Source organism: Larus michahellis, chromosome 5, assembly GCF_964199755.1.
Source record: "Larus michahellis chromosome 5, bLarMic1.1, whole genome shotgun sequence".
NCBI classification, from domain to species: domain Eukaryota; kingdom Metazoa; phylum Chordata; class Aves; order Charadriiformes; family Laridae; genus Larus; species Larus michahellis.
In genome coordinates this window covers 85,982,790-86,104,685 of record NC_133900.1, presented here as the reverse complement: position 1 = coordinate 86,104,685, position 121,896 = coordinate 85,982,790, and the positions used below count along the sequence as shown (strand labels likewise).

Genomic DNA, 121,896 nt, shown 5'->3' with positions numbered 1-121,896 from the left:
CCCCCCTGCACCCTCCCCGCTACCGGAGCCACCCCCCCCACAAAGGGCTGGGGCTCAGCCTTCGCACCGCAGTTGTCACACCCCCCCCCCTCGGCCTCTCCCATTGCCCGCATTGCCCGGCCGGGGGGCGGCGGGGGTGCCCCGTCGCGACACGGCAGGGAGACGGGGCGGGGGGGGAGGGGGGTGGGAACCGGGACAGGGCGGGGGTCGTGGCCGGGGCGGGGGTCGGAGCCGATGCTGGGCGGGGGGGTGGGGGTGCGGGGTGTCCGGGACCGGGAACCGGTGCGGGGGTCAGGGCCGGGGGGGGCGGGGAGCCGGGACCGGTGCGGGAGGAGGGAGCCGGAACCGGTGCGGGGTGGGGGTCCGTGCCGAGGGGGGGGGTTCCCTGGGCCCGGCGCTGGACCGGGGGGAACCGGGACGGGGTGTGGGGGGGGCGGTGTCGGGCCCAGGGCGGGGCGGGGGGGGTGGGAAGACCGGGCCCAGGGAGGGGCGGGGGGGGCCGGGCCTGAAGCGGGGGGGCCGGGCCCGGTGCAGGCGGGGGGGAGGGCGGTGAGGGGGGGGGGGGGGGTGGCCGTGCCCGGTGCGGGGCGGCCACGTGTAACGGCGTCTCCCGCGGCGGCGACTTCCTGCTCCGCATCGCGCCGGCGGGGAGGCAAAAAAAAAAAGAAAAAAAAAAAAAAGATAAAAAAAGGGGGGGGGGGGAAAAAAAAAGGCAGAAAGTTTGCGGGGCGCGGCGGCGGCGGGAGGACCGCCTCTCGGCGCCGGGGGGCGGAAGCCCCATCCCGCCGGTGCGGGGCCGTGCGCGGCGTGCGGCGGCGGGAGGAGGAGGAGGAGGAGGAGGATGCGGCTGAAGCCGGGCTTGCTGCTGCGCGCCCTGCTGCTGGCCGGCGGCTTCCTGGGGCTGCTGCTGCTCTGGTCCTCGCTGTCCCCCCGCGCCGAGGAGCCGGTCGCCCCGGGCCGGGCGCGGGTGAGTGCGCGGCGGGGCGGGCGGCACCGGGGGCGGGGGGCGGCCGCCCGGGCCGCGGCCTGCGGCGCCTGCAGGCCCGAGAGGGGAGAGCGGGGCGGCGGGGCCGGACGGGCGCGGACCCCGGGCGCGGCGGCCCTGCCCGGGCGGAGGCGCGGCGGGGAGCGGGGCCGCCGGTCCGGGCCCTGCCGCCGGTGCCCGCCGCGGCCCGGGGGTGCGGGCAGTGCGGCCCGGGCCCGGGGCACCCGCAGCGCCGGGGTCGCCGTCCCCCCGGGTGGACGGTGCGCTGTGCCCTGCGAGGGTCTTCCCCGCAGCCCCGGCGCGGCGGCCGGTGTCACCCGCCGCCCCATCGGCTCCCTGAGGGGACACCGGCCGAGCCGGCGGGCGGGGGAGCGGCGTGGGGCGGGAGTGACAGGGCAGGGTGACCCATGGAGTGACACAGCAGGGGTGACATGGTGGAGTGGCCCGTGGGGTGACCTGTGGGGTGACATGGTGGGGTGACATAGCAGTGTATCGGTAGGGGTGGCGCAGTGGGGTGACCCGTGGAGTGACACAGTGGGGGTGGCATGGTGGGGCGACCTGGCAGGGTGGTCCAGGGTTGGTGGCCCACGGGGTGATTTGGCTGGGTGACATGTGGGGGTGACCCGTGGGGTGACATGGTGGGGTCACACGGCAGGGTGACCCGTGGGGTGACCTGGCAGGGCGGTCCAGTGGGGGTGACCCACGGGGTGGCTCAGATGGGTGACGTGGCGGGGGTGACCTGTGGGGTGACATGGTGGGGTCACACAGTGGGGTGGCCTGCTGGGGGTGACATGGCAGGGTGACCCGTGGAGTGACAAGGTGGGGGGTGGCCCAGTGGGGTGACACGGTGGGGTGACATGATGGAGTGACCGGAGGAACAGTGGAGCAGCAGGTGTGGGGCACAAGCCCTGTGACAGCCCCTTGTGGGGGGACGTCCCAGCTGCCGGGGGGTGGCAGAGGGCTCCTTCCATCTGCACCAGGCGTGTTAGAGCCACGCAGGGCAGCCAGAGACCTGCTTCCAGCGAGATGAGTCCGGGTTATTCTAGTCTTGGTAAAGTCGTAAAATTTCACAGTGACTATCTCAAAAAGTGGTCTTTTACGATGTGTTCACTGATGATGGTGGCCCTCTCTTGTGGGCCACCTTGAGTAATCGCAGATGGCATGGGGGCTGGCGGGCTCTTGCGTGGGAAAGCTGGTGGTGACTTTGGAGTCCTTCAGCGGCTGCTCTGTCTTGGGAGGGTGGTGGCGGCGCCGTATCTGGGCAGTTAGCGCTGAGATAACAGCCCACGGCGGGCCTGTGGGAGACCGGCAGCTCATTCCACGGTGAGGTTTCTGTAATCTCTTCCTCTAGACACACCATGGCCTTTTTTTTGTTGAGGAGCTTTATTTGCGTACCTCCCAGGAAATTGTCAGGCAGAAAACATTTCGTGTCAAAACCAGTCAGATTGCTTTCCCTGCTCAGGAAAGGGTGGCAGACCTGGGAAGTGACACAGTTACGGTTGCATTGCTGTGTAGGGCAGTCACCATCTCCAGATGATTGTCCTGGGGTGGCAGCTGAAATATCGTGGTCCCCCCTCAGTTTATGTGGGTGAGTTCTCGTTCGGAGATGGTTCCTGGCTGGTGGTCGTGGCCATGAAGGAGTCGGGAGGGTTTTTACAGGCCAGCCCCGGGTAAAGCAGCGTTCTGTCCCCTTTGCCCCCGCCTCGACTGGAGGAGGAAACATCCCTGACAGCCACCTCAGGAAATAATTCACTCTTTGTTGGGAACAAATATAATTATATTAAGTAAACACTGTCAAAGATGAAATCTAAACAGAATGTCTGGTTCGTTAGCCAGATCGGCTGTTTACTCATCGTTGCGATGCGTGTGAGAGTGGGCAGCACCTGCATCTTCATCGTTTTCTGGGAGATGGTGTCATCAGTAGGAAATCCGTGGTTTGGTTTGGGCCGCTTTCCCGCTGGGATGCGGGGTGCCGGGTGAGCGGCTGGCGGAGCTGCGGCGTGTTTCTGGGGTGCATCCTGCATCCCGCATCCCACCGGGATGGACGTGGCCTCGTGGTGCGCTCCCGCTACGGCATCAGGGAAGCAGGACTTTCGCCATAACTCCTTCTCCGAAACGCACTTTGCTCAGTGGTTCCAATGTGTGTGTTTGCTCAGCTCTTAGCTGCCGGAAAGTTTGTTAAGCTAAAGATAACAGAATAATTTTTCTTCTTCCCGTACAGCACCCTCCTCCCTTTGCTTGCGCTGAAAGCTTGGCCAACAAATGTAAAATTCCTCCTCAGACAGCACCAGCTTAAAATAGAATTTAACATTTTATAGCTAACCTCCGGCAGTACCCTTTCCCTCTCGGCGCGGTAACCCCGGGCACTGTGTAATAACGCTGAGGCATTAAAGAAGCAAAGATGAAAAGTTCTGCTGTGTTGTTCTTTTTGCATTTATAACCTTGAATCTTTTCCTGCTTACAGCAGCAGATGAGAATAGGAAACACCGAAGCTCTCGTAGTGGTGTTATAACTATGTAACTTTAAAAAAAAAAAAAAAAACATATTCTCCCTTCGACTGTTGTGTTATGCTTTTTCTCCTGATTTTAAAAGATTTCAGAGATCTTTTGGAGACGTGAGATGGTTAACGTACAGGGAGTTTTTCAAAGAAAAAGTGAAAGTGGAGAAGTGGCTGTTTGGGAAGGAAATGAGAGCACACAGAGGTAATAATGTAATGCAGGCAGCTGGAGATGAGAGGAGGCCTTTCTCTCCGGTAGACGGCTGCCACAGACGCACGTGTGCGCTGAGAGCATGGTCGGAAGCTGGGGAGACAAAGCCCTTCTCCGGGAGACCCAACTGGGGAACTTTGTTTCTGCAGGACACCACTCGAGGAGAACGTGAGGGAGAGGTTCAGTATTTACTCATCTGCGTTATCAGAAATAGCTAAGCAGAATAAAATAATCTTTATCACAGAATCACCGAATGGCAGGGGTTGGCAGGGCCCTCTGGAGATCACCCAGTCCCACCCCTGCCAGAGCAGGGTCACCCAGAGCAGGTGGCACAGGAACGCGTCCAGGCGGGGTTGGAATGTCTCCAGAGACGGAGACTCCCCCACCTCTCTGGGCAGCCTGTGCCAGGGCTCTGCCACCCTCACAGCAAAGAAGTTCCTCCTCATGTTGAGATGGAACTTCCTGTGGTCAAGTTGGTGCCCGTTACCCCTTGTCCTGTCCCCGGGCACCACTGAGAAGAGCCTGGCCCCATCCTCCTGACACCTGCCCTTTAAGGATTTATAAGCATTGGTAAGATCCCCCCTCAGCCGTCTTTTTTCCAGACTGAAGAGACGCAAATCCCTCAGCCTTTATTCATCAGGGAGGTGTTCCAGTCCCCTCAGCATCCTAAAGAGTTTTTAGTTTCCAATCTAAACCAAACAGAAACAGTGAAAATACAGTAAGGTCAGTCTTCAGGGTCTTTAGAAGCACATCTGCGCGTGTGCGAGGAAGGACACCTGCTCACCGGCAGGGTTACAAGGGCACTCAAGATTGAGGCAGGGACACCCTTGTTTATGGCTGAGAGAAAAGATTAGGTAAGAATCATTGATCCGATTGTTAGGTGCGTGTTGTGGGGTCTTCCAGGTGTTTTCTGGTGCCTTCTGCTGCTCTGGATGGAGGGATCAGGGCTTTGGAGCTAGCAGGAGGTGGCTGAGGCTGCTTCCCGTCCAGGGATTGTGGTGGGGATCCCACTACAGTCACCGGTGGTCTCCAGTGAGATACGTCACTGGTGTCAGCCTGGGAGGTACAGCTGGTGTCACCGGGGAGAGGGTGGGACAGCAGGACAGCAGGCAGAGGCGATGGGCTGAAACGGTAAAGAACAATTCATGACTGAAAAGTTGGGAACGGTGTATTTGGAGGAGTAAATGTAGCATGGGTCAACTTTAGCTCTGCAAACCTGACCAACTGCAGTGTGTTAAAGCAACCAAATTAGTATTCAGAAGCTGGAAAGGTTATGTGTGGTTGCGGTTGGTGGGTTTGGTCGTGGGGTTTTTTTGGAAGGTCTGTTTAGCTTCCCTGGGGCAAAGCTGGAGGTACATCTTCTCATTCTCCTAGTCCATGTGGTACCAGTATCACCAGTGGTCTGCGTCCTCCCATCTTCACTGCAACCCCCAAGAAGCTGATAGAGATGACCCTATTTGGGTGGCCACATGAAGGACAGTAATAAAGAGCGTCCGGCACGTTGCTAACACCCTTGCTGGGAAGGCAGCAGGAGATCTGCTGGGGCGTGTGGCTGCCCTTGCACCAGTCAGAGACGTGGTGGGGAGACAGTGAGATCCGTTCCCCACAGCGAGGATGCTGCGCATGAAGGTGGAGAATCTGCGATGCGGAGGAGTTAGAAAAGGAGAAACAGAAGCTGGGTGGACATTTTCGGAGAGTTCTGGTGACACCCCTTCACCCCCGCTTTAAGGGCCGTGATATCCTGTATGCCGTGGCTGCGTTGTCACCCGGAGCTTAAGGACAAGTTGTGGACTGAACTTGAAGTGTTGTTGTGATTTAAATTAGATCCTTTGCGGTGGAACTCCCAGCGGAAACTCTCTGCTTTCCCTTGAGGAGTAACAGCAATGTGCTTGGGAGAGGAACTGAGACGTGGGAATTTGAAGTTGGTGTCATTGCTGGAGGAAAGGCGGAATTGGAATGGGACGATAAATCTGTAACGGGGAAGGTGGTGTTTGGTAGTGAAGGGGATTCGAGTTGTCCGAGTTTAGTAAAAAACACGATGCGCTGTGGTACACAGTAAAATAATCTCACTCCCCAGTTGCTTTGTGTGGTTTTCTATGTGTCGGTCACTTTTTTTGAGTGGTTTGCCATCAGTTCTGTGGCTCTGGTACTGGGGAACACCTGGGCAAACCGACGCTCTTCACCAAGCGTGGTCTGAGACCCGCAGGGAGCTCGCTACGGCAAAGAGCTGCTGGTGGGGAAAGGAGCATCAGCTTCTTCTTCCCCTCTCTTTATTACAGTAATCTTCAGCGTTGCTAGCGACGGTAATGGGCAAAATGTTTTGAGATATTAAATGCTAATTTTTTTTTTTTAATGTGCGCTTTCATCTAAATTGGCTTCGGAAAAGCTTGTAAAAATGTGTCGCCCTTGGGAGAGTGTGAAAACCCCAGTCCCTACCATATTTAACAGTGAAATCTTTTGACAAACGCTTGCAGTTATTTTGCAGAATAAATGACCACAAAGTGAATAATGTGAAGAAATGAAGAAGGAAAAAAAAAGCCTACGTAATTCCTACAATTTGTGTATACATACCTAGATTGTATTAAAACTTGCTTGAACTCTTTTGTCAAGCTCCCTTGCAATAAGTTAGGTAAATAACTCTTTATTGTGTCGAGACTTTTAATTATGTAAATGTCTACTTCTCTAGAGAGAGCAGTTTCGCACCATTTTGTCTGTATGTGACAAGATTCCTTTTGTCCCTTCTAGCCCCGGGTGTTGCTCTCCGTGAGTAATGTAAAGGAACTGAACAGCAGAAAAATCAAAGATCTTAGGAAAAGGCTGGCGTTTGCTTTTCAAGAATCCCGTTGCAGGAGAAAGGGGCTCCAGAGCCGCCGGGGCACCTTTGGCAGGGTCCTCGGTGCAGGGTGAAGGGCGTTTCCGCGCTCCTGGGTAACGCAACCAAAAACTCAGCAATTGGGTCTGTTTTGGGCATTGCGCGGGTAAAACTGTGCCACTGTTGCGGTACCTGCTGGAGAAGCTGTAGGACCACAGAAATCGGGAAGGATCAATGCAACGGGGTGGGTAGGTTGTTTTTTAAAAAAAAAAAAACAACCAAACCAAACAAACTAGAAGTGGTAATTTGTGCTGCTCAGCGGCCAAACAATGGGGCGTTAAATAGCGCATGTAATAAAGTCGTTTTTTAAATAAAGATCTCGGTAATAGTTAACGCTCTGTTTTAGAGGTGGTGGATGATACGATACGGCGGCTGAGCAGACGCGGTAGAAATGTTTTAGCTGTGGGAGAAGGCTTGGTGGGCCATCGGGGTCCAGCCTTGGGGAAGGCGCCTCCAAGCCAGAAGAACGGGGGTGGCTTCGCCTCCCTCCCCCAGAGTTAGAACAGCTCCCGTTGAGCCGGCGTTCCCTAATGAAAAATGACAGTATCTTTGTCCTATTTTTGTCAGATATTAAATCAGCATTACGGGAGACTGCCAAGTGGAAATAGGGCAGGATAAGCCGCTACGTTAATAGGTTTGACTTCTACCTTGGGAGGGGGCGGGGGATGCTTTTTAGAGAAACTGGGCCATACAATCCGAGAGAAGGATTCCAAGTCTGGCAACGGTTACATTTAATTACTAGATTTCCTCCCTAAGTATGGAAAACAAACGGCTGCTCTGAACGATTAGTTTAAAAATAGCAACATGCTGCTTAAAAGGCCGCCTCCTCCATCGGTTTTTCTTTAAGCTTTTTGTGAATTAAAGGGAATTGGTCTTGTTTGAATGCGCTCTGGGCTGCGGCACTGCTCTGGGGACGAGGTGTCCCCGTGCTCCTCAGGCTTGGATTTGGGGGTATTCTGGCCTTTCGCCTCATACAGGTGTTAGAGAAAAAAAAAAATAATTAAACTCGGCAGATTTCTGTAAACTTAAACCAAAGGTTAAGGTTGTGCTTTGCAGCAGACTTCTACAGTGGGTTTTATCAGCTCAATTGTAGCCTCTTCCTTGCTGGGAAATATGCTTTTTTGTGGAAAAGGGGTGTTCCGTTATTAATAAGTGTAAATAGGTACAGAGGCCAATACCTGTATTGCACCTTTGTTTTTCAAATAAACATCCTTACTGCGTTCCCCCTGCTCGGGACTGAAGGGTTGTGAAACGCGCGCTGGAATGCCACCTGAATCGGTAGGTCTGAAAGTTGCAAAAACAATTTCTTTGCTTGGCACGAGCTGGTTTTGGAAGAGGCTGGTGCTTTCCTAGGGATGCAGTTTATAGCACAGAATTCCTATTTTCTGAAAACCCACTGCCCTCCCAGGTGGGAATAAAAATATTATTCTTACCCGGCTACATACATGCATTATTACTAAACCAGAAATGGCTACTTTTTGTAACCAAGAGATGATGCTTAAAAAAGGGTTGTATTAAGCAGGAATCGAGCATGCATAAGCATGCTTTCTTGCAGCTCACAAAACAAATTGCCCCCCCCCCCCTTATAATAAACAAATTGTTTGCTGCTCTATGGTGGTCAATATTTCTTTTAAGTTTCTCTCTCACTGTGCCTTCTCGAATCCCCCACTCTAACCGCTGGCTCCAGTGATGTGTATTTTTAGAATTGCTGTGGCTTTCCTAAGCTACGGCTTCCTTGGCTTTGGGAGGTTGGGTTGCAAACGGCGTGGTCCGGCCCCCCGCGCGGTAAACCCCCAGCAGCAGGGGAGGGGTGTCAGAAGGTGCGAGGTAAAAACACATGCTGTTTACCTTTGGAAAACTTTCTTTACAGCTGCAGGTCTCAGAAATATAACTGTTAATGAAATTAAAGCATAAGCAGATGGTGCTCAGCCCACAAACTTTCTTACTTATTTTGTTGTCTCTTAAAAAATTGGCAATGAAAAGGGCTCAGCAGAAGCTGTTCTGACTTGAGTGAATACAGTTGGGTTTTTTTATAAGGCGGAAAGTATTATGTTAAATAGCGTGCTTTAGAAAAAATACATTTTTAATAAAATTGTATGTAGATTTTTTCATATTTGAACATTTTTGTCAGAATTTGGGGATTAAAATTTGCTTTGCTTTTAACCTGTAGTAGAAGATTTGCCTTTTAAGGATGACTAAAACCCCAAGGAATAGCATTTCAATAGGGCTGAAGCACAGCAGCACCCCGGCTTTTTTCTCTGTTGCTGCCTTTATGGAGTTGAGATATTTAAGCAATGTCGTTGTTCTTTGTTTTGAGCTAGTTAATAAGAATTCTAGATATGTCAAAGAAAGAGGTATTTATCAGTTTGAGTTGGCTGTCGAAAATGCCTCGTCTGTAATAACGTTTTGAAGCAAAACTAAAAAAGTAACCAAGCGACCTGTCAGAAGCGTCTGGGATGGTCATGTCGGGAGTTTTCTATCCTTCCTACCGAGGAAGGAAGACCAAGAAAGACAATATTGAGATAACGTGTTCTTCAGAGAAAATAAATTATTCTCTGCGTGCTGTAGTCTTGGAACAAGATTTGCTACACTCTAAATGAGGCCTTGAAGTCAGCTCTTCAGGGCTCATAATGTATGTCTTTATAAGCCCTCCATGTGTCAGTGATGCATTTATCACACACCTGAGACTGCTTCACCTGCTCCGGCTCTGCTAATCCATCTCCCGCCGGGTTATTCTAACATGCCAGCGCCTCTGAGAAGCTCTGAACAGCACCTATGAAATATGTTGGGTTTTTTCTCACCTCTTCCATCTTTTCCACCCTTATTTCCCTGCCCTCTATGAAATACGTTCCTCCTGCACAGAACCAGGACCTTCACCAGTGATTAGCTTAAAAACAATACATCGGTGATCTGCAGAGGTGGAGAGGGGTGGGAGGTGGGGTTTCTTGTGTGCTCCTTCTGATGGAACACGAGCTTTTCGTGATTGTCTGTAAGTGCCTCACCTGCCTGCGACCGGAGAGTCCCGGCCCTCAGCTCTCCAGCCCAGGAGGACGGTGCGCGGGTGTCCTCTGCCCCGGCCCCTGCTGGGGAGGGAGGGGAATCTCCTGCTGCCTCGTGTATCGCTTTTTGGAGATCCTCACCTCCAAATGCTGGTATTTCACCCCATGTAAGATACTCCTGTGGCGTGAGATTTCCTGAGTGTGTACAGTGGTCTTGAGTGCTCTCTGTGGAGGTGTTTCAGCCCTGGGTGTCTGAAGTCAGACTGGAGATTAGTTTCTGGGATGCATTTGTGTGATCTCAGTGGCTACGAGTTGAAGACCCCTTGTGTCTTCTGTCCCTCTCTGTGGTTTCCAATACCAATCTGAAATATTTGTCTTGAACACTTGCTTGCCTTTTAGTGGTGTAAGCAGTACAAGGAAGGTTGGGCTATGGAAGGCCAAGAAGCCTTGACTGGACGGTGAGGTGGTGAAGCTCTTGGAGCAGGTCCGGGCATGAGCCCCTCCTTCAGGGTCACCAGCAGAAAAAGCGTCCTCAAGGAGAGCATCTCTCCATGGCTCTGGAATCAAGACTGGGAGAAGACTTTGAGGTCAGACCTGGGGCAAATGGTTCCTCTGGCCCAGCTTTGGCAATGTGTGGTGAGACCTGTGAGTCCTCATATGCAGAGCCACGAGTGGGTGTCCACGGCGTCAGTACCATCGCCGTTATGTTGTGTAGAGAAACAGAGGGAGAAAATCCATAAGACACGTGGTCGCCGTATGAGAGAGCAGACTTACCTTTTCCACGAATAGTCATGTCAGTCACCTCGCGGGGAGTTAACAAGTTTTGCTGCTGTTATTATCTTCTACTGAGGCTGGTGATGACAGGGGAGTTGTCAAGCTCTTGTGATGAAAGGGAGCAGACTGCCAGGATGGTTCGTGTAGCCTTTAATCTTTGTGTATGCCTGAGGGGCCTGGGGAAGAGAGGATGGCGGGGCGCAGGCTGGATTAATTTTTCTGGATGAAATGGATATGTCCTGCGGGTTGGCCTACTTTAAAAAACAATTAGAATTCTTTGAAATCTGTTGTCCTTGAGCACGCGTCATCTGTCCTGCCTCCCCTTTCTCCCATTCCCACGTGCCTTGCAGTTGAGAGACACCTTGTGCCCCTTCGGGAGGTGTTTGGTTTTGGTGACGTTTCCCGGGGGTGCCGAATTTCTAACCCCGAGCTGAGCTGGGTACTTGTGCGTGGGGAACCGCATGAGGGTGGCGGGGAGTCACCTCGGTAGGTTGTTGCTGTTGACCTGCTGCTGGGCTTACGGCCAGGCATGTGAGAGACTGTTTTTCACATCTTAACGTAATTTTTATATTTACTGGAAACAATACGGTGTCTTTTTTTTAAAAGAAAAAATGAACTTTTTTAAACAGTCGGGTATGTTTGCATCGGGTGATGAAGGTACAACTGGATCCTTACCAGGACGCTTGATGGTAGTCATGGATTGACAAGTCCACGTTAGTGTCCTGAGGTGTATTGATCTCTGTTATTCCAGGTTCTAATTCCAATCTCATCCTCAGCTGAAGATGGATGCCTCACTTAATGTATTTCCTTTTTTCCCGGTGATTTTTTTTTTCCTCATTCATTCTTTGTGGGAATTTGGGGAGTTAATTAGGCTTATTCTCACGACCCACTGTTCAACAGCTTAAGAGTTTGCTTGCTTTGCCATAAGATATTAAGTGATATGGATATCTGGAAGTAAGGAAGAAAGATAAATGATCAGACTACTGCTCTTGACTTTATCCTCTGTAATAGCTTGGGCAATCTATCTTCTAACCGGTTTGTCACACGATATAAAATGCTAAGGTTTTCGGGGGGGGAAAAAACCACCCTTTTTCATTTTAAACTCTACAATTCATGTCTACAATTAAAGAAGTCTTCACAGCCTGAAACGCTAAGCACCAGAGCTTCCAGCGACAGACTCGGCCAGTTAGCGTTGCTGCAGCGGAGAGGCAGCTTGCACAGGTTTTTGAACAGGTTTTATCTTGCACGGTATTTGCAAGAATTTAGCCTGTACTGATAACTTGTCAAAATACGGTCTGCAGTCTAATCCCAGCAATCCTGACTTTCAGGAATGGTTCACAGCTGTTAATTTCTAAGAAACAGGCAGAACTCTTATCTATTAATATGGATTATCTAACCACCATAATGTAGTGCTTAATGTTACCAAAAGCATAATGTTGCAAGCAGAATTCATTATACTTTTTAGGTCAGTGCTTTAAAAATACATTTTAATAGCGTAACTGAATAATCTTGACTCTGACGCCTTAAAATGTTCATCCGTGAGAATGCTTTTGTGTCCCAGAAATAATTGCATTTTATCGTCCTCCTTTTTTCATTCGCAAACCTGAGATTTCCTAAGTGCAGAGCAATATACTTTTTACACGTTTGCTGAAATGCGCGGGCACTTTAGTAAATCAGTTTTACTGAGGAGGAAGCTAAGGTTTCCGGGATGGAGTCGGTGTTACAGCTGAGCCCGTTAAGCGCCCCTGTGTGCAGTTGCCGGTAGCTGACTCTCTGTAGGTCACTTTGGCTGCACAACTGGAAGCCTTCCAGCAGGGTATATTTAGGAGATCTATTCATGGCCTAACACCAAACCCCAACAACCTTCCTCTAGGAAATCCATTTTCTCCCCTACATGCATTTGTTAATTTTGTCAGACCTTAACGCCGCTTGACTGCTTTTATACTCCGTCGGCTGTAGCACTCCCAGAAACTTTAAACCGTGTGAAAAAGCCCCGTTAGGCCAGCTGCGATGTTTTATAACCGGTGCTGGCTTTATCCCAATGCACGTTAATCTCTGCGACGGTCCTCTCCCTTCGTACATTTGTGCTTTTAGAGTTTTGGTTTCTTCCCTTATTTTGATTTATTTTCTCTGTGAACTGAAGAAACGTGGCCAGCGCTAGTCTGGCGTGTTCCCCAATACCTTTTCTTACCCAGCTGTAGTGCACACACGGTTGGGTACCAGAGGGAGAAAATACTTCCATGGGAGGGAGTTCCGCCTGCCATTTGGGTGCGTTTTCTAAGGAAAGAGAAGCAAACTGGGTGTAGACGTGATTCCATCCTACTCTGGAGCATCAGCTTGAAAAATCCAGCACCCAGCAGAGGGTTAAATCCACAACGAATTTGCGAAAACAAAAACATAAAGGCAGCTCATCCGCAACAGCTAAAAAATATAGTTTTCATTAATTTTCTGCAAGAGCTAGGTGCGTCTTGTGTTCCTGGTATCCCACAGTTCACCTTGCAGCAGAGATGAAGTATATCACCTTCAGGTTTTACTGTGCATCTGCAGTCTTGGGAAGATAAATGTCAATGTAATGCATCATACTACTGACATTCAGAAGTCTTCCAAACTTTGCTTTTTAAATAAAACGCGGAAGCCAGCCTCGAGTCCCTTTACTCGGTAGGAAGAGTAGGCAAGTGATTATTTTTTTTTGCCACATCTTGTATGAATCTGACTTGCTATACACATCTACAGTTGTCATGCTGTCAAGAATTATAGAACTAGAAATGCCATGCTAAACAATAGGAAAATACGCTGTTTCCAGGTAAAATATTATGTCTGAAGTGACTTTCATTGCTTGTGACTTTCAGCTGCTCTCAGCTGAAGAGATGCACAGTTTCTGCTGTTCATGTTCTGCTGAAATTATTAAAAATGGAAAGCTGAATAGTAGCTTATATTTAAGCTTTTACATTTTTTTAATTGAAGGGAGTTGAAAAGTCAAAAAAGTCCAGCTTTAGTGATGTTGGAAAGGCTGTCCAAATGTCTTGCGTAAGACACGGGGTAATTCAGGCTGGGAGGGAGCTGGGGGTTCCTCAAACCAGGACAAGGAGGTCGGACCAGGGACCTCCCCAGGTCCCTTCCAGCACCTGCACTCAGCTGGGCCCCACAGCCCCGAGGGAGCCGGCCACGTCCTGCTCCTGGCCACTGTCACCGTGCTGGGGTCTCTGCCCAGTTGGGTATTGCCACCAGTTCCACCAGAGAACACACTCACACCGCCGTCGCCATCCATGGGATTTTCAGTTTGCCGTGAGATTTATAACTGCAGAACTGTTTAATTGTAATTTAAGGGGGGAACAAAAAAAAAAATAGTGGGTTTTCTCTTTGGTTTTTGCATTGGGGTTTTTTTGTTTGTTTTGCTTTTTGGATTGTTTTAGTTTCCTGGAACTGTTAAATGGGATAGTGACTCAGTCTGGTTTTCCCTGTCTTACCTCAGAAGCTTTGTCCAAGCCTACATTGTATGATAAAGTAATGGATTGAGGGAATGTTGATCTGGGTAATGCGCACATGACAGTTTTAAATAGAGCGTATACCTTTTGTGTTGTGCTGTTGTCACTTGTGTGCAAGAACTTTCAAACAAGACCACACCTCATCTCAAAGAGCAACTGATTAATGACTGCAATAATCATAGAATTCTAGAACCACAGACTGGTTTGGGTTGGAAGGGACCTTAAAGGCCACCCAGTGGCACCCCCTGCCCTGGGCAGGGACACCTCCCACCAGCCCAGGTTGCTCCAAGCCCCGTCCAACCTGGCCTTGAACCCCTCCAAGGATGGGGCAGCCACAGCTTCTCTGGGCACCCTGGGCCAGGGGCTCACCGCCCTCACAGCCAAGAATTTCTGCCTCACATCTCATCTCAGTCTCCCCTCTGTCAGTGGAAAACCCTTCCCCCTCGTCCCACGGCTCCCCTCCCTGCTCCAGAGTCCCTCCCCAGCTTTCCTGGAGCCCCTTGAGGGACTGGAAGGGGCTGGAAGGTCTCCCCGGAGCCTTCTCTTCTCCAGGCTGAACCCCCCCGGCTCTCAGCCTGTCCCCACAGCAGAGGGGCTCCAGCCCTCCCAGCATCTCCGGGGCCTCCTCTGGCCCCGCTCCAACAGCTCCGTGTCCTCCCTGTGCTGAGGACTCCAAAGCTGGACACAGTACTCCAGGTGGGATCTCACGAGAGTGGATATATTGGCTCGCTTGACAACCACACAAATTTATTTTCTCTCACAGAGGAGGCTCTTCTATATTGCTTTTCCTTACCATTTTCAATAATGTTCTCATTACTTACATGGAGGGTCTGAATTTCCAAGACTTCTGATTTCATAACAAAAATGTTTACAAGGAGTGAACATGTGTTGGAAGGATTCCAGTGTTTTGGAGAAACGCCTCTTGGGAAGCTGTCTGTGCGGGGGGTGTCCTGCGGAGAGACCCGGTGCTGAGGACACTGACTTCCATTCCTTGCCAGCAGGAGGGATCCTCACACATCTTTCTCTGTGTGCGCTGTACGGCAAATATTTTAAACAGTGGAATGTGCCAGTCCCTTGCAGAGGAATCGGTGCACGCGGGAGGGTGATGTTCATTTGCATCTTCTCCAGGCGTGTGGTCAGAACTGCTGGCCAGAGCCCACCAGAGCTGGAAACACCAGTCGTCAGGATCTGATGGATGCGGGTGAGTCCCTCAGAAGATGGCCAGGGCTAGGGGCTGGTCCTTGGTGCCACGTTAAGAGAAAACAGTAGGACATCGGTTCCCAAAGTTGCCGTTGAGAGTAACGCTTTAAGCGTTGGTCCGGGGCAGCCTTGGTTTTAGGTGAGCCGTGGATCACCCGCGCCAGCACAGCCGGTGTCAAGGCTGTCTGTCTGGTGGCTTCCACCATCGAAACAGAAGATGCCGCAGAGCGAAGGGCGAGGCTGGAGGTGTGGTGGGGAGCAGACAGCTTCGCTGGAGCACTTCTCAAGAAGTTTGTGCGTTATATTACACTGGGTTCACACACGATGTGGCTTCTAAAGCGAAGCTATGACATAGGTTTTGACATTCATCGTGTTCACTTCCCAGCAAAACACGTAACGTCACTAGCTGTATGTGTCGCAGAGAGCACTCAATTTACTAAGATTGGTCTGTTCACTTTACTATTGTTGCAGATCTTTTTTCCTTCTTACGCTTCAATGTATTGTGTTGATTTTTTCATTTTTTTTTAAAGTATTATTTAGGACAGAGAAGAACTTACCTTACTTCAGCAAACCAGTAGAATATAACTAATTTATTGGCAAATACCACACAGATTCTCTTTAATATCCTGCGTAGAAAAGATGCAGGAACGCAGGGGTCAAGGCAAGCTGAGACGGAGGACACAATTGATCATAACAAGTGATTTCCCCTCACTTAGCTAGTCAAGGAGTACACGAGGTGATTGCGTAAATACTCCGAATTTCTGAAATCTTTTGGGAGTTCAGATGAAACCTTCAGAAAGGGGTTTTAGGCTGTATGCGTAATGTTCATACAGTGCAGCTTTTGGCTTCAGCCGGCTGTTTCTTTGAAAGGGCTTTCAAAACGGTAGGGTTGATCAAATGGTGAAATGTGATTTAAAAAAAAAAAAAAGACAGAAATAGGCTGTTGTAAAGCTGGAGAACGGTAACAATATTTCAAGATAAACGAAAATCTAATCATGCAGTTTGCTTCTTAATAGCAAGCAAAATGAAATGAGATTGACGTATGTGTCTTTAAAAATTGAGGCAGCCGAGCTACAGCACAGAAACCTGCATCCCTTGACCAGGCGTGTCCATCAGTGATGGATTTATTGTATTGTAAATGTCATTTACTCGCTGAGGTATATAAAACAAATGCATGATTTTTAAAGCTCCGTCTGTCTCGGGCGACTGAGGAATAAGGATGAAGTTCCCCTGCGGGCTTTACCCAGCGCAGCGTTCATGGCTGATGCCTGGAGGGCCAGAAAAGCTGTCCTCGGCCGCTTACGACATGAGGACCGATGTGAGGTTTTGTTTCTTTCTCAGGCTTTTTCCCTCTGGAGGGAAAAATAATAGAAGTTGGATATTTTCAGTAGCAAAGTTATGAATTATGAATTGTAACTCTTTGGTCTCTCTTTTTAAATTCAAAGCATATGCTTGTTTTTACCTGCTTATCTCTACAGCTTAAAATTTGAGTACCTAAATTTTTGATTGTTTAAATCCAAAAGAAACAGCTTCATCTGTTTCTTCAGTCTACAGAGAACGTTCTACAAGGGGCTTGGCTTAGTGAAATGGAAAGCCTTGCCCCCTCGTAGCCCGGACTACGCGTGAAAACGAGAATAATCCTTCCTTTGTGGAAGGCAATGAAACTGGGCAGAGGGCATCTTGGAAGTCCTTAAGAATCTCTAATGTCCATATGAATAAACATGAGTTCTATTTTTAAAATCTCATTCAAACATATGCATAAAATGAAGGCTATTCCTGGGGTGAGGTGGAACGTGGAAGGAGCAGTGGCTCGCCTGGAAGGTCACCGGCTCCACTGAACGTGGAAATGGATGAGGAGAACAAGTCTCGTGCTGAACCTCTTCAGCGGTGCTGTGTTTTCAGCCTTTCACCTCGGAGGGCACGACTTCCCGGGGGGAAAAGAGAAGGAAGAGGTTCTGGGGTTGGGAGAGAGATGGGTTGTTACTGCTGAACCGCCAAGGGCTGTGGAGGGAAGTTCTTGGTGGTCGCAGCAGCGCCTGGAGCGCCGACACAGGGCTGGACCAGCCCGGCCACTGGCACGGTGCTGCTGAGCATCACCCGGTGCGGGAGGCAGGTGAGGAAGTGCCAGGGAGAAGGTCCGGGTGATGGAAATGAGTGTTCTGGATTGTGGCAGTATTGCAGGGAAATAATTCATCCTCGTGGCTGTATTCTCTCTCTGTCTCCATTTGATTGCAAAAACCATTGGAATCGTTTGCCAAGCACTTGGCAGCGTGTGCATGTAACGGCAGTAGAATACTACTGGAGAAATGGTTACACTACAAGACATCAATACAACACTGTATTTTCAGGTATTCAGGATCATTTGCTCTCAATTTTTACTAATTGTTAAAGTTGAACAGTCTTAGGGATCTACACGGGAAGGAGGTCAGCGTGAGGCTGATGGTTGGACTCAATGATGTACAAGGTCCCTTCCAACCTCGGCAATTCTGTGATTCTAATTAAGCTAAGAAAAGGGACCTGCTTTCCTGGGTGAATACTGTTTTACTAATCTGTTTTACTAACAGAATATCTGCTATTCTGCTAGCCTCTAATTGCCAATACAGAGAAAGACAGTAAAGCTCAGACGAAAAAATCAATGCTTTCTGTTTTGAAGAAGAGAAGAAAGCTGAGCAACCTGGTCTAGTGGGAGATGTCCCTGCCCAGGGCAGAGGGGTGGAACAAGATGATCTTTAAGGTCCCTTCCCACCCAAACCATTCTGTGATTCTATGATTAAGAAGTAGTCCAAGAGTCACAGATAAAGGCCTGATACCTGGAGGCCCCTTTGCATCTTGCAGTCTGCTCTGATGGAGATGATGTCTCAAGCAATTGTCCATTTTTTTCTTAATATTCATAATTTTCCCAGCCAAGCATTTATAAAATCCCGCTTGAGATTAAAATTGTGGACAATTGTCTAATTATGGTAGGCTCCTCTTTTTCCTCGTATCCTGGGGAAAACCTTCATAGGCCATCAAGGTGCTGGTTATTCAAATTATTATGAAGCAATTTATTATAGCCCAAGTAGGCTTCTGATTAATTTTATTGTAAATATGTGATAATAAATTCCTTTATCTTCACTCTGGTTTGCTGATCTTGACTTGGAAGTCTATTTTTCTATTAACAAAAAAATGGATTTCAGTTTATCGGGCTGCATTAGAAAACTGTATCTTACGGTTGTGAGGTGGTCTATGGTCCAAACGCACGCCTCTTAGGAGAAGCTCAGGGAAGAAGGAGAAAAGCATCTAATACTTGACTCCAAAGCCCTTGGATGCAAGCAGAAGGGCAGAGATATGTTTTCCTTCTTTGTTGATGATTTTCCTGTTTTCTAGCTGTGTTATGTGAGCCATTCAGTGCCGTTTAGAAAATCTGACCGAATACGTAGCATTGCTCCACAGCACATAGCCGCATGCCGGTGGGGTACTCCTAAGCACTTGGGGGAGGGACACGGGGGAAAAAAATCTTGCAATTTCTGCAGTCCATTTTTCAAAAGGGATTTCCTGATACTCAGCTTTTGTCTAGAAGAAAGAGTTGGAAAAAATGTTTGCCTCCACCTTCTGCCCCTCTAAAATAGGGTAAGCAATGGCAGCATCTTAGTGAAAGCACCGTAAACAACACTGGAGAAGTGAGAGAAATTAAAAGGAGAACAGGAGGTTGCATTTGAGCAAAATGCATAACAACAAATGTTTACAGAAATGAGAGATGATAATATTGATTAGAGCCAGCCAGAATTCTGAGCATTTGGAGACTTCCCACGGCCTTCATCTGCTTAAACATTTTTCTGGGCTCAGCTGTGTCCCTAGAAGCCAGTTTGTTCCCCTTTTTGCGTAGAAATGCATCACTTCTGCTGCCGCTTTGCTCCTCCTGTGGTACCTGCAGCAGCCGGCACGTGTGCTTAAGGAACAAGTCACCTTGCTGAACCTCTGGCACAGCAAGGTCCCCCCTGGATTGCTGCCAGGCTGAGAGCTGAAAAAGAATTATTTTCATTAAGTTTCTTAAGAGAAAACAAGGTTTAACTTCCTAGGCAATAAGTAGTGTCCTTCCTGCGCGTAGATGCAACTTGACATCTCCTAAGACTTCAGTGGAGAGTTGCTTCAGGAAAAGAGGGAAAATGGAAAGCAATTGGATCATTAGAGTCTCGGGTCTCAAGACCAGACAAGAAAATAGACTTTTCTTTAGAAAGAGAGGGGTCAGTGTGGGCTTTGCTCACCTGGGATGGGTTTTTCTCCTTGGTGCCGCAGTAGAATGACAACTGTGTCCCAGGGCTTGGTGCTCTCCTTGCTCGTGGCACTTGGCTGTTACCGTATTAGCATTCTGAACAACTAAATTACAATACAATATTTTAATGGGTTAATTTATTTATTTTTACATTTGTAAATGTATGGTATAGCATCTACGGTATAGCATCGTCTATGTTATAGCAACCCATATGGTGCGTTTGAGGGTAAACGCAGCGAAGGGGTGCTGCTTTGTTGGCATGGGGGTCGTAGTCGCCGCCGTCTCTGTTGGAGAATGCGTTACTGTGGATGATGCGCTCTGGGAGTTTGCCGTTGAAAGGCCATGCAGAATACAGGCTGGTGACGGTGTCGGCTGCAGGACACGGGACTGTGACAGTGTAGGCTGCAGGTCAGCAGGTGGTTGATTAGACCAGTCTTGAGTACTGACCCTAAACTGCCTTCCCACGTGTGATATATTTGTCTTTTCTCCATTTGTGGCCCGTTCTGTTGAGAAGAGCGGGCCGGGCTGTTGCAGGCAAGGAAAGCGTGCGGTCTCTTGTGGTCTCTGGTTCTTGGGGACCAGGGAAATGGTGCTTTGATGCAACAGAGAAAGCCACTTCATCAACAAGAAGCAAAAACACACCTGAAAAGATGAGTGGTTAGGGAGATACTTGCTTTTATACTCTTTTATTTATGTTCTGTCCCACTTGATCGCTTTGCCTTTCTTCCATTGAAAATGTTGATTATTCTAGTTGTAACAAACTTGTACCCGGTTCTTGCTGTTCCGAGTTTAAAAGCCTTTCTGTCACCTTTGGTGTGCTGCCTGGAAGGAGAGGATCTAGGAGGCTCTGGATCATTCTTCTGTCTTCCCCAGGGTCCTCTAACAACTTTTCCATTATTCTGCAGCAAGCAGCTACAAATGTGGTTTGGTTTCTTTTTATTGCATAGGCTACTAGTGCCAACATCTTTCCATTTCTAGAACTTGGGAGAGGCTAAAATATAACGTTGCCTTAGATAATGCAGCAGCTTCATTTATAATTCAGTTTAAGAGTATTTGTGTTACTTGAAAATGATTGTAATCTTAATGGTGAGGCTATTTTTCCTGCTTGAAGACTAGCCTTAAGTTACAAAGTTAAGCAGAGATTTCTTTACTCTCTGTATATTCAGGTATTTATCTGAGTCTTTCTACTTTAGATCTCCTTAATTACTATCACAGATGACATAGAACCATAGAATTGCCTAGGTTGGACCTTTAAGATCATCAAGTCCAACCATCAAAACCCCCACTACCCCGTGTCCCTCAGCACCACGTCTGCCCGGCTTTGAAATCCCTCCAGGGATGGCGACTCCACCACTGCCCTGGGCAGCCTCTTCCAATGCTTGACAGCCCTTTCCATGAAGAAATTATTCCTAATGTCCATCCTAAACCTCCCCTGGTGCACCTTGAGGCCATTTCCCCTTGTCCCATGGCCTGTTCCTTGGGAGAAGAGCCCGACCCCCCTGGCTACCCCCTCCTTTCAGGGAGCTGTAGAGAGCGAGAAGGTCTCCCCTCAGCCTCCTCTTCTCCAGGCTGAACCCCCCCAGCTCCCTCAGCCGCTCCTCACCAGACTTGTGCTCCAGACCCCTCACCAGCTCCGTTGCCCTTCTCTGGACACGCTCCAGCCCCTCAGTGTCTGTCTTGTGGTGAGGGGCCCAAAACTGGGCACAGCCCTCGAGGTGGGGCCTCACCAGTGCCCAGTACAGGGGTTGGTCACTGCCCCAGCCCTGCTGGCCACGCTATTGCTGATGCAGAGCCGCAAGGAGAGGTGTGTTGTGTTGCCTGTGGTCACCTCCACAGAGTTCTCGGGCATCTCCTAAGTGGAAGCTGTGAGAGACGTGGATCCCTGGCCAGGCTTCTTCAACGCAGCCGCTGTGTGGGACAACAAGCTGTGACGGTACCAGGAGTGGAAGGGTGGGACGTGTAACAGCTGAGTCAGGGCTGAATCTTGGGCCACAAAGAAGGCAAGTTGGGAGGTTTAACCGCTGGTTCGATATTCCCCAACCACTGAGTGCCAGTAAAAATGAGGACAATAAAAGACTGCTATTTTTGTCCGTAATTTGTTCTGAAGCACTCGGTGCCTTTGTTTTCACTTGCACTCGGTCAGAGAGAGGAGTCGAATTGTGAAACTGGCAGTCGCAGGGGGATTTGAGCAGCTCTGCGCCTCTCCGGAGGAGGCACCACCTGAGATAGGTCAGTACAGGCCATGTCTCCACTGTCCTTTTTCTACTCTTACATCTCACTGAAGCTGAGAGGGACAGAGAGAAGTTTGCGAGGGTTGGGTGGCCAGTGGTGTTCCCCAGTAACAGACTGGTCTGGCTCCGATCCGTGGGTAGTCTCCTCTCTTGAGGGCGGTCACTGAAACTTGCTGGGTGAAGGCAGTTGCTGGGTCTGGACCAGATGCACGGGAGTGCCACCACGGTGTTCACAGGTGACAGAGTCCCGCAGGAGGCTGTGGCGGAGCCAGCACATCAGAAGAGTGGGGGAGGTGGCGGGGGTGACGCAGGACAAGCCGAAGCGGCGCTTGGGTCAGGACCGCATTGCTCTGCGGGACCTCCAGAGGTACGTGCCACCGGTGCCGTCAGCTCAGAGCGATTCCCCTTGCCAGTGAGAGAGAACGTTGCCACAGAACCATTGTGTGTAAATGGGGTGCTCAGGCGGGTGTCACACTGACTTACCCACACGTGGCTGTAGATCTTTAAACACAGTACTCTGCAGGTGAACAGGTAAAACTCGGGGTTTATGGCGTTCCCATCTGTTAGGCAAATAGCGGAGCAATCAGGTTATTTCAGCTGAAAATACATATTCCTGCACTGTTAGAAGTGTGAATATTGGAGTTGCTTATATTTACAGATACGCCACAAAAAACCCCAAACCCGGAAGGTGAGGAGGGGGAGACAGTCTCCACAGGAGTTGTTACCCGAGGGCTCCCACAGCGTCCTACGGCGTTGTACGCAGCGACCTTGGGAGGTGTGGGCTGCGGCCGTGGCAGGGGGCACGCAATGGCCTGGGGCCAGTGTCCCAGCTGGACGCTGCCGCTGTGACAAAGCAGACAGGACCCTCGCAGAAATCCAAGAGGACGGGAAGAGCTGCTTGGTCTTTTTGCCCAGGGAACTCTTACCGCAACCTTTTAAAAAATAAAATAAAGTTGAGAAACTGAGCCTCATCTTCCTCAGTGGCTTTCTTCCCCTCAGAGGTTCAAACACCAGCGGAGATGACCTCTGATGTTAGTCAATATTGGCAGGTTTTTTACTAGGTCACAAGAAGTTGGTTCTGCTGGTTCTTTGAATCAGTGATACGGATTAATGCAAGTCACTCGGAACTTGAATGCTAAATTCTGTCAAACTCCGTTGTAATAGCAGAACGTACACCTTTTGCCAAAGTCACATTTTTACAAACAGTTCCTCTCCTTTTTTATGTGCCCTGCTTCTTCTTGAAGGTGCCACTTGCTTTCCCATAAGCGATGCTCTCAAATCTCAGGAATGTCAACCATAAGATAGAAGAAAATTGTTGATTTTACTCCCCTCAGTTGTTTTGCCTCGGCTGACTCGGGGAATTTTGGGCCTCAAAGAGGCTGCTGCTTCGTTATTTTTTGGTCCATGGGCTGAGTTGCTATTTATGCCTGTGGTCTGCTGGTATCTATTGAAAACTAAGAGTTCTGTGAGTGTGGAAGTGTAAACAGCAGTGATTGTCCTGTTCTGCCTTACCAGAGAGGACGTACGGAATGAGTGGGAAAAGGGATTTTCCTCAGCGCTGCCGACTAGCAGTTTTATTACAGGTATCTCTCCCTGGCGAAAGAGTTGCCTCTCGGGGAGCTCCTGGGGAACTGAGAGAAATGGGGCAAGGAAGCGCGAGCTGGGCAAAAGGTGCTGCAGGGCGACGAGTAATGCATCAACCGGCTTGCAAGGTGCTGTGAGAGCTAAGAAGCAAGGGAAGGGGGAAATTTCCTTGCTTTTTAAAAAACAAATAATTAAAAAAGCCATTTTATTTTTTGTTGGGGGATGTAGGAGGGAGTGCAGTGCACAGCAGTATAAAGCTATGGTTGAACACACATTTCTCCAAAGCTGCTTGTGGCCCTCAGAGTTACACAGTTTTTTTTAGTTAACAGAATATATATAAAAATTATGCAAGTAATGTAATGACTGCCTGTTTATATCGTCAAGTTCTTTTTAATATTGGGGGGAATTCTCTCTGTGCGCTGTAAGTGGCTTCTGACTGAGCCTTGTGTAGAACCCTCTGAAAAGTAGACGGTCTGGTAGGATTGCTTGGTCTTTGGAGATGGCAGCACAGTAATGGGCCTGTGGTGCCAACCCGTAGTCAAGTTCTGCCTTCCAAAACTTATTCCGTGTTGGTATCACATAACTAGCGCAGTTTTAGCGCTAATAGGTATGATTTAGGTCTTGTATAAGTACATTTTGTTTCCCCTAGACTATTTAACAGGGCAAAAATCTACTACAGCGAGATGGTATTGGCTGCACGATGGACTTTCACGTTGTCAATCTGTCTGTCAAAGTTGAGGGCAGCTGTGGACACAAGAACATTACTTACGGACCCCCATTTTCCTGGAAATGCTGGTGACGAATACCACCAACAGTATGGTTTTTTCACTTGGGTTGCACAAAGCATGCCGTTACAGTGACTTAGCAATCTGTTATTTTTCAAGCACATGTTTTTAAACTTCTGAAGTTTTTTATAATTTAGTGTAAAATTGTAATTTCTCTCTGTGTTTCTCCCGTTCCTGTAAGTGCTCTGTTCTCAGGCCACATGAGTTTTAAAAGTCAGGGCAGGAACTGCTGAGCTCTGTTGCCATCAGAGTGGCTCTGAAACGGGCTGCCAGAAGAAGCCAGAGCAGAAGGGCCAGTTTTGCCCCGGCACGGTGACAGCGAGTGCCCGCTGCAAGCCAGGTGGCTTCGATGCCACTGCTCCTATTGGACAGAAGAATTCTCCTGGTCTAGCTTCTGCCCTAACCTGAGTCAAGGCGGTTGCCTTGTGGTGAAAATGTTTGATGGAAGCTTTTGCAAAATACAACTTGAAGGCAGTTGCTGCATGTGGAGCTTAAAACAGACCTTTTTGTGCAAGAATTTGTGATCATTACGAAGGGCTTTTTTATTATTTCACAGAATCCCAGCCTGGCCGGGGTTGGCAGGGCCCTCTGGAGATCACCCAGTCCCACCCCTGCCAGAGCAGGGTCACCCAGAGCAGGTGGCACAGGAACGCGTCCAGGCGGGTTTGGAATGTCTCCAGAGACGGAGACTCCATTTATTTATTTATTCTCTGAAGTGACACGGTTGTGTCATAACTCTTTATCCTTGTTTGAGAGGCTGTGTTTTTCCGTCCGTGTGTGCTTTTGGTTTTGGTTCCCCCCTGCAGCCACGAGAGCTCCTGACGGCTGGGGTGGAGGTCACCACGGGTGGTGGCAGTGGCAGGAGTGGGCAATCTTCTGGGGTCCCTTTGCCAGTCAGCCAGCTGGGTTGTGGGAATCACTGCTTGCTTTATTTATCCTGAAGGCTATCTGGAGTGAAATCTCTTCAGAAATAGGCTGTTGGAGATGTTGATTTTCCTTGTTGTCTGTGTTTGACCCTGTATACTGAAAAGTCTTCTAGATTTGCCCAGAGAAGCTGTGGCTGCCCCATCCCTGGAGGGGTTCAAGGCCAGGTTGGACGGGGCTTGGAGCAACCCGGGCTGGTGGGAGGTGTCCCTGCCCAGGGCAAGGGGTGCCGCTGGGGGGGCTTTAAGGTCCCTTCCCACCCAAACCAGTCTGTGATTCTGTTTTTGGTCGTAGGAGTGTTGTGGAGTCTTTTTCTACCATGTGGCACAAAAATAGTTGCAGGACTACGTAATTCAGTGTGGCACTTTATTCTTCCCATCTCTGCCCTGAACTGTAGCCTGGTAAGTGAGACCCACGCATAATGATTCAAAACAAACCAAAATGTACTACGTGTTGGGTTTTTCCCCTCTCTCTCATTAGCTGGTAGAGCAGAATCACGCTAGAAGCCTGGCTGAGAACAGGCATTATTTCAGTGTCTTCCCAGCATGAGTCTAGTCAATAAGGAAATCTGTGAATCCAGCTTGTAGTCTTTTTTTTTTTTTTAACAAGCTAACTGTATAAATTAAACCAACTGCCTCCTGTTTTCTCAAATAATTGAAAGTAACAATTTTTCTCAAGTGGCCTTTTTTTCCCCCGTAAGCTAGGAGTGGGGCTGCATTAAGTCAAGGTAAACAAAGCAAAATCTTTTAAGTATGTTGAAGTCCTTGCTGAAGCACCAAACTGAAACGGATAGCTGCGTGGTCTCCCACAGAGTGTCGGTGACGGGCTCTATTCAGAATGCTTCTCTCCTGCGTAGAAGAGGAACTCGTGTCAGGGGAGCTCCGAGCTCTATTGATTCCTCCCCGCTTGGAAGTCCTTGAACCTTCCGTACGGTAGAAGGTGGTACGTTGCGTTTGCCTTCCCTGGTGAGTGGAGGTGCAGCCAAGAGCTAAGGAAGGTAAAAGCTGGATTGGAGAAAACAGAACTACGGGAGGGACTGACCTCCTGGGTTACTAAAATATTAAAGTGTATCCGTTTTTATCATTTTCCATGAGGAACACCAAAATATTGCAACGCTCGGTATCGGTCTTTAATCAGATGGGCATGAACATGCATATTCTGAGGGAGTAAGGTTTTTTTAATTTCCTTTTGCACCCTCAGTAATGAGAATACCGCTGGATTCTACTTAATTACTCCCTTTTTCATTGTCTGTGCATCAGTGGGCTTTGTCTAGACGAACAGGTTGCTTTTATAGGCATCGCTTTGAAGTAGCAAACTTTTCTCGGTAGGATAACCTTCCATTTTAGAAATGAAGCAAATCTGCTTTTTTAACGGCAGTTAGTACTCGAGACATTATTTCATAGGGAGTTGCAGGGAGTTGCCAGTCGTGAACTGGTTGGCTGAAGAAAAGCAGGTTACGCAACGTTGCCGTGCTCCGTTTTATTGCCGGCTGACCGACCTCGCGGCGCTGCGCTGGCCTCTCCCGCCTTCTTCTTTTATGTTGTATAATTTGGAAACACGCTTCCAAAAGGCTACAGTTATATACCTTTAATTGCATTCCTCTCTTTTGCAAAAAGGAAGAACCTAATTTAAAAACAAACAAAAAAAAAAAAAAGAAAAGACACCAACTACCTCCTTTTTTTGTACGGGGATCGACTGTATTGATACCGCCTCAGTGTTTCCGAACCAGCCGTTGCAGTGACTCAGACGTCATCCCCAGGGAGCGGAAAGAACCTTTCAAAAATGGAGAAGCTCCTGAACCGGAGCTGGAAAAGCTGGCAGGGAATCCTAGGTCTGGCCCTGTAGAAAAAAACAATCTGTGGAATAAACATTTTTCTATATTACTGTGTGTAAACGGCTTACTGTGAGTCCTTTGTAAAGATACAATGAGATCATTTTGTTGTTTGTCTCCAGATGTGAGAGAATTCGCAAAGTTTTTCTTCTCTTCCCTCATCTTTGGGAAACCCAGAAGTGCAGTGGTCAGATGTGTGTCGGGCTCCTTCTTCCCAGACCTCCCTTCACGTCGGCGTCATTGCCTTGGTCTCTTCCAAAGGTTTTCAAATTATTTTAAGACTATCTTGTTTTTTCCACTTAAGAAAGGTTGTTGCGATTTTTTCTTTTTTTTTAATATGCCTTCCAGTTTGACTGTCATTGTTTTATTAATTGTTTAGAAGTTTGCAGATTTTTAGCTGAGCCAAACTTCTAATCAGTGAGGCACACTGATTAAAAATTATTTCCATTTTGGAGAGATGTCATTAAATCTTTTTTTTAAAAAAAAAAAAAAAAGTAGGGGAAGTCATAATTCATAAAAGAGAAGCTCTAGAAGCTCCTAACCGAGGCATTGTGGCTCACATGATGGCAAAAATGGTTCTGTCGTTATGGTTTGGTTTTGCTTTTGTTCCAGACAGCATTTGGAAGACCTTTGTCTTGGTTATCCCTGGAGAAACCAATAACCTCCCGGAGCTGTGGAACGCACCATGCGCTTAAACACTCTTAGTTCCTTTTTTTTCTGGGTTGGTTTGGTTGTGTTTTTTAAAAATGCTGAGACGGAGTTAAATGTTCTTCATAGCGGGGAGGGAGGAGGCGGGAGCAGCTGTGTGGTGCCGCAGGGTCAGCCCGTGGCAATCGCGTTTGTCCCAGGCACAGGGAAATTGGAGGAAAGAAGTGACAGGCTGTCTCGCTGTGTTTGTGTGTCATTTTCCTGCTTTATGCAATATTTTCCTAGGCCTGAAAAAAATGGAATATATTTAGTGTCTGGAAGGGAACAGCAAATAAGTGCATTATAATGCAAATTGTGCATAACAGTTATAACGAGGCTAAATGTAATACAAGTCATGGTTCTGACGACAGCACAATAAACAAATTACTTGGAGAAGTGCTACGTTTCAGTCGGAGGACTGGCGAAGTGGCAGCTCGTAGCTGTTTTATAGCTGGTGGAGTGGAAGGATGTTTAATCTCGTACGGAGCACAGGCGTCTCAGCTGGACCGAGGGCCGGATTCAGCCTGGGGAGGTGGGGGGTGGCTGAGAGCCTGGCTGCCCACCATCGCCCCCCGCTTTGGGCTCCTCCGGCTTCCACAACTGCTCAATTTGAGTTTTTTAAAGGTAAAACTCTTTTTCCCTGCCCGGTCCTTTTACGGTCTACTCATGGGCCCATCATCCATCACGGTGTCTCATCCCACCTTCAGCCATTGGTACCGTCTCTCCCTACAGCCTCCTGTGCCCCAGGAGGTCACTGAGCAAAGAACATTTTTTGGTTCACCTCTTATCAATTTCATCAAGCGCCCCCAGTTGTTGTATTTAGGGTAAACTGGTGTAACACTCGATTTCTCCATCACCTTCACGATTTTCTAAACTTCAGTCATACGCCCCTCAGCCATCACCTCTCCAAACCGCAGTCTTTAAGGTGGAGGACCAGGCTTTCTGGTCCAGTCTTTCTGGTGTTAAGGTCCACCCTCCTTCCTTCTGGCTGCCCTACGCCGTACCTTCTCCAGCTCCAAAATGTCCTTTTGAGATGCACAGACCAGAACTCAGTACTACTGAGGGTGTGAGTGCATCAAAATTCTGTGCGGTCAAAATGACGCTCTCTTGCAGCATCCTTCCTGATGGTGCCCACCGTTTCCTTGGCGCCTGTAGGAACTGGATGCGAGCTGGTAAGAGCTGAGTGCTCAGCAGTGCTCTGTCAGTCAAGTGGCACAGCCGTCCTTTTCATTTCTAGGCTCAGGGAGAGATGATGCTCTGTTCAAAAGGCCTCTCAGGGCTTTATTTAGATCCATGGCAGCCTTCTGCCTCCTGGCAAAATGTTCCTTTTTCCCGTGCCCTCGTCCTCCCCTTTCTCATGCTGGCTTTTCAGTTCCTCAAAAAACGGTGATGGAAGAACAGAATAACGTAACACTTCTGCATTTTGTGCATCTTCCCTGTTTAAACTAGAACAAGCAGAGAGGTCGGAAAGTTTCTTGAATAAACCTGATTATTTTTGAATTGGTGCCAGTCTGACTCCAGCTGTTATCGTGTCAACCTAGACATATCTTATACTGGGTTTTCCTTAATTTCTCCAGTGCTATTATGCAGAACGTGAGGCAAATGCTGTAATGTAGTAGTAAGTATTGTGTGGTTTAGTTAAAGGCGGAGGCGAGTCAGCCTTGTGCCCTTGGTGCAGTAGAGGTGCACCACATGATGGCTTCACCACTGAGCCAAGGGATGGGGACTGGTTCCCAAACACTCCTGCCTCTGGAGCACCATGGCTGGGTCTCCTCCGGCACTGCCTGGCACAGGAGAGGTGTTAACAAGTGGAGGGGACCTGGCAAAGACCTGCCGAGGAGGTGGGAGGGCTGCCGCAGCTGAGACGGTCATGGACAGGGGAGAGGAGCTCGGCTTGGTTTGGCCGGAGAAAAGTCTAGTGGGGAACCTAATTGCATCTTCTCACCCTCAAAAGTGAGGTTACAGAGACAATGGAAATAAAATCTTCTGAGGGGTGTACACTGAAAGGAGAAGAGGTGATGTGAGAAACTTCTGAGGTATGAGGAAACACCATCGCTGGGAGATCTGTTGAGCAACTGGAGGGGTTGTCCAGAGAATCGGAAGGATATCGGGGTGCGAGTGGATGAGACCTGCTCTAACTGTGCAGCTCTCCTGCCGCTGGCAGGTCTGAATAGGTGACACCCTCCTGGTCTCAGTTTTCTGTTTGATCCTGTGTTTGTGAATAGATAGTGAGACGTTGCTGAAACGTGTGCATTGTTCACTGCAGATTTCGGTCTGATCCAACATCTGTCCTGCTTACAAAGAGAAATCTGAACTTTCAGCAACATTTCCCTGTTGTCCTCTTGGACAGCAGTACTGGAAAAAGCAGTGATTGTTCTGGGGGGGCGTTCATGGGTGGGTTTGTGGTACCCTGCAGACTTCACACTCAGATGTTTCAGAGCCTTTCTGCCTGGGTTCTTCAACATCACCCACCCTTGTTTGAACCCCACCACCCTCGCTGATGAACATGCCAAGCAGTTTTCGAAATCCCAGCCTTTCTTCTCAGTGAGAACTTCACGTCTCTCGGTGGGGAGGCAGGGAGGAGTGCTGTAGAATGGTGAAGTTGTTCTAAACGGGGATGCAGGAGGTGCCAGTTTGGCAGCTCCTTTCCCCAGGCGGGTCAGTCCCTCTGGCCATGCAGCAGAGCAGATCGGGGCAGCATCTTGGTTTGGCCTGTTGCTCTCCGCATGGCTCCCAGACCATCGCAATGGAGGAAGCCATGCCTGGTGGGAGCACGTCAGGGATGGAGGAACCATGGCTGGTGGGAGCATGTCGGGGATGGAGGAACCATGGCTGCTGGGAGCACGTCGGGGACGGAGGGAGCCATGGCTGGTGGGAGCATGTTGGGGATGGAGGGTAGGGATGAGATGACCTGTTTGCTAGGGGACATCTAGTCATGGCACCCGTTCCAGCACAGGAGTACGTTGGGGCTGTAGCTGGTGACCACCAAGGCCCTGCAGTGGCCTTGGGGCCCCCTGTGTCCAGGCGTGTCCCCAAGGTGCCGCGTTCCACACAGCATCCTTGTCCCCTCCATGCCCCCCTGGCAGGCTCGGCCATGCTCCCGGCCAGGGCAGTGGCTCTGGTGCAGCCTGGGCTGGGCTCCAGCTGACACATCCGAGGGGTGCTGGTCTTTGGGGGTGTTCTGGGCATTAGGCCACTTCCATGCCTGCTCACCAGGATAAGGGTGGACATCAGCTGGGGACGTTCTCAAGGTGCTGGTTGCTTTAGTAAAACGTGTTCATAGAATTACAGAATCGTTTTGGTTGGAAGAGACCTTTAAGATCATCAAGTCCAACCATCAACCCAACCCTGCCCAAACCCCCACTACCCCGTGTCCCTCAGCACCACGTCTGCCCGGCTTTGAAATCCCTCCAGGGATGGCGACTCCACCACTGCCCTGGGCAGCCTCTTCCAACGCTTGACAGCCCTTTCCATGAAGAAATTGTTCCTAATGTCCATCCTAAACTTCCCCTGGCGCAACTTGAGGCCATTTCCCCTTGTCCCACAGCCTGTTCCCTGGGAGAAGAGCCCGACCCCCCCTGGCTACCCCCTCCTTTCAGGGAGCTGTAGAGAGCGAGAAGGTCTCCCCTCAGCCTCCTCTTCTCCAGGCTGAACCCCCCCAGCTCCCTCAGCTGCTCCTCACCAGACTTGTGCTCCAGACCCCTCACCCCTTAACAGGGACTTCTCCCTTCTTGCTTAACATGTATTTTAAGGTACTGGATTTAAATAAATAAAGGGTCATAAATTTATATGATCTCCTGCTGTTTCTCCATGTGTATATCTAGGATGACAACGAAGTCAACAGACCTGTGCCCAACAAAGGAGACCATGGACTAGGAAACGAGAAGTTCAAACCTGTGGTACCTTGGCCTCATGTTGAAGGTGTGGAAGTGGACTTGGAATCCATTCGAAGGAAAAACAAGGCCAAAAATGAACTAAATCATCATGGTGGTGGTGATAACAAACAGCAAAACATCATGCAGAGGCAGTATCTCACATTTAAGCCTCAGACATTTGTATACCGAGATCCTGTTTTACGACCTGGAGTCCTTGGTAATTTTGAACCCAAAGAGCCTGAGCCTCACGGAGTTGTTGGTGGCCCTGGAGAGGAAGCGAAGCCATATGTTTTAGGACCAGATTACAAAGAATCCATTCAAGCCAGCATTAAAGAGTTTGGGTTTAATATGGTGGCCAGTGATATGATCTCACTAGATCGGAGCGTTAATGACTTGCGTCAAGAAGAGTAAGCAAACTTTTTTTTTCCTTTTAGTTCTGTTTTTACGGGATTTAATTATTTTCTTTCCATATAGCTTAATCAATGCTTAAAATAATATTAATTAGGCCAAATACTTAAAGCTTCTTGTCCTGACAGGCAAGAGTGCTGTACTGTAGCAAATGTTTCCATATATTATTCTTAATGCTGTTCCAATTATTCCTTTCATGAATACTTAATCTGTATTGATTCATCTCTGAAGTCATCCCTTTTAGTGTCTAATTGCGTGTATTTGCATGTCCCAGGTCCAGCCGCAGTCTTCATGGTCATATCTTTTCTTAATCCATAACTTCTTGAGGCTTGTTTCTAAGAAAGAATGGTTTTGCTTTATTGTGTCTTGCAGAAGTTCCTATACTGCTCTTAGCTTTTCCAGTTTTGTTTTCGCTCCAATGCTTTAAAATGTTTGTTAAAAAACAAAAAAAAGAGAGAGACTAGAAACAAAGAGATATTATTGCCTTTAAACAGCTCTGTGTAATTACCTGCATTAACAGGGGTATAGATCTGCCCTGGTGGTGTTTGGGGTTTGGAGCTGATGGGAGAGTCGTCTTCTAACAGTTTCTCACCGCATTTGTCATAAAGAAGGAAGCAATCTCAGAAAAAACATTTTTTACTTGCTGGGAGGGCGTCGACTTTGGTGTGGGGAAATTCTGGGAAGTTACTAACATTTGCTCGATAATTACTAACAGGTTTATGCCGTCTCTTGTGATCTTTGGTGTGTGCTGGAGCCAAATTTGCTGTCAGGCTAATCCGCAGTTGCTATAATTTTCCTTGTTAAATATCAGCGGAGGACAGGTCGCTGAGCGCACTGATGGACTGGCAGGCTTCTTTTGGTTGGGGTGTTTTGAAGGGGTTTGTTGAGGGTTTTTTTGCAGTTGGAGGGGGGGGCTATATGAATTTAAATATGACAGGAGGTACTTGCCCGTTTTGCCTTCGCTCTCGTCCCCGGCAGTGGAGCTGTGCCAGCCCCTGGGCTGGGTGCCAACCTCTGGGCAGTGCGTGTCCAGCTGTGCCAGCTGCTCTTTGGTCGGTCACTGCCCAGCTCATGGGCTCTGCCGCGGCCCGTCGTAGTGGGTGTTTTCCCATTTTTCAGGGTAGGAGAGAACGGCCAGCTGTGTGACTCAGCCCGCTTGTGCCGGGGGAGGTTTAGGATGGGCATTAGGAACAATTTCTTCCCGGAAAGGGCTGTCAAGCATTGGAAGAGGCTGCCCAGGGCAGTGGTGGAGTCGCCATCCCTGGAGAGATTTCAAAGCCGGGCAGACGTGGTGCTGAGGGACACGGGGTAGTGGGGGTTTGGGCAGTGTTGGGCTGGTGGTTGGACTCGATGATCTGAAAGGTCCCTTCCAACCTGGGCAATTCTAGGATTCTATTCTATGATTCCCCAAGGGGGAGGGCATCAGCGAGCATACAGGCAGATCCACACCTATAGCGTACCGAAGCATTTTTGCCATGATCTCAGAATTTCTCTTTGCTCTCCTTCAGAACAGAACCAATAAACAGAAATTCCCAAAGAATAATTAATACTTCGCATACTTTGAGGAATAGGAGAGACAGCCATGTGACCGATCAGAGCAGAAAAGACAGATTTTAGGAACTTCTTCCTCCAAGCGCACCTGCAGATAAGTCTTCCACGGAGGTCAAAGCCAGCAGCTGAAATCAAAGTTATGTTTTATTACTTAATATTTTAAGCAAGCAAACAAAACAGCATGAAAAACAGTGTGAACAAAAGGCATCTTTCAGACAACTTTATATCAAATATTATATGTATTGAATACTTGGGGTGTTTGCAATTGCCCTGAATTAGGTTAAAAGGTTTATAGCTTCTGAGTGCCTCCTGGGGACGGCAGAGGAGAGGGGAAAGAATGCAAGAGCGGCCAATTTTGCTGTACGCTTTGGGGTATCGGATTCCTCACTTTCCTGCTCATCCCCGATACCGGCCAGAAATTATTGCCTGTTGGATCCACTCTTTATTTTCCTCCAACTGATCTGTTTAGTACATTCCTTTAATATTTTGGTTGATAAAGCTGGTTAACATTCAGTTTAATCCCGCCAAAGAGCAGTATAGTCATCTTTTTTTGGTTAACGGTACCTTGGCATTGCTAGTTGAGGAGGATCTTCCAGGCAAAGACCGTGTTACTCATTGATAGACATGGAAATCCAGGTAGACCTCACCTCAGCCTTCTCCTCCTTTACGCGTCGGAATTCTCGGGCGTTACCCGAAGCAGCCAGGTTTGTTGGGCGGAAGATGCCGAATACTCTCCCCAGCAGTGCCAGGGGAGTGAAATGGTGCTGCGAGAGCTGTCTCGCAGCTGAAGACCCCCGTAGGGCTTGTCCCCGACGGAGGGGGGAGAGGGAAGAAAATGCCAATAAAGGGGAATCAGTCCAGCTGTGTTTAGATTTGACTTTGGAGTGGGACACGTTGCCAAGAGGATTTGCCGACTGCCTTTGTTGGTTCAGTAGGAGCTTTGCTGGTCCTGGGAGCCTCAGCTGCCCTGCAGAGCCCTAGCTCCTGCTGCGCCCTGCAGCGAGGAGTGACGTTGGGAGGCCTGGGGACGTTGTTTGTCGGGTCCATCAGAATATTTCCATTTCGCCCGCACTGCGTATTCTTGCCACGTGAATTTTAACCAGTCTGTTTCGAGGTTGAAGCTATGCCGTTCTGTTGGCATGCAGCAAATCATAGGTTTGGTTAAACAAAATCAAGAATGTATTGCGGGTACGTAAAAGTCAGTGTACAACACTTCAAAGACAGCACCGTAGAATCCCGGAATGGTTTGGGTTGGAGGGGACCTTCAAGACCGGCTAGGGGGCTTGGAACTAGATGGTCTTTAAGGTCCCCTCCAACCCAAGCCGTTCTATGATTCTGTGATCCAGTGCCACCCCCTGCCCTGGGCAGGGACACCTCCCACCAGCCCAGGTTGCTCCAAGCCCCGTCCAACCTGGCCTTGACCCCCTCCAGGGATGGGGCAGCCACAGCTTCTCTGGGCAGCGGGGAAGAAGCGTCATGTCACCGCAGCCTTTCAGCTCGCTGCGGGGGACCAGGGGGGCACGAGCTGGGTTTGGGTGGAGCAATACCCATTTCCCACCTCATTTCTAGTTGCAGAGAAGTACAGCAGGCATTGCAGGCCCTGTCTGAAACCTCTGTACAGTTTCTGGCAGAAAACTTTTTCTTAAAACTTGGTGATTTTTACCATTTGGGGATCTTTTTTTATTATCCTGATAGGTGGCAGCCTTTTACTTTTAAGAGCAGTCATTAATATTGAATTTTACATGTTGTCCCTGCCTCCTAGCAGACCCGCGATAAAACTAATGTTAGCTTTAGGGAAGAAGGATATTGATTTGATTGCTCCCTGGATTCTAGTTATTTATTTTTTTTTTGTGATGAGGAGTCTGCACAGAGGTAAAGCTGAAGTAAAAATAAAATGATAAAGTCTATGGATGGTCTTGGATTCAAGATAAACACGCCATGCTAGGGAACTAAAAAATGGACCTAGGTGTGAGGATGAATGCTGGCAGGTAACAAGGTGTGTTCCTCTCAAAAAAAAATGGTAACTGAAGAGAATTGCTGCTCAGGAGAACAAGAACCAAGGTGTTTTTCCAGCATAATGAGCCCCTTGTCCGGAGTACTTTAAAATAAAATGAAATTTTAAAAATACAGCTATACCGAGTCTGACCAGAGATCATTTTTCTTGACAAACTTGTCTCTGGCTGTGGCCAATAACACTTGCTTGGGAGAAAACATACAAGAACGGGCAAAGTTTCATTCCTGGCAACCAGTGGGCTGGGACACTTGAGCCAAAAATTGCAACAGGGTTGTCATGCGTCAGGGACCTTTGTCTGTGCACAGACTTGTCTTTTAAATGCTTTGACACTCTTGGAATTAATGACATCCCGAGTCAGTGACCTTTTCCCGGCAGAAGGCGGCAGCGTTACTTTAACCTCTCCTCCGGGCGCTGCCGTGGCCCTCTGTTACGCGGCCGTCCCGTGATACAGGACCATCGGAGATACCGACATCAAGCTACTGTGTGAATGTTGCACATCCCTTCCTTGTTATTCCTGCCATCCCGTTTGCCCTTTCACTAACTCTGCGCTAAGGTGCTCAAAGAGCTATCCACGTTTGACTCCAAGAGTGGTTTTTTGAGTGCTAATGCCAAGTTTTGGGTCTATCTGTGAGTATACGCCCTAGGAGTGGTGTAACGCTGCATCCGCATTCATCCGCTGTCGCAGTGAGCGCTCCTGCCTGAACTACGATACTCGTTTCAGTTGCAGCTGCGAAGAACGGGGCTTATTGTTCAGCGATGCCCTGGAGGAGGAGGTGGACAGCTCGGACCCCAGCACAGACACGCTGCCACAGTCACAAACTCCCTTGAAAAATTGGAATTAAGAGATAGTTTTTACACTTTAGCAGTTACTAATCTAAGAGATCTTCCGTCTTAGCCTGCCATACGTTGATGAAGAACTTTGCTTGTAAAGAAAGCAAAGAACCTCATCAAAGGCTTTGGAAATTCAGTTACTCTGTTAACAGCCTCACCGTGTCCACATAGTTTTTGATTTCTCCGAAGGATGATGGTGTGATTCTGCTGGATGGCTTTCTTTCACAAAAGCTGTGCCTATGGCTTACTAATTTTGTTATTTATTACTAGCGTCTTTTCAACACAGAAGCCAGACTGAGCGGTCTGCAATTCTTTAGCTCCCCAGGGCCCTTTTATAAAAGTTGGTCTCGTCTTTTCTTCCTCCTGTTTGCTTGATAACAAGGCTGGTGTCAGCAACAGTTTGTCAATTTATGTTGCGTTATTTTGGAAACACTGAGTTTATTAAAAAAAAAGAAGAAAAGAGAAAAAGGCAATTAGGCTATTCACGGCAGAAGAATGCAGTAGAAGCCGTTATGCGGATATCTGTTATCTCCGAATTACAAAGTGCCTAAGCCTCAGCTGGCTGAAGATAGGAGCATATAGAGGGGAGAATCCCTGTCTGCTTGCCCTGGTTTTGTTCTCTTCCCTGGGTATCTGGCGTTGGTCACTGCGAGGAGTTCAACGGAAATCCTTAATTAGCTTTCCTGCTTCTGGAGTGGTCGCTTTTCATTTTGGTCCTCTAGCAGCCCAACAGACTTGCTGGCAGGCATCCTGCTTGGGGTGTTTGAAAAAGATATTTCCATAGCAGCTTTTATATTTCGGTAAGCTATTTCTCAACCTTCTTTTTTTTTTTTTTTTTTTTTTTAAAATCATACTATTTACATCCATTTAGCCTGAATTAGTGCTCATTTCTGTTTCCCTGGTTTGGACACCACCCTGTGCATTTAAAGAACGTCTACTGCTCACAGCATCTGTTTCCCAATCCCACTGGCTCTCCCTGGTTCCTGTCCAGGCTTTTTATGATTCATGGTAAACGCGTTCCGCTTCTGACGCAGTGTCTTTGAAAAAGCTCCGTGCTACCTGACAGCCTTTTACCCTTAGTGTAGCTTTTCGGTAAGCCTGCTCAGTTCTCTATGGCTCCCCTTTGGAAGAGGAGGTGTTACTTGGACACCTCCCTTGAGGCATTACAGCTTCAGTCCTTCCTGGATAAAGTTTATCAGTTCCAAAAACGTCACCAGGTACTAATGAATTTAAAACACGCTGCTCTGCACCATTTTCTCACCCAGGCACTGAAGCTCTGCTTCTTTTTTTTTCTTTTTTTTTCTTTTTTTCTTTTTTGCCATAGCTGAATTTACCAAATTTCTGGGCAATTTTCTCCCTCTTTCCATCTGGAAAAAATGAAGAAATAAATTGTCCATATCCCCTCAGCCCTGTGACTGAGGGTATGCGATGCTGAACGAGTCCTTGCGGGGCCCTCTTGTTTAGAATCATCGAATGGTTTGGGTGGGAAGGGACCTTAAAGACCACCTAGTTCCAACCCCCTGCCCTGGGCAGGGACACCTCCCACCAGCCCAGGTTGCTCCAAGCCCCGTCCAACCTGGCCTTGAACCCCTCCAGGGATGGGGCAGCCACAGCTTCTCTGGGCACCCTGGCCCAGGGGCTCACTGCCCTCACAGCCAAGAATTTCTTCCACTTTTGCTTCTTCCAGTCTGTTTTATTGCTTTCCATGGCCCAGCTGAAGACAGGCATGGCAGAGCAGGCACCGTGCTGGCCAAAGGGGCCCTGGCGTTTGGAGCTGTGGGTAAAAGCCTGGCTGAAGGGACCTGTTACTGCAAAATCAGTCCTCCAGTTGAAGAGGTTTAAAATAGAGACCCAAGTGAAGTGATCATCACTCTTTGAAGTCCAATTGCATGAAGCCTGTGGGTAACTGTCATGTCAAATCAGTGAAAAATGTCCTTTCCTGCATTCTCATGGAAGACATTAGTTCTGCTGCAGACTAGATGACCTTCAAAGGTCCCTTCCAACCCAACACACTATGATTCTATGACTATCTGAGCAGAAAGTGTTGTATAATAATCTCAGTGTGTTTAAAAAATATTGGTACAAATGCCAAGGAAGAGTCAAACTGCATTTTGCTTTTTAGGTCATTATCCTAAACGGATACTTGCAGGACGTAGCCTTGTGCTTTTTATTCCCAGTGCTGCTGTTAATACCTGGTTTGTTGGGGGAGAAGGTGTTCGGAGTTGGAAGCTTTTTCACGGTCAGGATGGTGAATGTGCCCTTGGTAAAACCATGTTGGCTGTTCCCAATCACCTTCTCCTTCGGGCACTTGGAAGTGGCTTCCAGCAACATATGCCCTGTCATCTAGTCCAGGAACTGAGATTAGGCTGCCTGGATGTAGTTCCCTGGATCATCCTTCTTGACGGTGGGCACGGCATTTGCCTTTCCCAGTCCTCAGGAGCCACCATCAAGCACCAGGACATTGTAGAAGACACAGGGACTTGGGAGGTGTGACAGCAAACCTTGCCGGTAGAGACTGAGGGAAATCAGGTGTTGAGTTTCTCAGGCTTCTCTGAGTCATTTGACTCAAAGTTGCATCTCATTCGGCAGTAAACCCGGGTTTTCTTTAGTCTTCCTTTTGCCTGTAAGCCCTTCTCATTGCCCTTCCCATCTCACAGATTTCAAATCCACCAGAGCTCTGCCTTTCATCCTCTCTGCGTGTGCTCAGGCGGTGTTTCTGTACTCCTCCTAGGTGGCCAGTCCATGCATCTGCCTTCCTGACTCTTCCTTTTTGCACTGGAGCTCCATCAGAAGGTCCTGGTGGGGCCAGGTGGGCTTTCTGCCTGTTTGACTTCCTGCAGGTGGGAAGGGGCTGTGCCTGGCTTTTGGGGAGGTTTTCCTCAAAGAAGACATTCCTGGGCCCTTTTTGGCAAAGTTGTAAGACCTAAAATCATTAACTTCTCATGGCAAATGTTAGGAAACGTTTCGATAACGGCTTCTCTACAAAAGAGTAAAAAATGGAGAGGCAATTGCCTGATGGAGGAAGCCGCTGATGACGAGGAGTGTGGAGCTGCGAGAAGAGCCTGGCTGGTGGGTGGCTCGTGTCAAGAGCTGCGCCTGGTTATACAAGACCAAAGCAATGCAAATTGCTGCTAAAGATCTGCAGTCAGTATTTCTAAAAATTCCATGCCTGCGACACATTGGTTGCAGGAGTCTCTTTGGGGTTTCTTGTCTCTCCAAACCACTCAGCAGCAATGCGGGTGTTTCCTTTATTTTCCCAGTAGAACTCCCCTGTTGGTAGCTTTTGCTGGGCGTGGGTCGTGCTTATTGCACTTTGGGTTGAAATTTAAGTGAAGAAGCATTCTCTTAAAGTGTATTTTGGGTGGTGGTCTGTGACATTCCCTGTCTCTCCTGTTGACTGAGTTACCTTACCGTAGAACCCTGGAGCCAGGGCTGTCCCCGCTGTTGATCTCGTTTCATGCCGGGGTCATTAATGGTGTGTTGGCTGTAAGAAAGGACGGGCGCTCGGCATGCTTTGCTCAGCCGTGATGCGCCGGCGTTATCCAGCCCCTGGCGGACTGGCTTACAAATTATTCTTACTGACCCGGGGGGTTTTAGTCCTATGACTCCATTTGAGCTAGATTTTTTTTGACGGCGTCTTTTGACAGACATTGCAGGAATTTCATCCTGAGGAGTTTGACTGGGAGAGGAGGCATCGTGACTCTTTGCGAATGTTTATGACATGAGACAAATTAATCTCTTAGTGGATTATTATCTTTTTTTCCAATATGACAATAGATAACTGCTGTCTCCCCGCCAGCGGGAGCCAGAATTTCAGCTGCATCGCCCCCACACATCTGTCAGTCTGATCAGGGCAAAATAAATATTTTTAAGTGTTTTTTCCTTCCATGGATTATCCAGCTTGACTTTTCCTTTTTAATGACGTTCTTGCTGTTACAGGGCATGCCCTCTGGGCCATACAAATTCGTACGTGAATAATTGGATCTGTTGTCGCGGGTCACCTTTTTTCTTCAAACAGAACAACTGGCAATAAGCTTTTGTTGAAAAAAACCTGAAAAAGTAGCTCTTCCTTGCTTGAGTACAATGCGCCTTGTGTACAGAGATGTATTTTTGGACAACTGTATTTGCAGCTCCCGACACTTTGTAAAACACACCAACAGTGAAAACGACTTGGCTTGTTTTTAAAATCAGACATGTGGTTTTGAAGGGTGTCAGTTCTATTTTTTATTATTGTTTTCAGTACAAGCAGAGGAGGGAATTCTTGCCAGAAATAAAGACTTCTGACTTTACTTAAGAATACGCACGTGCAGAGCTGTGTGTTAGTAAAGCGAAGCTGTTGGTAAAGGTATTTTTCCTATCGTGGTTTGATGGGGACAGCTTCGACCCTTTAGTTGGCCCAAGTGATATTAAAAGTATCAAACTGCATAGAAAATTTTGAGTGCTGGGCTCTAGTTGAAAAAATACTGGAATCTTTAGTTATAAACAGTTAATCAAGGTTTGAAATAAGGCAGATGAGTCATGGCTGCTCATTAGAAGTGGATTGTCCTTTTCCTCTGGGCGAACAACATGAATTTAATATGTTCTCTTACAGTACGCGGGTATTTGCCCGGTCACTCCTGTCGCAGCTAAGGAGACTGAATAGAAAAGCTCTGGAGTGGAGCCTGCTTTCTCCAGCAATGTCATTAGTTCCTTAATTATAGCACTGTGCAAATTACGTATTTGATACCGTTATACGAAATAAGCTTTCGGTAATTACCCTTGGTATCCGTGTCATTGGAAATGGAGCATCGGGGGCTTGGTTTCATCGCACAGGGTACCTTGGGAAAACCTTCTATTCGAGTGCCGCGCGCTGGAACTGCTCTGTAACCAACAGCACTAATTTTATAGCGTGTGCGTAAATCTTGGTGTGCCTCACTGCGCCTGGGCTTGAGAACCAGGTGAATTACAGGGGTGGCACTAAATCAGGGCCGCTGGCTTCCCACTGCAGCTTCTCAGCTGCCTGGCTGCTGGCAGGACTCCCAGAGGGGAAAAAAAAATGCGTTTAAAATGCAATTAGCTGTGTATTGTCAGAGCTTCTCCTTGTGGTCAGGAGAGATCTGAATGCCAGGCATTGTACTTAAAGCAAAACCAGGCGTCTTCTGTTAACGTTCCGGATCTCAGTAGTGAAAACTACAGTGAAGGTGGATCCTGCGCCTCTTTGGTGTTGGCTGCTAGCGTTTCAATTTTTAAGTTTCAACAGCGGAATAGTTCACCCCAAGAGTACAAAGGCGAGGACAGGGGCACCAGGTCTGTTGTCTGTAGCTGGATTAGTTGGATTTACTCTTTTTTTTTTTCTCCTGCAATGAGAAGCCCAAGCTCTGAGCAGGACTTCTTACTCCACAAAAATGCGTAGCGCAGCACCTGGAGTATATTTAGACTCTGCCTTAAGCCCTGACTGTGGAAGAGGGGGCAGAGAAAAGTCTGGGAGGTTTCCTGCCGCTGCCTCCGTAACCCTGCGGGTGCCGTCCTGCGCTGTAGGAACGTGGGGGCAGATGGATGGAGCATTCTGTCAAGTGAATTGTAACCTGCATGCAAAACTGAAAAATGAAATTAACTTCTTATGCTCTGTCTTGTTCCTGTTAACCAGGACTTACTGTGGTAGAGCATTTAAGTAAACTTGTTGTGATATAATTCAGTCCAACTGAGCGTGGGCACTTCAGGGTTTAGTATCTGATGAGCAAGGCGTGGGGGAAATAAAGTATTGCTGTGGGTCTGAGCCCACTGCCCCAAGCGTCTTCCTAGCCTTTGGTTTATTATATTCAGTAAAACTTGTCAGTGTTTAATAAATCCAAAATTACGCGCAGTGTGGACTCTCCTGAGCTGTACATAAGGAAATGCATCAAGCCATAGCTTCCTATAGCTCCCTAAAGCGGTGCCCACCTTGATGGAGACATGACAAGACTTGCAGTGCCCAGAAGCTGCTCTGGTGCCACCGACCCACATCAGTGTCCTGCGCCGGGGCCCAGGGACCTGCCTGTCCCGTCCCATGGTACAGCACGGTGTGTCATGGGGCAGCAAAAGGACCGGAGACCTGCGGGGAAGTACTGCACCGGTTCCAATCAAAACAGGGAAGAAGAGGGGTTTGGCTCTGTCTCTCTGTAAGGTGGCATCCCCCTCCCCGAGGAAGGGAGTTTATTTTAGAATCACAGGATCATAGAGTGATTAGGGTCGGAAGAGACCTTGAAGCCCCCCCAGTGCCACCCCCTGCCCTGGGCAGGGACACCTCCCACCAGCCCAGGTTGCTCCAAGCCCCGTCCAACCTGGCCTTGAACCCCTCCAGGGATGGGGCAGCCACAGCTTCTCTGGGCACCCTGGGCCAGGGGCTCACCGCCCTCACAGCCAAGAATTTCTGCCTCACATCTCATCTCAGTCTCCCCTCTGTCAGTGGAAAACCCTTCCCCCTCGTCCCACGGCTCCCCTCCCTGCTCCAGAGTCCCTCCCCAGCTTTCCTGGAGCCCCTTGAGGGACTGGAAGGGGCTGGAAGGTCTCCCCGGAGCCTTCTCTTCTCCAGGCTGAACCCCCCCAGCTCTCTCAGCCTGTCCCCACAGCAGAGGGGCTCCAGCCCTCCCAGCATCTCCGGGACCTCCTCTGGCCCCGCTCCAACAGCTCCGTGTCCTTCTGCTGTTGGTGCCCCAGGGCTGCCTGGGCTCTTCTGCCCTGTGGTGTTTATTGCTGCAACTTCTTCAGTGATGGGCAAGTGATACTATGGACAAGAATCTTGTGATTAAAACCAACGCAAAGTTTATGCCTTTAATTTTCCTATTAGCCCAAATGCTGGGTCTCTGTGCAAACCTTTCCCTGAATTTGGATCGTGGCACTTTGAGAGGTGACAGGAGCTGTAGCTTGTGCTTCCAGGGGCGCTGGTGGCAACGTTCCGTCATGTAGCCTCGCTGGCTGCTTCAGGAGTGGAAGCAGACAAAGCTTGTAGCTATTGTAAAAATAGGAAATGCTGTTTCAGCAGAGGTTGAAGGTGTTGGGTAGTGTGCGGTAGAGGTTTTGCTGCTGTCTGCTGAAGGGAAATGAACACTCGGCTGAGCAAACCGTCCTCCTTGGGCTGTTTGTTCACTTCTCTTCCAGAGCCCCTCCTTTGTAAGTTGACTACTCTGATCAATGTTGATGATGCATAAAAGTATCTTGTAAGGATTCATAGGTAACAAATGCATTATTAACATTACTTTTACTTACTTGTGTCTTAAAATCGCCTTCTGGCAACTCTAGACTTGGGCAACAATCCCACTGCCCTGCAGATGGCCAAGCAGCTCGTCTCGGCCAGGACCTTGGGGGTGTCAACAGCATTGATGGCCAACTGGTGAAGGTGTCTGGGGAAAGAAACTCCCATCCATTGTCTTATGGCACTACGTGCCATTTACTGCTGTAGTCATAATAAACTGATGATTTAAAATAGCAAGCAGCCCCGAATTCAGTATTAAGCTACGTAAACAGCGTGCTGTGTGCTGAACGACTGTGTCCTTAGGAGATAAGCACAGGGCTTGCTAGAAAAGGGAGCTGCAAATGAAAACAGAGCTCCTGACTTATTTTTGGGCTCTGCTAGTGCTAGAGCCCCTCAAAGAGTGAGAAAAAGGCATGCACCGTAAAGCAATTATCAGTAGGTGATAATTGATATCACTAGGGATCTCATAAAACTTGAAATACAATTTTAAAATGCAAACAGTTTTATGTTAATGGAGAAGAAAGATTCCATTTTTTAATGTCAATTACAATTTCAGGATAAATGCTGAATCGAGACCTTTAGCTTTGTACTGATTTAGGGCTCTCGGCTTGAACCAGCCGACTCCAGCTCCTCCGGAGCAGGGGTGGGACAGCAGCTGCCTGACGTCCTGGATAAATTGGGTCTGAGCACACAAGTCCAGTGAGGGGACCGTGTGCCTTCGGTAAGCGCCGGTGCGGGTTAGGTGATGGTTGACCTGGGGAAGATGGTCTCAGGAAGGAGACTTAGTTGCAGCCACAATACCTCTTACTTTTCCCTGGAGCTTTGGTGCTGGTATGCCAAGGAAACTGGAATTCAGGATGACATGAGAAGCCCTTCTGCTGGCTCAGGATCTCAGATTGCCCTCTCAGTGTCTGTCTGATTGGGGCTCGCCCTTAAATTACAGTCGCGGTGCTCTGCTTGGTCACTTCTTGCATTTCTGCTTGATGGCTGGAGCACTTCTCCAGCAGCAGCAGTCTCTAGCCTGGGCATTTCGTAGCCTGAGGAGATCTGAGGCTGGGTCTGCAATGCTGTGGCTGCTAACGGGGAGGCTGTAGGGCCATCCCGTCCCTGGACCACACACCCACCATCACTCCTGTGGGGCTGGGGGTCTGTGGCAAAAGCAAGACGATTAATAGGAACAAAGCTGTAAGAGCAGAAGCATCCCCAAGCCAAGGAGCGCTCTTGCCCTGGCCTGTGTCAGGAACAGTGTGGCCAGCAGGACTGGGGCAGTGACCGACCCCTGGACTGGGCACTGGTGAGGCCCCACCTCGAGGGCTGTGCCCAGTTTTGGGCCCCTCACCACAAGACAGACACTGAGGGGCTGGAGCGTGTCCAGAGAAGGGCAACGGAGCTGGTGAGGGGTCTGGAGCACAAGTCTGGTGAGGAGCGGCTGAGGGAGCTGGGGGGGTTCAGCCTGGAGAAGAGGAGGCTGAGGGGAGACCTTCTCGCTCTCTACAGCTCCCTGAAAGGAGGGGGTAGCCAGGGGGGGTCAGGCCAGGGGACAAGGGGAAATGGCCCCAAGTTGAGCCAGGGGAGGTTTAGGATGGATATTGGGAACAATTTCTTCCCGGAAAGGGCTGTCAAGCATTGGAAGAGGCTGCACAGGGCAGTGGTGGAGTCACCATCCCTGGAGAGATTTCAAAGCCGGGCAGACGTGGTGCTGAGGGACACGGGGTAGTGGGGGTTTGGGCAGTGTTATGTTTACGGTTGGACTTGATGATCTTAAAGGTCTTTTCCAACCAAAACGATTCTATGATTCTGTGATTCCGAGGTCCCCCGTAGAAGGGCTCCTCTCCTGCTGGGGGGGGCACATCTGCATGGTGGGGGGACAGGGAGGATGGCATGGCAGGGTCCCTCCCCGGGTGGAGAGGGCGTAGGACTAACTCACATCTTAAGCATGTCGGCTAATCGTCAGAAGCAATGTTACTCAATCCCTTTCTCCATGAGATCACCGCTGTATCTTTGGAACGGTTTCCTCTCGCTCCAGTGATGAATCAGCCCGTGTTTTTCCGCGGTGATACCGGTGCTGAGTTGGGAAGAGGCAGATTTTGCTCAGGGGCTGCTCCGCAGGCCCTTCCTTGCAGCCCGGAGCTCCCCGAGGAAGGGCAGCAAAGGGGGGCAGCTCTTCGTGGGGGTCGGGACAGGTGGTGGGAAGCCGGGCTGGCCGAAGGATGCTGCCCTCTCCCTCCTGCACGCCTGCTGCAGCGTGCTGGCCTCCCGGCTCTGCCAGCAGGAATTCAAATTCATGGTTTTGAGTGAGTTTGTTTGCCGGTTTGCTTCCCAGTATGTTGCACAGCCTGTGCCGAGCGTGGGCAGGACGGAGCACCCCGGGGGATGAAGCCAGAGGTCGAAACGTATTGAAATCCCCTTTGTCACAGCCCCTCTGGCGCTCTGACTGTGCCCCTGGCCAGCTTTCCATTGCTTCCGCGTGGACACACGTATCTACGTCACCCTATCTTTCAAAACCGAAGCATGAGTCTGGAATTTCAGGCTTTTTCCCTTTCTGGTGCCTAAAATTTACTGGGAAGCTAGTACTGTAAAATTCAGCTTCAACCCCGAGGAAAATACGTGTGGCGGCGTGATGTTCGGTTTGCCAGCCACTGGATGTCAGTGCTGCTCCGCCAGAGAAGGGCTCTTCATTCCCGCTGGATGTGAAGTGTCTTGATTTTTGCTGCACGAATAACTGAGTGATGTTTGAATTTCTCGGGAAAATTGCCCCAGAGATGAAAATACGCATTAATTGCACGTATCGTCAACCTTCCGATTCTCCCTGCGAGCCGAGGGAGTTCCTGCAGTCTGCGGGAGCTCCTGGGCTGGGTGACTCAGCTGCCGACTCTCCAATAACTGCAATAAAGCCGCTGGAAAAAACCTGAAAGTATGATCTTACTAGAGGTATAAACGTAGTGCTTTTACGGCTTGCAAATGGCACATTTAGCGACACATGATTTTTCAAGTTTAAAAAGTAAAACGTGCTGACAGATTGGAGGAGATTAAGTTGGATATGTAGCAAAAAGCCTGTCTAGACCTCTGGTTTTATGTTTTAAAAATGTATTAAATACAGATCAAAAAATGCTTATAAATTGCTCACAGATGTGTTGTTCAATTCAGGCTTTTGTAATAGGTTTGGCTTTTTAAAATTATATTAAGTTACTTACTGTCTTTCATTCTTATGCTTTTCACCGCTTTGTTCCTAAATATGACTTACCGACAGTACAGAAAGTGGGAGGAAAAAACAAGCAAAAGATTTGGGGTTTTTTTTGCGGCATTTGCTTTGTTTCTGTTGGTGAAGGCAGTTTGAAATGTTGCGGCTCTCTTTCTTTTTAACTGGAGAGCAAAAACGCTTCCTCCTGGAAGGTGGGGGTCAGTGGCACGGTGCAGCCCATGTCGGGTGCTGCCCCCTCCTTCCAGGGGAAAAGTCATAGAATCACAGACCGCTTTGGGTGGGAAGGGACCTCAAAGCCCCCCCAGTGCCACCCCCTGCCCTGGGCAGGGACACCTCCCACCAGCCCAGGTTGCTCCAAGCCCCGGCCAACCTGGCCTCAAACCCCTCCAGGGATGGGGCAGCCACAGCTTCTCTGGGCACCCTGGGCCAGGGGCTCACCGCCCTCACAGCCAAGAATTTCTGCCTCACATCTCATCTCAGTCTCCCCTCTGTCAGTGGAAAACCCTTCCCCCTCGTCCCACGGCTCCCCTCCCTGCTCCAGAGTCCCTCCCCAGCTTTCCTGGAGCCCCTTGAGGGACTGGAAGGGGCTGGAAGGTCTCCCCGGAGCCTTCTCTTCTCCAGGCTGAGCCCCCCCAGCTCTCTCAGCCTGTCCCCACAGCAGAGGGGCTCCAGCCCTCCCGGCATCTCCGGGGCCTCCTCTGGCCCCGCTCCAACAGGTCCAAGTCCCATTAATGGCCACTGCCTTGGCCGGGAGCTGTGGAATGGTGCTCAGCTGGCATGCCCAGTTTCAGTGTGTAACACCCCGTTGTCCTCCATTCTAACAGAACTGTACCACCAAAATTAATCCAGGTGAACATATGTTCTGTTGTTAATCCATTATTAAAGATGCAATGGAAAAATCTTTCTGTACCCATCCGACTCAGCACACCCAGGTCGTGCATCCGTTGTGGCTCTGCAAATCTCCAAATAACTGGTGGGTATCTGAAGCGCGCGTGCTGCGGGTGCAGCGGGGCAAGCTGTGGTCACCTGGAGCCTTTGGAGCCGGAGCTGGGGCAGGAAGGTGGCGTCCATCTGATGCCTCTCTAGTGCTAGCTTACAAATACGATTAGCTGTGGGTACTCCAGGCATAAAAACAATGGAGCGGAGGATTTTAGGCAGTAAACCATACTTGTAGCGATGGTGCTGTTTCAGGGGTCGCTTTCCCCATGCCCGACCAAGAGGGAAAATGCCATGTTAGATCAGTCTTAAGTTATAGACCCCTTGGATGCTGTAATTTTCTTTTCCCACAGGACCAAAATGAATAGTATGTTTGTACCAATTTCTTTTTTTTCTAGTCAGTTGAAAATAAATATTGATGCTCTTCCTTGACAATAAGTGAAATACGTCCTCCTTCGCCAAAGAAATGCTCTTTAAATTACCTGTAGGTCTGTTACGCGAGTTCTTTCACATTTAACAGAGTTTGGTTTCAGAAGCGGTGGCGATTGCTGGTGATTAAGGTAATTTCTTTTCAAACACAGGAATGTTTCTGTGCATTCAAGCTTTTTATTGTATATAGAGAAACGTAACTATGGAAGTTTGTGCATCCCCAAGTTTAAAAGTTCCTGTTTGTCAGGAGTAAATTCTTAATACACAACAGCTGTCTTTGAAAAGTCAGGTTCTCTCCAGTGGAGACCTGACGTGCTGAAAGATGAGGAAAGGAAGTTGTTCGCCCACTGAAATCAAACGTGCCGTGTCTCTGGGTCTGGTGGTGGGACCTGTGGTGTTGTAGTTGGAAGAGGCGGTCGGGGGGAAGCTCCCAGGCAAGGAGATACCTGGGCTGGTTGGAATGAGGGAAACCAGGAACGCTCTCCTGTAGGGATGCAGCTGGGGGAACGGACGTTACAATTGCAGATGAAATGCATCGTTGATAAGTGTGATGAGTAGATATTGGAAAGCGCGGACTGAATTACTCCTATTTCTTGTTCCTAAGTCATCTGTAATACCTCAGGGAAAAAGAACCTGGGTCCAGGGCCACGGTGAAACCGAAACACAAAACGTTTTACATGGACGCAGAAGTGCTTTTCGTGGTGTGCTAAGCTGGAGCCCTGGGTGGGTTTAGTGTTTTTTTAATTTTTTAGCTCCATTTGTTATACCTGGAAGTTTAGCCGTGAACGATGAAGGGTACAGATCACGTCTCGTCTGCCGGGGGATGACATTTTTCCCACGAGCATCTATGCTTTTCTGACAGCCTTTGCAAATGGAGATAGTTTTAGGCAGAACAGCTGACAGGAGCATTCCACACGCTGCTGCTCCACTTCCAGCAAGTTCACTTACTATGTTTAGATCAATTTTATTGTCAAAGGGCAGAACTTAATGGCTTTTGATTGCCTTGCCACAACAGTGTTTGTAACTTTGCTAATTATGCAGATTCTGCACATGGACTGTGTAAAGCCAACAGAAGCACCTCACAGACAGTCCTTCTGCTGCGTAAATCTGATTTATAGAGGCTTAGAAAAAAACCCAGCAGTCTTAGGGTGTGTTATGCAGTAGGTGAGCCCAATGGCCAGCCCGTCCTGAATCCTGGGCTCTGACGGTTGGAAGAAGACCCCCACCTTGGCAGCCACAGTTTGGGGCTCTTCTTCTGCTGTTCTCTACTGGCGGCACAAGCAGCGTGCTGGTGGAGGTGGTGGAGGTAGTGGTGGAGGTGGAGGTGGCACTGTTGGTGGTGGTAGTGGTGGAGGCGGTGGTGGTGCTGCTGCTGTTGTTGGCGGTGGTAGTGGTGGAGGTGGTGCTGTTGGTGGTGGAGGTTGTGCTGGTGGAGGTGGTGGTGGTAGTGATGGAGGTGGTGGTAGTAGTGGTGGAGGTGATGCTGTTCATGGTAGTGGTGGAGGTGGTGCTGGTGGTGGTGGGGACGTCTCTGGTTGGTGTCCCTGGAATGCCATCCACCTACCCAGCAGGAAGCATGGAGCTGTAGAGTTGTCAGTCATTGTTCACCAGGGACATCTCCTCTCTCAGGAGGAAGCGGGCTCGCTGGCTGGAAGCGAGCGGCTCTTTGGGCCTTGTACCTCTGTGATGCACCTCAACTATGTCACCTTTAATACCCTGTTTCTCTTTAGTCGAAGGAGAGCCATCGGTGAAGATTTCATTTGCACGAAGATGTCATTAAGCGGCTCTGTAAATCATGACGTGAAAACTAATAAAAATCCAATCTTTTTACAGATGCAAATACTGGCATTATGATGAAAACCTGCTCACCTCCAGCGTTGTCATTGTCTTCCATAATGAAGGATGGTCCACGCTCATGAGGACAGTCCACAGTGTCATTAAGAGAACACCAAGGAAATACTTGGCAGAAATTGTCCTCATTGACGATTTTAGCAACAAAGGTATATTTGCAATATTAACAGGCTACTCGTAGAAAAGGAAACTTCATTTGTTTTAGAAGTAGTTCTCTCTTGATTTATTACCTGCCACAGATTGCGTTGACTCGGCAAGAAAAGTAAATCGCTTCTTCGCAGCCCTTGCAGTTTTCAGGGAAGGGAAAGCTCTTTTCCGATGGTTTCACGGAGGTGCAGGCGCTGGTGTGTATTCAGCTGTGTGACAGACGGGGTTTGGGGTGAGCGCTCTTCCACAGCTGCGGAGTTTTATACAGTAGAAAGCTGGGATCAGCACTGCCTCTCAGCCCTTGTGAGAAAAAGTAGTTTTAAGAGTACTGAAGGAGTTTGAGTTAAGCCCGTTAGGAATAATTTCTTTCTTTATTCCATATTGGAATCCAAATTATTTTATTTTTTTTTTTAATACTATGATAAATATGTATCTAAGGCTAGAGAATTATTCTGATTCATTTTCACTGTCTTTTTAATTATTAACATCCTTTTTTTATATTGAACATCACGTTGATGGGGTTATTGTTTCTTATTGCGGGGAGGGGCTTTTTGGAACTTAAGCGCATTTTAATTTCTGCCTTTCTTTGAGTCCTGCCTATCAACATCTTCAGAAGTCCGGAGATTTTTCTCTTCCTTTGCAATATACGTTTGTGGTCTCGGTTTATGGTCGTGGTGTATGTGCCTATGTGTGATTCTTCTAAATCTAAACACACGCTGACTTTTTTCCTTTGGTGGCGGTATCTTCAGCGTTCCTGCAGCTGGAGGCTGAATACAGAGAAGGACTGAAAGCGCTTTGCGAGAGATAGCGGATGATTTATGTAGAGGAAATCGGTCTGGTTTTAAGCTTTAAACAAATTTCAAAACGGTGCACCAAAACTGCAGGTTCTGCAAGGTTTTACTGCAGCCCGGAGCTTTGGGTGTGCAGGACGACAGCCTCTCTCTTCTCGACAGCCAGGCCGATGGCTCTGGGGAGCCGGGGCGCGTTTGGGCTGGCCACGGGACGCAGCCCCTCCAGCCCCGACTCTGGTTTGAGCGTGGCCGGGTTGGGCAGCGGCACGGAAAGCTCTGAAACTCCCCGCTCCACCCAGCGATCTGGGCTTCTCCCACTTCCAGCCGCACGGGAGAAGCTGTTTTCTGCGGGATTACCCGCTATGAACTTCAAGCCCAACTCATCACGTAGTCAGGGTTGCCTTTTTTGAGGATAAATCACTATTAAAAATAATTATTGTACGTTAAATTTTCCAGCATACCTGTAGTTAGGTAGGTATCGTTTTCTGTTTGTTTTTACAGGGGAGGAAAAGTTACCTGTGTAGTAAATGTGACTCCATCTGGCTGAGCCTAATAAAGACACTGAACACTACGTTATAGTCCCCTGTATCCCTTTACAGCTTTGGAGAATTTGGCTTAGAGACACACACACGCTATAAAACAAAAATATCTCCTCTCCTAAGGGATATAATTTTAATAATTCAGGCAGCAGACATGTGCTGTGTTTCTCCTTTCCAGCCGGGATCCCAGCTTTCCTTAGAGCTGCTCAAGGGCCGAGTTAGCAGCAGAAAATAGCTGTGACGCTGATGCTCGCTGCAAAAACCACCCGATTTTGTTTTCACTCGTGGCTGGACTCAGTACTTGGGTTTCACGTAAGCTGTAGCTGACTCTGCGCTATGCGTATGTCATTTGTGGAATGAATTTGTCTGGCAGAACAACTCGCACTGCAGTTGTCCAATACGTGACGATTGTTAAATAGAGGCAGTATTTTTCAAGAAATTTGTTCCCAAATACAGAACCTTACTTACGCTCTCTGCTTGTGTGTGAATAGTGAACAGATAGAGCTAGCCTGGACCTACCACCCAGCAGACCCTCGTCCCTCTACTTCCCACGCTTCATTTTCCCAAGTAACTTTCTTGAATCAGAGGATTGAGCAAAAGGTGCAATTTTCTCACGTGTGAGCGGCTGGAGAACAAGCCCGGACTGGGACGGCTCTGAACACCTTGCCACAACTGCACTGTTGCGCTGCAATAATTCTTCAGACTGCTTTGGGCTATTACTGGGTAAACATAATTAACTTAATTTCAGTAATTCGAATGAAGAATGGCCGAGAGGGCAGACTCGTGCTCCACCCCTTCTCCCGGAGAGGAGCAGGAGGGAGGAGGGTGGTGCACCACAAGTGCTCCGAACCATCGCAGAGCTGCTCTTGGGGTGGATCTTGGCTTTTCCAGCCGGAAAATTGGCCGTGCTGGGGTCACAAACACAGGGTTTTCTCCTCCCCACCTGATCTCAGTCTGCACACCCCCTATCTGCTTTTCCAGCCCTTAATGAGTGTCTGACCAGCGCGGAGGGACGGAGATGCTGGGCTGGCGGGCGCTTGCTCACGGCGTGGCTGGCCTTAGGCTTACCAGCCGTGTGACGGTTGCAGGGCTTGGGAAATGTAATTTTCATTAGAATTCTTTGTATAGAGTCAGTTGGGAGCGGTCTTTTTGCTGCGCGGGGTTTTTTTCCCCCCAGTTTTTCTGGCGTTTCTTGATGGAAACGGTTTATTTTGCTGTGAGCGCTGGCTGTGGGGAGGATACGGCCGTTCTGGAAGGGCCGTGAGAATTCGTAGCACTGGATTTTCTGAAGCTCCCTGCGGTTGCAGTTGTGTGTGTAGGTCCTCAGTGACGACTGTTTAGGTACCAGCTTTATTTCGGTCGAAGCGCAGAGGTCAGGATCTGGTGGGGTGCAGCTCCCTTTGTAGCCCGTGTACCTGCAGGGAGCGACTGCGAGGGAGATCCCGGTGTCCCACCAACCTGCAAAGGCTTTTGCATTTACTGATTTTTTTCTTTATCGCTATCTATGTTTCCCACCGATGCAGCAACCCATCAGATAACCAGAGGGGAGGCGTTAATCCCTGCCGGCACTCAGCTGCACCCGCGTTCCTGGAGGCACAGAGCTGCTCTAGGGCTTCTGACACCCGTTCTCTAGTTCCCAAACCAACATCCACGAGCCGAGGGGAAAAACTGCTTTCCTGCTGCTCCTCCCTCCTCGTACTCTGCAGTGCCTCAGGGCTTTGGGAGAAAGGACATGTTTTTAAAACCCGTCAATTCGTGCGTTGACCATGCACTGAGACGTGGGAGAAGAACCTGGATGAGGAAAGAACAGACTGGTGGTTATAATATTTTGAAGGGTGAAATACACTTTTTTTTTTTTTTTTTTAAAACAAAGACCAGAATGCCGCAAGGCTGCTGACAGCTGTCGTAAATACACGCTCTAGGTGAACAAAATGCTGGCCAAACAGTGTCTCTAACTGTAAAAGTATCAGGATTTTATACACACTCCTGTCATGCGGTCTTTGTAGCATGGGGAGGAGGGCAAGGGCAGTTTCCCTGTGGGAACAGCGCTTGCCGCTGCCCCTGGCACGCTTTCAGGGAACGGGCTGCAAGGCCCCGAGACTCGCGCTGCAGAAGAGCTTCACACCCTCGGTGCCACGGGGTTTCACAGCTCCCCGCGAGCCCGGCGTGGCTGAGCGTTTGGGAACTAAAACGTTTGGCTTCGCGGGCAGGAGAGCTGGAAATAACAGCTTCAGGGTTTAAATCCTTAAAACATTCCTGACAGCCCTTCTGTAACATGTTCTTGGAATTTGCGGAATAAATAATGGTGTGGTATGAAGATTCTCTTAGTTCCACTTCAGTATGACCTCATTACTCTGATGAATTTATCCTACAAAAATTTATATCACAGCTATCCTATCGTGTATTCTGTATATCTTACGTGACACGTTGTTCTATGCAGCACGTGTGATAAAATTGCTCTTTCTCTAGTTCCGTATTTATTTATCCTTGAGGTGTTCCTAATGCACAAGGATTTACAAAAGAAAATTGTAAATGCCTGTGGGAAAGGAGAAGGGGATACATAAAACTTTTAGTTGAGAAAACTTAGTCTGTTATAAAGGTAGAGGAGGGATAATAAGAGTATTAAAAGATGGTGGTTTCAGAAGAGTATTCTTTGGGAGAATTGCTGAGTTTTCATGTTTGAAAACTCTGTTTCCAAAAAACATCATTTCCATTTCAATTATTTATAGGTAGCTTTTGCTTAAACTAGATTTTTTATTTTTTTTTTTTAATATTGTTGGCAAGAATGTAAGCCAGACTGAAACGTTAAATTGCAGCATGCTCCAGACTTGAATTATTTTCATTCGGGGTGCGGAAACGGTCGCTGCTGGGGCAGCCCCATGGCTTGGTGGTGCTGAGTGGGACGTCATTCTTCCTCGAGCAGGGACACCCTTCTCCTTCCCTGAGCGAGGACATCCTTCTCCTTCCCCTGCCACGCATCCCACCCTGTTTCTTTGGTTCCCAACGGAGGGAAACTGAGGCTGTCTGCAATCCTTCTGGGCCTTTCAGTGCAAAACCAGGTTTATTTTATTCTCAAGGAGCAGAGCCTTGAGCAGCCTTCTGCCCCGTGCGTCCTCAGCAGCAGCATCTGGGCACAGGTACCACCCAACACTGGGCTCCTTCTTTCAGCCTGTGTGCTAGGAGTGGGGTTTCCAGATCAGTTTAGCAGAGCCGTGTGCGGATAGAAATCTGTAACCACGGAAGCGTAGCCCATCGTGATTCTTAGGCGGTCACTGGTCCCTTTGCTGACCAAGTCCCTGTTCACCATGGGGTCCGTAACGTGCTCAGCAGCGCGATGCGCCACAGCTCGTTCTGCTGCTGTTCTGCCCCTCCAGTTACTCTTATTAATTTCGTCAGAAGATCAGCATAAGAGCACCCCAACCCCAGGCGGGGACAGGTCTGCATGAAGGAGGGCAATAATTTGAGTGTGGTGGGTTTCTGTCGTGGGTTTCCAGGTTTGATTGACTGACACACAAAAATGTGGGGCAGAAAGAGAGTGAAGAGAAATGTTTAACTGCAAAGTCATGCCTTCAGCTGTCCGGGCGCCATTGCCCGATGGGGAAAGACCACGTGTTGAAGGGTAGAAGCTTCTCCGCCTGGTTGGAATCCAGGCGAAGGCCTGAAAAGCCGCTCCGGTCTACTGAAGTGAGGGGGAATTGTCCACCCATGGAGTGGCCGACCACGTCCTCTGCGTCTCTTCAGATGAGCCATGGAGTCAGAGAGCTCCCAGTCTTCATCTCTCCGTCAGTGGTTGGGAGGGGGCTGCCAGCAGCTGAGATAAAGGTGCTCTTCCATGTGGAGTTGGAAGTAGAGTTGGATTTGGGTTGTGTTAAGAGCATGAAACTGTTTGTTATCAAACCTCACCCAACATCATTTTTTCTCTTTGACAGCACACTTAAAGGAGAGGCTGGATGAGTACATTAAGCAGTGGAACGGCCTTGTGAAGGTGTTTCGAAACGAGAGGAGGGAAGGTTTAATCCAAGCGAGGAGCATCGGAGCCCAGAAGGCGAAACTTGGGCAGGTAGGAGCCAGTTCACACACAAGTCTCTCTCTTCTTTTTTTCCTTTTTTGGGGGAAGAGGTGGTGGTGGTTCTATGTTCAAATCGACGTGTAGAAATGTGGTATTGTATTATTGATACTGTTTTAAGAAGAGATTAATTTTACTCATTGAAGCTTCATTTTTTTTTCTTTATAATATGAACATATTTCAATGTAAATAAGCTTAATTAAATCATTGTGATCTCGTATACAGAAATATAAATGACTTAGGTTTTTTTTCCTTTTGAAGGTTTTGGTTTACCTCGATGCCCATTGTGAGGTGGGAATTAATTGGTATGCGCCACTTATAGCTCCTATATCTAAGGACAGGTAATGTTCTCCCGTTATTTCCAGTGTCTGGCCTCTTAGGAAGAAAAAGTCTCAGTAACATTCTTCACTTTTCAAGTTATAGGCAATATGTTTTATATCTCTGTCGATATATAGCTATATCAAACTATATCAATATTTGCTGTATGATGATTTTATCATCTCCCAGTGTAAAAGCAATGTAAGGAGGAAGGAGGAAGGTGGGGTGAATAAATCTAGGACAGTTTATTTCAATAGGCGTGCTGAATATTTTGCTTGGTGTAGGTTGAATATAAGGCAACTCTTGTCTTTAGCCACAATCTGAGGGGCTGTTGTAAAAATGTTCACATCTAGCTGAATACGGAGCCTGATTAAAGCAAATAGCTGAACCAAACGGTGATTTTTGGGGAGAGGAAAAGTAGCAGGAAGTGTTTTGGTTTAAGAGAGAGTTAAAGCCCCTGGGGTCTCGGCAGTTTTGTCTTTGGCCTTGCCACAGGGTGTCCCTGGGGCCGTGCTGGAGGTGCTGGGGTGGGGGACGGGCAGAGGGGGAGCCCCGGGGGCCACGGTGCCCCCCTGGCTCTAAGGGCTGCTGAGCCCCGTGCTCCGAGCTGGGGAGGGGGGGTGTTGGGGAAACCATGTGCTGGTTTGAACTCTTTAATCCCACAGAACAACTGCTTAATCCTAAAAACTATTTGCTAACCTGACGTACTACCGGGACTTTCCTCAAGAGGGTTTTTTTTTTTTCCTGTGTGTTTTAAAGGCTGTAACTCAGCTTAAAGACTGTATTTGTCCCTGCTGCCCCCGCAGTCCCGAAAACCAGCACAGCATTAGCGTTTCTTTGCCCCCCACCCACATTCCTCCCTCTCATAGGACTTGACTTAAAAAAGATGGAAACGCTCCAAGTTTGGTCACCGGGAAGCCCATTTGGAAAATTTGGGGAGAATAACGAGATAATGTCTTTTCCTTGGTGAATATTGTATGTGATAGATCACAACGGGGAGCATATTGCAAATCAAACAGGAATAATTCTGCTGACGCCCACTGCCAGGAGAGCACCAGCAGCGTTTTGTGTCCGGAGAGGTTGGACTTGGGCAGCTGAATAGGGCAGAATAGTGAAAATCCACGTTTACACCAGTAAAAGCTTGGAGTTTGTCTTACTTGTTGACAGATGAGATCTGATATGAGCAGAAATTAGGGGAAATAATAATACTGGGGAACCCCGGCCCTCTACAGGCTCCTCTGTTGCCTCCGGCAGCGCGTTATTAGCAGGCCGATGTCAAGAAGTGCACGTAAAGGAACAACTGTTGAGAAATGAATTGATACATTAGCATTTCAGTCCTAACTTTTCTGCTTTCAGAACCTCTTAAAACAACATAAAGGCAGGACCGTCTCTTTCCTCTTCTAATGAGGCTTCATTCTTTAATAACATGTTTACAAGTGACTTCTCACATACACTGCTCTGTAAGGTGAATGATTGATGGTGTAAATTTCAGATTAGACAGATTACTCTTCTGAAATTGTATTTTGCTCTTTCTTTCCCTTCTATAAATGTTTCAGAACTACATGTACTGTACCTCTAATAGATTACATAGATGGGAATGATTATTCCATTGAGCCACAACAAGGTGGGGATGAAGATGGTTTTGCCAGAGGGGCCTGGGACTGGAGTTTGCTGTGGAAACGCATTCCGTTAAGCCACAAGGAAAAGTCCAAACGAAACCATAAAACTGAGCCTTATCGGTAAAGAGAGCTGTTTACCTACTGTGAACCGTAACGAATAATTGTCTAAACCCTCTCGTTTTTCCCTCCCCGCCTCTTTTCCCTGCGGCCGGTGCCCGCGTGCCGCCGGGTCCTTGCCCGTAACCGCGTCCTCGCTGCCACCGTGCCGCCCGGCAGAACCACATGCACCGTCCCGCTCATAGATGTCATAGAGGGACACACTTTTAAGATTGTGCCGCAAGGGGGTGGTGACGAAGACGGGTTTGCTAGAGGAGCGTGGGATTGGAGCATGCTATGGAAGAGGGTTCCCCTGACCAAGCGAGAGAAGCAAAGCAGAAAGACAAAAACTGAACCCTATCGGTAATCACTAAGTCACTTACCCCTTTCTTCTCTGCCGGGGGCCATGTTGAGCCACTAAAGCTTGCATGTGCTCCTCGCCTGAAAACCCTCCCTATTTCTAACCGCGCCAGCTGCTTCGTTTAATCCCACCCTTTGCCAGCGCTGCCTCCGTGCTCACACCACCTTGGCCGCCTTGTGCTTTCTCTCCGCTCCTGCTCTTGGGCGCTTAGAGGGGTGCGCAGGAGGGCGATTTTGTCCGGCAAAATAAAACACTCCATGCCTTGGTTCCCACGGAAAATTCTGTTTAGCTCTGATACTTCTTTAAAAGTAGCGTTGGAAACAACAGTGCTTATTTAACCGTTTGAGTCGAGATAACGAGCATGCTGCGAGTATTTATAACAGCCGGTAACGCGTAAAACCTGTAGCCTGCGGCCGTGGCTTGGTGCATGCATACAGCTCCTGGGTGACGCATGGGCGTCACAAAAATACCCCTTTGTCGTCTCTCTCCCACTTGCTTCATAATAGACCGCATCTGAGGGAGAAGCAGACGATTTAAGAGTCAGGGCTAGGTATTTTCTAAGGTCGCAGTATGCGTAGGGATTTGAATTTAATACACATCGCATAAAAAAATAAAAAGAAAAAAAAAACCCACCTTATTTTCTGGGAAAAAAGGAACCCCCACCACTGCGCTGTAACTCCAGTAACTTTCACACAAGTCCCACCTTTTTCTTTCGCGTCGGGGCGGGGGGGATGTTTTCTCCCCAGCGAGGAGAAGCTGGCTGGAGACCCCGCGCGGGAGGGAGGGTTTCTGGATGGCGTTTCAAGGCCGGGAGACTGTGGTTCTGCTGTTTTTTATTACTTTCCCCTTCACACTTAACTGATCGCGTTACTGCATTTGAAAGCAATCCTCACATCTTCAGCATCTAATGTCTTCTACTGCTCGGGTGTGCGATTCAAACATTGTAAGAGCCGCTGTCGGTAATTCCCTGTCCTCGCCCCAGCCCTTCTCTGCTAAAATGGCAACACATGCAAGGAAGTTCTGAAGCTTTGATCTGTTTTGTGTACAGTATAAATAACAGCATTTTCTGACAGGGCTGTCCACGTTGGAACTTTAATACTCGCTTAGAGGGGGATAAACTATTTCAAGCATCGCTGTTGCGTTCTGTGTTTACCAGCCAAACAGGTCTTAAAATCCTTTAAACCGTTCCCAGAAACACGGAACACATGTTCACAGAATGGTTTAAAAGATGACTTTATTTTTAATAATGCTTTCAGAGTTACAGCCCCGCTTCTAAAAAGAGACATTCCCCGCTCGGTTCCTGTCCCGGCTGCCTGCCTTTTCTCGCGGCAACGCCAGGGCAAGTAAGACCAAGTAAAAATCTGCCGCAACCCTCACTGGGTTTAAAAAGAAGACAAACAAACAAACAAACAAACAAACAAACTTCAGCGGCTTAAAGCACAGAAACAAAACTTTTCCTAATGTGAGAATTGCCCCAGGACTGAACCCTTCTTGCAGAAATACCGCGCTCACCTCCTCGTGCCCTCTAAAACAAACCACTGAGCTCTTGCGGGTTTTAAAGTGTTCTTGAACACACTCCACAGCCCCTCGGTGGCCAAGAGTGACGCTCCAGTGGCCGAGGCCCCCCCCGCTGGCCGGGGCGGTGGTGCCGAGGGTGGGCTGGGGGCTGCGGGGACATCGGGGGGAGACGGGGACAAGGGGACGTTGAGCAGTAACTGGGCGCCGGGCGATGGGAGGGCGGCTGCGCCCGTAGCCGCGGCGCCTCCGAAAAATCCCCTTTGTCGTGTCTCTCCCACTTGCTTTGTAATAGATCACAACTGAGAGAGAAGCCGGCTATTCCGGACTCTGGGCTAGGTGTTTTCTAAGGTCGCAGTTTGTGTAGGGATTTTAATTTAATACACATCACACAAAAAAAGTTAAAAGAAAAAAAAAAAACCACCACCTTATTTTTCTGGGGAAACTCCCAATAACTGTTAAAAGGAGCATCACAAAGGTAAAAATCTAACGGAAATTAGAAGAATTTCCCCATCTCTCACTGCGTTCAAGAAGGAATACCTGAAGGAACATTCAAGAAGGAATATTCCACTTGTGTTTCACCGGGCTCGCCGGAGCGATCCGGACTCGGATCCTCCTCCCTTCAGTGCTGCGCAGCATCTGAAGTCAGAAAGAATTCACTTTTTCCTTACCAGCTTTTTTTTTTTTTTTTTAAATTGGCAACTTGGTGGGGACTCCAGCTTTTACCCATTTGGGGCTTTTTTATATATATGTTTATTGATCACCAGGTGAGGACCGCTCGGTACGTGCGCTGGAAATGGCTCAGCACATCCAGCTCTCGATGTCAGCGGGAGGGAGCTACCGGGGAATCTCGGTCCGAGCCGTTCTGCAAAAACGCTCCGATCCAAACCACAGCGTCTTTTTGAGACGTTAAAACTGGTTAATTGAGGCCTGGCCTACGCGGAGGGATTTACAAAGCCGTTTTAAAAAATAAAACAAACCTAAACCAAAAGGGAAACCCTGGCGCAGCCTGATCCAGGCCCTCTTAAAAATTTCACTGAGCATAAAGGAAAGTGTCTCGTAGGGTAGGGGTAGGAAAAGAGCCAGAGGGAGGAGACAGAAAGGTGTCATTTAGCCGGAAAAACTCTATTCCTTGGTTAATAGACAGTGAGTTCCAATGTGGCAGCTCCTCAGAACGTAAAAGCCAGTCTGTTCCACCGCCTCAGCTGGTCTCGCAGCACCTTGAACGACTCTGAAGTGAGAAATGTTTTGTCACAATGAGTCTTACCTTTTCTATTTTAATAGAAACATGCGGAATGGCTATTAAATGAATTTAAAAAAAAATTAGTGAATTTTAAAAAAAAACCATAATAAAATCCGTGACTTCACTAGAAATGATACAGACATCGCTTCAGAAAATTGCTGAAAGCTGATGGCAAAGCTTCATGATTTTTCAGTGTATTGCCATTTACCTAATCTTTATTATGAAGTTACTGGTGAATTGCTTCCTTAATTCCCGCTTTCCCGCGTGCTGTTGCTCCCCGTGGCAGAAGGAGTGACGCCGTCTCCCTCTTGCAGGTCCCCGGCGATGGCTGGCGGCCTCTTCGCCATTGAGCGTGATTTCTTCTTCGAGCTGGGGCTCTACGATCCCGGCCTTCAGATCTGGGGGGGCGAAAACTTTGAAATTTCTTACAAGGTAAGGCCATAAATTGAAAGCCAGTTCCGTTTAGTAGGGCTGCTTTTCTGTAAGCGCTTCTCTCTGGGGTTCGGGCGGGTTTGCAGCCCCCCAGGTGCTGTGGCAGAGATGTTTTCCCCCTGTTTCCCTGGGGACTCTGGGCAGGGGGATCCGGGAGGTGCCTGGTGCCGAGACCTGCGTTTTTGTGAGTGGTTTGGGGTCACGCACACCTCCACATGTCTAATTTGGAAGCAGGCCGGCACATCTGATGGTGGGAACAGAGCGCTCTCGGCGTAGAACAATGTCCTTATTGCAAGCGACTCCAGCAGCAGCGCCGGGTTTGAGCAGAGATGCCTGAAAAGTAGGTAACGATGCAACAAAAAGGAATCTGGTTTCCTCCTCCCTGCCATTTTTCTGGGTGAAAACATGATCTCATCCACTTTTCAAAATTTCAAGAACACCTTTCCAAGAGAAGCCTTCGTGATGGAACCGCGAACTGCATAATTCATAACCACCGCAGGTGGTTTTATTCTCAGTGCTAGGCAGGTGCACGCCCTTCCATTAGCAGGAAGCGTAAGATGATGATCACCAGCTTCTTGTAGCTCCAGTTGTAATAACGACACGAGCGGCAGACAGCCAGAATCTGTCCCAGTTAACCAACGCAAGTGGAGACACCTCATGTCCTCGGCAGCGATCCGGATTTTGTTGGAAGCGTGTTCCGAGCGCTCCTGCTGGCAGGGATGCGGAGGAAGCTCCCAGGGCACTCGGTCCGCTCTGAATCCAGGCGCAAAAGGTGGTGACTGAGGACGTTCCTCGCCCAGGAGCTTTATCCTTCCCCACCGTGCTCGGAGCCGAGCCGTCGTTGCAATTGCGTACGGTGGTTTTGTAACTGAAGCGCCGATGACGTGGAGACCTCCAGGTTGGCTTCAGCAGGTCACACCAGGCTTCAGAAGAACTAAATAACATGCCTCAGTCTTGCGCGCCGACTCCTCGTCAGCAAATGTAACAGCCTGGCATGGCTGAGTGGGTTTTTTGATAAAACTTAAGGAAATTAATATGAGGATGCAATGAAGGAAGGAAACTATTCCGGCCACCTTTCCTGATACTAAGTTGTATTTTTAATCTGGAATTTGGGCTAATTTGGAACATCCCCAAAGTTAGCTTGAGTTTGGATTTGATGCTACATTTCAAACTTGGCAAAACTACGAGCAGCTAAATTCAGATTTAGGTATGTTTGCTTTTCCCCATAAATGGATTATCCAAGGACCTGTGGGAGGGAGGGAGTTTCAGAATGGTAGTATGTTTTAGCCATTTTTTATTCTTGGTTACTATAGTTAAAGAAAAAGCTGTTTGTACTTGGAACAATGGGTTACCAAGGACATCCTTATCTCTTACGAGTCCTTATTAAGAAAAACATAGATGTGATGGGCATCTAACCAAAACCCACCCTAGTGATGGTAGGTGAATTGCTTTAATAACATCAAAATATTATTAATTCTGTCATAATAAAAATTACCCGGTTCCAGATTGTGTGCACTCATTCATTCCTGTTGTTTTAAAATAGCAATGGGATGAGACGGCAAACTTTTTTCAAAGCTTTTTTCAAAGGTAATTTAGCTGAGTAATTTCATGGCTGAGCTGAAGATGTACCCAATACAGCCTGTCATTTCAGACACTTCTTATGTTTATGCTCGCATCTGAAATGAAAATATTTGAATGTATCACACGGTTGGTATAGTAAGAAAAAGTAGTTGACATTTCTTCCATAATTTATTAGCTATTTGTCTGTCTTAAATGCCTGTGCGTGTGTATGACTGTCTCCGCCTTTGCTTTGACTTGTAGATCTGGCAGTGTGGGGGGAAGCTGCTCTTCGTGCCCTGTTCTCGTGTTGGACACATCTATCGGCTCCAGGGCTGGCAAGGGAACCCGCCCCCCGTCTACGTGGGGTCGTCGCCTACGTTAAAGGTACTGCTTTGCTGCGGCCTTGCAGCTGCTTTTTCATTTTAGATAACAACAGTCTTCAATAAATCTATTTAAATTATCGATAGCAACAGAGAGAGCACTTCATCTAAAGCTGTTTATTGCCTAAAGCTAAGACGGTCATCGCCGCGGGAGGGAAATCTTTGTGCCAATCCCGCTGTCATCAAGAGCAGAGATTCCTGGAACCCTTCTTGCTCTTCTTGCTCCACCTCCCTCCCAGCCGGCAGAGAGACAACGCTCCTCCAAGGCTTCCTCTTGCCTATTTTAAGCTTCTTCCTGTGCAGTGTTTTGCCATTGGTAAATCGTGTTCCCAAAGACCCAATTCCTTGGAAATTCCCATCCCAGAGCCATCTTCCTAGACGTTACCTGGGACGATGGCCACCAGTGAGGTTACAGAGTGTGGCTTGAGCCAAGCTGGCAGTTGGGTCTGTTGAAAAGGGAACGTCCCAGCCCAGCTTAATGGTAGAAAACTAACCTGGCACCCGAAAGAAAATTTAAGAAGTCCTCTGTTTAGTAATGTGAATTGGTTCACATTTTGATCAAAGAAGGACTAGGGCCAGGACAAGGGAGGGCAGGAGCAATGGGAATAGCTGGGAGCAGGGACGGAGAGATGGGAGACAGGATGGCAAGTGATGGCTCCATTGCTCAGGGCGGGCAAGGGGTTCGTTTGCCTTCTCCGGAATGATAACAGACATTTCACTCTTCTGATAAGCTGATCAAAAATATTTGCTGCGTATCTAAACACCTTGGGGGATCTGCTCCTCTGCTTGCTGAATACAGCAGAACGTGCTGAGCGGTCTGAAATACGAAGTTCCTTCTCTGCATGAGGTGGGAATTCTCCCTCCCCGGGCACTCTCCGAGCTTTTCTATAGCTTTGTTCAGTTCATGCTGGATGGGGATTAAAGTAAAACTCACAATAACGTGCGCCTTTAGTCAGATCTATTGAGTGGTTTAACGCTGGGCCATTAATGCCAGGAGAAGCGCACAGCGAGGTGTGCGTCTAGAAGACGTACCGGTGCCACGGAGAGGAGAGCGTGCTCGCCAGACGAGCTTCCCATTTTCCCCTTCTCCCAGCAGCAATAAACTGCTTCACTCAGGAGGACAAAGCCTCCTCGGTGTGTTGTAGCTGACCCATTTAAAGCTTAAATTTTTCCATGCTGCGTGAACTAACGCGTAGCGTTCTCTCTGCCAAAGCTGCAGAAGGTGAACACCATCTCTGAACTGCCGTGCTGGTGCACAGCAAATGATCGCGGCGTTTTATTGAAGAGTCTTTATTTTCAAATAAATATCCTCTAAACTTAGAAAAAAAAAGACTTTGTGCTCTCCTCAAGCAAGCCAGTTTATTTTGCTGGCTTCAGTCCTAAGCCGTCACTTGCAAATAGCACACAGGTGTCTTGTGCAGTCTGCTGAAGGTGACAAACAATGACATAACAGTTTTACGCTGTCACTTTTTGAGGAGAAGTCCTTCGATTTCTGGAATGAACACGCAGTTGCGCCTCAGCCTCTTCCTCCTCTGTCCTTCTTCCTCCCAGAACTACGTCAGGGTTGTGGAGGTGTGGTGGGATGAGTACAAGGATTATTTCTACGCCAGTCGGCCGGAGACCAAAGCGCTGCCCTACGGAGACATATCCGAGCTGAAGAAATTCCGCGAAGATCACAACTGCAAAAGCTTTAAGTGGTTTATGGAAGAAATAGCGTACGATATAACCTCATATTATCCGCTACCACCTAAAAATGTGGACTGGGGAGAGGTAAGTACAGCACGTAACCTGCATTTATTTTAGGAGCTTTTTTAAAAAAAACCTGGGAATTCAGAAGGAAGTGGTTGTTGGCTGACATCGGGCTGAGGACAGGCTCTTTGGTTACGGCTGTGCGGAGGTGTGTGATACTAGCCAGAGAGCACGGAGATACAACCCTAGGGAAAAAATTCTATATTCTCTAAGAGGTGTGATTTTTTTTAATTAGCTGCATAGCTCCTTGAAGGATTGTTTTGTCTCTAGCCCTGTCTAAAGCTCTTTTCTCCATAGTTGGAATTTAGTTATTTGGGTTTTTTAAAGAAAAAATGCCAGTCCTGTGTGCGTAGGAGTATTGGCGAAGGTTGATAGGTGAAAAATGTTTTTCGGCGAGGGCCTAGAGAATGGGTGATGAAAGGCAGGTGGGGTGCACCCTGCCCGCGTCCGCTGCCTGGGATGTGCCCGCAGTGTCCCCTCCTCGGTAAAGTCCTGCTCGGCCTGGAATAAGGAGGTAGGATCCCATACCAGCCATCTCCAGCGTTAGTTGTATGTCTGGTAGTGCCTGTGACTTCGCGAAATTAAGAACATGGTCATGAATTCAGCGTTTTCCCGTGGTTGTCACCAGGCAGGTGGGGGACACCTCGCTGAACGCTGCTCTGACGTTCTCCCGCGCCTTGAGGAGCTCTTCGGGCAGGGCTCCTGCCCGCTGTCAAATTTCCTTCTTTTTGCCCTTTTCAGTTGGCTCCAGCCTTGCCCCGTCTCTCCTGGTCATTTTGCGTTTGCAGATTGTGGAAGCAGCATCAGAAAGTTACCTTGCCAGCAGAGGAGGAGCCCTGTGTCCCACCAGATTTAACAACCTCCTTTCCAAGATGTGATGGACCCATTTTTCTCACTTCACAAGAGCCTTTGTGAAGTCTGGATTTATAAGCACTTTATAAGTCCAGGTCTCTGCCGTTCCCTATGGCCAAGGAAGTGTCACTTTTAACTTGCTGAGGAATTGGCGATGCAGAGCGTGGGGATGGTGGAAGGGGCACGAATAGTCTTGCATCTGAGGGACCGGGTGAAGGATGCCACCTTTATTTCTTACCCAAAAGCTCACACAAAGCGTCGGTTCCTCCATCAGCCCGAGACCTCCTTTTGGAGCCACGGGAGGGGTTAGGCAGGGCGGTTACACATCGCTGTTCACCCAGGTGAAAGGGTCTGAAGAGAATAAAATAATAACGGCAGCTTGCGGGAAGCCATCCCTGGTAAAAGTGAGCGGCTCTGGGGCAGCAGCAGGAGAGTTGGGAGTTCAGAGACGTCTCTGAAGTTTCTCCAGCTCCTTTTCGCTGGCTGATGGTTATCCTACACCTGGGACGGTTTATCCCCACCTCTTTGCAACAGGCCACTAATGGCGTTTCCAAAGTGTCAGGAAGGAAAGTGTGGGGTTCAGCTTCCCAAACACTCCCTGGAAGTCAGGGCTAAGCTCAGACCTCCAGACGTTCTTCTGCCATCACGAGGAAGAAGGAGGCTCCGCCAAAGGAAATAGAATCATGGAATCCTAGAATTGCCTAGGTTGGAAAGGACCTTTCAGATCATCGAGTCCAACCAAATCAGTCTGGAAAGAATGTTATTTGTGTCAGGTGGTCATTGAATCACAGACCAGTTTGGGTGGGAAGGGACCTCAAAGCCCCCCCAGTGGCACCCCCTGCCCTGGGCAGGGACACCTCCCACCAGCCCAGGTTGCTCCAAGCCCCGTCCAACCTGGCCTTGAACCCCTCCAGGGATGGGGCAGCCACAGCTTCTCTGGGCACCCTGGGCCAGGGGCTCACCGCCCTCACAGCCAAGAATTTCTGCCTCACATCTCATCTCAGTCTCCTCCCCTCTTCCAGTTTGAAGCCATGACCCCTCATCCCACCACTCCATGCCCTTGCTGGCCCTTCCGAGAAGGGAGTGGGATCGCCAGCAGTTGAGGCACGCTTCCTGACAGGACTTTTGCTCTTTATCCCTGGGCCTGCGTGTGCGCCTCATCAGTTGTCTCTCGTTTCCCGTGTAATCGGGGCTGCAGACGGTGGGTTGAGCAGCCGGTCCGTGGGCTGTGCCCCGCTGGGCGCAACTTCTCTGCAGCACCTTCCTCATCCAGAGGATGAGAGCGACTTATCTGAGCTCCTGCTTAATTTGTGACGACCTGTGAGCCTGAGCATGCTTTGGTAGGAGATTGAGTAAATTAAAATACTCGGAAGTCCTACATTTCGGTGTCATTAATTTGGAGCTGAGCTTTGCAGCTCTGCCCTTACCAGTGTGCTCTAACTCACGTAAGAGCCCGCCCATTCACAGGGGCAGGTAGAAGCTCCGTCTCCCAGAATGGAGAACATCAGCATTTACCTTCCATACGCAGGTCCGTCTCGTAACCCCTCTGGCAGATGCCTGCTTCTGGTTTGAAAGATAAGTGGGAATTTCCTGAACTCCTTTTTCCTTATTTTTCCCTTGAGTCTAAGTTACGTTTCAAAATGTCTTTTCCAGATCAGAGGCTTCGAAACCGCGTACTGCATCGACAGCATGGGCCACACCAACGGCGGCTTCGTGGAGCTTGGCCCGTGCCACAGGATGGGGGGCAACCAGGTGAGGAGCCGGGGGGCCAGGCCAATGGAGAATCACTTGCTGTGGGTGGCAACGGGACAGGTTTCTGCCCAGCCCCTGTGAAAAGTCGCTTTGGTGCCAGCCGTAAAGAGGGGAGTTGGGGGTTTTCCATAAGCGCACTGACACGGGGATCTGAAAATACCATTTCAAACACGAATGGTCCAAAATTGAAGGCAGATTGGTATGTGAGGAAGCAAGGACTGTGTTTTAAAGCAAGCATGTCACGGCATTGGAACAGCCGCTGCTGAGTCAGCGTTTGTCATTTATCGTCATAATTCGTCCTTCAGCGACAGCCCCCGCTCACCTGGGTGCCCGTACTTCCCGAAGTGGACTTGCTCTAACGGAGGTGCGAAACACCTTCCCGCAGGAGCTCATCTCCCACCACGGGGGACAAGGGATCGAGTACAAATTTGTCTCCGCTTCATTTACAAACTAATTGGCAGACCATAACGGCTAGTAGATGGCTGCGGGCCGAGCGGCCGTCGTGTTCGACCCGTGTCTTCACAACCCTCCCCGCGCTGCCGCGGAAACGCGCCCTTTTCTCTTTACGTCTCCTTTTTTCGGCTGGCAAACTTCCCAGCATTTAAAGCCCTTATTTACGCTGAGGACGACTTGAACCGGGCAAGTTTTGTCACGGCAGCCATGAAATCACCTGCGGGATGATGCCTTTAAAAATTGCGTTTGGGGTCAGCTCTTCCTGGCCCTGGGAAATTTCCCTTTTATTTTGATATTTCATGAAAAACTTCCCCAAACTACTTTTTCTGTACAGGTTACCCCAAAAAAAAACCCTGTGACAATTATAAGAGGTAGCCAGGATAATCTTTTTGTGCCTGGATGCGGTAGTTTGATTTCCCCCTTGGGTGAGACGCCAGAGTTTTACTGTCGCCGCATGAACTGAGGGGCCAGGAGCAGGGACGTGCTGCCGGCCCTGCAGGGAGAGCGGATTCCGTGGCCGTCAAATCAGGCAAAGGCTTTTATCAAACGCATCCAGCAGGCTCCCGCATCCGCATCCCTGTATTTTGTGTCATTTGGGTCTGGCTGGGTGAGTTTCTTACCCTTCGAAATCCTGTTTCTTACCCTCCGAAATCTCCGTGAAGTTCGTGCCGCGGTGGTGGCAGCGCGTTACGCCGTGTAAGTAAAGAGCCCTCCCGCAGGACGGGGGTGACGCCACCAGGCAGCGTTTTCAGTGGTGCCGTTCCATTGGTATTTGCAGCGTTCCCCAAATACTCGTCGTTTTGAGTCAACTGTTAGAAAGGTGCTTTTTTTTTTTTTTTTTTCCCCCTTTTCAGCTGTTCCGAATCAACGAAGCCAACCAGCTCATGCAGTACGACCAGTGCCTGACGAAAGGGCCGGACGGGTCCAAAGTCATGATCACCCACTGCAGCCAGACCGAGTACAAGGACTGGCAGTACTTCAAGGTAAGGCACCCCAGGGAGAGCAGAAAAGAAACGACGGCTTGCATCCTGCCGGTTTTTTGCACCTTTTTTTTTATTATTATTATTAATTTTATGTGCATCTGAAAATAAAGCCCTGCGACAGGGTTAGCTGAACCGAGGAGGGCGAGTTGCTAATGGCTCGTTCCTGGAAATCCGTGCCTGCCGGGAACAGCTCCTCTAGGGAAGGATGCTTTTCCCAGCGGTCCTCGTTACCTGGGACAGTTTCTAAAAGCTTTTTGTGCCGCCACCCTCTCTGCTTCTCTGCTTTCCAGTGGGAAAATGTCATTAATGGCCGCGGTGAGAAGATTAATGAAATGCTGAGGCACGTGTAGCAGCTAGGGTCGATATTATATCGAATTTTGGGAGGTCTAAATTGCAGCGTCGCTCTGTTTAAAGACAGAAGATTCGTTTTAAGCCTACAGGGGAATGGGTAAACGTAGCGTTACTCGGCCTTTTTGTGTTGTCTTTGCCTTCTTCAGCGTTTCTTTTTCCTGTTCGTTATCCGCCCGCTAATAACGCGCTCTGTGATGAGTTCTGGGTGTGGTGCCATTACGGTGCTGTTGCAAAATCGATGAATTTTTCATAAGGGCTTGGAACGTTGGCTGATGTACGTGCACGGGCTGCTGCAGTCCCTTCAGTCGCTACATCTGCGAGTCCTCTCTTCTGCTTTTGGAAGGGTTATTTTAAAAAATGTCTACGGTTATATTTCTGTTTGTCTCTTAAAAAAATGAGGCTGAATAGTCTCAGGGTGACGTTATCCTTGGATGTGGCGACACGGCGCTTGGGTCTGTGTCTGAGGCGCTCTTCCGTGTTGGGTTTCTTCCGTCCGGCTAGCGCCCTGCGTGCGTGTCGGTTCCTGAGGGGGTGTCCGGGGTGTGTTTATCTGGCAGATGCGGGCGCTGCTGCGTGCAGCGAAATCTCTCTGTTCTCCCTGAAGCCGCCCCACTTCTCCTGCGACAGGCTGTGCCAGAGCCGGGAAAGCCCGAGCCCCACCGTGCCATTTCCCCCCAGCTCTCTGCTGCGCGTCGGCAGCCAGAGGGCTTGAAACCCGAAACTTAACAATCAATAATGTTTGTGCGCCGGTTGGGTGAGCGTGGTGCCAGTGCTGCTCGAGCAAGAGCCGAGCCTCGGTGGCCACCAGCAGAGCCTCAGGGCTTCGGTGGCCACTAGCAGAGCCCCAGGGCTTTGGTGGCCACTAGCAGAGCCCCAGGGCTTCAGTGGCCAGCAGCAGAGCCCCAGGGCTTTGATGGCCAGCAGCAGACCCCTGAGGTTTCAGTGGCCACCAGCAGAGCCTCAGGGCTTCGGTGGCCACCAGCAGACCCCTGAGGTTTCAGTGGCCACCAGCAGAGCCTCAGGGCTTCGGTGGCCACCAGCAGACCCCTGAGGTTTCAGTGGCCACCAGCAGAGCCTCAGGGCTTCGGTGGCCAGCAGCAGACCCCTGAGGTTTCGGTGGCCACCAGCAGAGCCTCAGGGCTTCGGTGGCCACCAGCAGAGCCTCAGGGCTTCGGTGGCCACCAGCAGAGCTGATAATACAAAGTCTGGGAAAGTCCAGGTTTAACAAATAATAAAACGAGTAAGAGCTGGTGTGTGCTGGGCCTCTGAAACCCGGTTTTGTAAATTGCCGTGTTACAGTTACGAAGACAAACGTTAAAAACCAGGGCAGCAGCCCGGCCCACCACATGTTCCTGCTGGTTTTGTTTTCCAGAACCTGCACAGATTTACCCACATTCCATCAGGGAAGTGCTTGGATCGCTCCGAAGTCCTCCATCAAGTGTTCATTGCCGAGTGTGACTCCGGTAAAGCATCGCAGAAATGGGAAATGAACAACATCCTGAGCGTGTAGCCAGAGGGAACCTCCCGACGGACGCGTCGCGCTTGGACGGGACTGAGAATAGCCTGGAAACTGCTGCAATTACGAACCGTACGGCCGCCGGCCGCCCGGCTGCGATGAAGGACGTAGAGGAACTGTGATTATTATTACAATAACATTATCATCCGCAGTTAATGTTTACAAAACTGCTTTACCTTAAAACTCTGTAGATGTTTACATCCTTTTGTTTTAAGATGTTGGTAAATTAACGTGCTGTTAGCTGTGTTTCCTGGGAACATGGTTAAAAGCGTTGTCGTCTTCTTTGGGATTACACTCAGGGGTCTGAAGGCAGTTTTTTTACACACACTTGAAAAGGTTGGAGTAACCAGATTTTCATAGAACTGGGTGATTATCAACCTGTTGTATATTTTTATTTAATTTTACATCTTACTAAGCACTGCCACAGGTTACTAGCCAGGGTGGCCTTCTCTCACAGTCATGCTGCTTTTTTGGAAGGTGAATTTCAACACATTTAGTGCCTCTTTCATTTCTCTCTTTCACGAGGAACGCGTGTGTCGGAAATGATAGAACGGAGGTTTCTGAGCTGTCACCGGGGGTAGGGACCGACCGCACCGCCCCCGCTAATCACTGCGTTGCTGAAGACGAATTTCTGTGGCCGGTTTGGCCGCGGCTGCGGTGCGAGGAGGGGCTCGGTGCCCGGCTGAGCGCTCGGCTGCTGCGTTTTCGTGGGAATAAGCACCCTCGCGATCCCAGCTGAGAATTTATAAGCACTAACTCGCTTGTTTAAACCATGCCTTACATGAAAATAACTTTAAAAAAAAAAAGAGGAATAAAATAAAGCTGCACAATTATGTAAAAATTAGAAAGAATCCAATGCTTTATTTATACTGTTGTTTTAAATGGAAATTAAGGGGAGGACTAAAACTTTTAATTAGGAAAAGGCAGCCAGCGCCTTAACGCATCTGCGTAACTCCCGGCAAGGGCAGCTGTCAGCGAGTTTGGGCGCCAGGTTTAGCTTTGAAAAGAGACATGGAAATCCTGAAACCCCACTTATCCGTGCTAATTTTCTTCTTATTTTTGTCATTGGAAATTTTTCCCGAGAGATTGCGGACACAGAGTACAGCCGCTTGGTGCTACAGCGTACGGAACGGAAGGTGAAGTGGTTCCCAAGGGGAGCGGGCAGGGAGGCGGAGGAGGAGCGGTTTCTCCCCGTCGCCGTCAGCGTACCCCTGTGCTAAGCGTTCTGCCTCTCACGCGTCCCACTATTAAAGACGAGGAAATAGTTGCCCGAGCTCCAGCGCAGCGTTGCGTGCAGCTTCCACTCCTGCTCGCAAGGGTCTCTGGGGCGTTTGGTGGCAGTTTGATCTTTCTAGGGCTGTCTGCGCTGATCTGGTCCCTCGGGATCTCTCCTGCCCTCTTTAACCTTCTCATCTATCCTTTCACAGCCATGAAAAGTAGGAAATAAAGGAGGGAGAAACTGGAAGGAAAAAAAAAAAGGAAAGTAAGGGTGTGCGCCGGTACTTGTTCCTTGTGTGTATGAAAACTGACTGGGTTTTTGTGTGTCGGGCAGATTAATTTAACCCTACGACTATGCATAAAGGCGGAATGGTGGCGCAGGGCTGCCGCGGGTGCGCGTTTCCAAGGGGAATTTAGTGCAATTCAGTGAAAGCTGACGCTGTACGTGGATGCGAATCCGTGTGCGCGACTGGAACCTTACGAACCACCAGATCGTACGAAGCTGTTGCTGTAATGACTTTTTCCTACTGTAGCCGGCTTGGAAAAAAAAATAATTCCCATGTTTTTGCTTTGTAAGTTGATGATAGTATCACTATGCATTTCTACATATTTTATAAATTTGATTTATGCAGATTTTGATACACTGTATGTTTCTGTAGAAATTGTATAAATCTTTAAAAAATTTATTAGGGATAAATGCGGGAAACCTATGTATATCTTACTTATGGGTTGCTTGTTTTTTAGGTGAAGTAAATAAAATGTTTGAATTTTTGGGTTTACTATACTTTTTACAGAGTAAAAGTGGATTATTATCTTTACAGAAACCCTGTATCTCTAAATCTAGACAACTGCAATGCTTCAAACTTACAAATATTAAAAGTTTTGCGTTTTATTTAGGTACCTTTTGTCATATCTGTGAGGACTCGGGGTTTTTTTCCCAGTGAAGCGAAAAATGAAATTCCCCCTGAGGGTTGCCACGCGGACACGTTTGGATTTTTGTGTCGCCTGCCCTGGTCTAATTAGGTAGATGTAATGCGCTCCTGGAAAATGAACCCGAGAGTGGTTTCTGAAGCAGACCCGGAGGTCAGGACTCGTCGGTGGCGGTGGTTTGACTGTTTTATCTTAGTCCTTGTGCGTTTCCACCGACAAACACGTTCCAATCAACCGAGAAACTGAGAAAGTTTCGTAGCAACAGAGAATGCGATTAAATCGGGACACGGAAGACCAAGTTCTGGCCTCAGAGCAACCCTAAATGCTGAAATCCGCCTCTGCACCGATGTATTCAGGTTCCCAGAGGCTCCTCCGGCCCACCGCCAGCGCCCCGTCCGCGTAGGGGAAGGGGGACTGGTGGGAAGGAGGGGACGTCTGTCCTCAGCCGGGGACGTCTGTCCTCAGCCCCGGCGACGCCAGCACCGGGAGGAGCATCAGCGCCCTTTGGGCAGAACCAGAGACGCTGTCCCCGCTGGTGGCTCCCTGGCAGCCATTCGGCCCCTTTCCCCAGTCTCCCTGACAACCCTCTGCCTCTTCCACACCACCTGCCTCCAAACTGCGGCCCCCGCCGCCGACATGGACTTACTGCTCTGAAACCGGACCGAGAAGCCCGAGATCTGTTACACCGTGCCGGAGATGCAAAAATTTGATGTTTACCTCTGATTTGTGAGACTTTACGGCAGAAAAACCACACCGGCTGCCTATAAAGACACAAAAGATGCTTTGCTAGGTTTTGCTGAGCATCAGGCGTGGTTTTCCCTTTAGGTTAAAAAAGGTCAAATTGTGCAAGACCCATGGAGGCACAGGAATAAGGAGGGGAATTTCAGAACACGCAGAAGAAATTATCTACAGCATTGAACGCAAGCCGGGGTTTTGTAACAGCGTTTTCTCGTTTGTTCCCTGCTGGAGAGCTTGGACCCGTCAGTGGCAGCAGGGGAAAGGGACCAGCTCAGGAAGACCAAATGGGGGGTGTTTCTGGTTCTGGCTGTTCTTGCTGGAAAAGGATGGGACCGGCGGGTCGACTGCGTTCTGAAATCTTAACCGTGGTCCTTGAGAAGGGTCAGCGGTTCTCTTCCAGGGTGGCGTTTGCTTTCTGTGCCCATCAGGAGCGGTGGCCGGCATTTAGTCCTCTGGCCGCGGACTGGACGTACCCTGCGAGCCCCCGCCGAGCTCCTGCCCCCTCTGAGGGGGGGGTCTAGGTGGGGAAGGTGACAGGCTACCACGAAACGGAGGTGAGTTTGCCTCCCTTTGGGTTTAAAAAAACCAGTATATAAACTGTGAGTGGCCCCTGAGGACTGAAGCCACTTTGGCCACCCTTGGGGAGCCGCTGGCCACCTTCCCCCCCCACGCTGCCGCTCGCTGTCCCCTCGGCTGCCCCAACTCCCGCGGAGCACGGCGCAGGGGAGAGGTGTTTGCTGGGTGACACTTCTCACTAACCCCGTTAATGGTTAGTAACCTTCGTTTTTAAATCTTAAACACAGAGTCTGTTCTTTACGCGGAGAAACAATTTACGTCTTCTCCACTACCGTGTAACGTGGGTCCTGGTAAAAGGAAAAACACGCTCTGGGCACAGCCCTTAGGTTTTTACCTCCTTGCGCTGCTGGGACTGTTCTGACCGGCAGCTGGAGGGAGGCTCCTCAGCAGGGCAGCGGCGGAGCTTCGCTCTGGTGGATCTTGGTGCATTGGTGGAAAACGCCCCTTCCTTCAGCTGACGGGTCCACGAAGGCGACGGGGATCAAAGCCCGCGAGGAAGGGTCGGAGCTGTTCAAACGCGGAGAGGAAAAGGTATGTTTGCATGTTATATCCCTTCTTTTTCTCACTAATATGCTTCACTGAAAAGAAAAGTGATGGCTTTAGGGACAAGAGCCCAACCCTGGTGGGCTGCCGCTTCAAACCACGCAGCCGCGCGAGCCATGTCTCCTGCACGAGAAAGGAGCAGAGCGGTGGGAGAAGCACCGTAGCAGTAACATGTCGAAAAACAAACAAACAAACAAACAAACTAATGCCCAAGATGCGCGTGACGGCCACAGCAGCCCTGGGGCTGAGCATCCCGGCGTGAAAGGGGAGGGAACGATGCCTGTCACTGATGAAGGCTCGTTAATCCCCGAAGGAGTAGTTAGTGCTCGGTCGGTGCCGGGTCCCGCCAGCCAGCAGCTTCAAGGAGGCAGCACTGACAATCACGTCCTCCAGCAGGCTTTCCAAAGGGCCTTTGAGCAGGATGAGGTCTCGTCCACACAAACATCATCCTGCAGCTCTGCTGGAGAACTGGTTTGTGGGTACAGACCTTACCAAGAGGTGCCTGGGCCAGGAACGAGCCGTACAGCGCCGGTAGAGCACCGGATTTGCTGGAGAAAGAGTCTTCTGGTGGTCGGCTCCATACCCAGTCCTGGAACATCACGAGACTCTCCAACGCTGAGGCCAGAGGGAAGAGTTGATCTTGGGATATCAGGATAGTCGGAGCAACGCACAGGTTCGCTCACTAATTGGGTGACAATTAATTGCGCCGATGAAGAGAAACTTGTGAAGGCAGTCAACTTTTTGAGTGGGTAGGGCTGAACCTCGTGCCCACCCCAGTGTCGCCCATGGGCTGCCCGCGCTGGAGAACGCGGTGGCGAGGTCCCCGTCTGGGCTCTGCCGCGGGATTCTTGCCGCTGGATTCAAAAGGAACCCCGGAAAAGCAGACGGGGCCGTGACGCAGCTCATCCGAGAGGCGCAGCGGTTTGGGGAACGCAGGGGCTGCTGGCAGAACACTCGTGTGTTTCACAAGATGCGGAAACAAATACGCCAAAAGGAGAAAACAAACAGAAGAATAAATATATACCAAGGGTGGCAAGGGAAGGGAAGAGGATCAGTGACCGTCCCCGAGCAGCGAGTGCTGGATTGCGTACCGACGTTACGTACCAGACGCCTGTGGCACGCCGCTATGAAACAGTTCAACAGATCATTAAGTAATCAAAGGCGAAGCTCCTATTCCATTTTATTCCGATTTTGTCTCCACGCTTTGCAATTTATTTTATTTGAGCTCTGGAGCCTGTCTATATTCAGTTCCCAGGTCTACAGCTGTTCTGATCAAGGTTTTCCTTTTGAAAACACAAAAAAACCCACCCAACCAAAAAAAAAAAAAGGACCCAGGAGAGACATATTTACTGTTCTTCAGACCACGGGTTTTAATTGGGAAAAATAAGATCAACTTTGTAAATAGGCTTTGTTCAACAAGTTGATCTAAGAAAAAGTAAATTTTACATTGCTTTAGGAAGACGGTCGTGAAATACTAAATATTTGGTTTGTTAGCTCGTCACCTAACGGTGCGTAACGCGCTCTTTGCTTTTCCAGCAAACATCTCTTAGGACTTCCCAGAGTTACCTGTTCCAGCCCCAGCATCTCCTCCAGACTGACGTCGGGTCGTTTGTTCTCCACCCTCGTCACCAACGACGTCGAGGTCAGGCCTGGCTTTTCCCCTTCGCCCGTGTTGGGGAGCAGATATTAACACCTAATACATTTCGTATTAACGCCGTACGTCACCTGCTGGTTTTATTGCCCTGCCGCTGCGGGCTGCCTTTGCCGTTCTTCGCTCCTACCTCTCATCTGTCCTGCAGCACCACTCACTTTTTTTCCAAATCACGTAGGTATACACTAAACAATCACTGCACGTTGACCCCATCTCCAAACGGGGTTTTCCTTGCTGGTTTTCCTCCGCTGGTGAAACCGATGACAAATTGCTGTTTTGTTCCTGCGCTGTTAATCAGCTTTGTACTCACGCAAGGCCTTCAGTGATGACTTCTCTTATGAGAAGCAGACCAGACCAAACTCAAGTAGACCAGAGCTACCTGATCTCCACCTTCATGGTCAAGGATTTCTCCAAAGAATCATGGAATCGCAGACTGGTTTGGGTTGGAAGGGACCTCAAAGCCCCCCCAGTGGCACCCCCTGCCCTGGGCAGGGACACCTCCCACCAGCCCAGGTTGCTCCAAGCCCCGTCCAACCTGGCCTTGAACCCCTCCAGCGATGGGGCAGCCCCAGCTTCTCTGGGCACCCTGTGGACCAGGATTTCCTCTTGAGAAATCCCAAGTCCTGCTCGGCAGTTTGCCCAGCAGCTCTCGGCTGCACTACAGCCCCCACCGACGTGCCGCAGGAGTGTCCCTGGTCTGATGTTCTCTACCTCCACAGAACGCTTTCTAAAAATCAGTGTCATATTTGTGACCTTCCATTCCGCCGGCGCTAAGGCAGTTTTAAGTGAAAAAATACAAAGTACGGTTCATAGTTCAGCCATCTCATCCTTGCGTTTCCTTAGAACTCTGGGATGAATACCATCTGTCCTGTCATTTTGTTTCAAAACCTTTTACACTTGGATTTGAGACAGATGCTCCGCCACGCTGCCCCCATTAAAACGTTCCGTGATGAAAACTTCCTGAAGTTCCACTGCAAGGTTTAAAAAAAGAGAAGCTTTTATTTTCCTGACATCTTCTCCAGGCATCACAGCTGTATCTCGGCCGTCTCGCGTCCCCAGGACGGCTTGGCCGGTTGGGTTGGGCGGTTGTTATTAACCCCTGGGTTTTCTCACGTTGCTCGCATGCTATTTTCCCCTGCGTTGCTGCGTCTCACCTGGCGGGTAACGGTTTCTTCTGCTTCAGAAATCACTTTTTAAAGACTGCTTTCCTACAGTTGTTATTCCCTCACACCTGCCCTTTATCCACCTCAGGGGTTTTTTGGTGGTCTTTCGGCCTCCTGTACGGGGCGGGTGCCTTTTTGCCGGACCTCTCGTGCAACACGAGCAGTCGCCCTGATGCCTGCAACCAGTTTGGGGTGTCTCTTTTAGGGGTTGGGGACAGATCTTCCAGCTCAGCTCCAGCGAAGCGTAATTTCAGTGAGTAATTTCACTAAGATCGTCCCTATTGAACACGGATGTGATAAACCAATTCAGCTTTTCTTCTATGGCCTTATCTTTTCTGAGCATCCCTGCTGCACTTTGATGGCTCCCTCGTCCTCTCCGGCACCAGCTGTTCCAGTGCACACGGATGGGCGTTATTTTAACCCCCTGCCCTGACATACCGCCCTTTTTAAAGCTTAATTTGAAAGCAGTAATTTCCACACGCTCTTTCCCATTTGCCTTTAATCTGGAGCCAACATCCTTCTTATCGGAAGGACAAAATACGATCTAAAAAAAATTATCAAAAATATATTATCTAAAAAAATACTATCTAAAAAAGTTCTCGTTACTCATACCCTGGCTCTCAGGCGACAGCCGGTGCTGACGGCGCGCACACGCCAGGGTGCGGGCAGGGACGCGGGTCGGGCTGGTTCGGCAGTCAGGACATCGCTGTAAACGAGATCATCATCATCAGAAGCCACCCACAGGTGGGACAGGGGACACCAGAGCAGCAGCAGGGGGCAGTTCCCCCCCGGTTTGTGCAGAAGTGGGGCTGGAGCTCCTTTATTCCAAATTACCTCGAGATCTGCGCTTATTCTGAGACGATGTATGAATTTCTATAACCCCCGCAGCTTTCTGGGACACCTGAAGGGTTATATTTCATTTCAATTTAAAGGCACTTGAGCAGAAATAAAAGAAACCCACATTTCAAATAATCATTAAACTAGTCAATTTGCTCCGGTGCTACTGCTCCACCACCAAAGATTATTTAAGTCTAATGAGAAAGACTTCTCGAAGCATCGCGGCTCTGCTCAGAGAGCCCGAGAAGCGGGGGGTGGTGACGGTGCGTTTTTACAGGGAAACCTGACCAGAGACGGCTGCAAAGGGTGAGACCCAGGTAGGACGGCTGGACGCAGTCACTTCAGAAGCTGATGGGACAATAGGGAAACACTTTAAAAACAAACACCAACAGACGCTGGAAGCCCGCCCTTTATAGTACTTAGTATTTTGGACGTTAGCTGGTTTTCAGTGCTGGGCTTTCAAAGGCTCGTAAAAGCTATTGCCTAGGATTTATCTCAACAAATTCAACGTTTAGCTGTGGGATCTCCAATTCCCCACTTGCAAATACCTTCAGCTACCTAGAGTTAGACTCCTCAATATACTAAAGGCCGAGTAAAAAAAAAAAAAAAAAAAAGAACAATCATGTAACTGGTGACACCCTTGCCACCACACGCAGGAATGTTACCAGGAGCACACGTTCTTTCCCAAATGCCTGCTCTTTCCCGGCATGTGCGGAGATGACATTCCAACATTCTCCATGCTCCGTGTACTTTGTGAGAAGCCACTAAGGCTGGGGCCAGGGGGAGAGGGAGGGAGCAGGGAACATCTGGGAGGACATACCTCTAACCACAACTGTCTCAGCACCAGCTCTCCTGCGCCGATACCGACAGCAGGAAAGGCCAGTCACCCTCCCCTCGGGGAGAGAAACCTCCCACAATTCATCCAGTACCAGCTAATAAAGCAAGACAAAACTTTAAGCCCTCTGCGCTTCAGTAGTCTGGGGCAAAAAACCCTCCAAATCTGCGAATGGCAGCAACTTGGGTACTTAGAATTACTCAGACGATTTAAGGAAATGTTTGCATATGGAAAACACCCATTACCAGGAAGGGTAGTATACACGGGAGAAAGAATTCTGGTTAAAGAGGGGGGGGAAAAAAGAAAAAAAAAAAAGTTTAAAATCCAGTATAAACTCCAGGAGTCAACACTGCAGAGCCTTATCCTTCAGCACTCTGGGAGCCCCCAACCTCTCCAAAACATCAACGATAAAGCACTAATCATGTACAACATTTTATTACAAAATTGTTAAAAAAGTAATACAATGCAATATACTACAAAATATAAGATCAGCTATTAAGCTACCTCCTCTGTTTTACTTAGCTATAAAGAAACACCTGGCTATCAGTCACTGAGTTTCAACAAAACCATTAAATACGCAGAAACATTCCACAACTTTTTCTTCGTTTTTTCTAAACCGAGCTGTAGCAGCCCTCGGCTACCACTGACATTAAAAATAGGGGTTTCCCTACAAAGAACCACATTACCTATACACAGTTCTGTACAGATTTTTATACTGAAGCTAACAATGAGCTGCACTTGAGTTCACATTCTTAGCAAAATATTGAGTTTTGAGCATAAATCTTTACAGCAGGACATTCATTTATTCCTCATCCTCGTCTTCCTCCTCCTCTTCATCATCTTCTTCCTCCTCCTCCTCCTCTTCTGGTTCTGCTTTCTTCTTAGATCCTGCAGGCCTACCTGGGCCCTTTTTTCCTGCGTCGCTCTTGCTCTTGGCACGATATGCTGCAATATCCTGCAAGAAAAAATGCTGTTTAGTTGCTGGCAACTTAAAGTCTGAAGACTAATCTGTGCTGCTTCAGTAACTTACTACTACTATACCGTGCAGATCAAACACAGTACGCACATAAAAGCGGGGTTTCAGCCTTGGGACCCTCACGCAAGAGAACGCATGATCCAATTTTAGGAATTTTATGACCACCGTGCTCTGATCTATGACTGTGTATTTTTCAAGCAGGTGCCCTCTTTCTGGAAGTGTCTTATTGTCAACATCTATAGATATGTATCTGAAGATGGAGAGGTACTTTTTACAAGGGCATGTAGTGATTTGATATGGGGTAATGGCTTCAGACTGGAAGAGGGGAGGAGACTGAGATGAGATGTGAGGCAGAAATTCTTGGCTGTGAGGGCGGTGAGCCCCTGACCCAGGGTGCCCAGAGAAGCTGTGGCTGCCCCATCCCTGGAGGGGTTCAAGGCCAGGTTGGACGGGGCTTGGAGCAACCTGGGCTGGTGGGAGGTGTCCCTGCCCAGGGCAGGGGGTGCCACTGGGGGGGCTTTGAGGTCCCTTCCCACCCAAACCAGTCTGCGATTCTGTGCAAAAACCACATCCAGGTTCAGTGTCAGGGCTCCATACCTCCCACACCACACCTTTCCACACCTTCTGAAGCCTGGCAAAGGTTGAAGTGAACATAAAGAATCACAAACCATATGATGATTTAGGTACAAAACAAAAGTCACGCAAAAGTCACTCTACAACTTTAACCATTCTTTTATCACTTTCACTCTACCTTTTCATATTTCTCCTTTAGTTTTGCAGCCTTCTGTTCATATGGCTGTTTATCTTTGGCCGACTGTTCAGACCACATCTCTCCTAATTTCTTTGCTGTATCTCCAATAGACAAGCCAGGATGATCATTTTTGATTTTTGGACGGTGTTCAGAGCAGAAAAGGAAGAATGCGGATCTGAAATGAGAGACCGTGATTCAAATTAAGCATCAGATTATTAGAAATAATACCCTTTTTTTTTGGTCACAGAAACACTCACGGTGGTCTTTTAGGAGCATTGGGGTCCTTTTTCTTTCCCTTCTTCTCGCCTTTGGGTGGAACGTAGTTTTTCATCTCTCTGTCGTAACGAGCCTTGTCTCCTTTGGCCATTTCTTCAAACTTTCCTTTCTCCTTGCTGGACATTGTCTGCGGAGGCAGGGAGGGGGAGAGAAGAGCCTGGATCAGCTCAAGCCCTGCTGACCTGCTGAGGGCTGCCGGGGCCCTGCCGCAGGGGCAGTGGCCGGCGGGGCGAGCTCACCTTCCACCGCTCCGAGCACTTCCGCGAGAACTCGGCGAAGTTGACGGAGGAGTCCGGGTGCTTTTTCTTGTGCTCCTCCCGGCAGGTCTGCACGAAGTAGGCGTAGGAGGACATCTTGCCCCGCGGCTTGTTGGGGTCGCCTTTACCCATGGCGAGCTCGGCGGCAGCTCCCTGAAGCGGGCCAGGGGAGGATGTTGAGGAAGGGTGGGGGGAAGGAGGGCGGGCCGTGGAGCGGAGCCACGGCCGGGCGGGGGCCGCGCGCCTCAGGCCGGGGCCGCGCCTCAGGCCGGGGCCGCGCCTCAGGCCGGGGCCGCCTTCCCGCCCTACCCGCCACCGCCTCAGCGCTCCCCGGCCCGGCCTCCCTCCCCTCAGCCACGTACCCCCTCACAGACCGGCACCCCCACTCCTTCCCGCCCTCCCGCGGCCCGGCCTTGCCTGGCAGCGGCGCGGCCCTCCTCCCTCCGCTGCTACGGCTGCCGGCGAATGGAGCCCAGCGGCGCACTTACCGCCTCTTGTTCGCCACAGCCGCTCAGCCCGCCGGCCCCGCCCCTCGCCGCACCCCATTGGCTGCCGCTCCCGTTCAAACATCCTGACGCCCCGCCCCCCGCGCGCAGCGCCGCCGGGGATTGGCTGGCTACGGCTGTACGTCACTCTCCCCCTCCCGCCCCCCCTCCTCCCCGCCGCTCTCCTCACCCCAACCGGTTCCAACGAGTACGAGCCGGGGGGGGCGGGACTAAAAAAGTGCGCGGGCTGCGATTGGCGGAGAGGGACAGTTTTAAAAAACCGCGGGGCCCCCCGCCATTGGCCGCCGGGGAGGGCGCGCGTTTTGATTGGGCGGGGCGGCATGCTGTAGCGTGGTTTAAAAATACAAAGGGAGGCAGGAGGGCGCTCGGGCGGGCGAAATCGGTGGAACCGGGGGCGGCGGCTGGCGGCTGGAACGCAGCCGCCCGCCACTGCCCCCCCCCAGGGCTTCACTGAACGCCCCCCGCCATCGGTTTGAGGCGAAAAAACGCCGTTTCCCTGCAGTAATTTAGTCAGTTTTGTTGTGATTTGGCACCGCGGAGGCTCCCCCGTTGCAGATCTCCTCAGAGCAAGGAGTAAGAAGCCAGGTCTTCAAGCTCTTTTAATTTTCTTTCCTTCCGATACGCAGTTCGCTAATATGGTAGTAAACGCTGCCTTCGTTCCCGTCTCATTTTAAAGTTTATGTGTTTGCCCAGACTGCAGCCTGAAAGGACATAATGAAAACTGGAAAGAGTCAGTCAAAATCTCTGAAGGTTCTCAAAATCTCCTCTGTAGAAGATCCCGGGTAACTGTGAGGTAAATTGAGAGAGCAAGGCAGAGGCGTTATCGTGGCCTTTCAGTATTTAAGGAGGCTTACAAGAAAGATGGGAACAAACTTTTTAGCAGGGCCTGTAGTGATAGGACAAGGGGTAGTGCCTTTAAACTGACAGAGGGGAGACTGAGATGAGATGTGAGGCAGAAATTCTTGGCTGTGAGGGCGGTGAGCCCCTGGCCCAGGGTGCCCAGAGAAGCTGTGGCTGCCCCATCCCTGGAGGGGTTCAAGGCCAGGTTGGACGGGGCTTGGAGCAACCTGGGCTGGTGGGAGGTGTCGGGGGGGGCTGGACCAGATGATCTTTAACATCCCTTCCAACCCAAACCATTCTGTGCGTCTATGTCAAAACCTGTCAGAAGCCAGTTATCTGCATTCTTATAACAGCTAACTTCTCTGGCTATCCCTTTTGATAGTGTTTAACCTACAAACAAATCTTACACTTATCTTCTAAAATAAACATTTGCACAGGGGATATTCCATGTTCCAGTTTTGGCTCTTTATTACTGTAGACCATTCCACTGCTTCTCGTTAGTAAATTCACAGAATCTTCATGGTTGGAAAGGATCCTTAAGATCATCGAGTCCAACCAAACAACCTACAATGTCTGCCACTAGAGCATGCCCTGAAGTGCCACATCTGGACGTTCCTTAAACACCTCTAGGGATGGTGACTCAACCCCCTCCCTGGGCAGGCTGTTCCAGTGCCTGACCACTCTTTCAGTAAAGTAATTCCTCCTAATATCTAACCTAAACCTCCCCTGCCGCAGCTTCAGACCATTTCCTCTGGTCCTGTCATTATTCCCCTGGGAGAAGAGGCCAACCCCCACCTCTCTGCACCCTCCTTTCAGGGAGTTGTAGAGGGCAATGAGGTCTCCCCTCAGCCTCCTCTTCTCCAAGCTAAACATGCCCAGCTCCCTCAGCCTCTCCTCACATGCCCTGGTCTCCAGACCCCTCACCAGCCTGGTCGCTCTCCTCTGGACACGCTCCAGCACCTCAATGTCCCTCTTGTACAGAGGGGCCCAGAACTGAACACAGCACTCGAGGTGAGGCCTCACCAGTGCCGAGTACAGAGGCACCATCACTTCCCTGCTCCTGCTGGCCACGCTGTTCTTGATACAAGCCAGGATGCTGTTGGCCTTCTTGGCCACCTGGGCACACTGCTGGCTCATGTTAAGATGGCCATCCACCAGCACCCCCAGGTCCTTTTCTGCTGGGCAGCTTTCCAGACACTCTTCCCCAAGCCTGTAGCGTTGCTTGGGGTTGTTGTGACCGAAATGCAGGACCCGGCACTTGGCCTTATTAAACCTCCTACAGTTGGCCTTGGCCCATGGATCCAGCCTGTCCCGGTCCCTCTGTAGAGCCTTCCTACCCTCAAGCAGATCAACACACCCACCTAGTTTGGTGTCATCTGCAAACTTACTGAGGGTGCGCTCAATCCCCTCATCCAGATCATCGATAAAGATATTAAACTAAAACTGGGCCCAAAACTGAGCCCTGAGGGACACCACTGGTGACCGGCCGCCAAGAGGATTTCACCCCATTAATCCCAACTCTCTGGGCACGGCCATCCAGCCAGTTTTTAACCCAGCAAAGAGTACACTTGTCTATGCCATGATTCGCCAGCTTCTCCAGGAGAATGCTGTGGGGGACGGTGTCAAAGGCCTTACCAAAGTCCAGATAGACAACGTCCACAGCCTTCCCCGCATCCAGAAGGCGGGTGACATGGTCATAGAAAGAGATCAGATTCACGTTCTCAGTTCTGCGGAACTGAATTGTCTGAAGGCCCTGGGGGTGTTCAGCCTGGAGGAGGCCGAGGGGAGACTTTCTCTCTCTCTACAGCTCCCTGAAGGAGGGGGTAGCCAGGGGGGGTCGGGCTCTTCTCCCAAGGAACAGGTGATGGGCCAAGAGGAAACGGCCTCAAGTTGCTCCAGGGGAGGTTTAGGATGGATATTGGGAACAATTTCTTCCCGGAAAGGGCTGTCAAGCATTGGAAGAGGCTGCCCAGGGCAGTGGTGGAGTCGCCATCCCTGGAGGGATTTCAAAGCCGGGCAGATGCGGTGCTGAGGGACACGGGGTAGTGGTAACTTGGCAGTGCTGGGTTAACGGTTGGTCTTAAAGGTCTTTTCCAACCTAAACAATTCTATGATTCTATGTTTTAATTTGTTATGTAGCGTTAAAAATGCCTGTATGTCATATGTTTCTTGGAAAGCACTGTTTTGTTTGGTGAATTAAGCTGCCAGGTGGGTTACTCGTTCACTTTGTGGTAAACCACCTGTATATGACAGTTTCTTGCGGAGTGTTTTCCAGTTAATAAAGCTCTTTTGTAGCAGATGGTCGAATCTCACAATACTAGCGTGTATTGAATGGATCATAGTACAGCCATTGGTATTTCTGGTGTAGAACAATTCCTTGCCCACCTGACTTAACCTAGAGCTCTCCATATCACACCATTCCAACACATCCATAGGTACCTTCTGCCTTGTTTACAGCCATATAAAAATGTAGGTGAGCTCCATCAAAACCAGTTTTACTTCTGAATCCTGGCTGGCGCAGTTGAAAGAGCAATGAAGTGGCCCACTAGTCTTCAGGAAATGGAGTTTTCTCAATGTCAGTGCTTCTAAAATAGCAAGTCTGGGAGTTTGCCACCAAAAAGCTGTCAGGATGGCTACGGGCACCAGAAATGCTTTTTAACAGTTGAAAGAAGAATTTTGCGCATTTTACCTTTCCAAATCCATTCTCTGTCAACAAAACAACAAAAAAAAAGCTTTATATAAGTTTATTATTAACATATTGTTACTCTTCCTTTTAACATTAATATAGCCAGTTCATGGAAAAAAATACTTTGGAACAGTCTTTGGAATTTATGGGATATAACTGCAGTGAGGCTTCCCCTGTTGCATCTGTTTTCATATCTGCTCTAAGAATGTGAAGAAAATGATTATGGAAAAGCAGGTAGGGTGAGAAAGTGTAATTACGGCTATGGGAAAAAATGAGCTGCCTTTCAAATGATTTAATCAAATGTTTTAAGAAAGAAATTAGGCTCTTTGTTCTTTTCAAGATATACTTTTTCTAGGTTCTCTTCTCTGAAAAAGAAAGCTTTTGTACAATTAAATATACACATAGAGGGTTACGTCATGCAACACAGGGCAGCATAAGAAACCAAACAGTTGTAGTCTTTAACATCTGTCTGTCCTCCAACAAGGAAGGCAGTATTGAAAATTTTCCACGCTTGAACATGATACTGGCAGCTTTCCACCGCCGCGCCGATGCTGAAAGCTCCACGCAAGAACGCCGATGTTAGAGACTTGTCAGTCCCCACGCCGTGCCTCCTCCCAGCACCCTCGCGCCTGCAAAAGCACTTCTCTCTGCGCCTGGTGCCACAATAAGCTGTCACCGTTTTTTCATTACGCCACACTGTTCCTTTGCAGACAAAACCACAAATTCTGTCTCCAGAGATTCAGTCGCTGTTCCTCTCCTAAAGCAGTGATCTATGCAGTATTGACTTCGGTCGGTCCGCGTAGTTAATTTATTAACCACATGTGGATGACAGTTGTGGGGAAGAAGCATAAACTCCAGGACGTGAAGCTTACTTCTGCTTGAATAATTCAGCTCATGAAACGACTGTTAAGTTTTATAGCTCCCTGGCTTCCAGCCCTTTTGAGTTTCTAATCTGCTCCACAATTACAATTTTGGGCGCTGTTGTTAACTTCACTTCATCTTCAGTAAACTGCGCGTGAGGAGAGAGAAGCAACGTCGTGACTGGAAACACTGGAGAGAGGGAAAAGACCAGGTGGGTGAGAGCAGGTGACAGAGCTGAGAAATGGATTTGAAGAAAAGTATGTCACAGACAACAAAAATGTGTGATTGGAGTGATAATACTTTAGATCATACCGTGTCTCTTGGCCGCTGTGGGCAGCTTCGGCAGCTTTACTGGGTACTGGCGTCAGCGCGGACAAAGCCAGGGAAGAAAGTAACAAAGACCTTTTATTTGAGTTAACGTTTCCATCGGCGGATCCATTGCAACAGATACGGTGCAGCTGAGGAAATTGCAAACTACAGTGGCATGACCTTAACTCTGACCAAACTTTCATTTGGGTGTCAGTGTATTATGTGGTGACACTGTCAGTTTTAATTCAGTCAGACGGATGAAGAAGCTCTGCTGTGTCTCCCCAGAGACTCTGCTGTTACACAAATTCCTGTATGGAATATGCCTTAATGTACCCTTAATGGCAATAAAATTCTGCTTTGGAAGGTGATCGTTCTTGATTGATTACGGCTGAAAGGGTCTCCCTTATGGACTGAGAAGTCAGTGTTTACCGGATGAGTAATGAAAGCGAGTTACAGCTGCTCTCGGTTTTAACATCACCTCACTTCACTAATAGGAATGCAAGATGTTGAAAGAAAAAGCAAATTTAGCTTTAATCAGCACATTTTTTTTGTTATAGAAAAAGATTAAAATCCAAGATGCAAAAAGCATTTAAATAGGTCACTGCTTTAAAAAGCCCCTTTTAATGCCAGTTACAAAGTCTACAGACAGCAACCGTGTTTTTTGGCCTATTTCATGTGAGCGTCTCGTACTAGACAGATAGCAGGAACTTTAGGATGGAAAGCAAAAACCAGAACTGCCTAGGCTACTGCTTACCTAAATTCAGCCCCAGACTTATTCTACCGTAGTGTTCCAGTTACAAGCAGGCAGTTAGTTGCAAGCAGTTAGTTCCAGTTACTTTCTTTGTACTTTGATAAAAACACATGTAACTGCAGCTGCCCAAAAGTTCACAAAGCTGATATTCCTGTCAATATCTTAAAGAATTGCATTTAAGGCAATATATCAGAACTTTTCTCGTTTTTTTCTGCTGTCGTATAACATGCAAATAATATGTATTTTATAAAAATGAAATACATTTACCCTTCAAGCCTTGCAGTTTTATTATACGGGCTATTGTAAAGCCTGCATAACCAGTTAAGCAGCTCGCAGGCAACGGGCGGCCGTGTTACACCAGGCTGGTTTAGTCTGAAGGCTCAGGAACTTGTTTTGACTTAGCGCTGCGTACTAAATACCTAAAACAAAGGCAGCCTACATGAGACACTGCCCGGGACAGCTGGGGAGCAGAGACTGAGCCGCAGCCGTCATATGATAGGAAAGAAATACGACAAATCTCTCCTTGTACTAATGCAGGTAATATTAGGAACACTGGCTGTTCCTGGTCACAATAATTGTTAACTTTTTCAGTCTTAATTTGGCAAGAACTTTTCTTGCATTGGGTTTACAAGCTTTTAATTTTATTTTTTTTATAGTTTTACTTTTCTATTCCTAGACCTTGCTTTCATTTACTTTCTTATTTACATTCAAAGTAACGCTCATGTAAGTTCCCCCTTGAGATCTTAACAGACCTGCTTTATATTTTGCTATACGCTGTTAATCCCTTTTTACAGGTATGAGAAGAAAGCAGTAATTTGCCTTTGTTCATCCCTTAGTTTCACAGGCAGCTTAGAGAGGCTTTAAAATGGGGATAGCTGTAATTTACACTATAAAATGGAGTTAAATGGGAAAAAAAAAGCTTGTCTCCTTCTGTCCCCACCCCTCAAACTCTTCCAGCCTCGGTAGATGTTGGTACTTCACCTGAAATGTATACACGACTTACTCTTAAGAAATAAAATGTAATTGCTAATACAAATGTTGTGGTGTTTGGGAATTGGAGAACATAGTTCCAGGATATATTTTTTTTTCTCCTTCTGAGCAGTGAGACAAAGGGTTGGGCTGTCCCTGTCCCTGGAGGTGTGACATCCAGCGAGCAGATCCGAAGAGCCTGTAGCCACAGTCCGGCTCCCGAGTGGCCCAAGCAGCCGCGCGTGGCTAGCCGCTGGTTCTCACTGCTGCCAAAATCAGGTACGTGTCAGCCCATGGTGACTTACAAATGTTGAAACTTCTACAGAACAAACCAGAACGTTCTGTTTGTACCTCGTCCAATATGAGACTCTTTTCTTCTGCAGTCATGAAGGCTAGAAACTTAAAAACAAGCTGAACCTGGCAGTAGAAGCTGTTTCCTATGTAACTGCAGCTCTAAAATCTGTTAGGAAAGAGAAAGAATAGGTCAAGTTGGCAAGGCTGGAAAAACTTACGTGAATTTCAGTGGGTCTCATTAAACTTAAATAAGCGTCAAGTTTTGGTCACATGGGGTACCTCCTGTGCTGCTGCTAACGTAGATGTTGTCACAGTAGAATTATTAATTTCTCCTCTTATTTCTGGCAAATAGGGCTGTCATATGTGTCATAGAAATGATCATAGGATACACAGGTAATCTGCCGAGACTGGGAAGAAAATGCTCAGGAAATTTTTTAATTGTTGATTGATCAGTCTCCTTTTTAGTCGTGGATCCTGTAGGATTTTTCCAGCAACTGATGACATAAAAGCATAGTTTCTCAAGAGGATCTCATTGTATACTCTACTCTAAGTAGTGTTTTACTCTAAGTAGCATTAAGTGTTTGACAGTAACAAGGAAGGTTGTTTCGGAGGTCTTACGGTACTAGAAAACGTGTCTGTCTATAATTCCAGTCAAAAGCTAACGCTTGTACTCCACAGCCCCAACTCTCGTGGGGAAAAAAAATAATCTTAAGGAAGTTCGATGACAAACCCATGGGCCTGTGGTTAATCCTCATCGTTTAGTGTGACCGTGTGTGAAGTTAAGTCGAAGCTGTCCCTAAGCCCTGGCAGGGATAAACGCCTACTACAAATGAGAAAGAAACAGGGAGCGGCACAGTCGTGCGTTTAAAGAAATAAACAAGGAAATGTCACGGGAAGTTGTTCCGTGTCGAAGAAAGGCCAGCTTATTCAAAGCTAATGAGCAGCTCAAGTGCAGCCCAAAACGTGTCTTTTCCAGTTTTTAAAAGCTGAAAATAGAATCCTTAAAACCTTTAAGCTTCCAACTTCAATGCAAACCATTAAGAGAGAAACCATCTTGATGAATACGCTGTGGTTCGTAGGCTTGATCATGTTGCACAATTTTTATGCCACTACATTTTGTACTAATAATTAGCATTTATATGTTGTTAAATTATTGTAATACATACAAATATTACAAGCATAAAGCCCCCATTCTCCTTTTCCAGTAGTTAAAAATTTACTTAGTAACGATGTAATTCATTTTGGCACAGGCTTTCATGATGCAACTAGATACAGATAATCAAAGAGGTTGAAGTTGTTTAAGAGGTGAAAGATATGAATTATTATTTTCCAAATTCTGAAGTAATTTACAAGATGATGTCAAATCATGTAACATCCTGCTCCAGCAGATGCTTCTGGAGAGAGGTAAGGATGTCCTGTGCCTGTGGACAGCTGTACTAGCACAATTGGGCCTCATCTGCAGTGTTTATGGTGTTAATATTAACAACCAAACACTTGGATTTAAAAAAAAAAACTTCTAAAACCATCTCTGTCTAAAAACTATAATGCTGAAACTGGAGGATGGGGTCTCTGTTTGCGTTCTGTGCTTCAGGATTTGTCCTTGAGCGGATTTCAGGCTTGCCTTTGCGCCTGTAAAGGCTGGGAGCTTTATCTGTACGAAAGCTGAGCCTCGAACGTTCCCCTTCGAGTAAGGGAGCTGGGGTTTGAGGAGCACTGGAGACGAACAGCAATATCTAGTGAAGAAGCGATGCCTTTGATCAGCTGCTGGATGTTGAGTGGAGGAGAGCAGTAGGTGCTATCCAAACACAGGAGCCCTGGTTCAGGCTGCCTCGTGCCCATTTCTTGTGAAAAAAATTGCAAAACATTTCATCTGATCCCTTTCCCATAATATTTCTCAGTCGAGGGTTTATTGCCAAGTAACATCAGCAAAACCCAACTGCAGCTCAAAACGATTGTTATACTTGAGTTTGTTGGAGTATAAGCCTATATCTTCTACCCAGAACGAGCTCTGCAGGAAGTCAGGAAAACACCGAAACCCCAAACCCACACATAATTTTACTCATTTTACTTCTATAAAAATAGCCATATTAGTATCGGACTTTCTTTTGTTTTTACTGACGGAACCCAAATATCTCCTAAAGACCTTCTAGATGATGCATTCGGGACTCGGCTGGAGGAAGTGTCCACCCAGTCCCAGGGGCACTTGGGACCTGCTGATAACTTCAGTGTGAGCACGGTCAGACCTGGAGATGCCGGTAACTGCCCTGCAACGACAAGGGCGCTGGGAGAGGCTGCAGGGCTGCTGAACTTTCCCATTTTCCTTTTGGTGAAAGGACTCCGTACCAGAAGAGGACGTGGTGGTGTAAAGGAGCAGTGCAGCTTCTAGCACCCCTCGACAAAACTGCAAAGATGGTATAATACGTGTCCCTCAAAGCAAAAAGCAAGTGATGAAAGACAGTGCCAGGTCTGAATTTCTATAAGCAGAAAAACAGCGGTTCATAAAGGTTAACGCTGCAGCAAAGGGTATATAGTGCCTTTTGTGGTACCCAGTGGTGGTGTCGAGTGCATTTGAGACCAGCAAAATTTGCTGAAAAGATCATAGAACCATAGAATCACAGAATGGTTTGGGCTGAAATGAACTTTAAAGCTGATCTTGTTCCACCCCCTGCACTGGGCAGACCAGGCTCCAGGAAAGCTGGGGAGGGACTCTGGAGCAGGGAGGGGAGCTGTGGGACGAGGGGGAAGGGTTTTCCACTGACAGAGGGGAGACTGAGATGAGATGTGAGGCAGAAATTCTTGGCTGTGAGGGCGGTGAGCCCCTGGCCCAGGGTGCCCAGAGAAGCTGTGGCTGCCCCATCCCTGGAGGGGTTCAAGGCCAGGTTGGACGGGGCTTGGAGCAACCTGGGCTGGTGGGAGGTGTCCCTGCCCAGGGCAGGGGGTGGCACTGGGTGGGCTTTAAGGTCCCTTCCCACCCAAACCAGTCTGTGATTCTATGATTAACGCAAGAACCCGGCGGGACAAACGATGGGTGCAGCGGTGGCTGTGAGGGGAGCAGGCAGATGTGCACATCTGGCTGGGCTTGTGTGGAGGAGCGGGGTGTGGAGGCCCGGGGTTCCTCCAGCAAAGACGGAGGCTGGCGTCTCTGCTTCTGCCCGGTTCTTGTGTTTGAGGTATCGCCCTTACGCGGCATCTGCTGCTGTATCAACCAAAAGTAGGTGTCGGACTTCATCATTTAAGTCCCCCAACAACCAATTAGCTGCATACATTCCAAAAAGAACATCTGAAGTTTCTGAACTGACTTTTCCCTATTTTTGCACGTAGGAGCAAAGCCTTCAAACAGAAGGTCCTTTGATGCCACCTGAACGCAATGGTGAAGTGGCACAAACCGGGAAGGGGCATGTATTAGAAACCTCTAAAGCTTTTACAGTAGGCAGGCTTATCAGTTTTAATCCCGTAACACCTAGATTATTCTTAAAATACAGTGTTTATTTTTGGACCCTGTTTACTGCTTTAAATCTTTTAATAAAAGCCTGCGTTACATAAACTCTTTCATACACCCCTAGTTTCCATTGTAGGAGGCAGAACGCTTAAAAGAGGAACATTGGCTTCCGCTGGATTACTCGGAGACCTGGAAATAAGAGTTTTGCACCAATATCACTATTTTGGTTAAAGGTAGGATTTTTTTCTCTTACTGTATTACTTGAATCGTACACAGTAAGCCCCACGTGTGCTAACAGAGATTAAGTTTTGTCACATAATTACTCTCTGAAGGTACATTTTAACTATCCCAGTGTCAAACATATAAAGAAATAATGAAAAAAGAATACAGTTTGCAGGCGAGTCCCAATATTCCTGTGCTTTGGGCTCTGTGCTTTCACACATTTGGACAATAAATTGGGGGCAGAGCAACTGGCAGTAGCATGGTCAGTGATGGGAAGAGAAAATCAGAGATTTGAAAATGAGAGAGAGTGCAATAAAAAGGATGGGACTTGTTCCTGATAAGGAAGGAGAGGTTTGGTCGCTGGTCTTTATCACAGCCAGCCGCTCTTTTATCAAAAACACCAGGGCTGTGGTAGAATTTGCGAAATTCTTAAAGTGTTTTAAAGGAGTCTATTTTTCATTGGAATAGTTACAACCTAAAAGAAAAAAAATGTGTATTTCCTGTGAAAAATGTATAGTAATAGTTTTCCTCACTTTTCCATTTGCTAACAGGATGATTCCAGGTGCCGCACACAACCGGACACTTCGACATGAGACGTGCGGTACCTGCTGGGGAAGGGAACAGCGGTCCCCAGCTGAGCCGTACCATGTGAAGATGTACACACAGTTACAAGCTGCGTTTCCTGTCCAAGATTAATTAGTAATAATACATCTGCGGTGCGCTCGCAGTATATCCGAGGTGATGCGTCCGATTATCATTCTCCTCTCTCAAATTACAAAACCTGTCAGTCAGAAGCTGGCAGGAGCTGGGACATCTGGTGTCCCAGGGAGGCACAAGCTGCTCCGCTCCCACCTCGGTGCCGCCGCTCCCGCCGACTCCGGAGCCTGGCAGCTGCGGGTCGGGGCACGCTTTTCGGGCTGCTGTAGCCCTGCTCCTTCTCCATGCTGTGGGTTGGGCACCCACCAGGGGTGGAAGCTGCTGCTGCCCTCCCTACGGGTCAGCTCTGCGCCGTATTGCTGGTGGAGTCTCGCGTACGGAGTTATGTTTTGGAGCTGCCGCTCCCTTTGAACCGATTTAGAATCACAGACTGGTTTGGGTGGGAAGGGACCTCAAAGCCCCCCCAGCGCCACCCCCTGCCCTGGGCAGGGACACCTCCCACCAGCCCAGGTTGCTCCAAGCCCCGTCCAACCTGGCCTTGAACCCCTCCAGGGATGGGGCAGCCACAGCTTCTCTGGGCACCCTGGGCCAGGGGCTCACCGCCCTCAGCGCGAACAATTTCTGCCTCAGATCTCATCTAAATCTCCCGGTTTGAGTTTCTCGCCCCCCCAGCACTCCCGAGCCCTTCTCGGCCGGGCTGCTCTCCCCGCTTCACCCCCAGCCCGCACCGATACCGGGGTTTCCCCCCACCCCCAGACCTAACACAACGCGCAGCACTAACGCCAGAGCGCGGCGGGACAAGCGGAGGGCGCCGCGGAGGGGAGCGGGCGGGGGACGTCTGTCCGGTGGGGTGTGGGGACGCGGCGTTCCTCCGGCCAGGAGGCGGCTTTAAACCCCACAGCGGGCCGGGGCAGCGGGGCAACGACGGGGGGAGAGCGGCGCGATGGTGGCGGGGGCGGCGGAGCGGCCGGGGGCGGCGGGATGGCGGTGGGGAGGAGCGGAGGACCGGCGGGATGGCGGCGAGGGAGGAGCGGCGGGCCGGTGGCTCCTCCCGCCGTGTCGGCGGCGGCCCCCGCGCTGCATGGCGGTCGCCGTAGTCCGTGAGGGGACTGCATTTCCCGGGCAGCCCCGCGGCGGCGGGCCGGTTGCCGTTGTTGCATAGGAAACAGCTGAAGAGTCTCCACATGACAGGGGGGGAAGGAGGAGGAGGAAGTGTGGAGACCCGCGGGCCGCCGTCCCGGGCAGCCATCCCGCCGCCCGCCGCCTCCCGCCGGCCATGAACGGCTTCGCCCCCGAGGAGGTGGCCGACCCCGTCGCCGCCACGGCGGGCAACGCGGGCTCGGCCGTGGAGGTGCCGCCGCCGCCGCCGCCTCCTCCGCCACCTCCGCCGCCGCCTCCCGCCGCCGCCGCTCCGGCGGGCGGCCCCGGGGCCGGTCAGCTGTGCTGCCTCCGTGAGGAGGGCGAGCGGTGCGGGCGGGCGGCCGGCAACGCCAGCTTCAGCAAGAGGATCCAGAAGAGCATCTCGCAGAAGAAGGTGAAGATCGAGCTGGACAAGAGCGTAAGTGCCGGGGGGGAGCGCGGCCCCCGCGTGGCTCCCGGCGGCGGGCGGCTCCGCCTCACGGCTCCCCGCGGCGGCGGCCCTTCCCGCCCGGCCGCCATCGGGCGGGAAGGCGGCGGGAGACCCTGCGGAGGGAGCGGGCGGGGGCAGGAGACCGGGAAAGAAAGCCTCCGGAGGGAGCGGGAAGGCGGCGGGAAAGCCTCCGGCGGGACCGGGGCAAGCGACCGGGAAAGACTGCGGTGGGACTGGGAAGGCACCGGGAAACCTTCCGGTGGGATCAGGGCAAAGCACCGGGAAACCCTCCGGCGGGATCGGGGCGGGAGCGAGCGACCGGGAAACCCTCGGGTGGTACCGGGGGAGGGCAGGAGACTGGGCAACCCTCCGGTGGCACCGGCAAGGGGCCGGGAAACGGTCCGCTGGCCCCGGGGCGGGAGACTGGGAAACCCTCCGGTGCGATCGGGACAAGCCCCCGGGAAACCCTACGATGGGACCGGGAAGGGGCTGGGAAACCCTCCGGTGGGATCAGGACAGGAGACTGTGAAACCCTCTGGTAGGATCGGGGCTGAGACCCCGGGAAACCCTCCAGTGGGAGCGGGAAGGGGCCGGGAAACCCTCCGGTGGCACCGGGGCAGGAGACCGGGAAGCCCTCCAGTGGGATCCAGGCAGGAGACCGGGAAACCCTCTGGTAGGATCGGGGCTGAGACCCCGGAAAACCCTTCAGTAGGACTGGGGCAGGTCAGGAGACCGGGAAACCCTCCGGTGGGACCAGGTCAGGGTGAGCAACCAGGAAACTTTCCGGTGGGACCAGGATAAGTGACCAGGAAAGCCTCTGGTGGGAGCAGGGCAAACAACTGGGAAACCCTCTGACGGGACTGGGAAGCCCCCGGGAAATCCTCAGGTGGGAATGGACTGGGACAAGAGACCAGGAAACCCTCCGGTGGGACCGGGTTGGGGCAAGACACCGGGAAACCCTCTGGTGGGACTGGGTCGGGGCAAGCACCCCAACAAAACTTCGTTTCGTCGGGGTGCTTGCCCCGGCCCGGTCCCTCCGGAGGGTTTCGAGTCACCGGGATGAAACATCTTCAAATAATCTGTGGTTCTTCCAGGCGAGACATCTCTACATCTGCGACTTTCACAAAAACTTAATTCAGAGCGTGAGGAACAGGAGGAAGAGGAAAGGCAGCGACGACGACGGCGACTCGCCGGTACAAGACGTCGACACTCCAGAGGTAATGAAACATCTTGCGTTTGTGTTCTTATTAATTTATTTTATTTTTTTTTCCCCCTAGTTGTTGTGTTGAGCTTGCTCTGCGCTTTTCAGCCCTCGGCGTGTTTTGGGGCATGCAGGGAAAGGGGAGGACTCCTGAGTCACTCAGTACTTAACGTAACAAAAGCTAACTGAGTGTCACGGTGTGTTTATTGTATTAATTGTGTGGAGTGGAATGAATAAGGCTGTTTTGCCTGGAGAAGGCTCCAGGGAGACCTTCCAGCCCCTTCCAGTCCCTCAAGGGGCTCCAGGAAAGCTGGGGAAGGACTCTGGAGCAGGGAGGGGAGCCGTGGGACGAGGGGGAAGGGTTTTACACTGACAGAGGGGAGACTGAGATGAGATGTGAGGCCGAAATTCTTGGCTGTGAGGGCGGTGAGCCCCTGGCCCAGGGTGCCCAGAGGAGCTGTGGCTGCCCCATCCCTGGAGGGGTTCAAGGCCAGGTTGGACGGGGCTTGGAGCAACCTGGGCTGGTGGGAGGTGTCCCTGCCCAGGGCAGGGGGTGGCACTGGGTGGGCTTTGAGGTCCCTTCCACCCAAATTATTCTATGATTCTGTAATTCTCTAGATTATTTTTAAGTGCCCGCTAGTTCTCTCAGAAAACCTCTTATTTTCGGCTTTTTTCTTCTTAGTTCTTCCTCTCCAGCATCCTCCTAGAAAACTGCCCGTGGCAGGGGGGAGGGGTGTTGGGCAAGATGACCTTTAAAGGTCCCTTCCCACCCAAACTGTTCTATGATTCTATAAAAAGATGCTTTGCTACGTGTCAGCAAACTGCCTTCTGCGGGGGCTGACAACCTGAAAGGAATTGCACAGAGGACTTGGGATAGAAGTCCTTCCCATCCTTTCCTTCTGTGCTCAATGCGTTGCAGATGGCTCTTGCCCTTACTCCGTTGCCCGAGTCACATTAAACACAGCAAGTTTGATGATAGTAGCTCTTTGTTTTTACTCCTTTTTTGGGGAAGAGGTGTTTGGGGAGCCACCCTAGAGAGGAGCGGAGAACGATGGTGTTTTTCTCCCATTTTCTCCACTGCAGACCAGTGAACCCTCACTCACGGTACACGTGAACTACGTCTCTCAAACCTTTTGTGTAGCGTAAGTGGGGGAGAGACACTGCACCGAAGGCTCTTTCCTGGGTTATTTGTGCTGCAGCCTGGCTTTGCAGGGGCTGGTCAGTCTGTGAATTGTGAGCAGAGGCTGTCACGCCTGCCCCATCCCTTCAACGAGGGATTTGTAAAGCTTTCTTCAGGAATCGCTCCCTAAGTGTTAATTTAATGGCATCCTTACGGTCAGCATCTGCAGATGTCGGCAGCGTACGTGATGAAACTTTGTGCAGGAATCCCTGCCTGCGGGCACGTGGCTCCAGCCTGAAGGCTAAGAGGATCCTCTAAGAGGATTTTAGGGGATTGGGAGTAGTTTCATGCTGAGCTGTGCTGTTTGTCCCTGAAATATATGTGGGATTGCTTCTTTGAAAGTTCTGTCTGGAGCGCGTGTTCGCGGTGGCTGCAGGTGACTCTGGCACAGGGGTAACGGCAGCTCTCCTACAAGTCTGCTGGCATTTCTCACCCAAGGGTTATAAAACGTGTCACAACCGATGGGTCTCTCTGGAACAAGAAAGCAAGCTTTTTTTTTAATGGTATTGCTGCAGGAAAGAAAACAGCCCGGAAAGTATTTTTGAGGAGTTTGAGCTGGCCGTTTGGATGACGGCAGGATGTTCATCCCGCGCAGTTACTGTATGCCATGGATGCCCGTTGGCTCTTGACCCTCTTTCGTTCCAATTGCTATCCAGTTATCTAAGGGATAAAAATGCCTTTCTTGTGAAGACTTGCAAGGCCCTCCCGTTCCAACTCAGTAGTCACCATCATTACCTGTTAGACGTGATTCGGCGGTGCTGGTGGCTTTGGGGATGTGGTGGAAAGCTGCTGTGATGCTCTAGGGTGTGGGCTCCCCACTGTGACTCGGGACGTGGGATCTGTGCTGTGTAATCTTCAGAGTGCCCACGGATACCCATCCTCTGTCGTACGAGGTGGCGTCACGTCAAGTTTGGCCAGGTTCCCAAGTTTTGGAGAGCTGTGCCTGTGCCCGTAACTCCTGCTTGTGGAGCTGGGGAGTGTTTGGAGAGCAAGAGCAGCTCTTTGCTTCTCTCACCTCAAGCCAAAAAAGCTTTGTGTTCTAGGCTTTCGCCTGGTTCTGATACCTGCTGTCTGACGGCGCCGATGTGCTGTATGCTGCATGCCACTTGTGTAAAATGTGATGGCTGAAATCACGGTGTCGGGGCTTCCTTTGAATCGGCGTCTTCAGACGTGACAGTCATTACTGGGCTTTGTGTTATCATGCTGGAGCGGGGCAACGAACAAAAACCCCAGAACTGATTAAAGGACAATAATGAGTTCCAAATATTGTATTAAATATTGTCCAAATATTATATTAAAGGGAGGCAGAGCCACGTTTAACAACAATGAAATGCTCCGAAACCGATCTGGGCTGTTTTCCTTTCCGCGGGAAGGTGTAGGGTGGAGTTTGTTGTTTGTCAAACTGAGATCTGCCGAGCTGACGGTCTGTCCGTGTGTATCTGCGAGACTCCAGAACGGTCTTGGGAGACAAACTATTAATGAGTGACTCCTTTTCAGTTACATTAGATTATTTCCCCCCCCTTCTTCCCCCCCCCCTCTTCCTTTTCTTCTAGGTTGATTTATATCAGTTACAAGTAAACACACTTCGAAGGTACAAAAGACACTTCAAGCTACAGACCAGACCGGGACTTAACAAAGCACAGCTCGTTGAAGTACGTATGAGTGTTTGTTCCGTAAGAGAAAATGCAACTTGCTCTGGCATGCGGCTTTCTATACAATGTGATCCTTGCATAAAGAGCGTGTGTAATCTGGGTTTTATGAGAACAAAAGGGAACTGCTTATCTGGCTTCCTTCATCGCCCCCAGCTCCCCAGCCAAGTAAATCAAAAGTAAAAGTTCTTTCCACAGGAGGGATGATTAACTTCCGAAAGGAGCGGGTGCTGCTTAAAAACACAGTGTTGAGTTGGAACAGCGAGACGGGCTGCGTGTCCCTGAATGTCACAGAACCGCGGATTTATGCTCTGCGCCTCAGGCCCACCGTCACCCGAATTCTCCTGCTGAAAAGAACTAAAACGGAGAGGTAGCAGTGGAGCGGTGGCAAGGTTCAGACGTTGCTTTCAAAAGCTAGTTACTGCAAACCTTTGTGTTCCTGTATATGGAAAGTATGGGAGCGAAGAGCAGGCTTCTATTGATAGCTAACCCTGTAAATTAAAGCCATGGGGATCTGCCACCGGAAAAGCGCGACTTTATAAAATTAGCTTTTTTCTCAACAATATTTCTAAAAGCGCCGCAGCTGTGCGTACAGCTGTGTGCGAGCAGCTTTGCTGTGCGGGAGGGTGATTTCGAAGGAATTTTTCTGCGCTGCGAAGGTGGGGTTGCGGCCCGCGGGCGTGGGAGAGCTGCTCATCTCCTCGTCCCAGGGGGACGCAGCCGCCACTGTCCCCGTTGGTGCCGTGATACGCTCCTCGCGCAGACATCCCGCTGGTCTCTCCCGTAACCTGCCCGGGTTAAAGGCAAGGTTTTTAAACGGGCGGCAGATCTCGGGGCCGAGCTGCGCGAGAGCGGCGCTGCCGCCGCAAGTGAGAATTTAAAGACGGTGTCTCTTTTCTGATGTGCGCGTGGAGGGAGAGCTGGCTCTGGAAGGAGCAGGGCTGTGATTTGAAGGAGCATGAGCGGGCTTTGTCCCCCAAAACCGCTGTTTCTAAGGGTCTGCTTTAGGCGCATCTCTGGTTCGCAGCGATGCCTTGTCACCTCTGCCGGCGTACAGCAGCCCCGCCTCGAGCCGGGGCTTACAAATCTGCTTTAAAGGACTCTGCCAAACTGTTTCTCTGTCAATTTTTTGAAGGTGAGGTTTGGAAAGCTTTCGAGCTTGCTAATTAAACATTTATACTCGCACCCTGTGGTAGTTAAATGAGCAGTCCCATTTTTCTCACTTCCTCTTGCTAATTTTAACCTCCGTGAAGAGCCCGAGAATGGGCTCAGGCAGGTAGGATGTTTTGAGTGCTTTCTTTTAAAGTCGGTGCTCCTTTTGGTGAAGGAGGAGACTGCCGGGATGACACAAGTCGACTCGAGGACTGTTTAGAGATCGTCACGTTTCAGCGTGGTGGGTTGTCCTCACGGGCAGCTCCGTTGCCAAGAGCTGAACGGGCAGTTACAATTCTCGAAGATTCTTGTGTCGTCTTGGATGTTGCTGTAAGTGGCGAGACAGACTCCCGTCCCCGAGCCGTGGGCAGCAGCCTCCCGTTTGCGCTGTCGCTCTGGTGATATTCTATAGTCATTACCGGCTTTAGAGTCCAGCTTTGACCACGGAGGTGCAATGACACTCCTGTGCTTGTTTGGAAAACTTTCCTTTTTTTTTTTTTATTTTTTTTATCCCCCCCCCGAAAAATTTCTAGGCTTTTTACTTAGGAAATGAGGGCCCAATCTGCTATATTTGCTTCACGGTTCTCAATAAAATGCTTCTTGTTCTACCTTTTTTATGACTATTAAAGACTTTTGAAGAGAGGTAGGTTTTAATTTCTTTTTTAAGCTTCTTGATCGCACGTTTAAACTTTGTTTCACGTATTCGATTTAAATCTGGATCTTCACTTTCTGCACGTAAGGGGGGTTATTTAATTTCCTTGCGTTCTTCCTTTCTAGATAATTGGCTGCCATTTTAGGACAATTCCAGTGAATGAAAAGGACACCTTAACATATTTCATCTACTCGGTGAAGAACGACAAGAACAAGCCAGACCTAAAGCTGGATAGCGGGGTTCATTAGACGGCAAAGGTCGGGACTGAGACTCAGGCTGCAAATCAAAGGACTGAGGGTTTTTGTTGATATGCAAAAGCTTTCTTTGTAACTTTCCCCTCCCCCCCGCCCCCAGAGAGTTTGTCTCTGTTTTATTTTTCATAACCTTGCTGATTTGTTTGAAAACCATCTCTTACGAAACAAATTTCCTCAGCAAAAGTATTTTAAATAAATATCACTGATATTGTTGCTCAAGTGGGTGTGTCTGTAACTTATTTAGTGAGTTACTTGTACCTAATAGTTAAGCTTTGACTAATTATGTAAGAATATTAAAGTATTTTTCAATTAAAGCGTGCCAAGGGTGTATTTATGAATGTACTTCAAGTTCTTATGACGCAATGGCTTTTTTTTAAAAAAAAAAAAACCCCAAACAAACCTGTGGGCAGACTTGGCAATAGGTTCTTTTTCCTGAGGTAAAAGGATTTAAACGACGGTTCCAGTTTTTAGCTGGGCAGAAATGGCCAAATAACGTTGTTTTTTTTCCCCCCTTTGGAAAGAAGTCTTGATGGGGGCTTGGATTTGTTGATGCATCTTGTCATTGCTGGGATACGTGCTTCCGAGCACCGCGGCCTTCCTGCTCCTATAGGAAAAGGGGAGGGGAAAAAAAAAAATAATGCAGCTCTCAAATTTCAAAGCGGTGAGTAGGGATGAAGAGCCTGCAGCGGCTCACCGTGCCCAGACACCCTGCCATGCTGGAAGAGATCCCTTTTCCATTCATCTGCACTGACTGTGGCGAGGGACTTCATGGGAGGACGGAAGGCGCAGCCTGTGCTGGGTCAATGCGGTGTCTCCGAATGGGCGTCGTGCCGGCTCTTCATTGCCTGCTTTGGCAAAAAAAAATAACCCACAAAAAAAACCCCAACCCCCCAAAACTTACGATAACATAGAAGCAAAACACCCAGCAATACTTCTGCTTTTAATTGAATATCTTGGTGAAGTCTGATGTGGAAGACGACACCAGGAATGACTTCTTGTGTCGTCCTTTAGCTACTGTGCCAGTCTACAGGTGTGGAATGTGATTTCTCTCTGCTTCAGGCTCTGCGCCCCGGTTGAAGAAAAGGCGGAGGGAGAAGAGTTCTCATCTTAAAGCGGAGGAGGACGCAGCTCTGGCTTGTTCAGTTAGCGTTTGCTGCAACTCTTAACCTTATCAGGTGTTTAAAACTTGGGAAAAACAAGAAAGCTGTATTTTTATGGTCTAATCTGCTCGACGTTACGTGACTTTTTTTGAAATCTGCTACTTTACCAGTGTCGCTGCAACGGAGATGCTCAGCTTTGCTTTTCGGACACTTGCGCGGAACGGAAGGGTGACAAACCCTGCCCTGGGACCGGCTGCCTTCCCAGCAGCTCCCGCGGGCCGGATTGCTTTCACTCGCAGTGTTTCATTGTTTTATCTGTTTCCCCAACAGAGTTCTGCGGTGCTGGCCTCAGCTCAGGCCGGTTAGTGATGTCTCGCTAGTGGCAGCTGAAGTCGGTATTCCCTTTGAAGAGATGTTTTAGTGCCCGTTTCGCTGCTGTGAAGTTGTTTGCTAAGTATCCTTTGCAGAAATTCAGCTTGTCACCCCCGCAGCCCCCGCTGGAGGAGCAGCCAGGGCGCCCGGCCGCGGGTAGGACGTGGAAGGATGGTGGCTTTTCCTCCGGAGTGCTGCCTCCCCGGCCGGGCAGGACCTGGGGAGAAGCTCAGGGAGGGAAGGAGAGAACCCAAAGCAAGGACTTGGGGCTGTTGGTGGATGAGAAGCTCAACGTGAGCCGGCAATGTGCGCTGGGAACCCAGAAACCCCCCGCAGCCTGGGCTCATCCCCAGCAGCGTGGGCAGCAGGGCGAGGGGGGGATTCTGCCCCTCTGCTCCGCTCTGTGAGACCCCCCTGCAGCGCTGCCTCCAGCGCTGGGGCACCAACAGCAGAAGGACACGGAGCTGTTGGAGCGGGGCCAGAGGAGGCCCCGGAGATGCTGGGAGGGCTGGAGCCCCTCTGCTGTGGGGACAGGCTGAGAGAGCTGGGGGGGTTCAGCCTGGAGAAGAGAAGGCTCCGGGGAGACCTTCCAGCCCCTTCCAGTCCCTCAAGGGGCTCCAGGAAAGCTGGGGAGGGACTCTGGAGCAGGGAGGGGAGCCGTGGTGTGAGGGGGAAGGGTTTTCCACTGACAGAGGGGAGACTGAGATGAGATGTGAGGCAGAAATTCTTGGCTGTGAGGGCGGTGAGCCCCTGGCCCAGGGTGCCCAGAGAAGCTGTGGCTGCCCCATCCCTGGAGGGGTTCAAGGCCAGGTTGGACGGGGCTTGGAGCAACCTGGGCTGGTGGGAGGTGTCCCTGCCCAGGGCAGGGGGTGGCACTGGGGGGGCTTTAAGGTCCCTTCCCACCCAAACCGGTCTGTGATTCTAAATCAGTTTTCAGGGGAAATCACTCTTAAAGCAGTCGCCTGAGTGACCCAATCCTGCTGCGTGCGGAAAGTGACAGATTTTTTCTCCGGTGGAATACGGATTTTCCAGCAGTGGTGGAAGGAAAATAACTAACTTACTTTACTTTACTGCCCAGATTTGCATCTGCCTTAATTTTTTTTTTTCTGCTGCTGTGGACGCCAGGCATCCGCAACAGGAATCGTGTAGAAACTCGAGGGCAGCAGCTCGACACCAAAGGGAGTTGCGTGCCCTGGTTACGGCTGGAAGACGTTGCACAAGAGCAGATACCATATGTTTTCTGAGCAGAGCACCGACTTCGGATATTTTGACTGTGGGCTGCCAGATTTATGGTGTGTTGGTTTTTTTTTACCCTTAATTGATGATTTGGTAGGAAGCCCAAGTGACTCGGGAATAATTGCACAAAAAGCCTGGTGACACAAACTGTTTGTTTAACAGCCGGTAGCCTGAAAATTACTTGGCAAAAATAGTACACAGATTTACTCGAAACATTTATTATTAGCTATGTATAATAGCCTCCCCCCCCCCCCCCGCCGACTATCCAGCGCTCGTTTACTAACAGGGGAAGAAAACCAGTCGTGATATTCCATACTGCCTGTGAGATCGGGCTGGCGAACTGGTGGCAGCGGTGTTGGTGGTGCGACGGTGTGAGATTTTTAGATGAACAGGACATTTTTTGAGTGGGAAAGGCTCAATAGTGACTCCCGTACTACACACCATCCATCGATAGCGACAGGGTTTTTCTACGTCTGTTTTTACCGCCCCGAAGCCCGGCTCGTTGAGGTGATTTTCCTTAAACTTGCGAAGGGACGGGAATTTTGGCTGCTTTCCCCTCGTACCGCAGTGGGTATTGGATGGTGTTGGAGGCCACTGTGTACCTGCAGCCTCCATTGTGGTGCCCCTTACGCGTTAAGGTAATGACTTCTAGTGTCTTGAGATACCTCTTTGTCTTCACTTCCCTAGCTCTTTCCTTACAGGGCCGGCCTAGAAATAAAAAGCCGGCATTTTAACTTAATTCTGGGGTATTGTATTTCAAACAAGGCTTGGTTGAAAAAGCTGATTAAGTGTGGATTTTTATGTCGCCTTAACAGAACTTGCACCGGTCCCATCCTCTTCAGACATCTGTCTGAAAATACATATATATATACACACACACACACTATTGTAACTGTTCTAGTATTTTAAATGCTCGATGTTAAGATTAAGCAATTTAAGGCTCTACAGATTGCGTAGTTAATGCAGGTGACCCGTTAGATCTAATGAAGACCTAGGTGTGCTTTAGCTGTTAATGTGAGTTTTGACCTTTTTTTTTTTTCTATTTTCCAGTGGGATTTTCAAACAGGAATGGTGAAGGTTTGCCTTCTGTATTTCATTTTTGTATTTTTATTGTCTATTTTAAGCTGCCTAAATGGAAGGCGGGGGCCCGTCTGCAGCAGTGCCGGGGGACCGAGCCGCTTCAGCTTACACCGTGGTGGCAATAGAGCTGTAGGAAGCTGCCGTAGGTGGCTACGAGAGTCACGGTGCTGGTGAGGTGGAGGCTTAGGCTGGGCGTTTCTTCACCCAGAGTAGTGGAGAATGTTGTGCTGAGTGAGAGGAGTTGGGGTCTTTGCTGGGGGATGAAGGTCAGGACGCGTTTGGAGCTTCTGCAGTCTTTCACACCAGGATGGGAATGAAGGCGGCTACCAAATTTGAAAGAACTTCTTACGTATCTGAGATTCCACAAAGGTATAGAAAGGAAATTCTACAGTGTAAAAAGAGTCGCTCTCTTGTGGTTAGAACAGAAGGGTTTTTTGCTGCTGGTGGTTTTGTTTTTTCCCCTCGAAAGCACGACTGCGTGATTGTAGAATGATGCCTGTTGTCTTCACCGCAGACTTGCCGGTCCATCACTGGTCGTTGCAAGGGATGACAAAAGATATCTTTGGTCCAAAGAAAATACCCCTGAAAGATATTACCAGATATTTAAATTATTGCTTTATCAGAGCTTTAACATGACGTTCATTTCCAGTTGTGGGTTGGGTTTTTTAGCTTTTGGTGGGGTCTGTGTGGAATTAGTGTGTTTGTGGGATGCCCTTCCAGCAGTGCAAATGCGACGCAGGTCTGGATGAAGATCCTGGTTTCTGTGTCTGCTGGCCTGGGCTGGAAGTGACGGCAGAGCTTTCACTGACCGACCCGAGTGCCGGGATCCACCCTGGCATTTGAGCTTTGAGAAAGTAAACTTAGCAAAGACATAATTTTAGAAAAATTTTTAGAAAAAAGAGCTTCCGTGTGTGCACGTGTGCAGTTTAGTGCAATTTGTCCTGAGAGCAGACCTGCAAAGTAGGTCTTCTGTACCTCAAGAGGTTGAAAGAAGACCTCCTTGACAGCTGGAGAGGGACTTTTTACAAGGGAATGTAGTGAAAGGACAGCGCGTAAAGGTTTTACACCGACAGAGGGGGGATTGAGATGAGATGTGAGGCAGAAATTCTTGGCTGTGAGGGCGGTGAGCCCCTGGCCCAGGGTGCCCAGAGAAGCTGTGGCTGCCCCATCCCTGGAGGGGTTCAAGGCCAGGTTGGACGGGGCTTGGAGCAACCTGGGCTGGTGGGAGGAACAAGATGGTCTTTAAGGTCCCTTCCCACCCAAACCCTTCTGTGATTCTATGATTCTATGTCTATCAAAGCAAGAGGTGTTCTCAGGTGGTTGAAACTCAGAGGCTGAAGCTGGAAACCCAAAGTGTGCTTCAGGGTGAGGACACCACATCTGTTTTTATGGAGAGTGAACTGCGAAAACCTTATTTAAACTCGGTTTGACTGTGAGGTTTCTAGCTTTAGAAGTCACTTGGTTCAAATCTAGTCCCCTACGGAAATGCTGGAAAGATGCCTTTTATCAGATTTCAGGGGACTTGAGAAACTTGGGTGGTAAGAGGAGCACATATAAGAAGTCATTTTTGCTTGCCTGTGCAATGCCATCACATTTTAGTGTCCCTGAAGTATTGATAAGTTTTGAGGTATTGATGTTTTTAGTCCAGATTTCCTGCAGAAAAGATGTTGCTGGAAAGCTGAACGAAATAATGCCTCTTAATATATTTTATTCCTTCGGACCCGTGTGGGCTGGCAGTGTTTATTAACTCCACACTCATTCTGTTGGGGTGTGTGTTCCTGCTGTAAAACAGCAAAACCCCCGCGTTCGGTGAGACTGTTGCCGTTCGGCTCTGTCAGTAGGAGCCGAGGAGGTGTCGGCATTCCTGGGCGAAACCTTTTCCCTCCCTTGCAGGTGGTGGTGAACTTCTGTCCCCCCGGTTTGTGTTCGACTTTAAACAGCCGCCTTTACGGAATCGTTTATTCAACTGACGGGTGCCTATGCCTTAGAATGGCAATACGGTTCTTTACCGTGGAACGGGAACCAAATCGGTTTGTTTATGGAACTGAAAGGGTCTTCAGTTCCAGGAGGACAGGGAACTGCTGGAGAGAGTTCAGCGGACGCTACGATGGTGATCGGGGGCCTGGAGCACCTCTGTGCTGAGGAAAGGCTGAGAGCCCTGGGGCTGTTCCGCTGGAGAAGAGCAGGCTGAGAGGGGATCTCATCAATGCTCAGCAAGAGCTAAAGGGCGGGTGTCAGGAGGATGGGGCCAGGCTCTTCTCAGTGGTGCCCGGGGACAGGGCAACGGGTCCTGTCCCATGTTCCCTGGAACATGGGAAGTTCCATCTCAACACGAGGAGGAACTTCTTTGCTGTGAGGGTGGCAGAGCCCTGGCACAGGCTGCCCAGAGAGGTGGGGGAGTCTCCGTCTCTGGAGACATTCCAACCCCGCCTGGACGCGTTCCTGTGCCACCTGCTGTGGGTGACCCTGCTCTGGCAGGGGGCTGGACTGGGTGATCAATAGGACAAGAGGAAACGGCCTCAAGTTGCGCCAGGGGAGGTTTAGGATGGATATTGGGAACAATTTCTTCCCTGAAAGGGCTGTCAAGCATTGGAAGAGGCTGCCCAGGGCAGTGGTGGAGTCGCCATCCCTGGAGGGATGCAAAAGCCGGGCAGACGTGGTGCTGAGGGACACGGGGTAGTGGGGGTTTGGGGGGTGTTGGGTTGATGGTTGGACTCGATGGTTTTAAAGGTCTTTCCCAACCTAGATGACTCTGTGATTCTATCTCCAGAGGTCCCTTCCAAGCCCGGCCAGTCTGTGGTTCTGTGACTCACTGCAAAGTGCCGTCATTAAGGCTTTGATGTAGCTGTCATGCTCAGTTTAGCTCAAACAGAAGTGTCCAAAGTTGGGTGGTGTAAATGCTGAAGTCCCCTATAATGGGCCATGCAGGTTTACAGACATGCTAAGCACGTCCCCTGAAAAACAAAACCCAAAACCCGTCAGTGTATTGGGTAATCGGCTGTACCTTGGTATAGTTTCAAGCCCTCTGAGGTGATGCCTGTCTTTACAGTGATGGTTTATCCCCCCCTGGGGACCACACTCCGTTGGTGGCCGGAGGGAGGGGTGTGGGACGGCGCGGTGTCTTACTTGGGGCAGCAGAGCAGCTCGCCCTGGAGGCAGTAACAGATCTCCTCGCATCCTTGTCCTGCCCAGAAGTGATCCCGCAGACCAGCCTGGATCTGCCGGAGGTTCTCCTGGGGGATGTCGTGGCAGCGCAGGTCTCCCAGGGCTCTCCTGGAGCAGGCGGGACGCCGGGAGGGGACAGCAGGGACGGAGAGCAGGGAGCTCAGCAGGACCAGCGCCGGCACCATCCTCATTTCTGCAGAGGTTCCTGCACCAGGGCTGGAGAGAGACAGGGTAGGTGAGACAGGGAGAGCTGCCGAACGGATCCCTTTCCCCAATTTGCTTTCCCTTGAACTTCTGGAGGTTTGAGCCTGAGTGCTGGAGAGTGTTTTCCCTTAGGAGGTAAATAATATTGTGGCGGAATTGATGGAAGAGGCTGCCCAGGGCAGTGGTGGAGTCGCCATCCCTGGAGGGATTTCACAGCCGGGCAGACGTGGTGCTGAGGGACACGGGGTAGTGGGGGTTTGGGCAGGCTTGGGCTGGTGGTTGGACCCGATGATCTGAAAGGTCCCTTCCAACCTGGGCAATTCTAGGATTCTATATTCATTACTTTCTGTGCAATCTTGGGAATCCTTTCACGGGGAACTGAGGTTTCTGGTGCTGGCAACGCTGTATCTTTGGCCTGTCGCTCGGGGCCGGTGGTGCTCAGGGCAGTCCAAGGGGATGCCTGGGGCAGCGTAAGGGGATGCAGCGACCGCTGCCAGACCAGGGGGTCTCTGGGCACCTTTCTTTCTCCTTCCTGCCCATTTTCCCTGTCAAAATGAGGGTCATTTACATAAAATTAATAGTATATTTCCCCATCAAAAAAAAAAACCCCTCTCTGCTGATGGAATCCTCTGTCAGGGACAGGTCGAGAAGCCGAAGCCGTGAAGAGCCGGGAGGCTGCAGCTCCAGCATCCTGCGGCAGGGCTGAGAACTTCCTCTTCCTTTAATCTTTTTTTTTATTATTTTATTTTAATACTGCAAACTGTCTTGCGACAGGAGGTCATCGTGGCATAAGTGATGCCGCTTTTTACACGGCGGGATGGATGACCCCTTGCACAGCCCTGCCGGCCGTGACCGGGCTGCATTTAAATTGGAATTCCACTCTGAGCACTGACCCGACGCCATGCCCAGCCCTGGCTCCCCGCTCGGCTCGTGTTTGCCCAGGGACACTTGCCCGTCCTTGGTCCTGCGGGCACCCGGAGCCCAGCCCCTGCCACTGTCGCCCTGGGGCTAGCTCGGGGCTCTCCACTGACCCCGGAATAACCGGGAATACAGCAACCTCCGACCCAGCACTGGCAAAGGCCGAGCTCAGATGGCAGAGCTGTTATCTAGGTAAGAAAAAAAATCAGGCATGCCTCTTATTTTTTTTTTTTAGAAGAAGTCTCTAAGACAATAGTTCCACTTGGGTTATTTTGTAAAACTCTTGAAAAAACAAATAATAAGCTATTAAATGTATAAATTTACTATATTTTGGAGTATTTTTTCCCAGGTGGTTACATCACCACCACACCTGTCTTGCTGACCTTCCATTTCTTCAGGCAATGAATGACGCGCCAGAGTATAAGAAAATCTGGGAATTCGTATTCCTTTTAGGAATACAGTACTACACCTCAATGCTCTTCAATTATGTCTTTCCATAAGATTTTGTGCAAACTTGGTGTTTTGAGCACCAGCAGCCAAACAAAATATTAAAAAGCGGCCAATATATTAAAGAACACGACTGAAGTGAAAATAAGCTCTTGCGTATTTTTGAACTTCTGTCATAGAAGCAAAATCCATTGAATGATTCCTTGTAGTTCCCACGAACTTTTGAGTAGGAGACTCCTACAAACCACCAGTAATGGAGCCTTGGGGAGCTATTTTTTAATTACCTTGGAGTGCAGTATTGAATAACATACTGTCTTTATTAGTTCTAGACCTCAAAACTACGTCTCGAATAAAGTTAACATTGTTCTAACTTTGCCTGATGTTGGTTTCTTAGGCTTGAGTAAAGAATCTGCGTTATTATAATGATGGTTTTATTTCGTAGGAGTATAAACGCGGCCGTTAGGAGGGTTCTGCTGGGAGAAGTCGGATGCTTGAAGAGCACAAGTTTGTTTGTGCTGTACCTTGATAAGTGCCAATGTCAAGGAGTACAATTTAACATTCTTCTGTTCAAACAACTGAGCTTAATTATTTGAGTATTTAATGGAAGAAAATTTCCATGGAAGAGAAATTTTGGAAGCAGGGGGTTTATGCCTTTTTTTTCCTGTGGTTGGCTTTTCCTGTGAGTTCTTCCCCTGAGGACGAGGCATTCATTGTATCTCGCTCTTGTGTTATGATTATTCAATTTTTTTATTCCTAATAATTTGGGCGATCTTTCCCTGCCTGGTGTTCAGCTGCATCGCTCGTTGGAACCTGTTCCCAGCCGCCTGTCTGCTCAAAATCCGTGGGAATTCATTCTGTCCTGAAAACTGGCAGGTTTTCCGCAGGCCGACAAATTGCTGGATTTGAAAATCGCGACCGAGAGTTTAAGGTAACTCGCTGCTCGCGATGGAATAGAAGAGGATGTTGCCACAGCGCGTGGTCGGGAGGGCCGATGGGGACAACTGCCCAAATCCCGGTTAGCTCACCCGCGTGTTGGCTTTGCTGCCGCCAGCTCCGCATGCATCTTACCCCTGCTCAGCCGTGGTATTACTCAGAAAAAACCAGTGTATTTATTTTATTGCAATTTTATTTCTGCTTAAATATTTCCTCTGTTTTTTTTTTTTTTTTTTTGCAGGTCATAACCCAAAGGAAACTTTTAGCCCAAAGCCCTTTCTTCAAAAGGTTATTCCTTTTCCCTGAGAGAAAGGTCTCTGTTTGCAGATGAAGGACCGTTCCAGCAGCTCCTTGCACAGGATCGATGCCGATAAACTCGGCAAACCTTTCGGATAAAGAGCCTTTTCCTGACAAACTGCTGCAGCTTCTTTTCCTGAACATCCTTGCACAGGTGAAGGCACGTCACTGATGGCCTGGGTAAGGAGCGGAGCGAGTGCGCGTGTATTTATTTCAAATTACACGGCAAAGGCCCTAGAGCTGCTTTTGCATTCCACGGAAACAGCCTTTGCTCGTAAAACAAGTCAGGGAGATGTGGTGAACAAATCCAATCTCTGAGGTGACTCAAAGACCCCCACTCCTGCACTTCTGTATTTTATAAAGCCTTCCGAAGGAGTCGCAACCCCAACCACGCTGAGCCTCAGCGGGTTGCTCCGTCGAGATCACATCGTTTCAAATCCCAACAGGAGTAAAACCCTCGCAAACCATTTAAAATCGGCTCCTTGTGTTTGTGTAAGTTCTTTTCAGTGAATGACTTTGGTTACTTTGTAAGGGAAGTTTGAGGACAGGTGGGTCTGGGATAACGAGCGCTTTTGGATTAACGCGGAGTTTTGTGTGAAGGCGAATGGTTGGTTTGGGATAGGGCTGGTGAGTCGAGGGTCCTGGCTCCCCCCGCCGAGAGCCTTCCCCGTATCCCGCCCGACGGTTTGCCACAAAAATCATCTTTGGGTCAGCCGGATGGTCAGAAAAGACCAAGGAGAAAACTGGGGGTTTCAGCCCCCTTGGCCACCAACAAGGGGGATACTTCCCGAGAAGCGACGCTCTCTGAAGGCCGCGTGCCGTCAGCGGGAGCTCAGGTCTTGGAAACGGGAAACGGGGAAAGGGTGCAAAAATGTGTATTTCGGCACCTCTAGAGATCCGGCATGTTTGGGAAGAGATAAATATTTACAGTTTGGTCTATCAACCACTAACGATACCCATTAGAGTCATTAAGCAGGCCGCATCGCCAGCTGCCTAATACCGAAAACAAGGAATGCATTAATTGGGTCACTTCTGGTGGATGATCTTTTCCAGTCTGTGCCGGGTTGACAAGTTGCACTTAAAGGGAAACAAATTTAATATATACTTCCTTCTTAACGTGCATTGAGTTCAAGATGCAAAATACATGTCTGCTGTTATTTATTTGTTTGTCAGGTTTCCATTTCGGAAACACCTGCAAAATCGTGAGCTAAGCATTAGTATTTAATATTTCACACTAACATGTGTTAGTGCGTTATAGTTAAGTTTATTAGCGCATTCCTTAGAAATCGCTGCACAAGAGCTGCATAACTGATAATATTATGAAGAATTCTTTTGCATTTAAAAAAAAAAATAATCCTTCAAATGTATTTTGCTTGAACAGTTGGTGCATTGTCAGGGCAGCAGCTACTCCTCTGAGGATGAATCCAGTGAATTACTGCTTTGTAATTACCATCAATACCATGATTCTTTCCAGAAACTGAGTTCTCATTAAAACCCACTTAGTTTTCTTAACGATAGCAATTCATTGTGAACACGCCTCTCTCCATATTCACCAATTTTGCGATAATATTGAGCACCGGAAGGCAATATAGTATGTTTAATGACTTCAGATGTTCATGTGTAGCATCCAACTTTGAAGAAGAGGGGGACAGTAAAGGAATTAGCTTTAGCTGGATCACATCCATGCATCCGTCTTGAATAGTGTCTCTAGCCTACAATAAATCTGCTTCTCCCACACCTTCTCCTGCGTGTTCCCATATATATTTCTAACGCTGCGCTCTGTAACTAGCAGAACAAGCGCGCAAGGATAATTTCAGGAGAAAAACGTACCTGTCTCTTCTGCTTCACTCCCTTCCGCTTCCCAGGCAGCTGTATCTCTGTTCCCAGCGGGAGTGAGCGAGCGCCGGCGGAGATGAGCAGGGAGGGCGGGCCGAGGGACGGCGCTCTACAAACAGCCCTTTCTTCGTCCTGACTTCTGCCTGCCACCCACTGTCCCTTCTCCTGCGAGGGGAGGGGATGGGACGGGATGGGGATGGGATAGGATGGGATGGGGATGAGGATGGGATAGGATGGATGTTATCGAGATGAGGATGGGATGGGATGTTGTTGGGATGGGGATGAGGATGGGGATGGGATGTTATTGGTGTGGGATGAAGATGGGGATGGGACAGGATGGGATGGGATGTTATCGGGATGGGATGGGATGGGATGTTATCAGGATGGGACTGGGATGTGATGGAGATGAGTATCGGGATGGGATGGGATGTTATCGGGATGGGGATGAGGATGGGATGTTATCAGGATGGGATGGGGATGGGATGTTATCAGGATGAGGATGGGATGGGATATTATCGGGATGGGGATGGGATGGGATGTTATCAAGATGGGATGGGGATGAGAATGGGATGTTATCAGGATGGGATGGGGATGGGATGTTATCAGGATGGGGATAAGGATGGGATGTTATCAGAATGGGGATGGGATGGGATGTTATCAAGATGGGATGGGGATGAGAATGGGATGTTATCAGGATGGGATGGGGATGGGATGTTATCAGGATGGGGATGAGGATGGGATGTTATCAGAATGGGGATGGGATGGGATGTTATCAAGATGGGATGGAGATGAGAATGGGATGTTATCAGGATGGGATGGGGATGGGATGTTATCAGGATGGGGATGAGGATGGGATGTTATCAGAATGGGGATGGGATAGGATGTTACCAGGATGGGATGGGGACAAGGAAGGGGATGGGATGTTATCAGGATGAGGATGGGGGGGGATATTATCGGGATGGGATGGGATGGGATGGGATGGGATGGGCAGCCAGAGCTGCCTCGGGCAGTCGCTGCCAGCCTTGACGTGGGGGCAATGAACATATCCCTTCCAGCAGGAAAGGATGAGTTGAGCCGTGATCTACGGAGAAGGTGTCTCCTCAGAGAGCAAAGCCCAGCAGCCAGGCCAGGGGAAGAGGGAACGCCCCGTGGAATCAGGGTCTGGCTGTGGAGCGGGAGCAGGGCGGGGGAGCGGGACGGAGCGGGCTCCTGGGGTTACACCAGTGGAAGAACGTGGCCGCTGGAGAGATGCCTTGGTTTGCACTGGGTGGGATGCGCAGACCTGGCCAACAATCTCATTCCTGGCTGTGGGATTATTTCAGGTTTTTTAAACTGAAATAATAGAAAAACTGGAATGACTTGAACCAGGCTGCTCGTACGGCATACCCAGCAATGCCACGCATTGGGTTCCTTGCTGACCAAATGCTGGATCAAGAGGTAAACACTATTTCAGGGGAAGTTATTTTAGACTAATACAGCTAATCAAATGATCTGGTGTCGTAAAAACACATAACGCAGTTCTTAAATGGAATTGAAGTATTATGTATTAATGAGAAAATAGTCTTGAGGGTGAAGCGCGTGTTCTCACATTTCTGTTGCCATTTGGCCCTCATTCTATTATGGCCGTCCTGGATCTATTTGGTGATGTGGACAGAAAAGTGCGAATACACCTTGGCTCTTCAGCTAGAGACATATAAAAAATATAAATACGCAGAGAAAATATATAAAAAATCTAAATACGTAGAGAAAATATATAAAAAATCTAAATACGTAGAGAAAATATATAAAAATATACAAATGTAGAGGAAATGTACAAAAAATATAATTATGTAGAAATATATAAACCTGACCTGTTTTAGAGGTATCCGTATCCCTGTTCCTGCCCGCAGGGTACGGCGGTGTTAGAGGTAAGGTGCAAAGCAGAGCTGTTTCGGCTTTTCCCATCCTCAAGGCTGGAGGTGCTGGAGCAGCAAGACATGATGGGCCCTGGGGAGGCAGCGGCAGACGGAGGCGGCAGGGGGCAGCGACAGGGTGGGATCCATAGGGAAAAGCAGTTTTCGCAGGAGAATGGCCCCTGGCAGGGCGAGAAAGAAGGAAAAAAAGGAGGACATTCAGCCGCAAAAGCATGGCTGCCCCCGACATGCAGCATTACTCTAGACCGAATTTGTGTAATGTAATGTGGGGGGTTGGACTAGATGACCTTTAAAGGTCCCTTCCAACGCAACACATTCTATCATTCCATGATAATGTGCCCTGGAAAAATAATCTTACTTTTTGATTATTTTTTTTTTTAAGTACTAAGCGTTTTAAGCGTGCTTTGCATTTTTAACGCGCGCCACACAGGTTTTAACAAAAAGCTTTCGCTTTTTTTCTGTTAACAAAAATCAATTTGCATCTTATTGTATCCTTGATATCAACATTCAGCTCTTCGCGGTGGGAAATACCGACGCTTCTCCACTCTTTTTTTTTGAGGAAGGTCAAGCACTGGCAGACGGTGCCCACAGAGGCTGTGGAGATCTCCTCAGAGACGTTAAAACCCCAGCTGAATGCCGTCCTGGGCAACCTGCTGTAGCCGAGCCTGCAGGGAGTTGGACAGGGTGGTCTCCAGAGGCGCCTTCCAACCTCAACTGCTCTGTGGTTCCAGCCCCATGCTCCGATGGAAGGCAGCCAAGAGTTCAGCACAGGCTCCAGAACTTGTTACCACCTGTACTGAGGGCACCATCGTGAAGGAGCTCATGTAATTGTGGTTTTACACGGGAAATCTTTCGTTTGCAGGCTCCTTATCGGTCCCTATCGCTCTTGGTCGGGGCCCAGCACAGGTGCCCTGCGAGAACAGCAACCTCCCTGCGTGGTGGCAAGTGACCGTGTGCGCTACTGCTTGTTTCTGAATAGGCAACCTCACAGAATCGCAGAATGGTAGGGTTGGAAGGGACCTCTGGAGATCATCTAACTTAATTTCCTTAAGAGCTTCTGACGAGGGATTTTTGCCATAACCTGTGTGGAAACCGACTGAGCGCAACAGAAGGTGGATCCCCTGCATCCGCCCCGTCACGGTGCCCCTCTCAGTGGTGCTCTGCCTCATGCCTTACCTGCCAGGAATAGTTTGGGCCATACAGAAGCTGAAAGGACTTTTGCCCTGGAGTCTCACCAGAACCTCTTCATTTGTTGGTAGAGAATAATGAGGTCGTTTTAGAGGGAAAGGATTTTCGTAAGAATTGTAAATGGTTACGATTCTTAAGTACTCACCCCATTTTCAGCAAGTCGCCGATGCAGGCTCGCTCATCAAAGGGACGGTTACCTTCAGCATTTTTACATGGTCCTTTGGTAACTTCAAGTTCATTCACGAAGGTTTTGTGTCTGTAAAGGGCTGTGCCTCCTGCACAGAGCTGCTGTTGTCTGGAGCGGGTCGTTAGGGTTCCCACAGCTGCTGACAGGGAATGTTGCCAGCCTTGGGGGTAACACACAACGGGCAGCAAATCCACCGGCGTTAATGGGGCTAACGGTGCTCACAGCTGGGTGCTTACGTCACCTCGGACCTTGCGAGATGAAGACTTGGGAGACTCGTGGCTACACCTGTGTATGCACCCCAAGTGAAGCCCCACACAAGGCCTTTAGACATTTCACCCGAACACTGCCGCTGCATTCTGCAGCCCCCGGAAAGGTATCTAAAACCAATAGATCCTTGGCTCTTAGGCAGAGGTGGCTCCAGTAGAGGATGGAGGTGGAGAGAGGAACATCTCCATGGTCCCACCCGGGGACTTTAGGCGAAGCGGGACAGCGTGCTTTGCTGCTGGAAGGGCTGAGGTGCGCTGCAGGCCCTCAGCTAAATGCCGTCTGGGCTTCTCTACCATAATGAATACAGAGGAATTTTACTAAAGTCACTTTTGAATCCAGACTTTTATTCTGGACTCAAAACGACACGTGAAAGCATCCGTGTCGTGTGTGTACAGGCTGCAGACTGCAGTCACGTAGCCGACGTTTAGAAAGGCTGCTCCCTAGACTTTTGGGTAGCAAAACTACAAATCACAGCTGAAACCGCTTTTTGAAGGATATGACACTTGAAACGCTCAGCAGGGACAAATAATACGGGCTTATTTGTAACGTGTGTCAGTGCAGCTCATTTCTAATCAGCTTTAACTACAAAAGATGACCATTTACTGTAGATTACCATCATCACAGCCCAGAAAAATCCACAAAGGAATGTTATCTGTGGAGACGTGAAATTCAGCTTATCCATCTTTATTGCTGGACAGAAGCTGAGCGGGGACAGTGATTGTTCTCTCGGGGAGGTGTACGATTTACAGTTAACATCTCTCACATTGCGCGCCCAGGTCACTATGGTCAAGAGCATTACTTTTCTGATACGATTTTATTTCCTCAGTATTCACAGACCCTAGTTCAATTGAAAAACCAACTCCTATACTGACGTCTTCATATGCCTTTTTTGGTGACCCTTAAGTCAAAAAAGAGCGTCTCTGTACTTTTGGTTCCTGCAAGGAACAGGTTCAGTAACTCCTTCAAGGGTACTTAGGTGACTTCTTCATTTTTGCACGTTTACTGTCATCACCCTGAACAGTTCCCAGAGCTTTGAACTTTGCATTTAAATTGAATATGTCAAGTCTCACAGCGCATCTCTGATTTCCAAGGTTTCATAAGAATATACACCTTTACAAGGTACCTTTTACAAGATATCTAACATAAGTCTATCTGCAGGTCCCCAACTTCTGATGCAGTCTTGCTTGGATCGCTGGAGTGACGGAGAACTTCATCCGAAGAACAGTCAGAAATATTTTCCAGACTGCCCCTGCTTCAACAGAGACTAAAAGCTTCATACTCAGAGTATCCAGAACTGAATTATTACTTTTTTATCTTTGCACAGACCCTTGCTTGCAGCAAGACCTGACGGTCGAGTGTTAGGCAAACATTTTGCAGCTCTTCGATGTGGACCTAATGGAGTTCAAACATGTTTTGACAGTAAGTAGCCCAAGAAAAAGGACAATTTGGCATAAAGCAAAAAACTGTGAAGCGATTTACTGCTGTCTCCAGCAACCTTGGCACTCACTCAGCTCAAGATACACCCAACCCATGGAAAATACAAAAATAATTTGACCTGCGAATGCTGTGCATATTTATGTAAATGTATAAAATTAATATTTTCTATGTAGTGCCCTATGCCTGTCACCACCAAATTAATCAGGCCATGTCCTTCTCCTTAAAAAATTTCCGTATTTGCGAGATACTCAGCTTGATGGGAGAAAGCTGCAGAAACCGTTCCATCTGGGCTTTTGTTTATACGTCACAGCGTACAAGTTTAATTGCCTGGACGACACGCATTTGCGGCGAAGTCCCCGCCAGGAGATTGATATTTTGTGGAGTTTTTTGGTTGATGGTTTCTTTTTTTTTTTTTTAATAGTTCAGAAACAACCGCTGGTGGACCTTTCCGCCGGGTAGGGGGACGGCGAACGCGTTGAGTGTTCCTCACGTTTCTCGAGGCTCGGCCTGTAAGGAGAGAGCTGGTTAACCGGTCTGAAAGGGTAACCGGTCTGAAAGGTTAACCAGTCCGAAAGGTTAACCAGTTCCCTGTTTCCTACAGACTTTATTCTGTTCTCTTGCCCTGTAATGGGACTGCCTCGCTGGGATTCACGCCTGGAGCAATAACGATTACTGGGGTGGTGGTCACACCTAACCCCTCTTGCCAGCGCTGCTCCTCGCTGTTGAACTTCGTTCCGAGGCAGTTTTGCCAGGTTGCTTTTGTCAGTCCCGCCATTCAGGCACCGGTTTCATACCCTGAAACGTGACAAACCGCCTGAGCGCAATCACCCAGCGAGTTTCTGCAGTTCGACGAATCTGCGCTTGAAAATCACCGGCGTGCCAGGCGGCGAACGGACATCGAGGCGGTGAGTACCCACCATGAGCAAATCCGTCGCGAAGAGCTCCTGCTCGAAAGCTGTTTGCATCAAATGTCTCGGGTTTGCTTTCTCACCAACGGAGTAAACGTAGGAAGGGCTTACTCAAATCCTAGTCCTCGTCCTGCCAGTTCCTGGGGGCTTTTAGTTATCCAGTAGGGATGTAATTCATTGTTAATTGTGTACTAGGAAGCTGGATTTGCTGGAAAGCGTGAAGACTCTCTTGGTTTAAATATTCCTGCAGTGCTTACCCTGATGTCCTTTTCTTCGCTTGCCTTCTCCCTTGTACGTCGTCTGTAATTAATGACTTGGTAAGTTTTCCTTTTGGCTAAGGATTCATTTCTGCTCTTGCGTTACTTGACAATGAGCCTAATTTAATGTGAAAAGTAAACCTAAGTATAGCTGGTTTTCTCCTTTTTCCTATCTTTTTTTCCTCTTCCGTTTCTATTGCTGCCCTGTCACACGTAGAGCTCGGACAGCCCCCCCCACCACCACCCCCAAAGCATTTAAATTGGAAAAATACAGGTGCTGTTGGCAGCATCCCGTAGCAGCACACCAAAGGTGGGCTCCGAAGTGGAATAAATCAGCCTTCCAGTGACCACAGCTTATCCCTCTCCGGTCACATTTAATCACCAGGTAGGTAACGATTTTTCCCAAAACGTTCCTCTTGGTAGGCATCACCTATTGCTTTAGGCTTTTATTTTCCCCGATTATGCCTTGAAGAGAGTATACGTGTCCTTTATAGGTTGTTTTGGCACTGGCTGTTCAATGCTTCTAAAATTAGAATTGGGTATGGAAGTGCTGGTAAAAGCAAACCGGGCGGTTCGTCCTCTTGTGCTATCGGGCTCCTGAGCGATATTCTGCAGGGGAAAAACAACCACCCTTCCTACCCCGTCCCAGCACAGCAACACGTCGCCCGATTTTGCACGGAGCGTACAAAATCTAGAGGTCCAGCTGTCGCAGAGAGGGCTCCCTGCCAGGCTTAACGAAGCGCGGGGCTGGAAATTGTGCCCGTCGGTTGTCCGGCACGTCCCGTCTGTGCCGCCACGCTCCAAAAGCAGGATTTCCCTCCCTCCCTCCAGGGCACTGCCCTGGCTCTTGTTGGTGCATGACTGTCAGATCAAGCAGTGTTGGCCAGTGTTGGTGGCAAGGAGAGCCCCACTCGAAAAGCCGGTGACTTCGTAGAAGAAAGCTTGTCCCCAAGCAGCACCCTCCCAAGTGACCCGTGCTGGGTGTAGGATGCTTCTGAAATTGCTGCCACCTCTGCAGCCCTTTGCTACAGTGGACTCAAAGAACAGAGAAAGACATAGAATCACAGAATCACAGACTGGTTTGGGTGGGAAGGGACCTCAAAGCCCCCCCAGTGCCACCCCCTGCCCTGGGCAGGGACACCTCCCACCAGCCCAGGTTGCTCCAAGCCCCGTCCAACCTGGCCTTGAACCCCTCCAGGGATGGGGCAGCCACAGCTTCTCTGGGCACCCTGGGCCAGGGGCTCACCGCCCTCACAGCCAAGAATTTTTGCCTCACATCTCATCTCAGTCTCCCCTCTGTCAGTGTAAAACCCTTCCCCCTCGTCCCACGGCTCCCCTCCCTGCTCCAGAGTCCCTCCCCAGCTTTCCTGGAGCCCCTTGAGGGACTGGAAGGGGCTGGAAGGTCTCCCCGGAGCCTTCTCTTCTCCAGGCTGAACCCCCCCCAGCTCTCTCAGCCTGTCAACTGTGTGGCAGTTCATTAGAAGAGCTAATGGCTGATCCGTCGCCATTTCCCGAAGGGCTTGTCCTCTTCAGACAGGTGTTTGTTGGAAGTGACTGAGATTTCCGCTGGCAGGCCCCGGGCTGAGCCTCTGCTGAGCTGCCCGCCTGGAGGCGTTGCTCATGGGGGCATTGCTCGTGGGGAACGCACCCCACGTTCCTGCTGAGGGTTCTGGTTGGGTTTTGCGGTTTTTTTTCCACAAAACTCATGACACGTTCCTGGGAGAGCTTTCCACCAACTTTTTTCTCACAAAAAAAAAAAAAAAAAAAAAAAAAAAAGGAAAAAGGCCCCGACGCTACTGAAACTTGTTGTTTGGTGCCACCTGGCGTTGAGATGACCCGCCGGGAAGGCCCCGGCCCCGCGGGAGGCACAGCGCGATGCGGGGGGATCCGCAGCCCCGCGGGGCGGGGGCGGGGGGGGATGAGGGGGGCGGAGGCGGGACCCCGCGGCCCCTGCGCGGCGCCGGGCGGAGGCAACGCGCGGAGCCGCGGAAATCCCGCCCGTCCCCACGGCGGGTGGCAGAGCCCATTCCCGGCACCCGCTGCTGCCCTCCAAAAACCCCAGTGAGCAAAGGTACCCTTCGCTTTTACCCGCTGTTTTGTCCTTTAAATCGCAGCGGTGACCACGCTCGTCATCGATTCGTGCATACCTTGTTTTCGTAGGTGCATATTCTCCTGTATACCTCCTGGATATAAATAAATTCAAACCTTGTAATGGCCTTCCAGCCCCTAAAGGGGCTCCAGGAAAGCTGGGGAGGGACTCTGGAGCAGGGAGGGGAGCCGTGGGACGAGGGGGAAGGGTTTTGCACTGACAGAGGGGAGACTGAGATGAGATGTGAGGCAGAAATTCTTGGCTGTGAGGGCGGTGAGCCCCTGGCCCAGGGTGCCCAGAGAAGCTGTGGCTGCCCCATCCCTGGAGGGGTTCAAGGCCAGGTTGGACGGGGCTTGGAGCAACCTGGGCTGGTGGGAGGTGTCGGGGGGGTTGGACTAGATGGTCTTTAAGGTCCCTTCCCACCCGAACCATTCTGCGATTCCATGATTGCTGGCAAACCCAGGTCTACTCCACCTGAGGTGACGGGAACGTACCGAGCAGAAAAACCCGAAGATGGTAGGCATGTGTTTGAGAAAGCCTGAGCTTCCTGAAGAATAACGAAAAAGCTCAAAGCCATTTTTCCCTCCATACTCTTCCGTTGTGGCAGAAGGAGTCAGCTGAGGCCGCCTTTTGATGGGAGTATTGCCGGTTTTACCAGACCCGGCGGACTGCCCTCTTAAAGCTGTAAGATTGATCAAAAGAAAACTCTCAGCTACTCTAATACTTTACGGGCATGTTTCACTCTTGTACTATTTAATTTCTGATAGGCAAGTTCGGGACTGGACTAATTTACTGCTGGCGTGCAGCCTGGGATGTGACAGGCCAAAGCGCGGTGTGTAATAACTCCAGTTGGGCGGAGGAGCGTGGGTCAGCGCGTGTTTCACACCCCTCTTTTTACTACTGGAGTCGTGGGGTAAAGTCGACTCTCTTTGCCAACGTCGGTGAAGGTGTAAATGCACACGCACAGCGTAATGGCTTTAAATCCTGGATTCCGACTCGTATGCGCCAGATGGATCTTGTATAAATGTTCCGCTTTACAGCATGTTCGCATTTGCTAGTAGTTAGCCGGAGGTTATAGCTGCCAGACTTTTCTGTGGCAGTTTCCAGGCTTAAAAAAAAAATTTAAAAAAAAAAAAAAAAAAAGAGGCAAAAAGAGAAAACACAAACACAAACAGACCAAACAGTCGCCCACACAAGAGGGAATGCCAGGATAACAGAAAAAACTAATTTGAAGAATCGCGGGCACCTGTATTCCTTCTTGAACCATGTTTGGTTTGTCGTGGCCTGCTTTGAGCTACACGGGGTACACGAATTACAGGGTCTGTAAGGAAAACTATCTCTTGATCAATAATGATTTAAAGTCTTATAAATGTTAGTGTATTGTACACAGGATTATGGTTATCTTGAGAAATGTGTATATAGCTCTGTGTGTGTGTGTATTTTTCTTAAGAACCAGTCTGGAACCTGGACAGGCTACCAAATTAATTTAATCATCGTTTAATTTGATGACACAGGCCAGACCTATTTTTCAACATATGCCCTACCGTATATGAAATGCATTTGTACTCTCGGTATTTGCTAAACACAAAAGTCTTTGCCATCTAGAAGGATAATTCCTACAGACTATATCTTTAAGACGTGACTATACGCATTTTAGTGGGCTACTAATTCTTTGGCTCCAGCTCAAATTTGCCCCTCTCTATACCTGAGGTGTAAATTAATGGCCTAATAAAACATGCTATAGAGTGACTACTTTTCACGTCTCTCCTTTT

The 121,896-nt window shown here is 49.4% G+C and overlaps 4 protein-coding genes across 7 annotated transcripts; 2 read left to right on the top strand and 2 right to left on the bottom strand.

The window, feature by feature from the left end:
- Nucleotides 1–554: 554 nt before the first annotated feature.
- Nucleotides 555–72,349, top strand: GALNT7 (polypeptide N-acetylgalactosaminyltransferase 7). 2 transcript variants are annotated; one of them, XM_074588458.1, is made up of 12 exons: nucleotides 555–967; nucleotides 31,142–31,599; nucleotides 49,607–49,773; nucleotides 55,031–55,161; nucleotides 55,429–55,508; nucleotides 57,381–57,563; nucleotides 60,634–60,751; nucleotides 62,573–62,695; nucleotides 64,243–64,461; nucleotides 66,946–67,044; nucleotides 68,352–68,480; nucleotides 70,204–72,349. In XM_074588458.1, the coding sequence occupies exons 1-12, from the start codon at nucleotides 842–844 to the stop codon at nucleotides 70,339–70,341; spliced, it is 1,971 nt and encodes a 656-aa protein (XP_074444559.1). In that variant the 5' UTR covers nucleotides 555–841; the 3' UTR covers nucleotides 70,342–72,349. The 2 variants fall into 2 exon arrangements, with proteins under 2 accessions (XP_074444559.1, XP_074444560.1); XM_074588459.1 differs by lacking the exon at nucleotides 57,381–57,563 and adding an exon at nucleotides 57,042–57,224 and having other exon boundaries at nucleotides 709–967.
- A 6,908-nt stretch (nucleotides 72,350–79,257) lies between these two features.
- On the bottom strand, nucleotides 79,258–81,621 carry HMGB2 (high mobility group box 2). 2 transcript variants are annotated; one of them, XM_074589472.1, is made up of 5 exons: nucleotides 81,587–81,621; nucleotides 81,081–81,251; nucleotides 80,823–80,968; nucleotides 80,566–80,740; nucleotides 79,258–79,793 (listed from the first exon to the last, which is right to left on the bottom strand). In XM_074589472.1, exons 2-5 carry the CDS (start codon nucleotides 81,228–81,230, stop codon nucleotides 79,641–79,643), a joined length of 624 nt encoding a protein of 207 aa, XP_074445573.1. In that variant the 5' UTR covers nucleotides 81,231–81,251; nucleotides 81,587–81,621; the 3' UTR covers nucleotides 79,258–79,640. The 2 variants fall into 2 exon arrangements, with proteins under 2 accessions (XP_074445573.1, XP_074445570.1); XM_074589469.1 differs by having other exon boundaries at nucleotides 81,516–81,610.
- Nucleotides 81,622–93,762: 12,141 nt separating this feature from the next.
- On the top strand, nucleotides 93,763–100,509 carry SAP30 (Sin3A associated protein 30). Of its 2 annotated transcripts, none has more exons than XM_074589467.1 (4): nucleotides 93,763–94,190; nucleotides 95,297–95,419; nucleotides 98,137–98,235; nucleotides 100,162–100,509. In XM_074589467.1, the coding sequence occupies exons 1-4, from the start codon at nucleotides 93,909–93,911 to the stop codon at nucleotides 100,282–100,284; spliced, it is 627 nt and encodes a 208-aa protein (XP_074445568.1). In that variant the 5' UTR covers nucleotides 93,763–93,908; the 3' UTR covers nucleotides 100,285–100,509. The 2 variants fall into 2 exon arrangements, with proteins under 2 accessions (XP_074445568.1, XP_074445569.1); XM_074589468.1 differs by having other exon boundaries at nucleotides 93,782–94,166.
- Nucleotides 100,510–103,137: 2,628 nt separating this feature from the next.
- Nucleotides 103,138–112,041, bottom strand: SCRG1 (stimulator of chondrogenesis 1). Its single transcript, XM_074589466.1, has 3 exons — nucleotides 111,873–112,041; nucleotides 107,205–107,459; nucleotides 103,138–104,660 (listed from the first exon to the last, which is right to left on the bottom strand). Exons 2-3 carry the CDS (start codon nucleotides 107,432–107,434, stop codon nucleotides 104,606–104,608), a joined length of 285 nt encoding a protein of 94 aa, XP_074445567.1. The 5' UTR covers nucleotides 107,435–107,459; nucleotides 111,873–112,041; the 3' UTR covers nucleotides 103,138–104,605.
- Between the last annotated feature and the right edge of the window lie 9,855 nt (nucleotides 112,042–121,896).

Coding starts and splice junctions, on each gene's coding strand:
- GALNT7 (XM_074588458.1), top strand. CDS start 842: ATGCGGCTGAAGCCGGGCTTGCTGCTGCGCGCCCTGCTGCTGGCCGGC. Junction 968..31,141: donor TCGCCCCGGGCCGGGCGCGG/GTGAGTGCGCGG, acceptor GTGTATATCTAG/GATGACAACGAAGTCAACAG. Junction 64,462..66,945: donor AAAATGTGGACTGGGGAGAG/GTAAGTACAGCA, acceptor TGTCTTTTCCAG/ATCAGAGGCTTCGAAACCGC.
- HMGB2 (XM_074589472.1), bottom strand. CDS start 81,230: ATGGGTAAAGGCGACCCCAACAAGCCGCGGGGCAAGATGTCCTCCTAC. Junction 80,969..81,080: donor AGTGCTCGGAGCGGTGGAAG/GTGAGCTCGCCC, acceptor CTGCCTCCGCAG/ACAATGTCCAGCAAGGAGAA. Junction 80,741..80,822: donor AATGCTCCTAAAAGACCACC/GTGAGTGTTTCT, acceptor CTCTCATTTCAG/ATCCGCATTCTTCCTTTTCT.
- SAP30 (XM_074589467.1), top strand. CDS start 93,909: ATGAACGGCTTCGCCCCCGAGGAGGTGGCCGACCCCGTCGCCGCCACG. Junction 94,191..95,296: donor AGATCGAGCTGGACAAGAGC/GTAAGTGCCGGG, acceptor TGGTTCTTCCAG/GCGAGACATCTCTACATCTG. Junction 95,420..98,136: donor AAGACGTCGACACTCCAGAG/GTAATGAAACAT, acceptor CTTTTCTTCTAG/GTTGATTTATATCAGTTACA.
- SCRG1 (XM_074589466.1), bottom strand. CDS start 107,434: ATGAGGATGGTGCCGGCGCTGGTCCTGCTGAGCTCCCTGCTCTCCGTC. Junction 104,661..107,204: donor GAGCTGCTCTGCTGCCCCAA/GTAAGACACCGC, acceptor AATATCTTTCAG/GGGTATTTTCTTTGGACCAA.